Here is a 144,179-nt window from a genome sequence, read left to right on the forward strand (position 1 = left end):
TGAGGAGGGAAGGGCCCTGGTGAAAGGGGAAATGTGATGTGGAGAGGATAGGAAAGTGGAGGACAGGAAGATCATTGTGAAGTGTGCTTATTTACCCGGGCATTCATTTACCCTGGGTAACGTGGGGTCTCGGAGAAAATTAAGGTGGATAGGTTCCCAGGTTTTGATGGGATATACCCCATGTTATAGAGAGGGGAAAGAGATGAGATTGCTGGGTCCTTGACCAATATTCATGTCCTATCTAGCTGTAGGCGAGATCCTGGAGGACTAGAAACATAGAAAATAGGTGCAGGAGTAGGCCTTTCGGCCCTTTGAGCCTGCACCGCCATTCAGTATGATCATGGCTGATCATCCAACTCAGAACCCTGTACCTGCTTTCTCTCCATACCCCCTGATCCCTTTATCCACAAGGGCCATATCTAACTTCCTCTTAAATACAGCCAATGAACCTGCCTCAACTGTTTCCTGTGGCAGAGAATTCCACAGATTCACCACTCTCTGTGAATAAGTTTTTCCTCATCTCGGTCCTAAAAGGCTTCCCCTTTATCCTTAAACTGTGACCCCTCGTTCTGGACTTCCCCAACATCGGGAACAATCTTCCTGCATCTAGCCTGTCCAATCCCTTTAGAATTTTATACGTTTCAATAAGATCCCCCCTCAATCTTCTAAATTCCAGTGAGTATAAGCCTAGTCGATCCAGTGTTTCTTCATATGAAAGTCCTGCCATCCCAGGAATCAATCTGGTGAACCTTCTTTGTACTCCCTCTAGGGCAAGAATGTCTTTCCTCAGATTAGGGGACCAAAACTGCACACAATACTCTAGGTGCGGTCTCACCAAAGCCTTGTACAACTGCAGTAGAACCTCCCTGCTCCTGTACTCAAATCCTTTTGCTATGAATGCCAGCATACCATTTGCCTTTTTCACCGCCTGCTGTACCTGCATGCCCACCTTCAATGACTGGTGTACAATGACACCCAGGTCTCGTTGCATCTCCCCTTTTCCTAATCGGACACCATTCAGATAATAATCTGTTTTCCTGTTCTTGCAACCAAAGTGGATAACCACACATTTATCCACGTTAAATTGCATCTGCCATGAATTTGCCCATTCACCTAACCTATCCAAGTCACCCTGCATCCTCTTAGCATCCTCCTCACAGCTAACACCGCCGCCCAGCTTCGTGTCATCCGCAAACTTGGAGATGCTGCATTTAATTCCCTCATCTAAATCATTCATATATATTGTAAACAACTGGGGTCCCAGCACTGAGCCTTGTGGTACCCCACTAGTCACTGCCTGCCATTCTGAAAAGGTCCCGTTTACTCCCACTCTTTGTTTCCTGTCTGCCAACCAATTCTCTATCCACATCAATACCATATCCCAATACCGTGTGCTTTAAGTTTGCACACTAATCTCCTGTGTGGGACCTTGTCAAAAGCCTTTTGAAAATCTAAATATACCACATCCACTGGCTCTCCCCTATCCACTCTACTAGCTACATCTTCAAAAAATTCTATAAGATTCGTCAGACATGATTTTCCTTTCACAAATCCATGCTGACTTTGTCCAATGATTTCACCTCTTTCCAAATGTGCTGTTATCACATCTTTGATAACCGACTCTAGCATTTTCCCCACCACCGATGTCAGACTAACTGGTCTATAATTCCCCGGTTTTTCTCTCCCTCCTTTTTTAAAAAGTAGGGTTACATTAGCCACCCTCCAATCCTCAGGAACTAATCCAGAATCTAAGGAGTTTTGAAAAATTATCACTAATGCATCCACTATTTCTTGGGCTACTTCCTTAAGCACTCTGGGATGCAGACCATCTGGCCCTCGGGATTTATCTGCCTTTAATCCCTTCAATTTTTCTAATACCACTTCCCTACTAACATGTATTTCGCTCAGTTCCTCCATCTCACTAGACCCTTGGTCCCATACTATTTCTGGAAGATTATTTATGTCCTCCTTAGTGAAGACAGAACCAAAGTAGTTATTCAATTGGTCTGCCATGTCCTTGTTCCTTATGATCAAGTCACCTGTTTCTGACTAAGGGACCTACATTTGTCTTGACCAATCTTTTTCTTTTCACGTATCTATAAAAGCTTTTACAGTCAGTTTTTATGTTCCCTGCCAGCTTTCTCTCATAATCTTTTTTCTCTTTCCTAATTAAGCCCTTTGTCCTCCTCTGCTGGTCTCTGAATTTCTCCCAGTCCTCAGGTGTGCCGCTTTTTTTTGCTAATTTATATGTTTCTTCTTTGGACTTGATACTATCCCTAATTTCCCTTGTCAGCCACGGGTGCACTACCTTCCCTGGTTTATTCTTTTGCCAAACTGGGATGAACAATTGTTGTAGTTCATCGATGCGATCTTTAAATGCTTGCCGTCAACCACCGTCAACCCTTTAAGTATCATTTGCCAGTCTATCTTAGCTAATTCACGTAGTAGCCAGTGTTGTTCAAGAAGGGAGACAAGGATAACCCTGGAAATTTTGCACTACTGAGTCACACAGCATTGTTAGGGAAGTGTCTATAGAGGATTCTTATGGCCAGGATTTATGAGAATTTGGAAAACTATAACCTAATTAGGGACAGTCATCATGGCTTAGTGCAGAGCAAGTTGTGTCTTACGAGCTTAATTTAGCTTTTCGAGGAGATGACGAAGGTGAATGAAGAAAGCGATTGTCTACATGGATTTTAGAGATTCATCCAAAAGATGCATGGGATCAATGGTGGATTGCCACTTAGATTCAGAATGGCTTGCTCATAGATTACAGAGAGTAGTGGCCAATGGGATATATTTTTGCGGGAGATCTTTGACTAGTGGTTTTCCGAGGGATCCATACTGAGACCTCTTTTGTTTGTGATTTATTCAAATAACCTAGATTAAAATGTTTACGGGCGCATTAGTAGTTAGCAGACAATACAACGATTACTGATGTTACGGGTAGAGAGGAAGACTGATGAAGGATCCAATGGGATATAGATCAGTTGTAGATATGGGTGGACATATGGCAGATGGAGTTTAACGTGGCCAAATTCGGCATGGACTGGATGGGCTGAAGGGTCTAGTTCTGTGATCAATGACTCTATGTGTAATGTTGCACTTTGGGCGATCAAATGCAAAAAGAGCAGTGCGCTGGTAATGGCAAGACCCTGATGAGCAGCAGGAATCTCAAAAGTTCTCTGAAAATAGCTGCATGGGTTGATAGAGTGGTAAGATGGCAAATACCATACTAGCCTTTATTAGTCAAGGCATTGTGTTCAAAAGTTGAATGGTTAGCTTTATAAAACTATGGTCAGGTCACTTCTGGAGTATTGCATTCAATTCTGGTCACCCCATTATAGTAAAGATATGGAGGTTTTGGAGAAGGTGCAGAAGAGGTTTACCAGGATGTGCCAGGATTAGGCATGGTCCTATAAGGAGAGGTTGGACAAAGTTGTGTTGTCTGGAGTTGCACAGGAAGAAGGAAGATCTGATGGAACTTTGTAAGATTATGAGAGACATAGATCAGGTAGACAGCCAGTATCTTTTTACCAGGCTTGAAATGTCTATTACCAGAGGGTATGAGTTTAAGTTGAGAAAGGATAAGTTCAAAGTAAATTTAATATCAAAGTACATACATATCACCATATACAACCCTACGATTCATCTTCTTGTAGACATAATCAATCCATAGAAAAATAACCATAACAGAATCAATGAAAGATCACACCAACTTGAGCATTCAACCAGTGTGCAAAAGACAATAAACTGTGCAGATAAAAAAGGAAAGAAATAATAATGTAAATAAATAAGTAATAAATAGCGAGAACATGAGATGGAGAGTCCTTGAACATTTTTTCATAACGAGTGAAGGGTGTCTGGAATGTACTACTTGGGTGGTGGTGGAAGCAGATATGACCGAGGAATTCAAGAGGCTCTTAGACAGGCACATGGATGTGCGGGAAGTGGAAAGTTATGAACATTGTTAGTTGGGCATTTGATCACTAATGAGCTAGGCACAACATTGTGAGCTGAAGGATCTGTTCCTCCACTGTACTGTCTTTGTTCATGGCTGTCTTAAAACTTAAACTGTTCACACTTTCCTAAATGTCTCTCTCTAAAAGGTCAATCACTTATCCAGGCTCATTTCCCCATACAGGGACAGTGGGTTCAGATCTAGAAAATTCATTAAATTATAAATGAATTTATAAATCTAACAATGCTAAAAGACAACAAAGGACTGGACCCAGCCTGATGCTTTCTGCACCTTAATAATCCCATTCTTTTTCCACCACCATCACCCAAGACATGCTCTCTTCTCACGGCTGCCATCAGGAATGAGATACAAGGACCCACAGCACCAAGATCAGGAACAGTTATTGCCCCTCGACTAAAACCAGAGGGGATAACTTCACCTACCCCATGATTGAAATGTTCCCACAACATATGGACTCACTTTCAAAGACTCTTCACCTCATGTTCTCGATATTTATTGCTTATTTCCTTATTATTGTTTTGTTTGTCTTTTGGGCCATGGATAGATCCTCAGAGATATTGACACCCAGGAACCTGAAATTCCTCAGTCTTTATGCTTCTGATCCCTCTATGAAGGAGGGTGTGTGTTCCCTCATCTTACCCTTTCTGAAGTCCACAATCTTGATTTACATCAAGGGAAAATGAGGAAAAAATAACAGAATGCAGAATAAAGTCTTGTGGAGAATTTGCTAGTTGGACAATAAGGTGCAAGGCCATGATGAGATAGACTGTGTATCTCACCATATTAGGGGACCGTTCAATAGTCTTATAACAGTGGGGTAGAAGCTGTCCTTGAGCCTAGTGGGATGTGCTTTCAGGCTTTTGTATCTTTTGTCCATTGGGGGAAGAGAGAATGGGGAGGGTGGGGCCTTTGATCTGGTTGCTATACCAAGGCAGTGAGAAGTGCAGACAGAATCCGCAGTGGAGGAAATAAACAAGTTTCTAGAAGATGAGAAGGCTGTGCTGAAAGAAAGCAGAGTATGTTTAGGGTTTTGGTACCACGTTCATTGTAGGAACTGTACATATGGTTACCCTGATCGAACCACATTTAAGACTTCTGTTCGATTGTTAGTGGACAGAGCCCCACATCATTTCCAGTCAATGAAGAGTGAAAGTGGGCCCAACTGTTATATATTGCTCACTCCCGACAAGGACAGATTGATCCGCAGAGTAACACACACAAAATTCTGGAGGAACCCAGCAGGTCAGGCAGCATCTTTTCAAGGGAATAAACAGTCAATGTTTCCATAAAACCATAAGACCTAGGAGCGGAAATACGCCATCTGGCTCATTGAGTCTGCTCTGCCATTCCATCATCGCTGATTTATTATCTCCCTCAACCCCATACTCCAGCCTTCTCCCCGTAACCTTTGACATGCTTACTAATAAGAGCCTGTCAATCTCTGTCTTAAATATGCCCAATGACATGGACACCGTAGCCATCTATGGCAATAAATTCCACAAATTCACTACCCTCTGGCTAAAAAAATTACTCCTCAACTCTGTTCTAAAGGGACATCTCTCTAATCAGAAACTGTGCCTCTGGTCTCCCCCATTATAGGAAACATCCTCTCCACAACCACTCTATCTAGATCTTTCAATATTCAATAGGCTTCAATGAGATTTCCCTCATTCTTCTAAACTCCACTGAGTACAGGCTCAGACCATCAAAAGCTCTTCATATGGTAACCCTTCTATTCTTTCTGCTGTAGTCAAAGTAGTGGCCAGTTTATGCCCTGCAAGCCCCTTTTATACAAAGATGGATGTTGAGGAATAATTTTTAGCCTGGTTAACAATTCCATGTTCTTGTTCACAATGTTTAGCTTAGAAAGGAGCAGGCAAAGGTTCATAATCAAAGCTAATCTGAAAGGTAACATCACTCAATACAGCAGTAGATTTTCCTTACTCTTCCACAGGCAACTTCCAGTGGTTCCCAACCTTTTCTATGCCCCACACCCCTAGGAAATGTTTCATTAATGTTCACACCCCCTACAAAAGTAATATCACATTTGAAGATGAAGAAGTCTAATTTCTAATTTTTGAACCACAAATGGAACCACATATAATACTGCGGGTGAACAAATTGAACTTAAAAAAATAAGCTTTTAACTCAGTGCATAAAATGCAAACATGAATTGAGCAATTAGATTCTAATTTATTCAGAAAAAATTGTAAACAGTAAGATCAATCCCGATTGTGAACATAAAATTCAATGACTTCTTTGCTCCTGCTTCTCCTTCATGATTTTGTCAAAACGTGGAACTTTCTTGCTGACTGCGATCCGCAGGTCTGCCTGTGGATTCAGGCGATTCCTAGATTTTGTCTTGATTGACAAAGGAGAACTGAATCCAGATTCACACAAGTATATTGTTGCAAATGGAATGAGGACACGGAATGCTTTTCCACCAAGTCTTGGGAACATATCCAGTGCTTCACATCAAAACTCCTCCAAAGTCTTGCTTTCAAATTGCATTTCAAGAGCTCAATTTGTCCGCAGATCAATAAGATCTTCCTTCAGCTCTTCATCATCTGACATTTTCTCCAAACTGTAGGAATATGGATTCATGATCCATTCTTCTGAAATCTTCAGGTCTCTAGCAGCAAAATATCCTTCAAATGGTTTTGACAGCATTTCCAAATGAGCCACAATTTCTTCATGCACAGTAGGAGTTATGGATCCAGCATCATCAACCATGTCTTCTAGTGAAGGAAAATTTGAGAGACTGTCTCTTTCAATCCTTTGATGCCAAAGACGTAAATTTTCTTTGAAGGCATTCAACTTTTCACAAGTCTTCAATATGTTTATCCCTTTTCCTTGAAGAGAAACACTCAGGTCATTCATATGAATGAAAATGTCAGCTAAGTAAGCCAGCATTTGGGCGAATTCCTGTGATTCCATTGTCCCAACCAGATCACATTCACGTTCCTCCAGAAAAACTTTGATTTCCTCCCGCAGTTCAAAGAAGCGGATTAAAGCTTGTCCTCGTGACAACCAACGGACTTCTGTGTGGAAGAGCAAAACTGAATGCTCACTTCCCAGATCCTCAAAATGATTTGAAGATGCGATGGTTCAAAGCACGCCCCCTGATCCAGTTGATGATCTTCACACAAGTATCAAGGACTTTCTTCAAATTTGAAGGCAATGATTTTGATGCCAAAGCATGCAGATGAAGAAAACAATGGGTAACTTGCAAGTCAATTCAGTTGACTCATCCAACTGAATAGAAATTTTAAGAGGACTAGCTCTGACATCTGAGATGACTTGGTCCAAAATATCTTCACTCAAAACACTGATTCAGTTGTGAATGACATTATTTGATAGGGGCACCTGTTCAAATTATTTTCTTGCTTCTTTGTCCAGGATAATTGTTGCCATTTCCAGTGCACATGGCTTGATGAGATCTTCCACAATTGTATGGGGCTTCTTGGATTTGGCCACTTTATATGCCACTTGGTATGAAGCAAGAAGTAGTGGTTTTTCAACAGACACGAAGCCTAATTTTGGATGAGTTCCTTGTGAATCAAAACAAGCTCTTTTGATTTTCAATGACCCAACATCATGTCCTTCAACATCAGCTCCACCATGCTTGTTCTTGAAGTGCTCTTGAAGCTTGGATGGCTTCAGATTTGAGTTGGAAAACTCAATGCTACAAAGAATGCACTGGTGTTTTTGCAAGCCATCATTTCCTGTTGTGCAAGTGAAAACAAAGCACACATAGTCATCATTCCATTTCCTTCATTTTGACATGATGAAGGGTTAATGAAGGGTTAAGGGTAAAGAAAAAAATGAGCTAATATGAGAAAAACTATCTGACTAAGTCAGGGATGACTGCTTTACTCAACCAGATACACCTATAGCAAAGTATCGCGAGAAATACGCTTTTGAATATTATATTATGGTATTATCTGCGGTTATGCCAAGATAAATCGTCAGGTGGAAATGCTACGGGGATGTGACACGACTTATTAGGCTACTCTCTACTGAATTTACACACCTATTTCTGAAGATTACCGGAGATATGGGCTCCCATCACACGATTCAAAGTCCTCGGTGCTAACCATGATATCTCCTCAACTAACACAATTCAAAATTATCAACGATTCAAGAAAAAAACCTTTTAAGAGAAAAAAAACCTTTGAAATTCAAAAACTTCTTTAATGCATTGAGACAAATACGAATGAAATTCGTATACTTTTTATATTTTTATACGAATACTTTTTATCAAAATGCAGTTTTTTTAAATTTTAAAATTAAAAATTAAAAATTTTATAATTGAATAATTTACTTACTGTCTGCGGGTTTGGTTTTAACGCGAGGTCGTTACTCGATGGTTGATTTGGGATGTATAAAGAATTTGGCATTATGAGATGATTTTAAACTCTGAGATGTAACCTTCGAGCTAACATTGATGAGACTCCTCAACTCTGAGTTGTAACTCCCAGGTAACACTGATGAGAATACTCAACGCTGACTCGGGCAGTGGGAGACTGGAGTGTGCTTGGGACAAACGTTACTACCACTTCTCAAGGCACACTGGCAGCTGGCTGAGTGATGACTTGTGACTTGTCACTCAAGGACACAAGCCACTCTTTGTCGCACTCCCTGAAATTCCATCTCGCACCCCCGGGGGTGCGGGCACCCCAGGTTGGAAACCCTTACTCCAGACCATGATCAAATTTATTGTCATAAGAAAATAAGAAATAGGAGATGAGTAGCTATCTGGTCTGTTGAGCCTGCTCCACCATTCAATAAGATCATGGTTGATCTGACCAACCCATCTTTTCCCCATAACCCTTAATTCCCCTACTATGCAGAAATCTATCCAACCTTGTCTTAAATATATCTACTGAGGGAGCCTCCACTGCTTCATTGGGCAGAGAATTCCACAGATTCACCACTTTCTGGGAAAAGCAGTTCCTCCTCATATCCATCCCAAATCTACTCCCCCTAGGCTATTTTCCTTAGTTCTAGTCTCACCTACTAGTGGAAACAACTTTCCTGCCTCTAGCTTATCTATCCCTTTCATAATTTAAAAAAAATGTTTCTATGAGGTCTCCTTTCATCTGACTGTACATATATACAACTAAACAGAACAACATTCCTTCAGACCACGGTACACCAACAATACATATATCACACACACCACAAATAACTTAAAATATAATTCAAAATGCACATAGTGTGCAACACAAGTAAACAGCTCACTGTCCTAGTGATGAGGGTATTCACTGGTCTCGCAGCCTGAAGGAAGAAGCTGTTACCCAGTCTGGCAGTCCTGGTTCTGATGCTCCTGTACCTCCTTCCTGATGGTAGAGGGTCAAAGAGATTGTGGAATGGGTGGTAAAGATCTTTAACAATACTTCAGGCCCTTTGTGTACAACACTCCTGGTAAATGTCACAAATAAAGGACAGGGAGACCCTCCGAATGCTTAAGCACCAAACTCAAAAATTAAGCAACCTTACCACTTAAATCATGAAGATTTTTGTTTTATTTGGAGTTAAAGCATAGGAACAGATCTTTCAGGCCAAATGAGCCTGTGCTGACCAATTACACCCTTGTGACTAATTAGCCTGCTAACCCACACATCTTTGGAAAGTGGGAGGAAACCCACAGAGTTTGAGCCAAGACCCTTCATCAAGACTGGAAAGGAAGGGGCCAGAAGCCAGAATAAGAAGACGGCAGGAGATGGGTGAGACCAGGTGAGGGGGAGGGGCTGAAGTGAGAAGCTGGAGAAGGAGGAATCTGACAGGAGAGGAGAGTGGACCAAGAGAGAAATGGGAGAAGAACCAAAGGGAGGTGACAGGCATCTGAGGAAAAGGGAAGGGGTGAGGGGAGCCAGAATGAGGAATGGAAAAAGAAAGACAAGAAGGGGGAGAAATTACTGGAACTTATAGAGAAATTGATGTTCATGCCATCAAGTTGGAGGCTACATAGCCAGAGAATGAGAAGTTGCTCCCTCAACCTCTGTGTGGCCTCATTGTGCCTTTTGATGGAGATGTAACTTTGGATGGATTCAGAGATGATTAATGCAAGTACACTCATTTTATCCTGTTAATAAACACTTCATAAGTCACAAGGGACAAAGGAAGTGACTTTGTATCAAGACATTAAAGAGTTTCTTTCAGAATACCTTGCAAAACGTATGAGAAAACAGAACGCTTCACAGCCACAGACTGCTTATAGCCACTGATACGTTTCAGCTGCCAAGTTCTGCTCTGTGCTGAGTAATCCCATTTCAATCACCATCTTCAGCCACTGCAGTTCGCCAGATGAAAATATCCCAAAATATTTTTGGGGAAGAATTCCAAATTTCAGACCCAGTAACAAATCAGGATGTCACATGGCTCAGACTGTTAGGTGTGCTGAAAGTTATGAAGGTGTTTGAGACACAAAGGTTGGAGGTGTTGTGCATAGTGTGGAGGGCTGTCAGAGGTTACGGAGGGATATTGATGTAGGATGCAAAACTGGGCTGAGAAGTGGCAGATGGAGTTCAACCCAGATCAGTGTGAAGTGGTCCATTTTGGTAGGTCAAATATGATGGCAGAATATAGTATTAATGGTAAGACTCTCGGCAGTGTAGAGGATCAGAGGGATCTTGGGGTCTAAGTCCATAGGACGCTCAAAGCACCTGCACAAGTTGACTCTGTGATTAAGAAGGCGTATGGTGTATTGGCCTTCATCAATTGTGGAATTGAATTTAGGAGCCGAGAGGTAATGTTGCAGCTATATAGGACCCTGGTCAGACCCCACTTGGAGTACTGTGCTCAGTTCTGGTCGCCTCACTACAGGAAGGATGTGGAAGCCATAGATAGGGTGCAGAGAAGATTTACAAGGATGTTGCCTGGATTGGGGAGCATGCCATATGAGAATAGGTTGAGTGAACTCAGCCTTTTCTCCTTGGAGTGATGGAAGATGAGAGGTGAGATGTATAAGATGATGAGAGGTATTGATCGTGTGGATAGTCAGAGGTTTTTTCTCGGGGCTGAAATGGTTGCCACAAGAGGACACAGGTTTAAGGTGCTGTGGAGTAGGTACAGAGGAGATGTCAGGAGATGCCGGCAACGATGGTGGAGGCGGATACGATAGGGTCTTTTAAGAGACTTTTTGATAGGTGCATGGAACTTAGAAAAATAGAGGGCTATAGGTAAGCCTAGTAATTTCTAAGGTAGGGACATGTTCAGCACAACTTTGTGGGCCAAAGGGCCTGTATCGTGCTGTAGATTTTCTATGTAACTTGGAAGGTGTTTCCAAAATCAAGGATTATAAGTTCAAAAAGGGCACCAAGGCGTCTGAGGAGTTGAGACAATCAGGGCGCTGAGAATGTTGACCTCTACCATCCAGGCCATGCTCTCTTCTCCTTCAGGAGCCTTAGGACCCACACCACCAGCTTCAGGAACAGTTATTACCCTCAATCATCAGGCTCCTGAACCAGCATGGATAACTTCACTCACCTCAACTCTGCACTGATTCCACAACCTATGGACTCACTTTCAAGGACTCTACAACTTATCTTTGTGATATTATTTATGTATTAATTAATTAATTAATTAATTATTACTGTTATCTGTTTTTTTGTATTTGCAGTTTGTCTTCTTTTGTATTTTGGTTGTTATTTAAGTCTTTGTGCGTAGTTTTTCATTGATTCCTTTGTACTTACCCTGAACGTTTCTGGTTTCAGATGGCACTGGTGATGACAGCGACTACTTTTCGGCAGCAAACAAAGCAAAGAAACCAACAAAATGCCTAATTGATAGCACTTGATTAATAACGATCACTGCTAACAATGGAGAGGCGAGCAGAGACAAGGCTACGTGAGGGGAGGTGGGAGGAGGCCAGGCATGGCAGAAGCAAGCGGAGGCTGAAGCGGGAGTGAGGGAAGTCCCAATGTCTGATCGACTTAAGATCCGAGCCAAATTGGAAAAGTCGGGTACTGGCTGAGTGATGGTGGTGGGATCCAGGCCCCAGGAACAGTGCGAGAGTGAGGATGTTTGGATTATTTAAATCAGATTGAAAAGGTCAGTGTGTCGGGGTTGGAGATGAGTGACGGGTTCTGCTTGCTGCTTTGTGACATTTACCCAGCTCTGTGTTGAACCGAGGCTGTGGCCTACTCTAGCCACTGTGATGCCTGGCTTTGTGTCTTTCATGTAACTTCAGTTCTGAAGCTATTTGCTTACTTTTATTGTTTGCAGGATTTGTGTTTTTTTTTCCTCTCTGCACACTGAGTGTTTGACAGTTTTTTTTAATGGGTCATTTGGGGGTTCCTTTGTTTTGTAGTTGCCTGTAAGGAGATGGATCTCAAGGTTGTATAATGTATACATACTTCAAAAATAAATGTACTTTGAACTTTGAATGTCTGCGAGAAATGTATATGTTGACGTATACAGTACATACTTTGATAATAAATTTAGTTTGAACTTTGAACTATGATTGCAGGATTCTTTTTAATCCTATTGCAAAAGGAGTGAATAACCACGTACAAAACAGAATTCTTATTTCACCTCTTTTATTCATCTTTTTTAAAAAAACTCAAAAATACAAAAGACTTAAGGGGGAGTTAAAAATCCACAAAATCTCGAGTTACTATTTAACATTTATATCTGTGCAAAATGTGAGATTCAGAAGGGAATTGTTATTCCAGCAGAAATTTCAATTAATTTGATGGATTGAGAAATCCAATATGTTGTTCTGCTTAAAAGGAATCTATGCAACAGAAGAAAAAAATGAAGACATCTAATCTATGAACTAGCACTATGCCTGAACATATCGACATCAATCGGAGTGGTACTTTGTAAGAGAAGGCTTTCAGGGTGGAAAGAGCGCTCACTTTCAGCTCACATCACACAAGCATGGAAACCTCTCTGCCAACTAGCAAATGAATCCACCTACTGATATTCGTGCAGAATAGAAACACAACTTGCAGATATTCATTTTTTAGGAAGATGTTCAAGATGATCAGGTGGTGAGGTGGAGATACGTCTGGACCATAGGAGGTGCAAGGTTCTGCTTCCCTCTGCTGGCCTGCAGCTCACCCTTAGACAAGGTGTAGCACCTACTTAACCTCCCCCCGCCCCACCACAAATCAGGGTCACGTGAAGCCATGGGAGCAGGTGGTAGACGGTCATATGAACAGCTGGTGCACATCACAAGCTTTTTAATGATCCATGGTTGAAAGAATTAGAGGGGAATTGGACAGGAACAATATTCTGCCATTGAATGTTGAGATCTGGATCTCCCTACCTGAAGGTGCAGTGGATGCAGAAAGCTCTTTTATATTGAAGAAGTACTGTACCTGGATTTGATGGATTTCGGAGGATCCTGGCCGAGGGTCTCAGAGTTTTGTTTCTAATTACTGTGGCAGTGAAAGGGGAAATCAAAGATCATGGACAGAAACTATTCGACTCTGCTGACCAAAAAGTCCAACACTTGGTTGCACACATCCAGAAGCAAACCAATTACAGAAGCATAATGCCAGGGAGGAGACTCATCTCACTTATCGAGCAGTTTGAATTTTGCGATGGATTTTGTCATATTAAAGATATTCAGTGGATAGCTAAGGAAACTAAAAGGAAAAAAGATCAAAGTTGTTGTGATTTGATGAGAGCCCGGCCAGTGCTTTCAATAGAGCATATATTGCAAGAATTGTGGCAGAAATGTATCAGACCTCCTGGGGGTTGCAGTAACTCATATCTCTGTGAGGGAATTGTACATTATTCCAAGTGTGTCTGGGAAGTTGGAAGCAATAGCAACCAGCCCCCATGCTGTAGTATTGCAAATCTAAAATATTCTTCAGATATTCTCTGATCACCCACTTGGTGCCTGGTTTCACCAAGCTAGACCTGAACACGATCTGCAAATTATCTCTTCTATCTGCCTGCTTCTCATTTCATTCTCTTCCCATAGCAACACACCTTCTTCAGGCCTCTACTTCTTCCACCTATCACCTCCCAGGTTCTCACTTCATCCCCTTTTTCCCCCACCCAACCCACCTTCCTCCTCACCCAACCCACTTTCCCCCTCACCCAACCCACCTTCCTCCTCACCCAACCCATCTTCCTCCTCACCCAACCCACCTTCCTCCTCACCCAACCCATCTTCCTCCTCACCCAACCCACCTTCCTCCTCACCCAACCCACCTTCCCCCTCACCCAACCCACCTTCCTCCTCACCCAACCCACCTTCCCCCTCACCCAACCCACCTTCCTCCTCACCCAACCCACCTTCCTCCTCACCCAACCCATCTTCCTCCTCACCCAACCCACCTTCCTCCTCACCCAACCCACTTTCCCCCTCACCCAACCCACCTTCCTCCTCACCCAACCCACCTTCCTCCTCACCCAACCCACTTTCCCCCTCACCCAACCCACCTTCCTCCTCAGCCAACCCATCTTCCTCCTCACCCAACCCACTTTCCCCCTCACCCAACCCACCTTCCTCCTCACCCAACCCACCTTCCTCCTCACCCAACCCACTTTCCCCCTCACCCAACCCACCTTCCTCCTCACCCAACCCATCTTCCCCCTCACCCAACCCACCTTCCTCCTCACCCAACCCACCTTCCCCCTCACCCAACCCACTTTCCACCTCACCTGGTCTCACCTATCACCACCCAGCTTCTCACTTCATCCCCCTCTCCTCCACCCAACCCACCTTCCTCCTCACCCAACCCACTTTCCCCCTCACCTGGTGTCACCTATCACCACCCAGCTTCTCACTTCATCCCCCTCTCCCCCACCCAACCCACCTTCCTCCTCAGCTGGTCTCACCTTCCTCCTCACCTGTCAGCTTGACCTCCTTCCCCTCCCCCACCTTCTTTTACTGGCTTCTGCTCCCTTTTTTCAGGTGCTGGTAAAGGGTCTCGTCCTGAAACATTGGCTCTTTATTCCTCTCCATAGATGCTGCCTGACCTGCTGAGTTCCTCCAGCATTTTGTGTGTGTTGCACCCTGTAGAACTGGGATTTTAAATATACCTCTAGTTCTTATGTGTCACCAGGTGAGAGGAGGCAGGCAGACATGTGTTGTATCCCCTCTAATGCATGGGAGGGAGGTGGGAGGGTGATTAGTGAGTGAAACTGAGCACCCTGAAGGTTCTACGGTGATTGGAGGAAATTATAAGGGGTTGTCAGGGGTAAGTATTTTTTACAGAGAGAGTGGTGGGTGCATGGAACATGCTGAGAGGGGTGGCAAAGGATGCAGATAAATTAAGAGACTCTTGGATAGGAACTTGGAGGGCAGAAAAATGGAGGGCTATGTAGGATGGAAGGGTTAGGTTGATCATAGAGTAGGTTAAAGGGTCGGTACAACATTGTGGGCCAAAGGGTCTGTTCTGCGCTGTAACGCTCTATGTAATTCCCAGGGCAGGAATTGCTAGGCTGACACGTGGGAGACAGCTTTGCCAAGACACTATTTTGAAGAGCAGAGTTTTCCAGAAAGCCACTTATACATTGTGGAATTTCACTAAACAGATTACCTGGTCGTTTTCGCATTGCTTTTTGTGAGCCTTGCTCTGCGCTAATTGGCTGCCATGGTTCCTATCTTACAAAATTTCAAACATATTTGTTGTACAATATTGGTAAAGCGTGCAGAAGGTGTTGTGTAAATCCAAGTCCTCCAGTCCAGCAATGGACGGGTGTTCCTCCTTAAGGCTGCTGCTGGTACTGAGCCTCAGTGGCCGTAAAAAAGTCTTCCAGGACACTTTGGAGATACTCAAACGTCGGCCGATCATCGGGATTTTCTCCCCAGCATTGCATCATCACTTCATAGAGTTCTTCCGTGCAGTTTTCAGGTGCTGGCATCCGATAGCCCCGTTCCAAATTCTGAATCACCTCCGGATTGGACATTCCTGTGTGCAATGATAAGGAGAGGTGAAGACTCAAAGAGAAAGAAGACAAGTGATTGTCCTAAAGAGAGAGCTGCTTTTAAAATATATGTAACAGCACACTGACTTAGGGAAAAGTTGGACTTGATTAAAATAACAATTGAATTTGACCCTATTCCCAAAGATCTGACAAGCAGAGAAGCTATTTATATCAAATGGTTCAATTTAATATCAGAGAATGTATACAGTATACAACCTGAAATTTTTACTCTTCACAGATATCCACAAAACAAGAAACCCCAAAGAATGAACGATACTAATATCAGAACCCTAAAGCCCCCCTCCCATGTACAAGCAACAGCAGCAACATCAACCCTCCCTCCACTTGACCCGCTCCCACCATGCAAGCAATATCAAAAAGCCAACATTCCAGCTAAAGTCAGAAAACCACCTACTGAAATCAAACAGGGTATAAAAGGGAATTAAAACTCTAATCTCAGTTTAATAATGTAGACATTATTGGTCACCCAGTCTACTGTCTCAGGTTCCAAAGGCAGAAGGATAATCTGGACCTAGAACTACTTAGTGCTGTGACCCTTGGTCCTGCCAACAACAGGGGAGAGCTCAGAAAACGAAACATCGCTGAAGTGCTCCTGGAATGGGAGTGCGCCCCACACTCCACAGAAGCCCAACTCAGAAACCTCAGCCACAGATCTGCAGCTACTGATGGAATCCAAACTTTGGGGGCGAGGTGGCAACTCCGCACTACATGTGAATGAGGCCAATAATTCAGAGCCGAACTGAGCTCCAAACTCAAATGTTTATTAACAGCTTGTGGCTCTCCAACAACCAATGCTGGGCAGCGGTGCAAGTATTAATGGCTCACTTGCCTTTAAGTTCAGGGTACAAGGTAGGATAGGTACAAGAACATTGTATTGGCAGTCTGATCAGCAATGGCTAATTAAACGTAGAACAAGGAACATAGAACTTAGAGCTTTAGAGCGTAATGCAGACTCTTCAGCCCACTATTTATTCTGCGATATTTCATTAGCAGTTTGAGGAGATTAGGTATGTCACCAAAAACACTCAGAAATTTCTATGGATGTACTGTAGAGAGCATTCTAACTAGCTGCTTCACCTTCTGGAATGCAGGGGGGGTATGATTACTGCACAGTATTTCTATTTTTGCACCACTTAGTTAATTTAACTATTTATTATATATTTATACTTGCTGTAACTCACATTTTTTTCTCTATTATTATGCATCACATTGTACTGCTGCGGCAAGCACAACACATTTCATACAGGTGCCGGTGATGTTAAACCCCATTCTGATTCTGATAAGCCGAGCTTTTATCCTACTCTGAGATCAGTCTAACACTTCCCTCCCACGTGGCCTTCTATCTTTCTGTCATCCACATACTGTACCTCTCTAAGAATCTCCTAAATGTCCCTAATGTATCTGTCTCTGCCTCCACTCCTGGCAGGTCATTTCACACATTCACCACTCTCTGTGTGAAAAACCAACCTCTGCCGTCCCTGCTATTCTTTCCTCCAATCAGCCTAAAATTATGCCCCCTCATATTAGTCAATTTTGCCCTGAGAAAAAAAAGTTTAATGCTGGATTATCCCAATGTCGTTTGGTCAACTTGTGGTGAAGTTTTAAGTGTCACAAAACGGCAGGTGTCAGGTTTGATTCTGCCTGCCTGTCTTTAGTGGGAGACCATTCTCGGCTCGCTGCTACCCCCTTCCACCTCACTGGGATCTGAAAGTCCTGTGGAAAACTAAGCTGAGGAGATCCCCAGGGCCCTGTGTTCAACCAATGGCAGCCAGGGGGCTGGTGCAGGGTCATCCCTGGGTGGATATGACAAAAGCCTTTTGCAAAGGCTATTACAAAGATTTTGTGCTTTATATTCTGTGCTTGTGGTCATATTCTTTGTTGTAATTTGTGTGATTTGCTTTAGCTAGGGTGGACGTGTGACTTGGTGTTTTTCTTTGAATGGGTTCCATGGTTTTCTTTGTTTCGTGGCTGTTTGTAGGGAAGACGAATTTCAGGGTTGTATACTGTATAAAACTTTGATGATAAATGTATTTTATACCTTTGAAAGATTAAATAAATAGAGAATTAATTTATTGTGAAAGATGTAAAGCTACTCTGGAGCTTTGTATAACACCATAAGACATAGCAGCAGAGTTAGGCCATTCAGCCCATTGAGTCTACTCAATCATTCTATCATGGTTGATTTCAAGTCAAGTTAAGATTATTGTCATTGAAATATGAACATGAATGCCGCCAAATGAGGAAATGTTTCTCTGGACCAAGGTGCAAAGCACAATAGTACACATAACACACAATAACTAAGGAAAGTAATTAAATCTAGAATGAATTATGCATAGATAAACAAAGTGCATAAATTAAATATTGTCGAGTTGAGTACAAATGATCTGGTGACACTTGGAATGTGATGTGGCAGGGAGTTCAGAAGCCTAATGGCCTGAGGGAAGAAGTTGTTGCCTATTCTGACCGTATTTATTATCCCTCTCAATCCTAGTCTCCTGCTTTCTCCATGTAACCCTTGACGCCCTGACTAATCTGTCTGTAAAAGGTCTTCCTGTTTATGGTCTCTATCGGGATCCCGATGATCTGAACGAGGGCCGAGAGGACCTCTGAGAAACACCTAGACTTGTAACCCTCAGATTCAAATTGCAAAGATGTATGGGTTAGGCTTGGTGAGTTGTGGGCATGCTACGTTGGCGCTGGAAGTGTGGTGACACCTGTGGGCTGCCCCCAGTACATCCTCAGACTGTGTTGGTCGTTGACAGAAATGATGATGTATATTTCATGTTTCAACTGATATGTGGCAAATAAAACTAATCTTTTAGATTTCCAGTCTGGCCCTTCCCACTAAAAGTGTATATCACTCTTGCAAGTTATGAATAAACTAATCTTGGAGTTCGTCAGTGGACAGATGTTGCCCCTCCCACCATATCACCAACGGTGACGTTCGTAGGGTTGTTGGCCGACCCTGGAGGTTAGGTCACAGACATTTCGTCACCAATTGAGGTGACACCATCACTGCACAAGCAAGTGATGTTTCTGCTGAATGCTGGTGTTTGTTGGTCCGACTCCTTGTTCTGATTGGTTGCCTCTCACTCTGCCACTGGTTTCCGCTTGGCCCCAGCCAACTGGATAGCTGAGTTTCCTCCACTGGCCCGTATCTCTGCTTATCCTTCGTTGTGCACGTTGGTTCCTTGATAACTCGGCAGAAGCAGCACTCAATTGATCAATTTTCTCTTTCGTTTCAAACTAACTATATCTGTTTATAGCAAGATGGGGCCAGTGATCATCGGTAGCGTTCTGTGAGCTGCAGAAATTTTCCCCAAAAATTCTTTTAAATATATCTCTTTTGAAATGTCTTCTGATCTCTGGTTGATCTTTCTTTGATTTGATTTTACTTACTATTCTATAGATTTATTGAGTATGGCGGCAGGAAAATGAATCTCAGGGTTGTACGTGGTGACATATATGTACTTCGATAATAAAATTTACTTTGAATTTTGTTGATATGCTGTCAATACAAGCTAAGGGAGTGTCCATTATTAAGGATCCCCAGCACCCAGGACATGCCCTTTTCTCACTGTTACCATCTGGTAGGAGGTACAGAAGCCTGAAGGAGGTACACACTCAACGATTCAGGAACAGCTTCTTCCCTCTGCCATCCGATTCCTAAATGGTCATTGAACCCTTAAACACTACCTCACTTTTTTAATATACGGTATATTATTTCTGTTTTTGCATGGTTTTTAATCTATTAAATATACATATACTGTAATTGATTTTTCTTATTTATTAATTATTATTATTATTTTATTTTTCTTTCTTCTATATCGTGTATTGCATTGTACTGCTGCTGCTAAGTTAACAAATTTCATGACACATGCCGGTGATAATAAACCTGATTCTGAACATTCTGATTTGAAGGGTTTATATGTCAGTCAGTGTTGGATTTGTACCTGGATATGGTATCCGTCCGTATGTTACAATCTCTGTAAGGAGAATTCCAAAGCTCCAGACATCAGACTTGATGGTGAATGTGCCATAGTTGATGGCTTCCGGTGCTGTCCACTTGATGGGGAATTTAGCACCTATACAGGAAAAATAGGCGTTAATTAAATGCAAGAATATTCTGCACAGAATGGAAATCCAGATTAACACACACAAAATGCTGGAGGAACTCAGCAAGCCAGGCAGTACCTATGGAAAAAAGTACAGTCGACATTTCTGGTTGAAACCCTTTGCCGAAGGGTACCAATTGGGTGTGCTGAAAGTTATGAAGGTGTTTGAGAACCTGGAAGGTGTTTTCAGAATCAGGGGGTCTATAAGTTCAAAACAGTTACTAAATCAGAAAATTGTTATTGAGTTGAAGAAAGTTCTTAGCTGTGGAGGCCAAGTCATTGGGTACATTTAAAGCAGAGATTCATAGGTTCTTGATTAGTCAGGGTGTCAAAGATTACGGGGAGAAGACAGGGAATGAGGCTGAGAGGGGTAATAAATCAGCCGTAGTGGAATAGCAGAGCAGACTTGAAAGGCTGAACAGCCTAATTCTGCTGCTATGCTTCATGGTTTTATGTTCTTAAGTTCTCAGTTTCCTTGGAGTTTAGTGACAAAAGCAATGTATTCAAATGCATGCTTGGGTAATTTAGTGGCGATGTGGGCTGATCAGTCTGGGTTACTCGGAGTCTTTACCATAAAGGTCGTTTTCACTGCAACCGGTGGAGGGCTAAAATGAAATCGGATAGATGACAAAACTTCAGTTTAGGTTCATTAAGTTAAAGTATTTGTACCAATCGACAGCTCATGGTGTAATTTTAAGATTATCGTTGTAGAATATGTTTGAAATTTTTTTTACAGATAAGGTTGTTGGATTTGAAAAGCCAGGATAAACTCAAAGCACATTTATTATCAAAGAATGCATGAATTATACACCTTGAAATGTGTCTGTTTACAGGCAGCCACAAAGCAAGAAAGTCGAATAACCCAATTTTAAAAAGACCGAAAACCACAACACAGAAAGTGGGAGAGAAAAACGCTCGTCATGCAAACAGTAGAAGCAAGCCGAAAACGTCATGAACCAGGCGAGTCCTAGGTCCACTCCTGGTGCAGGTGGAGTAGGCCCAAGCCAAGACTCGGTCCCCGGTTTTTACACCAGTGGGGCAGAAATGCTCAGCAGCCCGATCAGTTCACAGTCTCGACGCTGTGGAGAAAGGAATGAACATTTGCGGGAAAGCTTCAAAATTAGCCCAACCCTTGCCTCTGTACCCAACACTTGGTCTTCCAGTCTATCTGTGCCAGCAGTTAAATTGTCCAAGCACCAAGTAGTGCCATGTTCTAGGGGCCGAATCCAGACACCCTGATACTCCTGGAGCCTTCTTCAGTCTCACCAAATCGGTTCTCAGCTTGGAGCGATCCAATCCTGCATCCGGGTTGGGTGTACAGGCATCGAAACTTCTCCAACACGCCCACTCCATCTCCAGCGGTGATATGAACTCTGTCTGTGACCCCGGCGGCTCAACCACATTGTGTCCTGTGACGCCCCAGCACGGCTCATTAGGGTTAGGGTTAACCCTAACCCTGCCTCCGCCTGGCTCCTCACTGCAGTGACAGTTCACCATAATTTGCTTCACGAAAGATGTTCATGAAAGAACACACATGGAGAGGATGTTTCCAATAGCGGGAGCATTACCTTTGTTGTAGTTTTATCCCAAGGTTCTTCACCTTTAATGGAAATAACCACTGGGAGTGCTACCAAAATTCTCTAGAGTTGGAAGAGAGATGTCTCTGCCTCTTGCAGTGTTTCAAGCCAACCACAAGATGGCAGTGAGTACACAAGTTTGTACTGTGCGCACGTGTGTGATCTCATGACTGACAGAATACAATGCTCATCCATTAATCAGATTGTTCATCTCTGGTCAAGCACAGAGGATGATTATTTATGGATTTATTTATTTATTTATTGAGCTGCAGTGTGCAATAGGCCCTTCTGCCCCTTTGAGCTGTGCCGCCCAGCAATCCCCCAATTTAACTGCCGAAGGGTTTCGGCCCAAAACACCGACTGTACTTTTTTCCATAGATGCTGCCTGGCCTTCTGAGTTCCTCCAGTATTTTCTGTGTGTTACCCTAATTTAACTCTGGCCTAATTACATGACATTTTACAAAGACCAATTAACCTGCCAACCGGTACGTCTTAGGACTGTGGGAGGAAACCAGAGCACCCGGAGGAAACCCGCACAGACACGGGGAGAAAATACAAACTCTTTACAGGCAGCTGTGGGAATTGAACCTGTGTCGCTGGTGCTGTGCTAACCCTTGGAGGAGACCATTCAGTTCGTAGCAGAACAATCTCATCACTTCTATTGCCACACCTGCAGCCCTACAAAGACAGTGTGGCTCCGTGTACGTGTCCCTGAGGAACAAGAGTATTATCAGCTCCAAAATGTGCCCTCAACCCAGGTATTTGGAGCATGATTGAGGGACCCAAACATGAAGATTTCAAAGAGCCAAACCTACAGAATGTTTCTATAGACAATGCTCAACTCGAGGTGGAATAGCAACACATACACAATGCTGGAGGAACTCAGCAGGTCAGGCAGCACCTATGGAAATGAATAAACAGTTGATGTTTCGGGCCGAGACACTTCTTCGACGTGTGATAGAATTTTCCACCACCATCTCTGAGATTGTCCTCTTGTCTGTTTCCCTTCGTCCTGTGGAATATTGAAAGTTGGCAGCCAGTACATCCTTTGCCTTCACAAACATTTCTAACCTTGTCCGAGAGATTGATGGCCTTTCAATGCCCTGCATTTCCCCAGATACCCTTTCAGTTCCTCATTCACTCTTCTCCAGTTCTCGAAGGTATTCTATATTTTCCGCTGTTAAGATAAAATATGTAAAATAATCTCTGCCCTTTCGATATTCCTCAGTATAACTTCTGTTTCTGTAAGAAGGGACCCATAGTCTTTTGCTAATATTCTCTTTACAAGTTTAGAACATAGAACAAGACAGGCCTTTTGGCCCATGATGTTGTGCCAACTTTTAACTTACTCTAAGGTCATGTAACCCTCCTTCCCCACATCTTTCTTGTTGCCCATTATGCGGTTGGTATTTCGGGTGGCAATCATGTTCCTCCATCTCTGGTGGTGTTCAAGGCTTCCTTCATCATGTCTGTAGCTTCCTCTCAGTTTCCACTACTGTCAGTCCCATACGGAGACTCAGGAATACCTCCCACATAGCCTTCCATTTTTCTATCAGCCATGTATTTAGGTTGACTTTCAATAACTTCAGTAATGACAGTTCCCCAGGGGTCACCAGTGAGTAACATTTAACTGGACCAGCCATGTAGATACCATGGTTACAAGATTTAGGGGTGGGGGATCTTACTGAACCTATTGAATATTGGAAGCCCAGGATAGCGTGGATGTGAAGAGGATGTTTCCTATAGTGGGAAAGTCTAGGACCAGAGGGCACACAGCTTCAGAATAGAGAGACATCCCTTTAGAACAGAGATGAGGAGGAATTTCTTTACCTAGAGGATGGTGAATTTGTGGAATTTGTTGCCACAGGCAGCTATAGAGGCCAAGTCATAGGGTATATTTAAAGTGGAGGTTGACAGGTTCTTGATTAGTAGGGGTATCAAAGGTTACAGGGAGAAGGCAGGAGAATGGCAGCATCAGGCCAGTTTGATTGGCAGTGCTTCAGTCACTCTGAGGGTCCACTCCCTTTGCCACCCTTATACAGAGCGTACCACAACATGCTGTGCAGTCACACACCCTGGCACCTCCCAAACCTATTGATCAGACTGGACAGAACATAGAACCCTCGCCTGAAGGCACTCCTCAATTCAATTCAAGTTTAATTGTCAATCAACCATGCACGAATACCCATGAATACAGCCAAACAAAACAGAGTTACTCCAGGGTCAAGATACAAAACACAGTACCAACAGTCACACACAGCGCGAAGGACACACAAGATAGCAAACACATCATAATCACACAGTGAAAGAGTCCAATAGAGCCTGTCTCCCTCTGAATGAACACTTGGGGGGCAGCACCTACACCTCAATATTTGAAGAACAGCTTCTTCTCCTCTGCCAACAACCCATGGACTATGAGCCCATGTACACGACCTCACTATTAGTTTTCTATTTTTTTTTGCTTTCTTTTCACACCACTTATTTAATTTAATTTTTTATTTATGTATTTCTTAGTGTAATTCTTATTGGAAAGGAGAAGATGATGCCATCGAACAACGTGACCAAAGGCGACGTCCTCCAAACAGTTCACAAAACGACTTCCCTTGCTGCTTCTTCTTTCCAGTACGATTCTGCCGCTATTGGAACCTGCAATTTACAGTTTGATGGTGAGTTTGGGGCTGATTCAGCGACCAGGCGCTTTGCTGTCTCCAAGGTGAGGCCCGGAGGCTACGAAGCCTGGGGATGGGGCGAGGGGTAGTCGACTCCATTTCTCATCGATCTAAGTGTTGAACAAGATTGAAATCAGCAGGGATGGGAGCGGAAGGTGAGCAGGTGTTCAGCACCTGTGTGTGACTGGTCTCTCTTGTTCTTGCTTGCTGCTTTAGGAGAAAGATACCTGCGTTTGATCGGTCTCTCTCTCTCCATCTTGTTTGATGTTGCCGGAGCCCTGGGTCTTCATGCTTTGTGGATTGAACACTGATGTTATGACATGTTTCTGCTTTCTGGTTCCTCCTTTTTTTAATTGCTATTTTGTGCGATTTTGATTAGGGGGTTTGGCTCTGCAGCCTGCAGTCAACGAATGATCACCCCTCACCCCAACTCCAGGCTTCATGGCCTCCGGGCCTCACACTCCACACAAAGCCTCACAGAAAACCCTGGTTTGATGTTTTATATTCTCTATTTTTCACTTTTTTTTGCCATTTGCACAATCTGTTCTTTTTTTTGCATGTTGGGGGTTTAATCTTTTTCTTTGAAAGGGTTCCATAGTTTTTCTTTGTTTTGTGGCTGTCTGTGGGGAGGATGAATCTGAGGGTTGTATACTGCATACATACTTCATAAAAAATTACTTTGAATCTTAAAGTTTAAAAAAATTATTATGCATTGCAATGTTCCCCTGCCACAAACAATACACATGGTGTATGTCAGTGATATTAAACCTGCTTCTGATTCCGTGGTTTACAAGGATGTTACCAAACTTTGAGGGACCGGGTTCTAGGGAGAAGTTGACAAGCCTAGGGCTTTACTCCTTGCAGTTTAGGAGCGTGACCATATGGAGGTATATAACACCATGAGGGACACACTGTAGATAGGGTGAATGCACACAGTCTTTTTCCTCAGGACTGGGGAATCAAGAGCTAGAGGGCAGATGTTTAAGGCGAGGAGGGAAAGATTTAATAGGAGCCTGAGGGGCAACCTTTTCACCCAGAGGGTGGACTGTATATGGAATGAGCTGACAGAGGAAGTGGTTGAGGCAGGTGCATTAACAACATGGAAAGGACTTTTGGACAGCTTCATGGGTAGGAAAGGTTAGGGACATGGGTCAGGGGGCCAGTTTCTGTTGTGTAAGGATCTATGGCCATGACAAAGTTCAAAGGTTGTGGGAACCGTTCACAGTTGGGATGAGTGAAGTTTCCCCTCTGGTTCAGAAGCTTGATGGTTGTGGGGAAATAACTATTGATATGGGTCCTGATGGCAGCAGCGAGAAGAGAGCATGTCCTGGGTGGTGGGGGTCCCTGACGATGGCTGCTGCTTTCCTGGGTGGTGGGGGTCCCTGACGATGGCTGCTGCTTTCCTGGGTGGTGGGGGTCCCTGACGATGGATGCTGCTTTCCTGGGTGGTGGGGGTCTCTGATGATGGATGCTGCTTTCCTGGGTGGTGGGGGTCCCTGACGATGGATGCTGCTTTCCTGGGTGGTGGGGGTCCCTGACGATGGATGCTGCTTTCCTGGGTGGTGGGGGTCCCTGACGATGGATGCTGCTTTCCTGGATGGTGGGGGTCTCTGATGATGGATGCTGCTTTCCTGGGTGGTGGGGGTCCCTGACGATGGATGCTGCTTTCCTGGATGGTGGGGGTCTCTGATGATGGATGCTGCTTTCCTGGGTGGTGGGGGTCTCTGACGATGGATGCTGCTTTCCTGGGTGGTGGGGGTCCCTGACGATGGATGCTGCTTTCCTGGGTGGTGGGGGTCTCTGACGATTGATGCTGCTTTCCTGGGTGGTGGGGGTCTCTGACGATTGATGCTGCTTTCCTGGGTGGTGGGGGTCCCTGACGATGGATGCTGCTTTCCTGGGTGGTGGGGGTCCCTGACGATTGATGCTGCTTTCCTGAGTGGTGGGGGTCTCTGATGATGGATGCTGCTTTCCTGAGTGGTGGGGGTCCCTGACGATTGATGCTGCTTTCCTGAGTGGTGGGGGTCTCTGATGATGGATGCTGCTTTCCTGAGTGGTGGGGGTCTCTGATGATGGATACTGCTTTCCTGGGTGGTGGGGGTCCCTGACGATGGATGCTGCTTTCCTGGGTGGTGGGGGTCTCTGTCGATGGATGCTGCTTTCCTGGGTGGTGGGGGTCTCTGACGATGGATGCTGCTTTCCTGGGTGGTGGGGGTCCCTGACGATGGATGCTGCTTTCCTGGGTGGTGGGGGTCCCTGATGATTCCGGGGTGGTGGGGGTCTCTGACGATGGATGCTGCTTTCCTGGGTGGTGGGGGTCCCTGATGATGGATGCTGCTTTCCTGGATGGTGGGGGTCTCTGACGATTGATGCTGCTTTCCTGGGTGGTGGGGGTCCCTGATGATGGATGCTGCTTTCCTGGATGGTGGGGGTCTCTGACGATTGATGCTGCTTTCCTGGGTGGTGGGGGTCCCTGACGATGGATGCTGCTTTCCTGGGTGGTGGGGGTCCCTGACGATTGATGCTGCTTTCCTGGGACTCTGCTCCATGTGGATGTTACTCTTATGTGAAGTTTCCTGTAGGAAGCTGTAGCTCATAATAATGGTGCTCTGTACCAGACAATGAGTCTTTGTTGTGTATGCTGTACTTGCACAGAGCTGCTGGCCCGAGTGGCAACTGCAGTTCAGACATTTACCAGAATAGCAAGTTTGGATCCGAAAGCCATGTTCTGTGGCTTCCGGCATGGGTCAGCATGCCTCCTGACCATGACCATGACTGATTTCCTATTCATTGTCTTACAGAAACATCTGTCACTCACTACAGCACACAAACAATGTGTCGTGACAGTGAGTGACGTATGAGTCACTAGGGGCTGAAGACAAGAGACAAAATGTCCCACACAAATAATCTTCAGAGATGACATTCTGCAAAGACTATTTTTAGAACATTGGTAGGAATTTCTACAGCATTGTTAGAACGTAAGGCCAAAAGACATAGGAGCAGAATTAGGCCTTTTAGCCCATCAACTCTGCTCTGCCTTTCCAACTTGGCTGATTTATTTTCTCTCTCAACCCCATTCTCCTGCCTTCTCCCTGTAATCTTTGACACCCCGACTAGTAAGACCTCCACTTTAAATATATCCAATGGCTTGGCCTCCATAGCCATCTGTAGCAATGAATTCCATAGAGTCACCTCCTTCTGCCCAAAGAAATTCCTTTACATCTCTGTTCTTCCTTCTATTCTGAGACTTTTCCCTTTGGTCCTAGACTCACCCACTACAGGAAACCTACTCTCCACGTCAACTCTATCAGGGCCTTTCAATAAGATCTCCCTCGTTATTCTAAACTGTAGCAAGTACAGACCAAAGGCATCAAACGCTTCTCATACTTTAACCCTTCCATTCCTAGGATCATTCTCCTGAACCTGTCTGGACCTCCTCCAATGCCAGCACATCTTTTCTTCGACAAGGGGTTCACGGTAGCATATTGGTGAGCACGATGCTAATGCAGCTCGGGTCATCAGAGTTCAGAGCTCAATTCTGATGTCACCTGTAATGAATCCGTACATCCTTCCTGTGGAATGTGTGACTTTTCTTTGGGTGCTCTACTGTCCTTCCACAGTCTAAAGACGTACCAGTTAGCAGGTTAATTGGTCATTGTAAGTTGTCCTGTGATAGGCTAGGGTTAAATCAGGAGTTGCTAAGGGACCCGGCCTGAGGTGATGGTAGGGCCAATTCCACCCTGTATCTCAATAAATGAGCAAACAAACAAACAAACAAACAAACAGGTAGATAGACAGATAGATAGATAGACAGACAGACAGATAGAGATAGATAGATAGAGACAGATAGATAGATAGACACAGATAGATAGACAGACAGACAGACAGACATATAGATAGATAGATAGAGGGACAGACAGATAGACAGATAGATAGACAGACAGATAGTCAGACAGATAGAGACAGACAGATAGGTAGATAGACAGATAGACAGATTGATAGGCAGTTAGATAGATAGATAGACAGATAGATGGATGGACAGATATATAGATAGACAGATAGACAGATAGTTAGACATAGATAGATAGATTGATAGATAGATTGACAGATAGATGGACAGGTAGATAGATAAATCAATCAATCAATCAAACTGCTCACAATACTCTAAATACGGTCTGACCAGCGCTTTATAAAGTCTCTGCATTGTACTTCTGCTTTTATATTTTGGTCATCAGCACAGTTCTCTGACGACGTTAAATGACTAATTTACTTGGGTGTGCTTAGCGGCAACGTTCAGCCCCTGTGTGTAAGATAGTCATGGGAGCAGGTGGGAAATGCACTGCTATTCCCTGAGCCCCAACATGAAAGAGAAGGTAAAGGCAGATCTCGACTAAAGTGCTTACAAATGACTCCTAAGTCTTCTTCAGTGTTGATCAAATGTGCCACCAACACAACCCTGTAGCAACATTTCCCTACTGTGCCAGAAAATAAAATTCACTTTCAGAGTTCTTGATTTCTTTCGGTTCCACAAATACAAAACATGGGCAGGTCCGAGATAGATTTCGGTCTTGCTTGTAACGCTCAGCTGTGTTTTTGGTGGGTGTCACCTTGGGAACAAATATGTGGTTGTTACCTGGAAGCAGTAATGTAGCGGTTAGCGTAATATGCTACAAAAGCGCCATCGATCACCAGTCACGGCTATGTAGCGGTTAGCCTAATCTATTTCAGCACCACCAATCGCCAGTTGGGTGTAAATTCCTGCTGCTGTCTCTAAGGAGTTTGTACATTGTCCCCGTGACTGTGTGGGTTTCCTCTGGGTGCTCTGGTTTCCTCCCACAGTCCAAAGACGTATGAGTGAGGGTTAGTAAATTGTGGGCACGCTATCTTGGTGCCAGGACCACTGTGACCCTTGCAAGCTGCCCCCAGCACAACCTGTGACCATGTTGTCTATTGGCACAAATGATACACCCCACTGATACGACAAATCTATCTGATCTTTACCTTTTCCTCTCTCCCTTCTGAGTTAAAGTATCACACTGTCAGGTTTGTGAACCTTTTGTACTTCTGCAGAATCAAAGGATTTTTGGATGATGAGAGTCAAGCAATCTTTGTAGCCAGTTCTTGTAGGATGCAAACCATCAGACGCAGGGTACTCAGTCGAGAGCAGGGGTTCCCAACCTGGGGTCCACGGACGCCTCGGTTGATGATAAGGGTCCATTGCACAAAAATGGTTGGGAGCCCCTGGTCTGGTGCCTTATTGGTTTATCTAATACTAATTATCTGGTCATGCTGAGAATCCTTACATCTCTGAAATGGGACTTGAACTCCCAACTTCTTGACTCAAAAGGTGAGCCTGGGTCCTTTCAAACGGCAGATAACACAGGTATTTATAAGTCAGCTGAAGAATGAAGATTGGTCTTTTATATATGACACAGTGGGCATGTTAGAGCCAGAATGTGTAGCAAAACTCGTGGGCTGCTCCCAGGACATCCTGCAAGTGTGTTGGTTGTTAATGCAAATGACATAATTTACAGTATTATTTGATGGTCGTGTGATAAATTAATCTGAATCAGAATCTGAAGCAGAACTGACCAGGAGTTGGGACGATAACTTGCCCCCAGTCCATGCCCTTTGCCCTGATATCCAGAATGGGCACAATTGCTGGGGAAGAGATGGTACCACCTGCCTCTGCATCCTGCTCTCGTGCCGACTCTCTGTGAACGACAACATTCTCAACAGTGTATTTCGCAGTCTCTCACACCAAGGAGGAGACAAGAGCCTTACCCTCTCTCGCTGTGTACTCATTGTCCTCAATGAGTCGAGCAAGTCCAAAGTCTGCGATCTTGCAAGAAATCTCCTCCGAGACCAGGATATTGGCTGCACGGAGATCCCTATGGATGTAGTTCTTCTGTTCGATGAAAGCCATTCCCTCTGCGATCTGTGGACGAGAGCCAGGTGTATGGGGTTGAGTGGGATCTGAAATCGGCCATGATGGAATGGCAGAACAAATTAGGCTGAATGGCCTAATTCTGCTCCTGTGTCTTACGATCCTATAGTTCAGCTGTGAGTCACCTTAAGCCTCTCTATCTTAAATTGACAATATTTATTGTGTTCTCAGTATGAACTTTTTCTCATCCCTCCCCCTTCTCTCATTTTCCATTCCCTATTCTGGTTCTCCTTACCTCCCTCTGGTCCCCTCCTCCTTCCCTTTCTCCCATGGTCCATTCTCCTCTCCAATCAGATTCCTTCTTCTTCAGCCCTTTACCTTTTCCACCCATCACCTCCCAGCTTCTTACTTCATCCTCCCATCCATCTTTCCCCTCACTTGGCCTCACCCATTGCCTGCTAGCTTTTACTCCTTCCCCTCTCCCACTATTTTATTCTGGCTTCTTCTCCCTCCTTTCCAGTCCTGAAGAAGGGTCTCAGCCTGAAAGGTTGACTGTTTATCCCTCTCCACAGAACCTCCCTGACCTGCTGAGTTCCTCCAGCACTTGGCTTGCATCTTCCTCTGGATTTCCAGCATCTGCAGGAATCTCTTGTATTTATTCTCTTTATTTTAAATGGATCTCTGGGGTAACAAAGTTTTTAAATGTTTAAATCTACTGCAAGGTTTCAATCACGTTTCAAACAACCTGACAAGTCACTGGTACTGAAGGGAAATTTGATGAATAAAAGGAATATTTCCTCAGCCAGATCTTTCTTGATCCTTCATCAAAAGCTTCACTGCCCGCAATTGTTTAATCAGTTTGCTTGCTCCTAGTTTTCTGATTGCTCTCCTCTGTCTTGACACGGACATGGATGCTGAGGTTCTGCGACCATGAACCTGTAATTCACCCTCCCCTTCTTTCTGTGCCTCCCCATTCTCTACGGTCACTCTATCTTGTGTCAGTCAGTACCAGCTGAAACAAGCCCCATTTATAGCCCAGGAGATAGTGCACCCTCCACTGAATACAATGCGGACAGACCCCTTTATAATCTCTAAAAAATACACACTAATTAACTCTAAATTATCCCCATAATTTAAAAACAAGTTTTAAACGAATTAAAACATTCTAGAAAGGATGGGAAAGGTGGCAATGAATCGACATATAGGAGAGGATTGAAAATCTGGCTGAGTGGTGCCACAACAACAACCTCTCACTCAATGTCAGCTAATTCCTGCCTTCAGGAGGAAGTAACTGGAGCTCCATGAGCCAGTCTGAATTGGAGGATCAAAGGTGGAGAGGGTCAGCAACTTGAAATTCCTTGGCGTTATAATTTCAGGGGACCTGTCCTGGGCTCAGCACGTAAGTACAGTTACGAAGAAAGCACAGCAGTACCTCTACATCCTTAAGAGTTTGCAAAGATCTAGCATGTCATCTAAAATTTTGATGAACTTTAATAGATATGTGGTGGAGAGTATATTGACTGGGTGCATCACAGCCTGGTATGGAAAAACCAATGCCCTTGTATGGAAAATCCTACAAAAAGTAGTGGATATAGCCCAGTTCATCACAGATAAAACCCTGCTCACAATTAGCTCATCTACACGGTGTTGTCGCAGGAAATCAGCATCCATCATCAGGGATCTCCACTACTCAGGACATGCTCTCTTCTTGCTGCTGCAAGAGGGTACAGGAGCCTTAGGACTCACACCACCAGGTTCAGGAACAGTTACTGAAGGGGATAACTTCACTCAACTTCACTTGCCCCATCATTGAGATGTTCCCACAACCTATGGGTTCACTTTCAAGGACTCTTCATCACATGTTCTCAACATTTGTTGCATATTTATTTGTAATAATAATTATAATTTCTTACTTTTTAGTGATTGAATGTTCTATTTCCCATGTTTCTATATATTTGCAGAGATTGGTGTCTTTTGTACGCTGGTGGAACGCCCAAGTTGGTGGGCTCATTCAGTGTCCTCAGGTTGTATGAGTGGATTAGGAAGTGTGAAAGAGTTTTATTAAGTCATGACTCCTTCTCCAGAACACAGACCATACATTCCCCCATTACGGACACTGGCCTGTGACTGTGTGCTCAGTCCTCACCCTTACACGTCCCGGTTGGACATGGAATTATATTTCTGCATTCCAATGATATGATGGACCTCTGTTGACCGAGCCATTACTCCTGCAGAGTGTTTTTATCATCTCTTCCCTTTCCTGTGCCATGTCACAGGCTGTGATAATTGTGTACTTGACTTCAGAGTTGGGCCCTCCCTCTTCACTGTAAGTAAAGCATCGACCAGCCCGCGTTCGATGCTGAGCTCAGCTGTGTATTTCTGCACCTACTCAATGCTTGTGCTTCTCTTTGCAAGTTTGGTTCCTGCTTGAAGCCCAGCACACCACATAAAGAGTCCTCGCCTTGAGCATGCTGCAGGCTTCTCTGCAAAAGCATTTTCCAATGCTTGAGCAGCATAGAGTTGCGGTGAGAGCATTGTTATCACCCACACACCTTTTGTCAGGTTTCTGTAGCCAAGGGATGTGGTCGGGGTGCTTGATGACATCCATTGTTCAGCTTTTTATTGACACCAGAGAGTCAGAGAACAATAGAGGCCCTTCAGCCCTACTTTTTCATGCTGACCATGGTGCCTACCAAGTAGTCCCTGTGATTGGCCCACTTCCTTCTAAACCAGAGCTTCCTAGCCTGGGGTCCACAGATCCCTCGGTTAACAATAAGGCTCCCTGGCATAAAAAAGGTTGGAGACCACTCCCCGAAGCCTTTCCTATCCATGGACCTATCCAAGTGTCTTTTCATGTTGCTATTATACCTGCCTCAACAACAGTACTGTGGTAAAGTCTTGAGCGCATACATATAGCTAGGGTGCCTAAGGCATTTGCACAGTGCTGTATTTGTCAACGTGGAGCAGTGAGCGAGTTTGTGAATCTGACAGGAGCAAAGGATGTTGGGAATTGTGCCGCAGGCAGGTGACAGAGGAGAGCTGGGGTGGGGGAAGTGTTGGCACCCGTGTAGACACACCCAGCCCTGAGACACCAGGCAAGCTCATTTGATTCCAAATAATTGGTTTACAGATCATTATAGAATGTCATTCTGGTGCTTCCCACTCCTTCCCCTCTCTCTTTCCCTTTTCCCAGCCATGATTCCCCTCTCACTGCCCTCTTCCCACTCTCAGTCCAGAATAGAGACCCATATCAGAATCAGGTTTATCATCACTCACATATGCCATGAAATTTGTTTTTTGCAGCAGCAGTACAGTGTAAAACATAAAATTACTACAGTACTGTGCAAAAGTTCAGGCACCTTGGCTGTATATATGTGTCTAAGGCTTTTGCTCACTACAGTACCTTTAGCATATTTCATGTACAGAATGCAGTAGGCCCTTTGGCCCACAATGTGTGTCAACCTTTTAAGCTACTCCAGAATGAACGTAACCCTTCCCTTCCACTGAGCCCTCCATCTTTCTATCATCTATGTGTCTATCTAAGAGTCTCTTAAACGTCCCTAATGAATCTGTCTCTACCACCACCTTGACAGGGCGTTCCACGTACCCACCACACTTTAAAGCCTACTTCTACCATCCCCCCTATACTTTCCTCCAATCACCTTACAATTATGCCCCCTTGTATTAGCCATTTCCACCCTGGGAAAAAGGAGCTGACTGTCCACTTGATCTATAATCTCTCCTATAATTTTACATGCCTCGACAAATCACCTCTCATCCTCCTTTGTTCCAGAGAGAAAAGCCCAACCTCATTCAAACATTCCTCAACAGACATTATAAAACTCCTCTCTAAAACTTCCACATATTTCCTATAATGAGTGACCAGAACTGACCTCAATGGAATCTTTTCTAAATGAAAGAGGCAGCAAAGGAGTGTATTAATAGAGCTCTTTAAGATTATGAAATGATTTATAAAGGTATCCAAAGCTAGAGACCACAATATTTCAAATGTGGTCTAACCAGGGGTTAGGAGAGCTGCAACAATACCTTGAACTCAGTCCCGTGACTAATGAGAGCCAACACACCACACACCTTCTTAAACACCCTGGCAGCTCACATGTCAATTTGTGGGATCAATGGGCGTGGACCCCAAGATCCCCAGTTATTGCTTCAGTTCAGTTACTGATCTACACTTGCCAAGGACCATTTTGGCCAGGAACACTCAGCTGAGGTGACATGAGTGGAAAGTTTCATCAGAACATCTGAACTATTTACTGAACCGCCATCCAATTCCAGCACTTCTGGTCTGGTTCTGTCTCTGCCCCAGGTACAGAAACTCACCTGTGCTGCCATATCGATCAGCTTATATATGTTGAGCTTCGATCCAACGGGTGACTTCAGAAAGTCAACCAGATTACCTAAAGGGAGATAAGTAGAAAGATAAATACCATAACTGCATCTGATTTATTAGACAGTCAGCTACATCACATTTGAAACAATACACAATTATTTTCAGTGTAATAAATTAGTTGTTATCCATACTTAGTGGGAAGATGTAATACCCTTTGCCTGTGGTGTCAGCAAGGTGTCTCTTATCATTCAATGGACACAATTGTTGATAGTGATTCCCATTTGCTTAAAGTCTGGAGAAAATTAGTTGAGACAGAGAGGTGGTGACTGTACTTCAGACTGAGAATCGAGCAATTGTGGGCAGGACCTCAGGATAAAGACTGCAGTGAGGAAAGCAAATGCAATGTTAGCATTCATTTCAAGAGGACTAGAATAAAAGAGCAAGGATGTGATACTGAGGCTTTATAAAGTATGGGTGAGGCCTCACCTGGAGTATTGTGAGCAGTTTTGAGTCCCTTATCTAAGAAAGGATGTGCTGGCATTGGAGAGGGTTCAAAAGAGGTTCACAGAAATTATTCTGGGATTGAAAGGCTTCCCACATGCGGAGCGTTTGATGGTTCTGGGCCTCTACTCACTGGAATTTAGAAGAATGAAGGGTGACCTCATTGAAATGTATTGAATGTTGAAAGGCCTCGATAGAGTGGATGTGGAGAGGATATTTACTATGATTGGAGAGTCTAGAACCAGAGGGCACTGCCTCAGAATAGAGGGACATCCTTTCAGAACAGAGATGAGGAGGAATTTCTTTAGCCAGAGAGTGGTGAATCTGTGGAATTCATAGCCACAAGCGGCTGTGGAGGCCAAGTCATTGATATATTTAAGGCAGAGGTTGATAGATTCTTGATTAGCCAGGGCACGAGGGGATTTGGGAGAATGTGCACACTACCATGCTGCCCCTACCGATTCCAACACTCTGAGCTGTAACAGAGTCGGGCTAGCCACTACCCAACTGTGGTGTTCCAGTGACCGAGTTAGGAATCACAGTGGCATGAAGAGGACTTTCTTCTCTCAGAAGTTCAAAGTTCAAAGTAAGATTTATTATTGGAGTACATACATGTCACCACATACAACCCTGAGATTCATTTCTGTGGGCGTGCTCAGCAAATGTATAGAACAGTAACTGTAACCAGGAATGATGAACATGGAACTCTCTGCCCTCGAGAGTAACAGAGGCAGCCATTGAAGGTAAGGATATGTGGATATCACAACTGCACCAGAGTCAAGGGGAGAGGGAGAGAGAAGGGGACCATGTTGTTCAGACCAAGGTCAGATCTGCTGTGAGGTTTCTGACTGGTTTGGTAGCCTGTAATGTGGAGTGACACACTCCCATTTATGTTCTAATCCAAGAAAGTTCCCAAAGTTTATCTGAAATTACACTCTGTCCATCCAGTCCTGCACACCATAACATAGAACATAAAACAGTACCACACAGGAACAGGCCCTTCGGCCCACAATGTTATGCCATCCAGCTAAAAAGTAAATGAAAAATCCCCCCAAACCAATCCCCCCTACCTATGCAATGTCCATATCCCTCCATCTTCCTCACATTCATGTGTCTTAAAAGCCTCTAATGTATTTGCCTCTACCACCACACCAGATAGCACATTCCAGGCATCCATCAGTGTCTGAGTAAAAAATCTGGCCCCTCATATCCCCTCTGAACCCAACCCCTCTCAACATCAATGCATGCTATTGGACATTTCCACCCTGGGAAACAGATACCCTGTCTGTGCCTCTCAAAAACCTCCATCAGATCTCCCTCAGCCTCCGCCGCTCCAAGGGGAATGTGGATCTGGAGAAATGCTGAGTCAGAGATGGGTCTGGTCAGCCTGCCCTCAGCTGAGAGCAACCTTGCAGGAGGGAGAGGTCCCTGGATCACCAAAGGGAGTGGCGAGGGACAAGGAATTCACTGTCACTCACTCTCTGGCCTTGTCCGGACTGGTCAGATCAGAAAGAACTGAAGAAAACACCGCTTAGTACTCTGAGGGGCAGGATAGAGTGGTCACTTTGTCAAAGGTTATGATTGGTTGAAAGGGGTGGGGGCGTGTTCACTACATTATTTTCAGATCAATGAAGCATTCTGATTCCAATGCAAAGAGGGAATACGTTCTGAATAGCAACACCCTTAACAGCATTGATGCACTGAGGGATCCTGGGGTCTAAACCTATAGCTCCCTGAAAGTGACTACACAGAGTGGCAAAGGAGGCATATGCCTGCTTGCCTTTATTAGTCGAGGCATGAGTTCAAGAACTGGGAAGTTATGCTGCAGCTTTATACGACTCTAGCTGGGTTGCATCTGGAGTATTGCGTTCAGTTCTGGTCACCTCATTACAGAGAGAATGTTGAGGCTTTGGAGGTGCAGGAGCCTCAGGACTCCCACCCCAGGTTCAAAGTTCAAAGTTCAATCTGAATTTATTATCAAAGTACATAACCCTGAGATTCATTTCCTTGTGGGCATACTCAATAAATCTATAGAACCATAACCACAACAGAATCAACGAAAGACCGCACTAATCTGGGAGTTCAACCAGAGTGCAAAAGATAACAAACTAAGCAAATAAAAAAAGATATAATAATAAAAAATAAATAAGCAATAAATATCAAAAACATGAGATGAAGAGTCCTTGAAAGAAAAACCATGGGTGTGGGAATATTTCTATGATGGGGCAAGTGAAGTTGAGAGAAGTTATCCCTTTTGATTCAAGAGCCTGATGGTTGAGGGTTAATAACTGTTCCTGAACCTGGTGATGTGAGTCCTGAGGCTCCTGTACTTCCTTCCTGATGGCAGCAGCGAGAAGAGAGCATGGCCTGGGTGGTGGGGGTCCCTGACGATGGATGCTGCTTTCCTGCGACAGCGGTTCACGTAGAAGCTGCTTTCCTGCGACAGCGGTTCACGTAGATGTTCACGTAGATGCTGCTTTCCTGCGACAGCGGTTCACGTAGATGTGCTCGGTGGAGGTGGCAGACTGGGCCAAGTACACCACTTTTGTGGGATTACCCCTCAGACATCAGGCTCTTGAACCTAAGGTTTGCCAGCTGTTTCTACTGGCCTCCACACTCTACACACAGTCCTGGCGTTTATTATTTCAAATTTACTGCAGTCTTGTTCAATTAAATAGAAGTGGTGACTTTTTTTTATTATTATTGCTTTGCTGTTTAAGAGATAATAGTGGGGAATGGTTCACCTTACAAGCTGAACTCCACCTAATGACATTAATGTGTGTTCTGGCAGTGTGCTCACAGTCCAGCACTGACAATGTTTTCAGTTCCAACCCTTGGATTCACCCTTCCTTCATTAACCATGCAACCTTCCTCCACAATACTCCCAGCCAGTCCCGTTCCAATGACAGTGCCAAAATGCAGTTGTTAGCAGATTCAAGGTCAGTTTTCTTCACTCAAACACATGTCCCCAGGGATCTGAATTTATCCAGCTGAAGTACATTCAATTTAGATTGATTCTTACCATAGAGAGTGCATTGCATCATGACCTTTCCCCAAACTCCAATCCTTCCCCGTTTAAATTTGGCTTTAGACACCATCATGGGCCAGAATCAGAGTTCACTTAATCTGCTCCAAAAACACCTCAATCAGCAATATGGCTTCTTCACATGAGCTTACCAATTAACACAAATTAGCATCAAAATGTGACACTTCCATGCTGTGTATTCAGAATGCAGCAGAAATTGGTGAGACAGGCCAACTTAAATCCAGTTAGGATTTTAGCAATTAGTGAAGAGTTCTTTGATCTCTTGTTTCTCAGGAAAAGAGGAAAAGTTCTAAAGATGAACTGGTAGTTCAAAGCCCCTGTACAGCCCACCTCTTAAAATCTGACCCTACGTCCCTGTCATGAGAGATGGAAAGGGGTACAGCCAGCCAACAGGGCTCTGGCGAAGTTTCACAGGCCAATTCCCTGTACAGGGGATACAATGGATTGCAGAAACACTGATGAACTCCAGCCAGACCATCGACTTTGTGAGAAGAGGCTCATTATCGAGTGAGCGGATGTCACAGCGTAGGGAAAGTCATCAGGATCCTGTAGAGCCAATGACTCTTTTGTCACTAAAGTCACTAACTACTTTGGGTAGCTGAACGTGAGAACCATGTACCAGGCAGGAAAGTCCACCATCATAGAGATATTGTTGAAAGGATGAGTTATATCAAGCAAAACCAACATCAGAATCTTCGACTCAGATGTTGAAACAGTGTTCCTAAATGGCCCTGAGGCATGGAAAACAATAAAGGAGACACTGCAAAAGCTGCTGGCTTTCAACCATCAGTGCCTGAGAAGAATCCTAATCATCAGATAGACTGACAAAGTAACCAACCGACACCGTGGGGAAACACCAACCAGGAGTCCATAGACACAATCGGAGATAGAAACATAGAAAACCTACAGCACAATACAGGCCCTTCAGCCCACAAAGTTGTGCCGAAATGTCCCTACCTTAGAAATTACTAGGCTTACCTATAGCCCTCTATTTTACTAAACTCCATGTACCTATATAAAAGTCTCTTAAAAGACCTTATCGTATGGAGGTGGATTGTCCACACCTTGAGGAATCCAACCAACAACATCACTGGGCAGGCATTGCAATGGAATCCCCAAGGAAAGAGGAAAAATGGGCATCCAAAGAACACATGGAGGAGAGAAGTCAAGGCTGAAATTAGACGATGGGGGCTCTCCTGGTTCACCCGTAAGAAACTGGCTCAGAACAGAGGACGGTGGAGATGGAAGGTCATCGTTGGTCTGTGCTCCACTGGGAGCTGAGGGCCCAGGAAGAGGAAGAAGGAGAAGAAATACAACCTATCCACACAGAACACTCTTACATCTTTCAAAAGGGCAAACCCTCGCAAGGCATCAGGCCCCAATGGGGTACCTGGTAGGGCTCTGAACACCTTGGCTAACCAATGTTTAAGGACATTTTCAATCTTACACTTCTACAGTCAGAGGTTCCCACTTACTTCAAAATCATCCCAGTGCCCAAGAAGAGCAGGGTGAGCTGCTTCAATGACGACCGTCCAGTCGCACTCACATTGACTGTGATGAAGTGTTTAGAGAGGTTGATCATGGCCAGAATCAACTCCTACCTAAGCAAGGACCTGGACCCACTGCAATTTGCCTCTCACCACAATAGGTCTACAGTGGATGAAATCTCACTGGCTCTCCACTCGGCCTTGGATCACCTGGACAATCGCAATACCTACATCAGGCTGCTGTTTATTGATTAGAGCTCAGCGTTCAACACGATCATATCCTCATTTCTAATCAACAAGTTCCAAAACCTGGGCCTCTGTACCTTCCTCTGCAAGTGGATCCTCACTGGAAGATTACTGTCTGTACAGGTTGGAAATAACATCTCCTCCTCACTGACAATCAGCACTGGCACACCTCAGGGGTGTGTGCTTAGCCCACTGCTCTACCCTCTCTACACTCACAACTGTGTGGCTAGGCATAGCTCGAACGGCATCCATAAATTTGCTGATGACGCAATTATTGTTGCCAGAATTTCAGATGGTGATGAGGAGGCATACAGGAGTGAGATAGATCGGCTGGTTGAGTGGTGTCACAGCAACATCCTTGCACTCAACATCAGCAAGACCAAGGAACTGATTGTGGACTTCGGGAAGGGGAAATCAAGGGAACACTCACCAGCCTTCATCGAGGGATCAGAAGTGCAAAGGGGAAGCAGTTTCAACTCCCTGGGTGCCAACATCTCTGAAGATCTATCCTGGGTCCAGTATATTGACATAATTACAAAGAAGGCATGACGGTGGTTAAATTTCATTGGGAGTTTGAGGAGAGTTGGTATGTCACCAAAGACACTCGTAAGTTTCTACAGACATTTTGTGGAGAGCATTCCAACTGGTTGTATTCTATCTGGTATGGAGGGGCACTGCACAGGATCGGGAAAAGCTGCAGGAAGTCATAAGCTCAACCAGCTCCATCATGAGGACTAGCCTCGCAGACACCTTCAGAAGGCAGTGCCTCAAAAAGGCAACATCCATCATTAAGGACCATCGTCTCTCAGGTCAAGGCCTGTCCTCATTGCTACCATCAGGGAGGAGGTACAGAAGCCTGAAGGCACACACTCAATGATTCAAGAAGCTTCTTACTCTCCACCTTCAGATTTCTGAATGGGTAATGAACCCACGAACACTACCTCACAACCTTCCTCCCTTTTTGCACTACTTATTTAATTTAATTTTCTTTCTTTGTATTTACTTATTGTAATTTATAGTCCTTATTATTGTCTATTGCAAAGTACATAATATCATGGCATATGCCTGTGATATTAGGCCTGATTCACCTTTCTGTATGTATGTCCTTGATGGTTGGTAGGCTCATGCCAGTGTCATGTTGGGCAGTTTTGACCGTCCATTGTAGAGCCTTCCTGTCTACCCCAGTGCAGTTTCATACCAAGCAGTTTCCTATAGATACTTTATAGATCCCAAAGGAAATTGCAGTGTCACAGTAGCATTGCAAGTGCACAGCTATACAAATAATAGAAGAGCAATAAGAAAGAATAAAAAATGTTACCTCAGACAGTCTAGCAGGAGGGGGTCATCACTTCCCTGGCTATAGGTTGACTCATTATAGAGCTTAAAGGCTGAGGGTAAGATCGACCTTATGTAGCGCTCTTTGGAGCAGCATACTAGTCTTAGTCTATACTAAACATGCTCCTCTGTTCAGCCAAGGTGGCATGCAGAGGGTGAGAAACATTGTCCAGAATTGCCAGGATTTTCTGTAGGGGTCCTATGTTCTACCACAGCCTCCAGTGTGTCCAGTTTGACTCCTATAACAGAGCCAGTCTTTCTAATCAGTTTATTGATAGACATGGAGTCTAGGACCAGAGGGCACAGCCTCAGAATAGAGGAGTGGTCCTTTAGATCGGAGATGAGGAGGAATTTCTTTAGCTGGAGGGTGGCAAATCTGTGGAATTCTTTGCCATAAACATCTGTGGAGGCTAAGTCATTGGGTATAGTTAAAGTAGATGGTGGTAGTTTCTTGATTGCTGTTGAAATTTATGGGGAGAAGGCAGGGGTTGAGAAGGAAAATAAATCAGCCATAATGGAGCAGACTAGATGGGCTGAATGGCATTATTATATGTCTTTCTCCTGACCCTTGGTGGAGATTCATCCTACAAATAAGCCAGAGGGTTATTCAGTCAATTTACAGAAGAGACGGTGATCTAACAAACAGGACGTAGATACAATGACTTGTAACTGACCAGTAGTAGCTCAGGAATGAACTGACCTGCGTGGAAACGTGGTTACTGTACACACTCACAGGGCATGTGTGCTTTAAAAAAGCATTCATTACTTATGCCCCATGTACCTGAAGTGAATATTTCCGCTGAGGAAGCACTGCGTGGACAGAAGCCACATCCTGGTGGGTCTGTGAGCACAGAGAGACCAGCCCAGGTAACGGCAGCAGATACCATTTCCTGAGGGGTGTTAGTGAACTGGACGGGTTACTGTGACAGGCTGGTCACTCTTACTGATGCTAAAAAAAGATTTTTTTTAAAACAAAAAGCTTAGCTTTATCTGTCATGTGTACATCGAAACACACAATGAAATGCATTGTTTGTGTCAAATCAAATCAGAGAGGATTGTGCTGGGAGGGGGTTAGCCCACAAATATCACCAAGCTTATGGCACCAACGTAAAATGCCCTCAACTTACTAACCCTAACAGGTCCGTCTTTGCGATGTGGGAGGAAACCAGAACCGGAAAATAGCACATGGTCACGGGGAGAATGTACAAACTCCTTACACACAGCGGCAGGACTTATACCCTGATCCTACAGCTGGCCCTATAAAGCGTTGTGTTAACTACCACACTACTGTACTAAATATTGCAGAGGGTGGTTTCGACCCAGCAGCCTCTGGGTTCGGGGCCCAGCAGGCTTCCACTCTGCACTAGCTCTTCATTCTAGATTTAGTAAGCCTAAATTCCTCGGGTGCTTTGGGGCAATGTTTGGACTTGCAGACGGTTCTGAGTTCAGATGATTTGCAACAGGTGGGGTTGGATCACATGGTCACACCTCCCCACAGTGACACCAGAAACCACGAGGCTCAATTCAGTCCTCAAATCAGCCACTGAACAACATGATTTATAAAAAGCAACACGCACAGAATGCTGGAGAAACTCAGCTGGTCAGGCAGCATCTATGGAAACGAACAAACGAGACCCTTCTTCAGCACTGAGAAGGACGGGGAAAGATGCCAGAACAAAAAGCTGGTGGGGGGGGGGGGTGGGGTGGAGAAGGAGGTTAGCTGGAAGGTGAGAGGTGAAGCCAGGTGGGTGGGAAAGGTCAAGAGCTGGAGAGGAAGGAATCTGATAGGAGAGGAGAGTGGACCATTGGAGAAAGGGAAGGAGGAGGGGACCCGGGGAAAGTGATAGGAGGTGAAAAGAGGAAAGACTGGGGAATGGGGGGGGTGGAATTTGTTTACTGGAAGAGTCGGAGGGCAGCAGAGGTCACAGAGGAGGAGCAATGAGAGATTTATAAAAATCCATCTGAACCTGACTATCGTATGGACCTAGAAGCACCTTTTCTGGCTCCGAGTTCACTGGACGATGCTAATATTCATACTCTCATATTTTAAAAAATTGGGTTGAATTGTAATGTTTGCAGCCTTAGAACAAACAAGGATTGTTACTGAAGATACATTTGATTGTCTGCAGTAACAATTCTTGTCTATGACACATGCTGGATATGAACAAAGGCTCTCACTTGAAAAACAACCTCTGACTGTGGGGTGGAGCTTCCGGAGGTAACTTGGCTCCCATCTCATTCCTTTGTAGAGTTGGCTGTGTCTTTTTTTTATAAATAGAATTCAATAGCTGAATTTCCAGGCAATCTTTCATCTCGGGAACACCAAAAATTAATTAAAAGTGGAGAGATGATGATAATAAACTCTGTTGTATGAGGATTGAACGAGATAGGACCGAGGCTGCGGTCTGCAACTAGTGGACTGCTGGACGGGCTGCAGTGATGCCTGGCGATGTGAATTTCACGTCTGGATCCTGCTTGCTTGCTTTCACGATTTGATTTTTTTTTCTGCACGCTGGGTGCTTGATGGCCTGCCTTTGTTTTGAACGGGTTCTACTGGGGGTTCTTTGTTTTGTGGCTGCCTGTAAGAGATGAATCTCAAGTTGTATGAAGTATACATACTTTGATAACAGATTTGTTTTGAACTTTGAAATTGTTTTGGAACTTTCTGTTTGGAGTGAAGAAGGATGAGAGGTGACTCGATAACTGTAAACAAGATGATAAGAGGCATAGATTGAGTGGACAGCCAGAGACTTTTTCCCAGGGTGGAAATGGCTAATACGAAGGGGCATACTTTAAAGGTGATTAGAGGAAGGTATAGGAGGGGAATGTCAGAGGCAGGTTTTTTTTACACAGAGTGGTGGGTGCATGGAACGTACTGCCAGAAAAGGTGGTACAGGCAGATACATTAGGGACATTTATGAACCTGTTAGACACATGGATGATAGAAAAATGGAGGGCTGTGTTAGAAGGAAGGGTTAGATTCATGTTAGATGAGATTAAAATGTTGGCACAACATTGTAGCCCGAAAGGCCTGAACTATGTCCTATTATTCATCGACGGGAACTGAAACCTGGCAGCATTTTCTGACACTTGTTTGGCGCAGTAGTGGAAACTGTAAGCAGCTGCCAACTCCTGGGAGTGCACATCACACACAACCTCTCGTGGTCCCTGAACACTTCTTACACTGTCAGGAAAGCTCGCCAGAACCTTGAGCTTCTGAGGAGGCTGAAGAGAGCTGGACTTTGCTTGTCCTTACGTCATTCTACAGATGAGCAGTATGGACCATCCATACTCATGTCATTCTACAGATGAACAGTATGAACCATCCGTACTCACGTCATTCTACAGATGAGCAGTATGGACCATCCATACTCACGTCATTCTATAGATGAGCAGTATGGACCATCCATACTCACGTCATTCTATAGATGAGCAGTATGGACCATCCTAACAAGCTGCATCACCCCACGGGGACAGACTGGACGGCTCTACAATGGGAAGTCAAAACTGCCCAATGCATCTCACCGGCACCAGCTACCCACCGTCAAGGACACAGATACAGAAAAAGGTGCTGGAAGAGGGACAGTAGCATCATGAATGATCCAACCCATCCTGTTCATCCCACTCCCATCAGGGAGGAGGCTACGTAGCATCCACCCCAGGACCACCAGACTCAAACAGTAGGGCTGATCAACACCTCCGCCCACTAACACACCCCTACACACCCCCAACCACCACTACTCTATCATTTCCTGTCAGTCACCATACGTACAGACACTCCTGTGCCTAGAGATATTTTATGAACATATATAAGATTAGCTTACATTCATAGATAGATTGTATGTATATTTATTGTTTTTTTATTATTGTGTCCTTTATCTTATTGTGTTTTTATTGTGTAGCATTGGATCCAGAGTAACAATTATTTCATTCTCCTTTACACTTTCACTGGAAGTGACATTAAGCAATTTTGAATCTTAAAGGTTTGCTTCCTCAAGCCATCAGCATCAGCGCAGTCCACAGCATTCTATCTTTCAATTCCAGGGCAGAGTTCGGCACCCAGACCAAAGAAGGGAGATAAAAATCTTCTCACCCAGCCAGTGAATTGTCTAACAACACCAGCCCTTACACAGGAAATGGTAGTTTTACACCAATATCCCCTGGTTCTCATTAACGCGAGGCAGCACTGGGTACTGAATCAGATAATTATATATGATGTGTCCGAAAATAGCTCCTCTAAATATCTCAAGTGCAAATTCAGAAGGAGTGTTTCTCATAAATTAAACTCAGTAGGAACAGCAGAAGTATTCTGAGTGTACACTGTAAGCATTTGTTCATTGTTTTCTCAGTGTGGTGGGGTATGTACTGTAAGCCACATACAGTAGGCAGAATGCCTTCATTAGAGCTTTGTATCTTGAAACTTTCTGACAATCACATTCACCAAAGTACATGACTATCAGGCTTGTTCCTACTAACGCCTCTCAGCCTACACGTGCAGGAACTTCCCAGTCTCCACCCAGTTAATAGGATTCACCTGCTGCTCATTCCAGACTCATCGCCTGCAGCCTATTTAAACCCAGTCATCATCCACCGTCCCTGTTCACCCATTGAGCGAGCTGGGCTCAGCCAGCTGCTGCTCTTTCACTCTCCCTGCCTGAAGTTGATCTTGTTGCCTGTTGTGTTTGGTTTCTGTTCTCTCTTGTTTTCTGCCCCCCTCGTGGCTTGTAATTCTGCTGTCTATTAATAAAGTTATCATTTCAAATCAAATGGTTCAATTTAATATCAGAGAATGTATAACCTGAAATTCTTACTCTTCACAGATATCCGTAAAACAAGAAACCCTAGGGAATTAATGATAGAAACATCAGAGCCCCAAAGCCATCCCTTCCCTCTCCACCCTCCCATTGTTTACTGCTAAATTATCTCAGTTCTCTGCTTTTGGGTCCGGCTTCCTCCACATTTCCTGACGTGACAGGCAAATCAGTTAGAATATGGCTTTCCCAACCTTCCTTATGCCATGAAGCAAGGAATCCATGGACCCAGGGTGGGAAACACTGAGTTAGAACTTTAACGTTGCACGTATTCTCTTCTCAAACCTGCACAGACACTTTGAGGTCTCAAAGAGCTGCATTTGGTACGCTTGTTGTCGTTGGTTGTAGTATTTAGTTTAAAAGTCAGGAAATCAAGTTACAGATGTATCAAACTTTGGTTAGGGCACACTTGGTATATATTGTGTGCAGACAATGTGGAAGCTTTGCAGGGCTGTGGAGAAGGTTCACCAAGATGTGTCTGGTTTAGACAGTATTGGCAATAAGGAAAGACTGGATGGATGATTTTCTCTGGAACATTGGAGTCTGGGGGTGAGCTGAGAGAGATTCTTAAAATTATGAGAGGCAAGGATAGAGCAGATAGTCAGTGTCCTTGTTTTCAGGATAGAAATTACAAATAATACAGAGTGCAGACTTTAAGTCAAGAGGGGAAAAATTTGAGGGAGATTGCAGATCAGGTTTTCTTTTACACAGATTCTGGTAGGTGCCTGGAACAAGCTGCCAGAGACATAATACGAACCGATACAATAGAAATGCTAAAAAGACATTTAGACAGATGCATAAAGAGACAGGAAATACAGAGACACACAATATGGGGCAAAAGTCTCAGGCACATATATATAGCTCGGGAGCCTAAGACTTTTGCTCAGTACTGTAGTAATTTTATGTATTGCACTGTACTGCGGCCACAACAAAAAAAACAAATTTCATGACACGGGAGTGATGATAAACCTGATTCTGATATGGGTCTCTACTGTGGATTGAGAGTGGGAAGGAAACAGGGAGATGGGAATCACCGCAGGGAAAGGAGGAAAGGGAGAGGGGAGGGAGTGGGAAGCACCAGAGAGACATCTTGTAATGATCAATAAACCAGTTGTTTGGAATCAAAAGACCTTGCCTGGTGTCTCAGGGTTGGGTGTGTCTGCACCAAAGCCACCCTCCATCTAGTCCTTGGCATTCTTTCTACCCCCGCCCCATCCCACCCCTCCCACTCCTTCTCTGCCACCTGTCCCACACCCCTCTCGTGGCGCTCCACTCTCATCAATTCCAACGTCCTTTGCTTCCGCCAGATTTACATTCTCGCTCTCTGCTCCACGTTGACAAACAGAGTACCGTGGAAAAGTCTTAGGCACCCTAGGCTATAGATATGGGCCTAGGACTTTTGCGCAGTTCTGTAGACTATGTGTAGGCAGAGTGGATTAGTTAGTTTGGCATCCTGGTCAGTGCAGACATAACAGACCAAAGAGCCTTTTCCTGTGCTGGGCTGTTCTATGTTGTGTGTAACATTGTACGAATTCAGTGAGGGGTGACCTCATTGAAACCTAGCGAATGTTGAAAGACCTTGATGCAGAATCTCACCTCTCCTGGAAGTTCCGGGAGTCTCCCACATATCGATAGCGGCTCCCTGACGCCCGCAAATTATATACAATATCCCAGAAATCGATTTTTTTGAGAGCGAGCGAGTGAGAGAGAGAGCGCACGAGAGAGAGAGCACCATGGCAGAGTGTTCCAAAAAAAAAGAAAATATAAAACGTACTTCATCCCAGACTACACTAATACTACCCCTACCACTAACACTACCCCTGCCTAATAGGGGTAAAAAATAATGACAGTGTTACTCGCTGCACTGTGCAACAGTGACTTTTCTATTGCCCATGATGGGTTAAATCACTGCTGAGGTGAGTTTAATAGGTGTCATTTGTTCATTAGTATAGCTAACATTATTTAAACTAGCTGGCTAGCTGCTAAGGAGCTATTCTATTGCATACATCCCATCTCCTGCAAATCGATGGTACTACCTCCCTGAAATGAGTTTTTGCAGGGTGGGATGTCTGTTAATGTAGTGGATGTAGAAAGGATGTTTCCTATGGTGGGAGAGTCTAGACCAGAGGACACAGCCTCAGAAAAGAGGGATGTCTTTTTAAAACAGAAATGACGGGAAATTTCTTTAGCCAGAGAGTGGTGAATTGGTGGAATTCATTGTGAGAGGGGGTTGTAGAGGTAGTGTGGAATAGGCTGTCAGCTCTTTGAGCTTCGCCGCTCAGCAATCCCCCGATTTAGTCCTAGCCTAATCACGGGACAATTCACCTACCAACCTTTAAACTGTGGGAGGAAACCCAGAGTTCCCAGAGGAGCCTCATGTGGTCACGCGGAGAACGTACAAACAGGCCTTGGCAAGAATTGAATCCGGGTCGCCGGTACTGTAAAGCGTTGTGCTAACCACTATGCTGCTGTACCCTCCGTAAGGCAGAGGTTGATCGATTCTTGATTAGTCGGGCATGAAGGGACATAGGAAGAAACAGGAGACTGGGACTGGGAGGGAAAATGGATCAGCCATGATGAAATGGCAGAACAGACTAGAAGGGTCAAATGGCCTAATTATGCTCCTGTATCTTATGGTCCTATAATTTCATTGGACTGCTTTTTACAGAATGGAAATTTCACTACTAGGACTTTGTCCTCAGTCTGAGAGCTGTCATCTACCTGATTGTTGATAAAATCATTAATTAACTCTAAGGAAAATTTATGTTTTCCTTTTGGCGATTGTATTGCTGCAACATTTATAGTTTCTGCCAAAAGCGAGTTTGAACACAAACACACTTCTCCAGGGATTTTTGTTTCCCATGGAAAAGAAATGTCAGTCATGTTTCTCAAAGAAAATCCGTGTGCAGAACCATAAACTAATCTGGCGATTATGCAACAGGAACAAACACTTAGTGCCTGATCACTCAAAGTCTTTGTATGCAGAGTTATTGACTCTGACATTACAGAGCTGCTCTAGGTTTAGTGCGTTCAAGTACAGCTTCGCCTAGTGAAGTTGGAAACAAGAGCTCCAGCAACAAGATGACCTAATTTACTGCAGACGCAGGCAGCTTTGCTCACACCCCACAATATCATTGTTCCCCTGCAACATTGGATTGTTTGTCATTGGTCTTCACTCTGCAGAAACTGTCACAAACACTTCAGACGAGATCAGTGAGGCGCTGGTAAATTAGGTTGCAGGTGAGAGACGGAGGGGCAGGAAACAGAAGGACTTGGACAGATTAGGAGAATGGGCACAAAAGTGGCAGATGGAATACCGTGTTGGGAAGTGTATAGTCATTGCACTTGGGTAAAAGGAATAAAAGTGTAGACTATTTGCCTGACGGGGAGAAAATTCAAAAAATCCAAGGTGCAAAGGGACTTGGGAGTACTCGTGCAGGATTCCCTAAAGGTTAACTTGTAGATTGAGTTGGTGGTGAGGAAGGCAAATGTGATTTTAGCATTCATTTCGAGAGGACTGAAAATAAAAGCCAGGATGTAATGCTGGGGCTTTATAAGGCACCGGTCACACTGCACTGTGAGTATTGTGAGCAATTTTGGGGTCCTTATCTAAGAAAGACCATGCTGGCATTGAAGAGGGTCCCGAGCTGGTTCACAAGAATGCTCCCAGGAATGAAAGGGTTAACGTATGAGCTGCGGTTAGATCTAAAATCAAGGATGCAATGCTGTGGCTTTCTCAGACATTGGACAGACTACGTTTGGAGTATTGTATTCCATTTTGGGCCCCCATATCCGGGGAAGGATGTGCTGGCATCGGGGAAGTCCCAGATGAGGTTAATGAGATGATCAGGGCAATGAAAGGGTTCACACATGAGAAGTATTTGGTGGCTCTGCTGGAGTTTAGGAGAATGAGGGTGGATTGTATTGAAACCTATCAAAGGTTGAATTGGTCCATTACCCTTGTTAACGAAGGTGCAACAATGCAGGTGTTATATTCAACAGTTCAGGAACACCTTCTTCCTCTCCGACATCAGATTTATAAACGGGAAATGAACCCGTGAACACACAAAAACTGCTGGAGGAACTAACAGGTCAGGCAGCTTCTATGGAAAAGAGCACACAGTTAATGTTTTGGGCCGAGACCCTTCAGCAGGACCTGTTTACTCTTTTCCATAGACGCTGCCTGGCCTGCTGAGTTCCTCCAACAGTTTGTGTGTGTTGCTCGAATTTCCAACATCTGCAGATTTTCTCTTGTTTGTGAATGAACCCATGAACTCTACCTCACTATTTTTGCTCTCCCTTTGACCTACATATCTATCTTTTCTTTGCAGTTTAAATGGCTCAGCACAGACTAGATGGTCTGAAAGGCCTGTTTTTGTGCTGAAGCTTTCTCTGACTCTATACTCTAGGCATTTTTTTGTAAATATTGTGTAGTGAACGGTCCTGTTGCTGCAAAGCATCGAATTCCACAACATCGAGTATGTCAGCGACGGTGAATTGGATTCGGATTCGGATTCTGCTGAAAGCTGCCTCAGAGGTGGTTCTTCCGCTGGAACCCAGTGGAGTGCAGGCATTTCAATTTGAGTTTAATTGTCATTCAACCATACATGAATACATCCAAACGGGACAGAGTTACTACAGGGTCAAGGTACAAAACACAGTACCAACATGCACACACAGCACAAAGCACACATAGCACATACAAAATAGCAAGCGCCATAAAGTACATTTGATGCTGAAACCCGGTGAGCGGGGCTGCTGCTATCAGCAGTGGCCGCAATATTAACAGGGAGCCTGCAGAGTGGACCTGCTTCTTCAAGCCATGGACTGCAGCCCGTCTTTACCTCAAGGCCCCATTCTCCGTTTTTCATCTGGGATACATGCTGACATCACCGTGACACGATGGAGAAGGGGTCCATGGACCCTCGGTTAATGGCAGGCGGCAGTGGTGCTGGGAGCTGGAAACTTTCAAAAAATCTAACAAAGTAAACAAAAAATCTAACAAAGTAAGTTACCAGTCTTACATGGGAGGTGAGAAAATGCACAAAGGCCTTTTGGCATCTTGCCAAAGCTAATTCAGACCCGGAGGCAGGTTCACCACGAGTCTTTGCAACAATAGTGGAATCCATTAGCATGGAAGAGAAATGGGGGTAGGGACAAGGGGCAAAGAAATGGGAAAAAATATTACAGAGATATTAACAAATCAAAGGAAAATGGACCCAAGATACTGTTTAGATGGTACTGTACAGTGTATAACAATCCTGTACTGTGGCTCCCCTCCCACCCCCATACCAGACAGTAATGCAGCCAGCTAGAATGTTCTCCATGGTACTCCTGTAGAAATTTGTGAAATACCAAATCTCCTCAAACTTTTAATGAAATACGGACACAGTTTTGCCTTCGTTAATATGTGGGCAATAATAATAATGATAATAAAACAGGAGGGTTAGGCCATTTACCATTCGCCATGTACTCTGTGATGATGTAGATTGGTTCCTCAGTGACCACGGCGTTGAGTTTCACCAGTCTGTAATGTTGTAATGTCTTCATCAAATTGGCTTCAGCGAGGAATGAATCAGCTGACATGCTGCCAGTCTTCAGACATTTAATGGCAACTTTGGTGTAGTCGTTATAGTAACCTGCGAATATAGACATAGACAATGAATATTCCATTTGCAGAATGTTCATTTGATCTCACTTTCTTGTGTTGGACAAATGAGGTATATAGAACATAGAACAGTAGAGGCCCTTCTGTCCAAGATAATGTGCCAACCTTTTAACCTACTCTTAAAATTTGTCCAGTCCCTGACTCCAGGTCTGAAAAGTGTTTGACTCTTTATTACCTCTGTAGGAGCGATTAGGAATGAAAATAAAAAATGTCATTGTCAGTAACTGAGTGGCGGGGTGGAGATACATCTCTACCAAAGGAGGTGTAAGGCACTCTTCCCCCCGTTAGCCTGCAGGTCACCCTTAGGCAAGGTGTAGCACCTACTTGGCCACTGATCAGGGTCTCATGAAGCCATGGGAGTGGGTGGTGGATGGTCATACGAGCAGCTGGTACATATCACAAGACCTGGTTTTGCCACCACTGACGTCAGACAGACAACCTCTGAAGAGTATTGAAAATCACAAGCACGGGCAAATCTGCAGATGCTGGAAATCCAAGTAACCCACAAAATGCTGGAGGAACTCAGCAGGTCAGGCAGCATCTATGGAAAGGAGTAAACAGTCGAGGTTTTGGGCTGAGACCCTTCTTCAGGACTGAGAAGGAAGGGTGAAGATGCCAGAATAAAAAGGTGGGGGAAGGGAAAAGAGGGTAGCTGGAAGGTAATCAGTGAAGCCAGGTGGGTGGGAAAAGTCAAGGGCTTGAGAAGAAGGAATCTGATAGGAGCGGAGAGTGGACCATAGGAGTAAGGGAAGGAGGAGGGGATCCAGGGTATTGATAATGGCTGGGGTCACCCATTGCAATTTGCCTATTGCCACAATAGGTCAATGGCAGACGCAATCTCAATGGCTCTCCACACGGCTTTAGACCACCTGGACAACTCAAACACCTACATCAGGATGCTGTTCATTGACTATAGCTCAGCATTTAATACCATCATTCCCACAAAACTGATTGAGAAGTTGCAGAACCTGGGCCTCTGTACCTCCCTCTGCAATTGGATCATTGACTTCCTAACCGGAAGACCACAATCTGTGAGGATTGGTGATAACATATCCTCCTTGCTGACGATCAACACTGGTGCACCTCAAGGGTGTGTGCTTAGCCCACTGCTCTACTCTCTCTAAACCCATGACTCTGTGGCTGGGCATAGCTCAAATGCCATCTATAAATTTGCTGATGATGCAACCATTGTTGGTAGAATCTCAGGTGGTGACGAGAAGGCGTACAGGAATGAGATATGCCAACTAGTGGAGGGTGTCGCAGCAACAACCTGGAACTCAACGTCAGTAAGACGAAAGAGCTGATTGTGGACTTCAGGAAGGGTAAGATGAAGAAACACCTACCAATCCTCATAGAGGGATCAGAAGTGGAGAGAGTGAGCAGCTTCAAGTTCCTGAGTGTCAAGATCTCTGAGGTCAACTTGGTCCCAACATATCAATGTTTTTATAAAGAAGGCAAGACAGCAGCTATACTTTATTAGGAGTTTGAAGAGATTTGGCATGTCAACAAATACATGAAAACCTTCTATAGTTGTACCATGGAGAGCATTCTGATAGGCTGCATCACTGTCTGGTATGGAGGGGCTACTGCACAGGACCGAAAGAAGCTGCAGAAGGTTGTAAATTTAGTCAGCTGCATCTTGTGTACCAGGCTACAAAGTACCCAGGACATCTTCAGGGAGCGGTGTCTCAAAAAGGCAACGTCTATTATTAAGGACTTACAGCACCCAGGGCATGCCCTTTTCTCACTGTTACCATCATTGAACTGCTGCTAAATTAACAAATTTCACATCACATGCTGGTGATAATAAACCCAATTCTGATTATGATTCTTGTTAATACACTGCCCAGAAGAAGGCAATGGCAAACCACTTCTGTAGAGAAATTTGCCAAGAATCATATTACGGTCAAGACCATGATCACCCAGGTCATATGACACGGCACATATGAACGAACATTTGTCAGTGACAAGTTAATAATTGACACCATTAGCAATTTACCAGATCTGTTTTAAATTTCGACCATGCACAGATTTGGAATCCCACCAGTTTTGACCAACTCCCCTACCTCACACCTCATGGGTCCACCACAGGCCAGACAGATGTTCCTTTTTAACACTTTGAAAATAAAATATAGCAGCAGCCGACTCCCTGCCTTACAGTATCAACCACAGATCTGGCCTTTAGCACCTCAGCTATTCTTAGGTGCAGCAGAAAATAAGTTCAACAATGCCATTCTGCAGTGAAGCCATCTAAACATTATAATCCACTCTAATCCTGAAGAGATCAAAGATCAAATTGCTCTATGAACTTTGGTGAACCTGTTGGCACCTGGTTAATGACAGAATATTTGCCAATATTGTGTGATAAGGGAAGTCAAAGTTTTCACCTGTGTAATTATCTTTGCACTGTCTGTACAGGAAGGGGATACCCACTGTCCCATGAGCTCCTTTACATTTTTCTAATCCATTACATTCAACAACACAACAGCAACCTCTCCGCTTTGCAGAACACCAAGTCTGGAGTGTATGAAATGCACAGAGATTTCCCTGCAGAACTTTATCTATAACTAGTCTTTAAAAACATGAGAAAGTCTGCAGATGCTGGAAATCCAAAGTAACGATGACAAAACGCTGGAGGAACTCAGCAGGTCAGGCAGCGACTACGGAAGTGAATGGGCAATCGACATTTTGGGCCAAGGCACTTCTTGAGGGCTCAGAAGAAAGAGGGCAGATGCCTGAATTAAAAGGTGGGGGAGTGGAAAGAGGCAAGCTGGAAGGTGATCAGTGAAACGAGGTGGGTGGGAAAAGTCAAGGGCTGAAGAACAAAGAATCTGATAGGAGAGGAGAGTGGACCATATGACAAAGGGAAAGAGGAGGGGACCCAGGGAGAGGTGATAGGCAGGTGCAAAGAAGTGAAGGGTCATAATGGGGAATAGAGAAAGGTGGGAAGGGGAAATTGATATTCATACTATCAGGTTGGAGGGTACCCAGATGAAATATAAGGTGGAAACACGAGGAAAACACGAAGGGTCTCGGCCCGAAACGTCGACGGTGCTTCTCCTATAGATGCTGCCTGGCCTGCTGTGTTCCACCAGCATTTTGTGTGTTTTGTTGTTTGAAATATAAGGTGTTGTTCCTCCGCGGAACAGAAATGGAAATTGAAATTAAAATGTTTGGCCATCGGCAAGTTCTACTTTTGGCAGATGGAACGGAGGTTCTTGACGAAGCAGTCCCCTAATTTATGACGGGTCTCACCAGTGTAGAGAATGCTGCATCAGGAGTGCCAGACACAATAAACGACCCCAGCAGATTCACAGGTGAAGTGTTGCCTCACCTGGAAGGACTGCCTGGGGCTCATAATTGAGATAAAGGAGAAGGTATATGAGCAGGAGTGGCTCTTAGACCACGTGTTGGGATAAGTGCCAGGAGGGAGATGAGTGGGGAGGGATGAACAGACAAGAGAGTTGCAGAGGGAGTGACCCCTGCAGACAGCGGGGGGATTACCTTTTATTTAAATAAAAAACCTTTTATTTCTGTTATGAATGTTGGGATACCTAATGCTGAGAACTGTCTCCAACATGTTTTTTTTCTCTTGGGGTAAGAAGCACAGAACATCTGCAAAGCCTCTGAGGAAGTAACAGGCAGGATAGACAAAGGAGAATTGGTGGTCGTTGTTTTACTTGGACTTTAAAATGGCCTTTGTCAAGGTGCTACACATGAGGCTATTTAACAAGATAAGAGTCCATGGAATTACAGGAGAGCTGCTAGTATGGATAGAAGATAGGCTGACTGGCTGGAGGCAGAGAGTGGGAATAAGGGGGCCTTTTCTGGTTGGCTGCTAGTGACCAGTGGAAATCTGTAGGGGTCAGAGTTGGGATGTATTCTTTTCACTTCATATATCAATGATTTTGGATGTCGGAATTGATGGCTTTGTGGCCAAATTTTGGATGTTACAAAGAAAGGTGGTGGGGCCAGTAGTGTTGTGAAAGCAGGGAGTCTGCGGATAAGAAGAAAGGGCAAAGAAATGGCAGATGGAATATGATGTAGAGAAGTCATGCACTTTAACAGAAGGAATGAAGGCATAGTCTATTTTCTAAAAGGGGAGTGAATTTAGAAAGTAGAGGTGGAAAGGGAATTGAAAATCCTAAATTTTAACTTGAGATTGAGTCAGTAATAAGCAAGGCAAATACAAAGTTAGCATTCATTTCAAAAGGACTAGAATATTAAAGCAAGGATGTAATGCTGAGGCTTTATAAGGCATTGGTCAGACCACACTTGGAGGATCGTGAGCAGTTTTAGGCCTTTTATCTAAGGAGGGATGTGCTGGCATTGGAGAAGGTCCAGAGAAGGATTATGAGAATGATACTGGGAATGAGGCGTGAGGAGCGTTTGATGGCTCTGGGTCTGTACTCACTGGAGTTTAGAAGAAAGAAGGGGTTGCATTGAAACCTATTGAATATTTAAAGGTCTAAAGAAAGTGGATGTGGAGAGGATGTTTCCTATAAGGGGGGAGTCTAGGATTAGAGTGCACAGCCTCAGAATAGAGGGGCATTTGTTTAGGTGAGGAGGGATTTCTTTAGCCAGAGGGTGGTAAATCTGTGGAATTTGTTGCCACAGATGGCTGTGGAGGCCAAGTCACTGGGTCAAAGCAGAGGTTGGTAGATTCATTATTAGTAAGGACATCAAAAGTTCAAGAAGGCAGGAGAGTAGGGTTGAGAGGGAAAACAAATCAGCCATGATTAAATGGCTGAGCAGACTTGATAGGCTGAATGACCTAATTCTTCTCCTATGACCTATGGTCTTATGAAGACAGACACAGAAAGAGAGCAGAGCTTTGAGATTGCTCTGCGTGAGGATTGCCCTCACACTGCATCTCCCAGTTCGAGTCAATTGATGGTTGTGTCCATGAGAAGAACTGGAAGTGAGTGAATCCTGACCAGCATCCTCAGAGGAAATAGCAGAAGAGAGAAGGATCACCTTGATTTCTCACCACCTTCGGGTTGTGAAGAGTGAAGCAGGATGTATGAGATAACAATCAGGCATCCGTTACCATGACGAAACGCACATCTGCACTGCAGCCAGGTGGTGCTCTTTCTTACAGACCATCATGCTTCACCACAGTAACCTAATTTACCATGTGTATTTGTCACCTACACTAGTGACATGGGAGAGAAGTAGCTGGCATGTTAGTGAGCAGTGAAGAAGGTTGTCCAAGGTTCCAACAGAATCTAGATCAATTCAAAAATCAGGCCAAGGAATGGCAGATGGAATTTAACTTCAAAAAGTGCAAAATGATCCAGTTCAGGTAGTTAAACCAGGGCAGGGCTAACACAGTGAATGATAGGGCTCTGGTGAGTGTTGTAGAACAGAAAGACCCAGGGGTATAGTGGAGGCACAGGTGGACATGTGGTGAAGAAGACATGCCTGTCGTCACTGGTCAGGACACGGTGTACAAGGACTCTGGACCACTGTGGGCAGCTCCGGTCACTATGCCCCAGGAAGGATGGGATCAGGTCAGAGAGGGTGTGGAAAAGTTTCACAGGGATGTTGCAGGAATAGCAGAGCTTGAGAGACTGGACAGGCTGGGATTGTTTTCCCTGGACTGAAGGAGGCCAAGGAGGTTAATAAAATCACGAGGGGTGGAGTGAGGGCTGATGTTCATAGTCTTTCCCTCAGGGTAGAGGAGTCTACAAACTGGAGGGCATAGGTTTCAGGTGTGAGGGGAATGATTTAAAAGAGACTTTAAATGTTCCCTGAGGGGCTACTTATTCACCCAGAGGGTGGTAGGTATATGCAACAAGATGAGGTTGTAGAGGTAGGTATGATTACAACATTTAAAAGACATTTGGACAGGTACATGGATAAGAAACGTTTAGAAAGATATGACCAAATGCCGGCTCAGGTAAACACCTTTGATAGTATGGATGTGATGGGCCGAAGGGACTGTTTCTGTACTCATTGTGACTCAGGATCAGCAGTTCAAACAGAAGCTAGACTCCTGTGATACAGGGTGTTAGCTGGTGTTTGAACTTCATGGAATCTTAGCTTTGTTCTGTACTTAAAGGAACTTCACATCAGAACAAAGAACAATTGAAGTTGATGGGAGACAGAAGCAGTCTGACAGAGTCCCTTCACGTAGGTGACACTCAGTAGTCACCAGCACCCTACAGAACTCGTCTAATGGTTCTAATTCCACTATAGGGGGTGTGGATATCACGCACAGAACTTAACCAATGGTTCCAATGCCTCTATAGGGGGTGTGGACACCATCTACAGAACTTGTCCAATGGTTCCAATGCCACTATAGGGGGTGTGGACACCACCTACAGAACTTACCCAATGGTTCCAATGCCTCTATAGGGGGTGTGGACACCACCTACAGATCTTGTCCAATGGTTCCAATGCCTCTATAGGGGGTGTGGACACCATCTACAGAACTTACCCAATGGTTCCAATGCCTCTATAGGGGGTGTGGACACCATCTACAGAACTTATCCAATGGTTCCAATGCCTCTATAGGGGGTGTGGACACCATCTACAGAACTTATCCAATGGTTCCAATGCCTCTATAGGGGGTGTGGACACCACCTACAGAACTTACCCAATGGTTCCAATGCCTCTATAGGGGTGTGGACATCAATGACAAAGCCAGCATTTATTTCCATACAGTTTGCCTTTGGGAAGGTGGGTGGGTGGTGATGGGGGTATCAACTGCTGCTCTGGAGAGCATTAATGCATACATTGCATAGTTGTTCATGTCCTAACTCCACCCAGGACTGCAGAAACGCAGCTACATCCTGTGCTTGAGTTACTAGAGTTGATTCCATGTTAACGGCACACTCTGGTATGTTTGATTGCCACAGGAGGGGCAAGAGCGATCAGTTAGGGGAGCAATCATCTTCTGAGGTCTTCACTTACCCATCCACACCTCCCCGAACTGCCCGGCTCCCAGCTTCTGCACCAGCTTCAGGGACTCTCGTGACACCTCCCACTCATCGTGCCACCATGGCTTCTGCGGTTTGTGAGTCTGACAGGGTTTCTTCAGGAGCTGACATAACCCATCGATGTGATCTGCAGACAGAATGAACTCAGTAAGTGGAGAGCAAGACATGGACAGTTCCGCTCTCAAACTGCTTCTGGGCATGGTGTCTGGTGTCAGGGACGATGAGGCAGCTTCGAACAACCCTAATATCCCCTCTGACCTCAGTCCTTCTTGTTTATATTTACATATTTAAATATTTAAAGCAGAGGTCGATAAGTTCTTGATTAGTCTGAGCGGTGAAGGTTATGGGAAAAGGCAGGAGAATGGGGTTGAGAGGGATAATAAATCAGCCATGTTAGAATGGCAGAGCAGACTTACTGGGCCGAATGGACTAATTCTGCTCCTATGTCTAAGGTCTTATGGTTTTATGTCCATCTCCAGCTGGGTTCTGATGGCAGAGAGTGAGAGCCCTGGACTGAACACCAGGATAAACCAAATTAGCAGGGTTTGGCTGGGCTGCGTTATGTTGGAGAAGAGGGGAAGGGTAAGAGCTGTTGCTAGTTACAAAAGGCCACCTCAGGACATGTTGGCAAGGGTTCCAGATCAAAAACTTTGCAGAGGTTCTTCCTGGGGCAGTGGGGATTGGCTCCTGTGAGCCTCCTGGATCTGCCAGTGTCAAGCTCAAAGAGAGGGGCCCGGGTCTTGAATTTTAGATTCAGATTGGGCTCCCTTGTCCCACCCAATCTGCAATCTCCACCAGTTTAGCTCCACAGAGAAACATCCTCATTGCTGCTCAGTACGGTGAGAGACGGAGCTTGTTTCTTGTTTCCCTCACCCTCTCTATGTACACGCCAATAGCCTGTACACAGTGCTGCCCGTGTGTTTGCAACACTACCCGTCCAGTGCTTGGCTGATGAAAATTAACGATACTGAACACCAGCCTTGGACAATTGCTACTGCTCGCCAATAATGGGGTGGGATGGATGTTGTGTGGACCCAGCTTAACAGGTTGTTATTCCTGGGTTTTCTCAAGGTTGATAAACCTCATCAACTTCTCCGTCTCTCCAGGGGGGTGGGGGAATAACCCGGGAGCACTTTTCCCATGGACTTGAAACCATTGGTGACTCCATTACCAGAAACAAGACTTGGTGCGTCAAGTGAAAATCTTTCAGAGGTGTTTAGAAGAGCAATGGTATATTGTTATTGTGAGCCCAGACTTACAGGAGTAATGATCGACCAGCTCATGCAGAGTATTAAAGGTTATCCGTGGGGAAATATAATATCCTCCTTTATCCAGAGAACGGATCTTATAGTGTTTCACCACGTCGCCTTGTTGTGAGTCGAAATCCCTCACAGAGAGTGAATAAGAACCTGTGCCCGAGACAAATGTATTTTAGAACATAGAACAGTACAGCACAGCACAGGCCCTTCGGCCCACAATGTTATACTAAATTTATAACCTAATCCAAGGTCAATCTAATCCTCCCCTCCTACATAACCCTCCATTTTTCTATCATCCACGTACCTACCTAAGAGTTTCTTAAATGCCCCTAATGCATCTGTATCCACCATCACCCCTGGCAGCGCGGTCCAGGTCCCACCACTCTGTAAAAATGTTATCTCTGACATCCCCCACTAAACTTTCCTCCAATCATCCTAAAATTATGTCCCCCTTGCATATCCTGTCCACTTGTCCTAGTATCACCAGCAAAGCCAGTCCGTTCACGCAGCGCACTGAGACAGGTTGTTAGCAGTGAGGACCCCATCACTGATCATCGATTCCCCTCACTAGCTGCCGAGCTGAAGGTAATCCATTTACCCAGGGCACTGTTTCCGGTTAGTTAGTCACCCTCGTATAATAAACTGGTATTTATTATACTTCAGCCTCTTGCACCCTTGTCATGTGCTGTTAACCTTTATGTGCCATATTACTGGCTGTTTCTTCAAGTCCAGATATAGAAGTCATTCAGTAGACGTGGGAGCAAAGTTGTTCTCATTGTAAATTGTGTGACTGTCCATCAGAGGAGCCAGTGTTGTATAATGTCATCTGCATCTGGGTAACCCCAGGTGCCTGAGCAGTTTTTGTCCATTCACCGGCTTAATGTAGTTTAATTGTCAGCGGAATGCTAGTTATCAGAGACTGCCACTAACCTTGAAACCTGCTGCGTTCCCCTCGGTGTTGAACCTACCGCATTGGTTCCCGCAGCCCCAGTGATCCAGGTTCGGTTCTGACCTCAGGGGATGTCTGTGTGGAGTTTGCATGTGAGCCTGTGAGCCTGTGGGTTTCCCCTGGGTGCTCCAGTTTCCCTTTGTCGCTCATGTTTGTCATAAACTCAAGGAACTCCAGTAAATTTCTTAAACATAATTTCCCGTCCATGTTGACTCTGCTTGAATTGTCTTCAAGGCTCCTTGGGAATGGATGTTGGCATGTAGCTGATAACATACGTTGAACATGGAACTGTCCAGCACAGTACAGGCCCTTTGGCCCACAATGTTGTGTTGACCTTTTAACATACTCTAAGATCAATCTAACCCTCCCTCCCACAAACCCTCCATTTTTCTATCATCTATGTGCCTATCTAAGGATTGCTTAAATGTTCCTAGTGAATCCACCTCTCTCACCACTCTTGGCAGAGTGTTCCATGCACCCACCAGTCTCTACCTAAAAAAAACCTGCCTTTGACTTCCACTCCTATACTTTCCCCAATCACCTTAAAATTATATCTCCTTGTATTAACTATCTCTGTCCTGGGGAAAAGTCTCTGGCTGTCCACTCCATCTGTGTCTCTTATCATCTTGTACACCTCTATCAAGTCACCTCTCATCCTTCTTCACTCCAAAGAGAAAAGCCCTAGTGTTGTGTATTTAATATTTCAATAATAGTTGAGTGATCTGATATACCTGCAAGGCGCTAGTGTAATCATGTATGCAATTAACTTATTTTTACATAACCTGTAATTAATTATTTAAACAAACAAGAATGCTTAATCAACCTGTATGAACAGGTTATAAGTAAAAAAAAGTGCACACATGATTACACTACCACATGATACATGCACACCTCGCTTAAAGTAAAGATGAAGTTACATCCGTTCAGACTCCTTTGAATTAATTTAATGTTTTGAAGTGACAAAACCAGTCCTCATAAGACATGCTCTCTGATCCAGGCATTTGCCTGGTAAATCAGATACAACTAAGGGTAAAGGGTCAGTGGAAAGTATGTCACATCAGTGTTTAACACAAGTGAGGACGGAGTTATTCCTTCTGGTCAGTTGTGCCTCATCACCGGTGTGTTATATCTGGTGGGATTAGAATCGATAACTGAGTTTTAACCAACAGGGTTGGCGGGTAGAGGCTTGTCTCTCTATCATCGCCATAGAGTACAGAAACAGACCCTTTAGCCCAACTAGTCCATGCTAACCTCAGTGCCCATCCAACTAGTCTCCGTTGTCCCATAACCCTCTAAACACTTCCCCGCCATTGACCTGTCCAATCTAGTATGAGTCTATTGAAATAGATGAGGTGACATGGCTAGCGTAAGATTATTACAGTGCTAGCAACCAGGGTTCAATTCCCGCTGCTGTCTGTGAGGACTTTGTACGTTCTCCCCATGACCGTGTGGGTTTCCTCTGGGTGCTCCGGTTTCCTCCCACAGTCCAAAGATGTAAGGGTTAGTAGGTTAGTTGGTCACATGGGTGTAATTGGGTGATGCCGGCTAGTTACCTTGCTGTATTTCTAAATAAACCTACTTACTAGTCAATTATTGCTTCTGGGGCAAGCTGTGGTTAATTACTGAGATATCAGCGTTAATCAGTGGCTGAGGCGGCACAGCCGTGCTCACTCATGTCACTCTATTTACAGTGATCCTTGGCCGCACTCTGGTCGGGCTGCTGAAGGAGTCACCCTACAGTGCGCACACTGGCCATCCCTCAGCCAGTGTGTGACCTACCTTTCGTGGTTTCACTCTCCCTGATCAGGTATGAGCCCTGCGTGTTGCCAGCGGCCAGGAGCTGTCGCTCAGCCTCCTTCCGGCTCAGACCCTGGAAAAACCACCTGGAAAGAGGAGAATGCTGAGAGTCAGAGACGAGCCCGTACACACTGAACCCCCGTGGGGAGAGAATCAGGAGTGAGCTCACATTTCTGGGAGTGGGACGTGAGGTGTGGGAGCGGACGCACCAATCCCCGATACACTGAATTCCTGGTGGGGAGGGGTGTGGAAGCGGGAGGAATGGTCAGGGAATCTGATTCAGCACATGGGAACACACACAGCAAGAGAGCACATTACAACACAGGGACTCAACTAGATGCCACCAGAAGTCAGAAGTGTCCAAGGAAAGCCACTGGCTTTGCACAGGTTTTCCTCAGTTTTGTTCTTATTGTAAATCATGCGATCACCCATCGGAGGAGTCCAGCAGTACAATATAAACGCATGAAATCTGGTGGATAATATCAGCGGGTTAGGCAGCATCTGTAGGGGAGAAGGAGCTGTCAACATTTTGGCTTGAAGCCCTCTTCCCTTTGTGTCTCCAGTATAAAAATGTCTGCATCTGGAAAACCCAAGTCCCTGAGCAGCTGATGTCCGTTCATTGGATTTAAGTGTTTGGTCCTGATGAAGGGTCTCAGCTTGAAACGTCAACTCTTCATTCCTCACCACAGATGCTGCCTGACCTGCCGAGTACCTCCAGCATTTTGTGTGTTGATCTGATTTTCCAGCAGCTGCAGAATATCTCATGTTTGTGTAGTTTAAAATACACCCTGATATTTTTTAAACTACATAAACACAAGTGTGTGGAGTGTATGGGAGGGGCAGTACCTCTGTTGAGAGGGCTGGTCATTAAACCAGGTGAGGGTAGCTTGCACGCCTCATTTCCTTGTGGGATAGGGAGATGCCTGTCCTAGTGTAAAAAGTCAGCTCCAGCAGACTAGGCAGGTGAGATCTCCCGTGAGATGCAATGGCCAGGAAGGCGGTACTGTGAAGCTCCGTGAAGAGCGAAGGGCAGGGCAAGGCACAGAGACGTCATGGTCATCCACTGCAGCCACGGAAGACCCCGGTTGTGACGATTACTCGTATCACTGGACCCGAACTTCCGAGGTCAAGAGAGTGGAACTGTTCCAGTGCAATGGCTTTTCCACTTAAAAAAGTCTCCTGCACAGGTCCTTTTGTGCTGTCATTGTTGGATAACATGGACAATCAAGCAGTTTAAAATGTTGCGGAACTTTCAGTAGGATGCTAGTTAACAAAGAATGCCATTAACCCAGAGACTCCAAACACCATTGAGTTGCCCTTGGTGTAGAACCTGCCACAGTGTTTCCCTCAGCTCTAGTGACACAGTTTCAACCCTGACCTCTGATCAACTGACCAGAGTGGTCACTGAAACCTTTAACCTCTTGCTTCAGGAGAGTGTGACACCCTCCTGCTTTAAGCAGGCTTCAATTATACTGGTGCCCAAGAAAAGTTTGGTAACGTGTCCAAATGCCCATCACCCAGTTGCACTCACTGTATATCCACAGTGATGGAGTGTTTTAAGAGGTTGGAAATGAAACGTATCAGCTTCTGCCTGAGAGGTGATTTGAAGGATTTGCTGAGTACGCCTGCAGGAAAATGAATCTCAGAGTTGAATATGGTGACATATATGTACTTTGATAATAAATTTACTTTGCCCTTTGAACTTTGAAATAATAAGAAACAGCTGACTGGTGGGTTGGGTGAGAAGGATACGGGTCATGGAGACAGGGGTGTGAGAGCCAAACACGGGGAAATGAAGGCTCTGTGACACTACTTTGAAATTGATACGAAGGGGATGAACCCCTGATAGCCAGATGAACCCCTGATAAACAGACGAACCCCTGATAGACAGACGAACCCCTGATAGACAGACGAACCCGTGAAAGACAGCCAAACCCGTGATAGACAGATGAACCCCTGATAGACAGATGAACCCCTGATAGACAGCCAAACCCATGATAGACAGACAAACCCATGATAGACAGACGAACCCCTGATAGACGGACGAACCCCTGATAGACAGACGAACCCGTGAAAGACAGCCAAACCCGTGATAGACAGATGAACCCCTGATAGACAGACGAACCGCTGATAGACAGACGAACCCCTGATAGACAGCCAAACCCATGATAGACAGACAAACCCGTGATAGACAGACGAACCCGTGATAGACAGACAAACCCCTGATAGACGGCCAAACCCATGATAGACAGACGAACCCATGATAGACAGATGGTAGTGCACCAGAAAGTGAGCCAATGTCCTGGGCAGACAGAATGGTTTTCCAGACAGATGGCCTCCCAGGTACCGAGGTCAGTGGGCAAAAGGCAGCATATTGTGGATGGCTGTCTGATCCAGTTTATCATAAACACAAGAGATTCTGCAGATATCTGAGATCTTGAGCAGCACACACAAAATGTTGAAGGAACTCAGCAATCAATCCTCACCAGGGAGATAGATATGAAGAGAGATCACCTCGTTAAATAAAGAGGGAAAGAGAGCGAAGCCTTACGATTCAATCTCCAGCGTGTGTGCCTTAGCCACAAAGTTGTATGGGATGTATCCTTCTTGTCCAGTTTCCAGCAACTGGGCTTTCCACCATTCGCCCTCCCTGCAAAAAATGGCAAGAGCAACGTTAGTGACCTCGCCTCAGGTCAGACGTATGTCAGAGGTTAGTATGTGGAACGTGCTGCCAGGGGCGGTGGGGGTGGCAGATACATCAGGGACATTTCAGACCATATGACAGAGGGACAGAATTGTGTGTGTGTGTGTGTGTGTGTGTGTGTGTGTGTGTGTGTCTCTGAGTGAATATGTGTTGGTGTGTGTGCCTGTGGTCTGTGTTTGTGTCTATGTGTGAGTGTGTGTGAGAGTTTGTGTGGGTGTGTGTGGGTGTCAGTGTGTGTTTGTGTATGTCTGTCTGTGTTTCAGTGTGAACATTTGTGTATGTGTGTGAGTGTGTATGTGTGTGTGTGTGTACATAGATTTGTTACTTTCACTCCTCTTTTCCTGTTTTATACTTCTCCTACTTTATTGAAATAATCTGCCTCCACTGCTCTGTCACCTGTCTCCCACCACTCACCGTTGAATCACCTTCATCTGGTCGCCTTTCTTGAACTCCAGGTCATCGTGATGAGTTTTCTCATAATTGTACAAGGCGACAAATATATCATCAGCTGAAAAGAATCAGACCATTGGATTTTAACAATGGAGGATGAAAAAGGATGTTCATTTATTGCAATGTACTGTCCAGGCAAATATTACCCGTTCTCTGCTGGTCTATGTAGTTGGACAGCGTGATCGCATAACAGTCAGTGTAACACTTTACATCACCAACAACCAGAGTTCAATTCCCACCACTGTCTGTAAGGAGTTTGTATGTTTCCCCGTGACCGTGCGAGTTTCCTCCGTTGGCTCTGCTTTCCTCTCACGTTCCGAAGTTGTACAGGTAAGGGTTAGTAAGCCGTAGACATGTTGTGTGGGTGCCTCCAGCACTTCCTCGGACTCTGTTGGTCACTGACCTGCACAGCATCCTTCACTGGATGTTCCAATGTTTAAAACTCAGCTCATCAGGATTAATCTGGCCTCCAAAGGGAGCTGGATATGGACTTTAGGAAGAGTGTTTTGCAGGTGGTGGGAAAGCAATGAAGCAACGAGGCTGATGGAATTGTCCTACTAGGAACCTGGCAGACTGGCCTGGAGTAATGTGGACATGGAGAGGATGTTTCCTTTACTGGGGAGTCTAGAACCCAAGGGTACAGACGAGGAATATAAGGATGACCCTATAGAACAGAGATGAGAAGGAATTTCTTTACCCAGATAATGGTGAATCTGTGGAACTCAATGCCACAGACACCAGTGGAGACCAAGTCATTGGGAGTATTTAACGTGGACGTTGATAGTTTCCTCATTGGTAAGGGTGTCAAAGGTTATGGGGAGAAGGCAGGAGAATGGGGTTGAGAGGGATAATAAGTCAGCCATGATGAAATGGTGGAGCTGACTCACTGAGGTGAATGACCTAATTCTGCTCCTATGTCTTATGGTTGTATAGTGAATAACCTGACTTGGCAACTCAATACTCTGGTGAATCTTGGCAGTTTCTGAAAGGAACACCAAATATTTCATGCTCTCTGAGAAGCACCAGAAGAGGGTTGATAAAAAGGGGGGGGGGGGGGGTTAGTGAGGAAACTCAGTATAGGAAAATTCAACCTTTGCACCAGCAACAGCCAGTGAGGCCAGTAGAATGCTGGACATCTTCACCAAGGAAGATCGTCTGGAAGAAGTGAGTAAACTGTACGGTGACTGGTCACTGAGAAGCCAGTGATGGCTAAGGCTCAGCTCACGTATCAAGGACCAGAATATGGAACTGTTCAACTGGGAAAAGAGACATTTGGGTGGGAGACCCCTCACTATATTCAAGATGGCACAGAACAGGTTTCATCCAGAGTACTACGTTGAATAATGTGTGTTTCGACGATCAAACATAAATAAGGTAACTTAGTGGCAAAGCATTCTTCTTCCTAAGGAGTTTAGGATGAGCATCTTGCTAGAGAGATGAAGGTGAGGTCCGTAAGACCATAAGACACAGAGAAGAATTAGGCCTTTCAGCCCATTGAGTCTGCTCGGCTGTTCCACCATGGCTGTTCCTGGATCCCACTCAACCACAGAGAGGTTTAAGGAAAGACCAGTTATGGTGATATGGAGACTTTAGGTCTTCTCAAGGAATGCGAAGGAAGATGGACAAATTTGGTCTCTCAGATAACTTGTAGTATTATTGTTTTAATTTACTTATATTGAAACATGTTTTTACAGATTTGAAGTCAGACCATGTCTACTACATATTCTGTAAATTAAAACACAAAAGTTTCTGTAGCCTCTGGAATTGAGGATATTTGGAGTTAAAGTCTTCATTTTGGTGCAATGGGCGGATATGTAAGGCAGAGGTTGATAGATTCTTGACTGGTCGGGGCGTGAAGGGTTACGGGTAGAAGGCAGGAGATTGGGGCTGAGAGGGAAAATGGATCAGCCATGATGAAATGGAGCAGACTCGATGGGCCAAATGGCCTAATTCAACTCCTACATCTTATGGTCTAAATATTTCGCAGTTTGAGTGGGAAGAAAATTCTGACATCATACATAAGATTAATCGTTCACATCCAGATCTCCCATGACTAAGAACAACAACCAGCCTTGTATTGGTGAGAACTTACCTGGAAAGGGTGAAGTTGGTGGAGATTGAAGATTATAGGACACCAAGGGGTCTCGTATTTCTGGGTAATTCTATAGGATGAATGGAAAACAATGGCAATGTCAGTCTGGTTAAGCCGTCTCCTATCGTAAACAAGACGTGATGCTTCACTCTCCATGTTTGCTTTCTCCCAGTGAGAAGAAACAATCTCCTCACTTTCCAGCCCTTCCACTGAGCCCCCCTCCCCTCAGATCTGCCATTCCAGCTGTTTCATGAAGCTATAATCTTCTAGTGCAATATCATAGAACAGTGCAGTATAGGAACAGGCCCATTCCCTCTGCCAGCACAATCCTTCCATTTTCCTCACAGCCATGTTCCTACACAAATGTCCCTCAAAAGCCTCTAATGTACCCTACCCCTACCACCACCCCAGGTACCTACCACTCTGTGTGTAAAACACTTGCCCCTCACACCTCCTTTGGAATTATCCCCTCTCACCTTAAATGCATGCCCTCTGGTATTAGTCATTTCAATGTTGGGAAAATGATATTGTCTGTCTACTCTATCAGTGCTCCTCATAATCTTATAAACCTCCATCGGACCTTCCCTCAGCTTCTGCTGCTCCAGAGAAAACAACTCAAGTTTGTCCAACCTCTCATTATCCCTAACCCTCTGGTCCAGGGAGCACCCTGGTAAATCTCTTCTGCACCTTCTCCAAAGCTCAACATCCTTCCTATAATGAGGCAACTAGAACGCCAGATGTGGCCTAACTAGAGTTTTATAAAGCTGCGATATAACTCCCTGACTTTTGAACTTACTACCTTGACTAATAAAGTCAAGTAAGCCATATGCCTCCTTAACCACCCTATCAACCCATGTAGTTACTTTCAATTCCAAGATCCCTCTGTGCATCAACACTGTTAAGGGACTTATCTTCAACCGTGTGCTGTGTCTGGTACTGATTTCATCGCCTCTCCATCCCTGAGGCCTGACATGGTCATTTTGTCAGAAACTTCTAAGCAGGTGGCCATGGTAGAACTGACAGTGCCTTGGGAAGACCGGATTGTGAAGGTCTTTCAGCATAAGAAAGCTAACTATCAGGACCTGGTAGATCAGTGCCAAAGACACAATGTGAGCCTATAGAATTGGGATGTAGAGGCTCTGCTGGCTGCTCACTGTGCAGAGCCTATTCTCTCCTTGGCATTACAGGGGCTGCAAAGTAAAGAGCCATGCGGACCACCACAGAGGCTGCTGAGCGAGCATCCAGATGGCTATGGATCAAAAGGTGTGACCCATGGACTAATGCTGCTGGGACACAAGCCAGGGCTTGGTCGACCCTGGCTGGGTCACATGGGTGAGAGTGGCTGATGTTCGGAAGATCCGAAACACCCAATGTCCCCAGGTTACATCACTGATGATGTGTCCCAGTGCATCCGGGGATGTATCTCTTGTACTGGCTGCGAGAGGGCAGGCTAACTTTTATCCCAGCTCTGAGCATCAGTAACACAGCACTGCAGGTCACCACTTTCCAAGTGCATGGTCAAACACTTGTGTAATACTGGTAAAGAGTGTGTCTTTGGTAAGCAGAGGTTTAACTTGAGTAAATTTCGTGCCTTTGTATCTGGTGAAAAGAAAGTTAAAGGTTAACTGAAGTCAGCTCAGGTCCAATAGACATAAAGATCAGGTGCAGTTGATTATCGCATATCACCGCATATGGGATTATTATTTAGTTCCATTGAATCTTATCAAAGGCAATATTAGATTTTCATTCCCAGTATCAGATATTGTGGAAAATTGTGAGCAGTTTTGGGCCCCTTATCTACGAAGGGATGTGCTGACACTGGAGAGGGTTTAAAGGAGGTTCACAAAAATGATTGAATGGCTTGTCATATGAAAAGCGTTTGAGGTTCTAAGCCTGTATTCACTAGAATTCAGAAGAATGAGTGGTGACCTCACAGAAACCTATCGAATGATGAGAGGTCTTGATAGAGTGGATGTGGAGAAGGTGTTCCCGATGGTGAGTAGTCTAGGAGTGGAGAACACAGCCTCAGGGTAGAGGGGCATCCTTTTTGAACAGAGATGAGGATGAATTTCTTTAACCAGAAAGTGGTGAATCTGTGAAATTGCTGTGGAGGCTGTCTTGATGAATATTTAAAGCAGATGTTGATCAATAGTGTAATCATTTATTGGTATTAATTACAGATTTGTTGGTACAATGGAGACCATTTGAACAGTGGGAGCCTTTGACCTTCTAGATTGAGAAGGAGCTGATGACTTCCTGATGCACGTTAAGACCAATACAGTACCCCTCTTCTGCTAATTTTCCTATTTCAGAATTACACTCTTTGTGGAGGATCATGAGCAACTAGGAAAGTCCATCTCTGTCAGATGCAGTGACAACATTGTGCACCCCCATACTGGAAATTTTGTTCAATTATTACTGAACTGAATGCAGTAATTGGAGACTCACGTGGGTAACTTCTCCCCCACCCCAAACAGGAGTCAATTGGTGCCCATTCTCTCCAGTCGGCAAGACCAAGGAATTGATTGCGAACTTCAGAAGGGGAAGTCAGGAAAACACACGCCAGTCTTCATTGAAGGGAAAGCTTCAAGTTCCTGGATGTCAACATCTCAGAGGACCTGTCATAAACCTAACGCTTTGATTCAATCAACTTCGTTAGGAGTTTGTGGAGACTTGGCATGTCAACAAAGACTTGTACAAACTTCTACAGATACATTCGGACTGGTTACATCACCGTCTGGTATGGAGGCTCCAACGCATAGACTGGAGGCAGCTGCTGAGGGTTGTAGACTCATCAGATCCATCATAGGTACAACTCGCCCACCATCAAGGGCACCTTCAAGAGGTGGTGCTTTGGGAAGGTGACACTTATCTTTAAGAACCTTCATCATCTGGGACATACCCTTTTCTCATTACTACCATAGGGAGGAGGTACAGGAGCCTGAAGGCCCCTCTTCTCATTACTACCATCAGGGAGGAGGTACAGGAGCCTGAAGACCCCTCTTCTCATTACTACCATCAGGGAGGAGGTAATGGAGCCTGAAGACCCCTCTTCTCATTACTACCATCAGGGAGGTGGTACAGGAGCCTGAAGACCCCTCTTCTCATTACTACCATCAGGGAGGAGGTACAGGAGCCTAAAGACACACACTCAATGTTTCAGGAGCAGCTTTTTCCCCTCTGCCATCAGATTTCTGAACAGACTTTGAACACTACCTCATTATTCCTTATCTTTCAGCACTATTTATTTATTTTATAATTTATAATAATTGTATGCTTTTGCTCTGTACTGTTGCCACAAAACAACAAATATCACAGCATATGTCACTGTTAATAAACCTTATTCTGATTCAATTCCGATTCCCCTTCCCATTCCGATTCCGATTTTAATTTTGATACTGATTCTGACTCTGACTCTGACTCCAACTCCGACTCCGACTCCGATTCCGATTCTGACTCTGACTCCGATTCTGATTCTGACTCCGACTCCGACTCCGACTCCGAATCCGACTCCGACTCCGACTCCGACTCCGACTCCGACTCCGATTCTGACTCCAACTCCGATTCTGACTCCGACTCTGACTCTGACTCCGACTCCGACTCCGATTCTGACTCCGATTCCGACTCCGACTCCGATTCCGACTCCGACTCCGATTCTGACTCCGACTCTGACTCTGACAAACTGCTTCCACCCACTGATTCCCCAACACATTTTGCTTTCGGTTTCTCATTTTGACATCTCCGTCCCCTTTGATTGATCTCTGCCCTCACTGTGATGCTTTGCAGTAAGGTGCTTTCTGATCCCTGCCCCATGTGTTCAGCAGCACGTAGAACCTCGATGGGCTGCTGCTGATGTCCTGTGTTCCAGGACCCGGTCACCTGGGGTCTGATAAGAATGTATTTTGTTTCTGGAAACTAGCTCCTCATTCTCAACTCAGAGCCTCAGCAAGCTGTGAAGAGTTCCACATCGATCCATTTTCAGCAAATGACTCACTCAAGCTGCTTCAGGAAGCTGATGGGTCTCGAATTCGGTTTAACTTTCCACATGCACAAGATGCTAAACCCAGCTATGTAACTGAACTGGGGAGGGGAGCGGAGAGGGTGGAGGTCACTTGTGAGTCTATAGTTCACGGTACATTGATTAGCGAAAGGAATGGAAACGTCAGTAACTGTTCAGATTGTACTCCTCCGGCAGACCATTGATTAGTCTCAAACCCCTCACCAAGACCAACTGCACAATTAGAATTAGGTTTATTTTCATTGATATATGTTGTGAAATTTGTTGTTTTTATGGTAGTGGTACAGTGTGAGGCATAAAAATTACTGTAAGTTACAACATTACATAAACAGTGCAAAAAAGGAATAGTGAGGGGTGTTCATGGTTCATCGTCCATCAGATATCGGATGGTGAAGGGGAAGAAAGAAGCTCATTGGAAAACATTGAGTCATGTGTCTTTGGACTCCTGTACCTCCTCCCTGATGGTAGTAATGAGAAGAGGGGTCTTCAGGCTCCTGCACGTCCTCCCTGATGGTAGCAATGAGAAGAGGGGTCTTCAGGCTCCTGCACGTCCTCCCTGATGGTAGCAATGAGAAGAGGGGTCTTCAAGCTCCTGTACCTCCTCTCTGATGGTAGTAATGAGAAGAGGGCATGTCCTGGACAGTGACCTGGCTACTGAGGGGTGTCATTTGATGCTGGATTGGAGCCTTGTTTCTTCCTCCCATTACTGATGTATGGAAACACCAACACCTTTGAATGGAAATTCCTACAAAAAGTAGAGGATATAGCCCAGTCCATTACAGGTAAAGCCCTCCCAACTACTGAGTGCATCTACATGAAACACTGTCGCAGGAAAACACCGTCCATCATCAGGGACCCCCGCCACCCAGAACATGCCATCTTCTCTCTGTTGCCATCAGGTAGAAGGTACAGGAGCCTCAGTATTCACAGCACCAGGTTCAGGGACAGTTACTACCCCTCAACCATCAGACTCTTGAATCAGAGGGGATAACTTCACTCAACCTCACTCACTCATCACTGAACTGTTCCCACAGCCTATAGACTCACTTTCACAGGCTCCTCATCTCATGTTCTTGTTAGTTATTGCGTATTCATTGATATTTGTGTTTGCACAGTCTGTTGCCTTCTGCTCGCTGTTGGGCCATCTTCCATTGATTCGGTGATGGGTATTATTCTATAGCTTTATTAAGTATTCCCACAAGAAAATGAATCTCAGGGTTGTATATGGTGACATATCTGTACTTCGACACTTAGAAATACTTTGAAAATTACTTTAACTACTTTGTCAACCACATATTTAATTTAAAGGAATAACTTATTTTACTTAAACCTGTTCACTGACTGGGCAACTCACTTGTTGCAGGTACTGTTTCTGCTCTCGTTCATACTCCAGTCTGCACTGCTCACACATGTCCTCAATCCAGTTGTCGTCATCGTAGTCTGTGCTGCAGTTACAGCCCATTGTCACTGGAAAACAAAGAACATTTGCCTTAAACCACAGAGGCCAACGTCTGCTTTGGGGTTATGCAGAGAGATGCCTCTCTCCGCAGGTGCATGCTGAGTATTCTTTTCACCCACTTCTTGGTGCATTTCAACACAATAATTTATTTTTAACCTTTCATTTCACCTCTCACTGTTGAATACTTGTCCGAGAGTAAATTGAAAACTACAGCACAGAGTCTGTGCCAGACTCTTAATCTCCCTCTCCCATTGAGAAGAGGGGTTCTCAAGAGGGGTAGCTGAACCATAGACCTCCATACCCCTCCCATCCACGTACCTATACAGATTTATCTTAAATGTTGAAATCGAACTTAAATCCACCACCTCCACTGGCAGCTCGTTCCACACTTGCACCACCCTCTGAGTGAAGAAGATCTCCCTCAGGTTCCCCATAAATGTTTCAACTCTCACCCTTTACCCATGACCCAACCTCAGTGGAAAAAGCCTGCTTGCATTTACCCTGTTTAGTTATGGCACGCACCCGACTGTGCCAGCTTCTGGGGTTCACACACTCTGACTCTCTGGAATGTGGCTCACTGGCACTGTCCTTTTAAAGATTCGGGCCTGCCCTGCTAACTGGCAGCCATGTTTCGGCACCAGGATTTTAATATTTGAAGTGTGGTTCGGTGCTCTATCGTCAGTTCAACTTCAGATTCTCATTGAGCATCTAGTTTAGAACCCTGTCTTTGCATCGTGTCTCGATTCTAGTCTCACGTACTCCAGCAGTCGGGTCCTTACCACCTTCGCCTGGTCTCTTGTCACATATCTATAACCCTCATAATTTTTATACCTCAAAATAAAAATAATGTACAGACTCTGAACAGTGGGAATTGAAGCCTATCAGTGATGACCGGTGTTGTAAAGGACTTGCTCTAACCACCCATTCACTGTGTTTATTTGTCCCCTTCCTTTCCCCAGGCTCGGAGTTCCACCTCACCAGGAACTGAAGATGTCAAGATTCCAGTCATTACGTCTGGTTCATCATTCACAACAGGTGCTATTTGCTCTTGAGGCTGAATAATTTTTATTTTAAGGATTATTACAGGAGCGTGCATCACTAACCTAGAGCACCCTGTGTGCAAACTTAGTTGAATAAGCAAATAACACACACTGTGTGGTCCATCCATCAACTCACAATCAGAACAAGCAGGCCATACAGAGCCTAGAGTTCTGACTGCCTCATTATAGGAAGGATATTGAAGCTTTGGAGAGGGTGCAGAAGATGTTCACCAGCACGCTGCCTGGTTTAGAGGGTGTGTGTGTTCACGAGAGGCTGGATAAACTTGGCCTGCTTTTCTGGAGCACCGGAGACTGAGGGGAGATCTGATGGAGGTTTATAAGATTATGAGAGGCACAGGGAGAGTAGAGAGAGACTGTTTCCCAGGGTTGAAACGTCTAATACCAGAAGGCATGCATTGAAGATGAGAGGGGGTAGGTTCAAAGGGGATGTGAGGGGTAAGTTTTTCACTCAGAGTGGTGGATGCCTGGAATGTGCTGCCTGGTACAGTGGTGGTAGAGGCAAAAGCATTAGAGGCTTGTAAGAGACGTCTAGATAGACACATGAATGTGAGGAAGACAGTGGGATATGGACATTGTATAGGTAGGAGGGTTTAGTTTCTTGGGGGGGGGGGGTATGATTTACTTTTTAGCCAATTTGGCACAACATTTTGAGCAGCAGGGTCTGTTCCTGTGCTGTACTGTTCTACGTAGAAGAGTGACAACAATTTTGTTGATATTTTATTCATTTGACATTATACTTTTGGTCAATGAAAGCGGAAACATTTAAGAATAATCAGACAGACATGTGGTTCAGCTTGCCTGTAACTTGCAGAGTGTAGATCTCTGATGTTGGTGCAGTGTCGAACCTCAACCCCCAACCCCTAATTCCCAAACTTCTCAGTTGGGATCAGTCCTCATTCCCTTCTCCTCTCAGTCTCACTTCTCCTTCACTTTCCTATTTAACCACAGTCAGGGAATTCATGATTTGTGTGGAGGACAATATGAATTTTAATACACTTTAAAGGATCAATAATTTGGGGAATAAAAGTTGCATTTACAAGCACCTTTCAAGAGTCAGAACAGTGCACCTGTTTATACCAACAGTGCCATTTATCCTGTCCAGAGTCCAACCCATAATCTTTCCAGGTATGCAATGCCACTTGATGAATTTTATTAAAATATTTATATTGTTACATCACTGAGACAAGATGAGCATCTGTAAGGCCGGTATAATTTAGAGAAAATTAAGACTGACTGTTATGCATACACTTTTCTGTTGGTGCAGGCTTTTCCAGGAAGTTTTAAATTTAACTCCTTTGATCTCCTTTGATCCAATAGTTTAAAACCGTGACTGAACTGAGTTCCAAGCTGCATTGAGAGGGAAGAAGGGTTGCCATGGTAGCGTATGGGTTAGCGCTGCGCTATTACAATTCAGGAGGGGGTCAGAGTTCGGAGTTTAATTCGGATGTCCTCTGTAAGGATTCTGTATGTCCTTTCCCCTGGAAGCATGGTTTTTCGCCACTCTCTGGCTAAAGAAATTCTGCTTTATCTTTGTTCTAAGTGGACATCCTTCTATTTGAGGGGTTCCCAACTTTTTTTTTAATGCCATGGACCCTTACCATTAACCACGGATCCCAGGCTGAGAACTCCTGCTCTGTTCTGCGGCTATGACCCCTGGTCCTAGACTCCCCCAACACTGGACAGATCCTCTCCACATCTCAGCTTTTATTTCACTGTTTTAAAAACCGAATCATAAAAAGGTTCAGCAGAGAAAGAAGCTGTTCTGACGGTGTGCAGGCAACCTGAGATAACTTTCACAAGACAAAACCTACTTAGTGACGTGGGATGAACTCAACAGCACAAAGGTAGGTTTTTTCCAGCTATTTTGTACTTGCGACATTAACCAGGGGTGTTGTACACAAAGGGCCTGAATTATTGTTGAGAATCCCTACCAGACATCCCACGGTCTCTCTGACCCACTACCGTCAGGAAGGAGGTACAGGAGCATCAGGACTAGGAGTGCCAGACTGGGTAACAGCTTCTTCCCTCAGGCTGGGAGACTAATGAATATCCTGCCCCACCGAGGCCTCGTCACTACGACAGCGAGCTGTTCGCTGTTTACCTGTGCTGTGCCCCTCTACATGCCCTTTGAATGATAGTTCATTCACATATTGATGGTAAGTAATATTTTGTTTTATGTGCAGTGTATATCATTTTGATAGCCGTTTTGTGGATGCACTGTGGTCCAGAGGATCTGTGGCTGGAGACGTTGATCAACCTTACCGCTTGGGGAAAGTAACTGTTTTTGAGTCTGGTTGTCCCGGTGTGGATGCTACGTAGCCTCCTCCCTGTGGGAGTGGGACGAACAGTCCATGAGCAGAGTGGGTGGGAATCCTACATGGTGTTACTGGCCCTTTCCCGGCACCTTTCTGTATACACGTCCCTGACGGTGGTTGGGCTGGTGCTGGAAACGTGTTGGCCAGTTATGACGACCTGTTGTCGAGCCCTCCTAATGAAATCCCAAATATTTCTTCAAAATGCTCTTTGGGGTGCAAAATCCTCCCCTAATAGTTTTAACCTCAGCTTTTCAGAAATAAGTTTATTTCAGAGCTAAGTTACTGCCAGCAGTTACCGTTTCCACTATTTCCTGTTGATCCACGTGGGAACGGAATGCCTTTACTGCTTGTATTCTCCTTTCCCCGAGATCTGGAAACACTGACAAATATCTGTAAGAAAGAAATGGCATTACACTCTGTCAGAGTGCCAACTAGTGTTCCTAGTTACCACAGGAAAGTTCTCTTTCCAGCAACGAAGGGGGAGACCAGGAGAAGTTTAACTTGGCACGGCCTTTAGTGTAATGTCTGAATTGCTGTATCTCGTATGGTGCAGCACTCCCTCGTTACAGAGTACAAATCCCTCTCTGTATACAGTGCTCAGGGTTTCATAATGCAGCTTAAACTCAGAATGCTCTGAGGCACGAGAACTCTGCCTACAAATTATAGTGGGCTGTATCTCACATAGTGATGAGTTGCAGTACAGGAAGGAGTTAGAGAGACGAGTGATGTGGTGTCATGACAACAGCATTTCCATCAATGTCAGCAAAACTAAAGAGCTGATGACTGACTTCAGAAAAGAGGGAGGTCACACGCTCCTGCCTACACCAAGGTATTGAGGGTGAGATGGAGGAGAGCTTCAAGTTCTTGAGAGTCAACATCCTCAATATCCTGTCCTGGTCCAACCACAAAGATGTCATGGCATGAAACCTCACCAGCACTGCCAGCTTAATCAAATAGCCCACCCACCACAGACATTCGCTCTTCTCCCCTCTGCAGACTCTGTCTACACCTCACTGCCTCGGTAAGTAGCCAGCGTGATCAAATACCCCACCCACCCCAGATGCTCTCTCTTCTCCCCTCTCCCATTGGGCAGAAGTTACAAAAGCCTGGAAGCACGTCCCACCAGGCTCAAGGACAGCTTCTGCCTCACTGATTTAAGGTTATTGAATGGTTCCCTGGTATGATAAGATGGTTTCTTGGCCTCATATCTACAATGTTATGATTTTACTTAATTTTTACAAGAAAGAATATAATTAGAACAAAAAAAATGTCCCCGTCCTAAACTCACAAAGTCATAGCCTACACGAAGCGGTGGGTCGCCAGGGTAGTGTAGTGGTTAGCATAACGCTCAGGGTGTCAGAGTTCAGAGTTCAATTCCAGCACTGTGGAATTACCTACAAACCCTAACTCATATGCCTTTGGAATGTGGGAGGAAACCGGAGCACCTGGAGGAAAGCCATGTGGTCACAGAGAGAACGCACAAACTCCTTACAGATGGTGGTGGGAATTGAACCTGGATCACTGGAGCTGTCAAGCATTCCACTTACCATTACCCTACCATGAATGCTTTTAGCGCAGTGCTTTTAACACTATATAATGGCGTTGGTATTTACCTCCCATTAGCCATGCCCTCAGGACAAAGGTGACTTCCTTCCACTCTGGGTCTGTGGCTCGAGGCCTTTATGGAAACAGAGCCTCCTCCACAGACAGGACAGGATATGGCTGTCGTGGTGGGTCTGTGTTCGTCTTGTGAAATTCTCTCACCACAACCACTGGCCTTCTGCATACTTCCGATGCATCAACCTGACCTGAAAGCCCCTTCTTCACTTGGTCCAGTTGTGCCGAGGGACTCCCAGGACTCGGTGAGGATGCCACATTTCAGGGAAGCTTTCAGAACCTCGTGATTCCATTTTACTGGCTGCCTGGAAATCTCCCACCACTGAACTCGGAACAGTCTCCATTTTGGATATCTGGTGTCTGGAATGTGCTCAGTTAAGCTGCCTGATTTGTCAAGAGCTATCATGGTCATGGAAGGTGCTGGGACCTCTTTAGTGGTGATTATAGGAGCTGACTCTGGGCTGGCAGGACTTTCATATGAAGAAAGACTGGATCGACTAGGCTTATACTCACTGGAATTTAGAAGATTGAGGGGGGATCTTATTGAAATGTATAAAATTCTAAAGGGATTGGACAGGCTAGATGCAGGAAGATTGTTTCTGATGTTGGGGAAGTCCAGAACGAGGGGTCACAGTTTAAGGATAAAGGGGAAGCCTTTTAGGACCGAGATGAGGAAAAACTTCTTCACACAGAGAGTGGTGAATCTGTGGAATTCTCTGCCACAGGAAACAGTTGAGGCCGGCTCATTGGCTGTATTTAAGAGGAAGTTAGATATGGCCCTTGTGGCTAAAGGGATCAGGGGGTATGGAGAGAAAGCAGGTACAGGGTTTTGAGTTGGATGATCAGCCATGATCATACTGAATGGCGGTGCAAGCTCGAAGGGCCAAATGGCCTACTCCTGCACCTATTTTCTATGTTTCTATGACTGCAGGAAGTGGCTCTGACAGCTCTGGAAACCTTTCTTCTCCAACAATTGACTCTGCTCTCGCCACTACAGCCCCACACACTGTTGAGGTGTTGAAAAGCCATTTCTCAAGGACTGGTGTTCCAGAACACTTAGTTGTCCCGGTAACACTGAGTGCCTGGGCAGCCTTGCAGCTCTTGGTCCACAGCTTTCTGCCAGAGCTCAGGTGCAGATGCTACTCCAAAATAAGCCTATTATAGCAATAAAGCCCTACGTGAGTGTTTATGGTGAGAAACACTTTGGACTCTTCTTCCATCTCCATCTGTGGGTAGGCCTCTGTAAAGTCCACTTTGCTGGAGTGTTTTCCTCCAGAAAGGTTTGCAAAGGTATCTTCTATTCTGGGCAGAGAGTATTGCTCTGCTTTCAGTACTGGGTTAATAGTGGCCTTGAAATTATCTCCAATCCTGACAGATCCATTCTTCGTGGCCACTGACAACACCAGCATTGTCCACTCAATCTTGAAAGGAATTCCTTCAGCCTCCATGTGATTGAGCTCTCTTGGCTACTTTATCACGAATAGTATAATGATATGGACAGGCTTTGTAAAACTTGAGAGTGGCATTTTCATTTAACAATGTTTTCCCCTTGATATGTTGAAGTTTTCTGAAGCCCTCCTTGAACTGCTGTGGCATCATCTAGTATCTTTCTTAATTTGCTTTCAGTTGACTCTGTTGCAGGGGATGTGACATGCAAATGGTGGATGGATCTCCAATCAAGCTGTAGATGTTTCAGACAATCACGACACTACAATTCTGGCCTTCCCATTTTTACCACCTACAAGCCCAATGTGGTTTGTTGGTTGTTGTATTGCACTGTTACGAATGCCATTCCCACAGGAGTTATCTTTTCTCCAGTACACATTCTTAGTTTGATATCTGCAGGCTTCAGTTCAGTATCTTTGAAATGCCATTCAAACTCTTTTTGTGGAAGGACTGAAACAGCCAAGTCCATATCAAATTCCATTTTAATTAATTTGCCATTCACTTCTGGAGTAAGTTGCTTGTCTATTGTTAGTTTTCACATTGTAAATCTCAAGGCTGCGCAGTCCTGTATCACTCTCATCATTATTAGATTTTCCATCAACAACATGCAGTTTAGTGCTCTTTTTGAAACCGTAACTTGACTGTTTATCTGATTCTCTTCCCTGTGAGTCCATTTATTTTTGTCTGTCAAACATGCTCTTTGTATGTGTCCTACTCTGTTGCATTTTTCTGCAAGTTTCATTAAACCTGCATTGGTCTGATATAAGTGAGTCCCTGTCATGACAGTAACACAGTTTCTGTTAGACATTGCAATTTTGTTCACACTCACTTCCATTCCTGGCTATAATTCAATTGCATCTCTGTCTGTTGTTTCCATTAATACAGGGGGCCTAAACTGCTCACAATACTCCAAGTGAGGCCTCACCAGTGCTTTATAAAGTCTCAACATTACATCCTTGCTTTTATATTCTAGTCCTCTTGAAATGAATGCAAGCATTGCATTTGCCTTCCTCACCGATTCAACCTGCAAATTAATCTTTACAGAATCCTGCACAAGGACTCCCAAATCCCTTTGCACCTCTGATTTATGAATTTTCTCTCCATGTATCAAATAGAATACGCTTTTATTTCCTTACCAAAGTGCATGACCATACACTTCCTGACACTGTATTCCATCTGCCAATTCTTTACCCATTCTCCTCATCTGTCCAAGTCCTTCTGCAGCCTCTCTGCTTCCTCAGCATTACTTGCACCTCCACCTATCTTTGTACCTCCCTTAAAACTGGCCACAAATCCATCAATTCTGCCATCCAAATTACTGACACACAATGTAAAAAGAACCGGGCTCAACACTTACTACTGCAGAACACCACTAGTCACTGGCAGCCAATCAGAAAAGGCTCCCATTATTCCCACTCTTTCTCCTGCCAATTAGCTAAAGCTCCATCCATGCTAGAATCTGTCCTGTATTACCATGGGATCATAGCTTGTTATGCAGTCTCATGTGCGGAACCTTGTCAAAAGTCTTCTGAAAATCCAGGTACACACATCTACCGATTCTCCTTTATCAATCCTGCTTGTTATTTCCTCAAAGAATGCCTAACAGATTTGTCAGAAAAGATTTCCTTACAGGGAAACCATGCTGACTTTGGCCTATTTTATCATTTGCATCCAAGAACCACATCCTTAAAAATCAATTCCAACATCTTCCCAACCATTGAAGTCAGGCCAACTGGCCTATAGTTTCCTTTCTTCTGCCTTCCTCCCTTCTGAAAGAGTGGCATGACATTTGAAATTTTCCAGTCCCCCAGGACCATGCCAGAATCCATTGATTCTTGAAAGATTTCTGCTAATGCCTCCACAATCTCTTCAGAAACCTGGACTGTAGACCATCTGGTCCAGGTGACTTATCTACCTTCAGACCTTTCAGTTTCCCAAGCTTCTTCTCCCTAGTAATGGCAACTTCACTCACTTCTGACCCCAATACTCTCAAACCTCTGGTGCTTTCCACAGTAAAGACTAACGCAATCAGTCTGATTTCATCAGAAGCATCAGCTTGCTTATGTCTGGGTGGTGTGGTCAGTGCATGTTGCAACATTTTCCATCTTGCCCATTCTCTGATCTTTTAAAAACCCCAGAAGGTATTGCATAAACTGTTCATGATGATGGTTCACCACAATGTTAACGGCTGAGCAAACTTAGCAAAGGCAGAATCGGTTTAATGTTGGTGGTGTCACTACACGTAGCCTATGGTGAAGATCTATGAAGTCCACTGCTCAGTGACACACATAGGCTGCTGAACGCTTTAACATTAAGAAGGTGATCGTGTGGAGCCAATCTGAGACCACCCTGAATTTAAAAGAGTTTGATTCAGTACAGAGACTGCTGATGCTGGCAGTTGCCTTCTCCAAGGAGGTCTCTCACCGCAGTAGTCACAAACATGAGAAAGTCTGCAGATGCTGGAAATCCAATTCAACACACACAAAATGCTGGAGGAACTCAGCATTCAGGTCGCGTCTTTGGAAAAGAGTCTACCGCTGACTTTTCGGGCCCAAGTTGTACCTTGCTCTTTCTCCTCCCCTCTCTTCCATGGTTCACTGTCCTCTGTTGTCAAATTCTTTTTTCCTCAGTCCTTTAACTCTTTAAACTATCACTTCCGAGCTTCTTACTTCACCTTCCCTTCCCATATCGACCCTCTTTCCTCCTCACCTGGTCTCACACATCACCTGCCAGCTTGTACTCCTTCCCCTCCCCCACCTTCTTATCTGCCTTCTGCCCCTCCTTTTCCAGTCCTGCTGAAGGGTTTCAACCAGAAAACCTGACTGTTTGTTCACCTCCATAGATGCTGCCTGACCTGTGAGCATTTTGTGTGTGTTGCTCTGACCCAAGTTTGTTCAAAGGTTTCAAAGATACACTTAATGTCAGAGAAATGTATGCACAAACAGTCTCTCAAAAATTCAAACATTACGCTTGAAAGAGTACAGACACAACTTACAAGGATGTTGCTGGGTGTTGAGGACCTGAGGTATAGGGAAAAGTTGAATAGGTTAGGAATTTATTCCCTGGGCCATAGGAGTATGAGTTGAGATTTACAGAGATGCTGAAAATAGATAGATTGAATGCAGGCTTTGTCCCCTCAGGGGTTGGATAAGATAAACTAGAGGCCATAGGGTTAGGGTAAAATGTTTAAGAGGAATCTGAGGAAGAACATCTTCATCTCAAGGGTGGTGTGAGTGTGGAATGAGCTACCAGCAGATATGGTAGAGGGAAGTTCAGTTGCAACATTTAAGAGTAGTTCGGATAGGTAAAGCACTGTGCAAAAATTCTAGGCACGTATATATTGCAAGGGCGCCTAAGACATTTGCACAATACAGTGTTTGTCTCTGTGGAGCGGAGAGGGAGTTTGAAAATCTGGCAGGAACAATGGATATTGGGAATGGTGAGGGTGAAGTGCTGTGGGAGGGGTGTGGGACAGGTGGTAGAGAAGGAGTGCCAGTGGTGGGGGGGGGGGGGGGTGAGGGTGGTACAGATGCAGTCACACCCAGTCCTGAGACACCAGGCAAGATCATTTGATTCCAAAAAATTGGTTGATTGATCACTACAGAATCTCTCTCTGGTGTTTCCCGCTCCCTCCTCTCTCCCTTCTCCCTTTTCCCAACCATGATTCCTTCTTCCTATACCCTTTCCCACTTCCAGTCCATAATTAAGACCCATATCAGAAACAGGTTTTTCATCACTCACATGTGTCATGAAATTTGTTTTGTTTTGCGGCATAAAACATAAAATTAACATAAAATTACTACAGTACTGTGCAAAGATCTTAGGCTCCCTAGTTATGTATATGTGCCTGAGACTTTTGCACAGTGCTGTCCATGGACGGGAGAGGTTTAGAAGGCTATAGTCCTGGTGATGGTACATGGGACTAAGCAGAAGAGTAGGCAAACAAGGACTCAATGGGCTGAAGAGTGGGGTTCTGTGTTGTAGCCCTCTATATCTCAATAACCCTGTGACAATGAGTTAAAATCAGAATTCTTTGCTGGAATTTCTTTGTGAAGGTGATAATACTTCTCTGGGCCTCGTATCATTGTGCAACGTGGATTGTTGAAAGACAGTGGTTACAAAAGTAGAAAACAAGTTAGAGACATTGAGTCATAGAAAAGTACAGCACAGAAACAGGCCCTTTGGCCCATCTGGTCTGTGCTGGACCACTTAAACTGCCTAGTCCCACTGACCTGCACCTCCATATCCCTGTCATCCATGTATCCATGCATTTGACAAGGTTCCACATGACAGGCTTTTTCAGAAAGTCAGAAGGCATGGGATCCAGGGAAGTTTGGCCAGGTGGATTCAGAATTGGCTTGCCTGCAGAAAGCAGAGGGTCGTGGTGGAGGGAGTACATTCAGATTGGAGGGTTGTGACTAGTGGTGTCCCACAAGGATTGGTTCTGGGACCTCTACTTTTCATGATGCTTATTAACGACCTGGATTTGGGGGTAGAAGGGTGGGTTGGCAAGTTTGCAGATGACACAAAGGTTGGTGGTGTTGTAGATAGTGTAGAGGATTGTCAAAGATTGCAGAGACATTGATAGGATGCAGAAGTGGTCTGAGAAGTGGCTGATGGAGTTCAACCCGGAGAAGTGTGAGGTGGTTCACTTTGGAAGGACAAACTCCAAAGCAGAGTACAAAGTAAATGGCAGGATACTTGGTAGTGTGGAGGAGCAGAGGGATCTGGGAGTACATGTCCACAGATCCCTGAAAGTTGCCTCACAGTTAGATAGGGTAGTTAAGAAAGCTTATGGGGTGTTAGCTTTCATAAATCAAGGGATAGACTTTAAGAGTCATGAGGTAACGATGCAGCTCTATAAAACTCTGTTTAGGCCGCATTTGGAGTACTGTGCCCAGTTCTGGTCACCTCAGTATAGGAAGGATGTGGAAACATTGGAAAGGGTACAGAGGAGATTTCCCAGGATGCTGCCTGGTTTAGAGAGTACGCATTATGATCAGAGATTAAGGGAGATAGGGCTTTACTCTTTGGAGAGAAGGAAGATGAGAGGAGACATGATAGAGGTATACAAGATATTAAGAGGAATAGATAGAGTGGACACCCAATGCCTCTTTCCCAGGGCACCACTGCTCAGTACAAGAGGACATGGCTTTAAGGTAAAGGGAGGGAAGTTCAAGGGGGATATTAGAGGAAGGTTTTTTTACTCAGAGAGTGGTTGGTGCGTGGAATGCACTGCCTGAGTCAGTGGTGGAGGCAGATACACTAGTGAAATTTAAGAGACTACTAGACAGGTTTCTGGAGGAATTTAAGGTAGGGGGTTATATGGGAGGCAGGGTTTGAGGGTTGGCACATTGTGGGCTGAAGGGCCTGTACTGTGCTGTACTATTCTATGTTCTATCTATACAAACTTCTCTTCAAGCTCACTGGTGCTGGCAGCTCATTCCACACTCTCACCATCCTCTGAGTGAAGAAGTTTCCCCTCATGTTCCCCTTAAACTTTTCACCTTTCACCCTTAACCCATGACCTGTAGTCTCACTAAACCTCAGTGGAAAAAGCCTGTTTGCATTTACCCTATCTATACCCTCATAATTTTGTAAACATCCATCAGATCCTCTGCGTCCTGCAGACTTTCACAGTAAACACAAAGAAACAGAACAGAATCAATGAAAAGCCACACACAAGTCAGATAAACAACTAGCGTGCAAAAAACAACAAGCTGTGTAAATAGCAAAAGAAATATTGATGTGGTACACACAGACCAATAAAAAGCCACATGGGGTCCCAGGGTTCATAAATGGAAGCAGAAATTCCGTGAACAAGGAAATTATAACGGTGATACAGAAAGCATTGGTTTGCCAACAGCTGAAATTTGAAGAGCTCCATTCTCGGTATTTTGTTTCCAGAAAGATAGAGCGTAGCAGGGATTTACTCAGCAGATTCCCGTGATGAGGAACTTCACCTGTTTGGAGTGGCTGGCAAACTGCCGCCTGGACCAGGAGATGCAATCCAGCACAGGATTTAAAGCAGGGAATGTTGTCACCAGAGTAGGAGAGAGCCTGTTCCCATTGGAAGAAATGGTACAGAAAGGTTCACATGTGACCTGAGGATGAGAGGGTGGGATCTGGAATTAATACCACTATCGGGCAGAATCAGTTGTGGCATTCAAAACGGGAACTGGATTAAGTCTGGAACGGAAAAAAAGTTTTTCAACATAATGGACAGAGGCCAGAGAGCATGTACAGCTATCACAGACTTGATGGGACAATTTACTCCCTGTGTGGCCAAACTGCAGCCACACATTTCCAGCGTGGTGGGTTGGATCTCAGATAACACTGAACACTCAAAGAGCATCTATCTCCTTCCTGCAGGAAGGAGATGAAGAGCTTCGTGGCATGGTATCACAACAGCAACCTTTTCCTCAACGTCAGTAAACAAATGAGTTCGTCATGGACTTCCAGAAACAGGCTGCAATTCATTGCCCTTGTCTGCATCAGGGCTGCTGAGCTGATGGTGGTTGACAGCTTCAAGGTTCTGGGTGTAAACGTCACCAACAATTTGTCCTGGTCTTTGTGAGCTGGCCAAGAAAGCTAAGGAAATATGGCATTCCCAGAATCAGAATCACATTTGATATCACTGGCATTCTGTATCTCGTGAAATTTATTGTTTTGCGGTGGCAGTACATTGCAATCCATCTTTTAAAAAGCTATTAATTGCAATAAGAAATGTATATAAAAATTAAATTAAATAAGTAATGCAAAGGAGAGAAAAAAGGTAGTGAGGTATTGTACATGGGTTCATTGTCCAATCTGATGGTGGTGGGGAAGAAGCTGCTCCTGACTCGTGTGCCTTTAGCCTCCTGTACTTTCTCATTGTTGGTAGCAACGAGAAGACGGCAGGTCATGGGTGATGGGGTCCTTCATGGTGGATGCTGCCTTTTGGAGGCATCACCTTTTGAAGACGTCCTAATGCCCATGATAGAGATGGCTGAGTTTGCAGCTTTTTCTGATCCTGTTCAGTGGCCCCTCCACCCCAGACAGTTACACAACTGGTTACAATGCTCTCCACGGTACATCTGTAGAAATCTGTGATACTCTTTGGTGACATATCAAATCTGCTCAAGTCCCTAATGCAATATAGCTTCTGCTGTGCTTTCTTTGTAATTGCATCAGTATGCTGGATCCCAGATAGATCCTCAGAGATGTTGACATCCAGGAACTGCTCCCCCTTTCCACTACCGATCCCTTTCTCCCCTTCCCTTGATGGCCCTCACCAATTTTTACAGATGCACTATAGGAGACATTTTATCTGGATGCATCCCGGCTCGGAGTGACAACTACTCTGTCCAGGACCATAAAACCCACGTCATCCAGACCATACCCTCTCTTCATTACTACCATCGGGCCGGAGGTCCCACACCACCAAGTTCCAGAACAGTTATTACCCCTCAATCAGGCTCCTGAACCTATGTGGATAATGTCAATTAGCCCGACACTGAACTGACTCCTCATGTTCAAGGACTCGACAACTCCTGCTCTCAGTATTGTTTATTTGCATAGGTTGTCTTCTAAATCATATTGGTGTTTGTGAGCCTTTGTCTGTTCAAGATTCAAAGTATATTTATTATCAAAGTCTGTATGCAGTATAGAACCCCGAGATTCATCTTCTTCACAGACAGCCCTGAAACAACGAAGAACCATGGAGCCAACCTGTTCAAAGAAGAATATCAAACATCAAACCCTCCCTCCCGTAAAATTGCACAAATTCTTTTGTATTTCTTTTTTATCTTTGTGAATGCAAGTAAATGAAACTCAAGGAAGTATATGGCAATATTTACGCACTTTGATCATAAATTTACTTTGAACTTTTAAGAAACTGCAGAGAGTTGTGAACACAGCCTTGCACCTCAGCAGAACCTATCGCCACTCTGTGAACTCTGTCTACACTTCTCACCGCCTCAGTAAAGCAGACAGAATAATTGAAGATCCCTCCAGCCCTAGACAGTCACTCCTCTTCTCAATGACTCAGGATCAGCTTCTTACCCTCTGCCATCAGATTTCTGAATGGACATTGAACCCATGAACCCTACATCACTTCTTTTTTGCACTGCTTATTTAATTTAACTTTTTAAATTTATATAGATATATACTTCTTACTGTGATTCACAGATTGTATTAGTATATATTGCTGGTGCATGATAACACATTTTATGACATACGCCGGTGAAATTAAACCTGATTTGAGATACTGACATGCTGGTTTGCGGACTGTAGTTCTGATGGCCTCTGGCTCAGGGACTCTTTGGGATGGGGGGGGATGATGTGCTAGGTAGCTTTGGGGCTTCTGCTGTTGCATGGTGGGGGGCAGCTTCTGCTGGCATAGATGGGGGGGTCGAAGCTTTTGCTGCTGCTTGTGTGGGGGGGGGGGGAGCTTTGGAGCTTCGATGTTTCCATCATTCGTTCTTGTTTCGTGGATGTCTATGGAGAGTATGAATTTCAGGTTTTTCTCTGCGCACATACTCTGATATTAAAATGATCCTTTGAACCTCCGAACATTGGTGGAAAGTACAAAAGCTTAAGTGCACAAACCATCGGGTTCAAGAACAGCTTCTGTCCAAATCCCGAAATGAATTCTCACATGCTAAAAGATGAATCATTAATTCCCAATCTACATTGCCCTTTGCACTTTATTTATCCACCTATGCTGCACTTCCTCTATAACTGTAACCATAATTCCATAAGACCATAAGACACAGGAGCAGAATTAGGCCATTTGGCCCATCGAACCTGCTCCACCATTTCATCATGGCTGATCCATTTTCAGTATGTTCAATCTTTGCTTTCCCTCTTCATGACCTTTTGGCACTCAGGTATAGAATGATGTGTCTGAATGGCATTGAAACAAAACTTTTGTAACTCTGTATGTGTGATAATGAAAACCAGTAATCAGACTCTTACCAGGAGGTGGTTAGCACAGGAGCGCCCAACTTTAAATACAAGGATGGAAATGACAATGGACATTTACAAAATGGAGAAGATAACAGCATCTGTTAATCATAAGTTGGAACAATTTGGTTCATACTGGGGAAAATGGTTTAACTACATAACACCTCATAGGCCTGATTTTATCCTCACAGATCAATGAATATGTTGTAAAAAAGATCACTCCCTGCTTGTACATAATTTTCTCCTTTTACTTGTTCCTTCTTTCCTCTCTTTTCTATAAGTGCATACCTCAGATAAATATTATGTGGAGACTTGTAGCAAATATGACTATATCATATATATGTACAATATCTGAAATACATCTTATGGAGATATTTGTTTGATGATGAACTTCAATGAAAGATAAATTACAAAAAAATCAGATGACCAGATTTGAGACAGGGCGGACCGTAACAGAGGCTGTCTATGGCACTTTACAGCCACTTTACTCTCCCACATAGAAAATAACAGAGGCACTGACTTCAACTATCCTGGGACAAGAGGCGTCAAATCTCAAAGAAGTATATGCTAACATGCTCATACTTTCAGGTGGTGGGGTGGAGATACATCTCTACCAAAGGAGATGTAAGGTGTTCCTTCCCTCCCTGGGCAATGTGTAGCATCTGCTTAGGCCCACCCTCCCCCCAGTTTAAGAGTCATGTGAAGCCATGAAAGCAGGGGGTAGATGGTCGTACTAGCAGCTGGTGCACATCACAAGTCCTGGTTACATGGCCACTGACACCAGGCAGACAATCCCTGAAGAGTATTGATAATGGCTGGGGTCACCCGTCTCGTAATGACACTGTCCAGAAGAAGGCAATGTGAAACTACTTCTGCAGAAAGATTTGCCAAGAACAATCATGGCCATGGAAAGACCGTGATTGCCACGTCAAACGACATGGCACATGGCGAAAGAATGATATGTACTGATAATGAATTTGCTTTGAATTTTGAACTTTTAAAAAACTGCAGAATTGTGAAAACAGCTTTATGCCACGGTTACACAGTGGTTAGCACGATGCTATTACAGCTCAAGGCATTTGAGTTTCGATTTCAATTCCGGCGTCTTCTGTAGGCAAATCTCTATGTCCCTTCTCATGTGTGCATGCGTTTTTTCCAGGTGCTCCAGTTTCCTCCCACATTCCAAAAATGTACGTACTGGTTAGTAGGTAAATCGTCCCCTGATGGGGTGAGGGTTAAATTGATGGGATACTGGGCAGTGTGACTCAGAGGTCTGGAAGGGCCTACTCTACACTGTGTTTATGAATAAATAAAAATCCTGGGAAGTTGGATTTCAAATATCAAATAAAAGTCAGAATTCACCACAGGAGCCACAGTTCTGCATATCCAACAGTCAAATTCTGAGGCTGTACCCTCTAGTTCTGGACTCAAGCACTATAGGAAACATCCTCTCCTTATCCACTCTATCTAAGTCTTTCGATATTCGATAGGTTTCAATGAGATCTCCCCTCCTATTCTTCTAACTCTAGCAAGTACACCCCTAGAGAAATGCTCCTCATATGTTAACCCTTTCATTCTGGAGATCATTCTCATGAACATCCTCTGGACCCTTTCCATTGCCAGCACATCTTTTTTTAGATAAGGGGCTCAAAACTGTTCACAATACTCCAAGTGTGGTCGGACCAATACCTTATACAGCCTTGCTTTTATATTCTAGTCCTCTCAAAATGAATGCTAACATTGCATTTGCCTTCCTCACCACAGACTCAGCCTGCAAATTAACCTTTAGGGAATCCTGCATCAGGACTCCCAAGTCCCTTTGCACCTCTAATTTTTGAATTACCTCTTCATTTAGAAAATAATCTGCTCCTTTATTCCTCTACTAAAGTGCATGACCATACACTTCACTGCACTATATTCCATCTGCCACTTCTCCCAAGTTGTCTAAGCCCTTCTGCACACTCTCTGGTTCCTCAACACTGCCTGCCCCTCCACCAACCTTTGTATCATCTTCAGACTTGGCCCCAAAGTCATCAATTCCTCATCTGAATTGTTGATGGTCCCAAAAGTGAACCCTGCAGAACTCTACTCACTGGCAGCCAACCAGAATAGGCCGCATACGTTCCCACTCTTTGCCTCCTGCCAGTCAGCCAATCTTCTATTTATGCTACTATCTTTCCCATAATACCATGGACTCTTATCTTGTTAAGCAGCCTCATGTGTGGCACTTTGTCAAAAGCCTTTTCAAAATCCAAGTTAACAACATCCTCTGACTCTCCTTGGTCTATCCTGAATGTTATTTCTTCAAAGAATTACAACATAATTAAAAAACATAGAAATCGTTAAAACATAGAAAACCTACAGCACAATACAGGCCCTTCTACCCACAAAGCTGTGCTGAACATGTCCTTACCTTAGAAATTACCTAGGGTAATTACCATAGCCCTCTATTTTTCTGAGCTCCATGTACCTGTCCAGGAGTCTCTTAAAAGTCCCTATCGTATCTACCTCCACCACCGTCGCTAGCAGCCCATTCCATACACTCACCACTCTCTGCGTAAAAAACTTACCCTGATGTCTCCTCTGTATCTACTTCCAAGCACCTTAAAACTGTGCCTTCTCAGGCTAGCCATTTCAGCCCTGGGAAAAAGCCTTTGACTATCCACATGTTCAATGCCTCTCATCATCTTATACACCTCTATAAAGTCACCTCTCATCTTCCATCACTCCAAGGAAAAAAGGATGAGTTCACTCAACCTATTCTCGTAAGACATGCTCCCCAATCCAGGCAACACCCTTGTAAATCTCCTTTGCACCCTTTCTATGGTTTCCACATCCTTCCTATAGTGAGGCAACAGAACTAAGCACAGTACTGGTCTGACCAGGGTCCTATATAGCTGAAACATTACCTCTCGGCTCCTAAACTCAATCCCATGATTGATGAAGGCCAATGCACCGTATGCCTTCTTAACCACAGAGTCAACCTGCACAGCAGCTTTGAGTGCCCTATGGACTTGGACCCCAAGATCCCTCTGATCCTCCACACTGCCAAGCATCTTACCATTAATACTATATTCTGTCATAATATTTGACCTACCAAAATGAACCACCTCACACTTATCTGGGTTGAACTCTATCTACCAATCGTCAAGCAAAATTTTCCCTGATGGAAAATGCTGACTTTGGCCTTCTTTATCATGTGCCTCCAAGTATCCTGAAACATTATTGTTAATAATTGTTTTCAACATCTTCCTAACCATTGAAGTCAAGCCAAATGGCCTATGATTTCCTTTCTTCTGCCTCCCACCCTTCTTATACAGTGGAGTGACATTTGCAATTTTCTAGTCCTCTGAAATCATTCCAGAATCCAGTGATTCTTGAACGATTGTAACTAATGCCTCAACAATCACCTCAGCTACGTTCCTGAGAACCCTGGTGTGTAGTCCATCCGGTCCAGCTGATTATCTAGCTTCAGACCTTTCAGTTTTCCAAGTACCTTCTCCATAGTAATAGCAATGACACTCACTTCTGCCCCTAATCCTTTGAACTGCTCGTTCAAAATGCTTATTAATTTCATCTGCCATTTACTTGATTCCATTACTAACTCTTCAGCATCATTTTCCAACAGTTCAGTATCCAATTTTGTCTCCTCTTTACCTTTATATATCTGAAAAAACTTCTGGTATTCTCTTTGATGTTATTGGATAGCTTACCTTAATTTTTAATCTTTTCTTTCCTGATGGCTTTTTAGTTGTCTTCTGATTGTTTTTAAAAGCCTCCCCAATCCTCTAACTTCCCTTAATTTTTGCTCTATCATGTGCCCGCTTGTTTCCTTTTATGCAGTCTTTGACTTACCCTGTCAGCCAAGGTTGCCTCCTCCTCCCTTTAGAATACTTCTTCATCTTTGGGATGTATCTATACTGCACCTTATGAATTTCCCCCAGAAATTTCAGCCACTGCTGTTCTGCCATCATCCCTGATAGTATCACCTTCCAATCCACTTTGGCCAGCTCCTCTCTCATGCCACTGTAATTCCCTTTACTCCACTGTAACACTGATGAATATGACTTTAGCTTCACCCTCTCAAACTGCAGGCTGATATCTATCGTATTGTGTCTCCTAAAGATTCCTTGACCTTCAGCTCCCTAATAAAATCTGGTTACATAACACCCAAGCCATGATTGCCTTTCACCAAGTGGGCTCAACCACGAGCTTCTCTAAGAAGTAATGTAACTTCCTCTTGGGATCCAGCACCAACCTGATTTTCCCAATCTACCTGCATATTGAAATCCCCATGACTATCATAATATTCCCTTTTCTGTCTCCCATTGTAATTTGTAGCCCACATCCTGGCTACTGTTCAAAAGCCTGTATATAACTCCCATCAGGGTCTTTTCATCTTTGCAGTTCCTTAACTCTACCCACAAGGATTCTCCATCTTCTGATCCCATGTCAACGCTTTGTAAGAAATAGATTTTTTTTTTACCTACAGAGCCACCCCACAAATAATCACAAGGACATATTGCTCTGCTGTTCAATAAAATGTGATGGGAACTGACAATTAAACTGGTTCAAAACAACACAATTTATTCTCCTAAGAGTAAATTTAATGAATATAAAGAGCAGATCAGAAGTTAGTATCCACATGTTGTTGCTGAGTGACAATAACTCAAATATAATCTGCTCACCAAAACTGCTTGCCTCCAGACCTGATTGTTGCCCAAACAGCTGTTCTAGAGGAGAGGTGAGAGTGATAGCCTGACTATCGAGGCAGCGTTTGACTAAGTTGGCATCTGGTCAAACTGGGGTTATTGGGTAACAAACACTTTAGTGGTTAGAGTCAGACCCTGCATGAAGAATGATGGTTCTATTTGTAGATCAGTCACCCAAGTCAAAAACATCTCAATGCAGGATGTTACCCAACCCGAAGAACACAGGAGACAGAAGCAGGAACAAGTCTTTTGCATAAGCCCTGACACTTAATAAAATTATTTCCAATCTTACAGCTTACCAACAGTATCTTTGTGTAGTTAAATCATTTGCAGTCCTGATGAAAGATCTCAGATTGAAACATTGACTATAGGTGCTGGCTGACTTGCGGTGTTCCTCCAGCATTTTGTGTGTGTTGCTCTGGATTTCCAGCATCTATAGAATCTCTTGTGTGTATGCAGTGATCACTTGCTGTGGCTGTACTGAATGAGAGATTCAACACAGTCTGTGAGTAGGGACTCGGGAGAAGGACGCTCAAGATCAGGGATCTCAGCGATAGATGGGGCCCTGTCAATTTCAATTAAATGTGAGCTACTGAGGAGTTGATAACTTCATCGCAAAGTGTATATGTTTTACTGCAGCACAGACTAGATGGGCTGAAGGGCCTTTTTCTGTAGTGTGCCATCATCCTCCCAGGATCTGAATCATCCTCAGTTCAGTAAAATCTACAGAGATTTAACAACTCAGTATTACACGTTAACTGTCAGCTTTTATTATGAAAAACCATAGAATTGAAGCCTGGATTACTGAGACACACACTCAGCGTATTAGGAACAGCTCCTTCCCCTCCACCATCATGTTTCTGAACAGTTCATAAACCCATGAACACTGCCTCATATTTTTCACTCTTCTTGTACTATTTGTTTTTTATATTTATTCTCGTTGTCACAACGGCATTTTAAATGTATAACACTGTACTGGTGACGTAAAACAAATTTCACGACATTCATCAGCGCCAATAAACCTGATTCTGGTTCTACAATAATGGTACATGGAACTTAGAAAAATAGAGGGCAATGGGTAACCCTAGGTAATTTCTAAGGTGAGGACGTGTTCAGCACAGCTTTGTGGGCCGAAGGGCCTGTATTATGCTGTAGGTTTTCTATGTAAATATCATTGCTTAAAACAGAGCTAGAAATAAAAATTAAATTCAGTAGTAAATGAGAATGCGTTTGACTTATACAGTATGTATCATCGGGGGAATGGGGGTTGATTCAGTACAGCCAGTATGACATTTCAACAAGTTTCCATTTAATATCTGCTAATCATTACATGTTATAGCTCATCTTTGAAGCTAATTGCTTCAGTGTTAATCTTTACTTTGTGGAACAACATCTATTGTCTTGAAGAGAACTTAGTTACAACCAACAGAATGTTAAATTCAATCAGTAGATTATTCTAGCTGGGGTAATTGCTGACATTTTAAGTGTACGTCCTTTGGAAAGAACATAGAACATGGAACATAGAGTAAAACATTGCAGCAGAGAGCAGGTCCTTTGTCCCACAATGTTATTGTGGCTTTACAACCAAGTCCAAGTCAATCTAACCCCTCCCTCCAGCATAGCTCTCCACTTCCATCCACGTCTATCCAAGAGCCTTGTAAATGCCCCTAATGCATCTGCCTAAACTGTCACTCCTAGCAGTGCGTTGCATGCACCCACCATTCTCTAGGTAAAAAACCTATTCCAACGTTCCCCCTATCACCTTAAAAAGTTGTTCACATGTTTTGTCCTGGAAAAAAGTCTCTGGCTGAACACTTTATCAACTCTTATCATCATCTACACCTCTAACAAGTCAACTCTCATTCTTTCAACTTGTAAGGTGTTGAGTCCATTGATTAAGGTGATCGAGTTTTTAAAATCTTGTTCAACTCATGTGTTATGTGCTTTATCAAAATATGTCGATGATTGCGGTCTTTCCATAACCATGATTCTTCTTGGCAAATTTTTCTACCAAAGTGGTTTGCCACTGCCTTCTTCTAGGCAGTGTCTTTACAAGACGGGTGACCCCAGCCGTTATCAATACTCTTCAGAGATTGTCTGCCTGGTGTCAGTGGTCGCAAAACCAAGACTTGTGATATGCACCGGCTGCTCATATGACCATCCACCACCTGCCCCCATGGTTTCACGTGACCCTGATCGGGGTGGCTAAGCAGGTGCTACACCTTGCCCAAGGGTGACCTACAGGCTAGCGCAGGGAAGGAGCATCTTACACCTCCTTTGGTAGAGACCAGTCTCCACCCCGGTGCCCATCTTGTTAGACTGGCTCAGTCATATCATTATAATTACAGTTTTGGAACGGTGGAGGGGAGAGGTCTATCATCTGTACACGTAGCAACTTCTTGTGTTTTGTATAGTTGATACCCCTGTAGCTCACATAAAAAGGTTGAACCAAGCTGATGTGACCAGTTCTAGAGAATGCCAATGTTAATACATTGAACTCCAGTCAGTAAAATATCTCAATCTTAAGGAGAGGACGGAGAAGCCTGAATTGTTTTCTCTGGAGTGTGGGAGGCTGTGCGGAGAACTTTTCGTGGTTTATAAGATATTGAGAGGCCTAGATAAAGCTGATAATCAGTGTCTTTTTCCTAGGGTGGATATGTCAAATATTAGAAGATAAAGCTTTCAGGTGGGAGGAGAAATGTTTAAAGGAGATTCATTGGGAGGTTATTTTTACAGAGTTGTGGTGCCTGGAACAGGTATCGGGGTAACATTGGATGCAGATTCGATAGTGGTGTTTGTGAAGACCGAGGCACAAGGACACCATTTGTGTCTATGTTACTTGTACTTTACCCCAGTTGAATGGAACAGGCTTTAAATGTGTAACACTCAGATTGCTGGAGGACTCAGCAGGTGAGGCAGCATCAAAGAGAGAAATAAACAGTTGACAGATGTGGTGCTTGTGAATGCAAACAATGCATTTCTCTTTACACATGATAAATAAACTTGGATCTCGAAACTTGACTTTTTGTGTTTAAACCATTCATTAGAATGTTAAATGTGTTTTGTTTCTAAACATTGTCTGCGTGTACGTTAGGCTTCATTCGAGGATCTGGCCTGAAACATTGGCTGTTTATTTTCATAGATGCTGCCTGGCTTGCTGAGTTCCTCCAGCATTTTGAGTGTGTTACCTGGGACCTTTCTGGCTCTCATGAAAGAAATTCTTTGCTGCCCACTTGAAACGAGCAAGTCAAAACAAAAGCTGACAGCTGAATTTTTGCTGTTGGTTGGAAGTGGCACTTTGGTAGGAAATTGACAAAAAGAAGCCAATATTATTAAATCAAATATTAATAAAAGTATAACATTCCAAGATAGTATCTAATGTAGAAGCAAGTATGGATGTTCTCAAACCACTTTCTGCTTTGATCTTTAACTCAGAACAAGTTAAATTCAACAAGTCTACGTTTGGAAATACTGTGGGCAGAGAATGTTTGAGCCTTTAAAACTTGTCAGAGGACATTTTGAGAAATCATTACTCACTTTAAGCAAAGCCAGGAGAGCTTTATTAACTTCCGATCTCACCATCCACTAAGGAAGCCCATTGGTTTCAGCATCAGAATGATTGGACACAACACGCTCTAGAACGAATGCTAAATGAATTTTTGATATTCCGACTGCCACAGCTGTGCAATAAAATTGCCCCTGGCATTCAGTGTGGTTAACAAATGTTTAGAATATATAGAATGTGAAAAGACATGTTTCAAAATTGCCCAACTTCTTTCTAAATCAAAATAACCTTTTCTTTCCAAACTATCTAGATACAGTTCAATTGTTTGAGCCATACTACTCAGCAATCCCCTGATTTAACACTTGCCTAATCACGGGACAATTTACAATGACCAATTAACCCACCAACTGATACATCTTTGGGCTGTGGGAGGCAACCAGAGCACTCAGAGGAAACCCGCATGGTCAAGGGGAGAATTATCAAACTCCTTACAGCCAATGACGGGAATTGAACCTAGGATGCTGGTACTGTAAAGTGTTGTGCTAACCACTACACTATCGTTTTGTTCAAATATTTAATGTGGAGGTTGCTAGTATCTTGATTAGTAAGGGTGACAAAGGTTATGGAAAGAAGGTGGGAGAAAGGGTTTGAGAGAGATAATAAATCAGCCACGATGGAATGGTGGAGCAGACTTGATGGTTTGAATGGGCGAATATTGCTCCGATCTTATGATCTAATTTAGTTTCCATAATGTGGAATTTATTGTGAACAATCTTGCTTAATCTAAATAAAAACTATGAGCTGAGATACCATAGATGCAGTCTACAGTTTTCAGTGATTAAGCAAAAGTTCTATCTTTAGAATGTTTCAAATGTTGTGAAACATTTTCCAATTAACATAAGGATTAATGATGACCTTGCACCTTATTGTCTACCGGAACTTCACTACCTCTTAAGGTATAGGGTGTGTTGGCCTTCGTTAGTTGGGGGATTGAGTTCAAGAGCCAGAGGGTAATGTTGCAGCCCTGTGAAACCCTGGTCGGATCACATTTGGAATATTGTGTTCAGTTCTGGTCACCTCATTATAGGAAGGATGTGGAATCCTGTGGAGACTTCCCAGGATTCTGCCTGGATTGGAGGGACTGTCTTATGAGGATAGGTTTAGTGAGCTGGGGCTTTTCTCCTTGGTGTGGAGGAGGATGAGAGGTGACTTGATAGAGGTGTGCAAGATGATGAGGCAGACAAAGTGGACAGACAGAGCAGAGCAGAGCAGAAATGGCCAATATGGCGGGTCATAATTTTAATATCATAAAACATAGGGAGAAGAATTAGGCCATGGAGGAAAGTATAGGGGCATGTCAGAGGTAGGTGTTTTACACAGAGGGTGGTGGGTGCGTAGAACACCCTGCCAGAGGCGGTAGTGGCAGATACACTAGGGACATTTAAGAAACACAGGCAGATGGATGAAAGAAAAATGGAGGGCTACGTGGAAAGGAAGGGTTAGATTGACATTGGCAACAAAGTAGCATAGTGGTTAGCATAACGCTTTACAGTTCCAGCGACCCGGGTTCAATTCCCGACATTACCTGTAGGAAGTTTGTATGTTCTCCCCATGACCACATGGCTTTCCTCCGGGTGCTCTGGTTTCCTCCCACAGTCCAAAGATAGTAGGTTAATTGGTCATTGTAAATAGTCCCATGATTAGGTTAGGGTTAAATTGGGGGGGTTGCTAGGCAACACGCTCGCAGGGCCGAAAGAGCCTATTCTGTGCCATATCTTAATAAATAAATGAAGTTGGCTGAGCATTGTGGGCTGAAGGGCTTGTAGTGCGATATATTTATTTATGCTCTGTGTTCCGCATTATTCTGTTACTGTACTACCGCAACGCACTGTGTAATGATCTGATCTGTATGAATAGTACTCAAGACAAGCTTTTCATGGAGCCTTGACACAGGAGATGACACTAGAATAATTCCAACCTCTTTCATAAGTGAAAAATTCCACCCCAACTCCGTTTGGATTTGAAAAAGGATCTTGGTGCTTATAACTGCTTTGATTTCCATCAGCTGGACATTCATTCATTTTGTGCCATGCCTGGCCATGGCTGCCTCCTGACACACAATCCCAGGGGTTTCTTTCTGCTGAAGGGTCTTGGCCTGAAGCGTTCACTGTGGCCCAGTTCTGCTCTTATGTCTTCTGGTCTCAAGGTCTAAAAACCTGCTGGCATTGGAAAGGGTCCATAAGACCATATAGGAGCAGAATTAGGCCATTTGGTCCATCGAATCTGCTCTGCTGCTTCATTGTAGCTGATCCATTTTTCCTCTCAGCCCCAATCTCCTGCCTTCTCCCTGTATCCCTTCACGCCCTGATCAATCAAGAATCTATCAAATTCTGCCTTAAATATATATATATATATATAAAGACTTGGTTTCTGCAGCTGCCTATGGCAACAAATTCCACAGATTCACTGGTGTCTGGCTAAAGAAATTCCTCCTCATCTCCGTTCTAAAAGGACACCCCTCTATTCTGAGCTTTTCAAACCTGAAATCATTGTTGTAAACCTCCTTTAAATCCCCTCCAGTGTCAGCACATCCTTTCTAAGAAAAGGGGCCGAAAACTGCTCCCAATACTCCAAGTGAAGCCTCACCAGTGCTTTATAAAGTCTCAACATTACATCTTTGCTTTTATATTCTATCAGAATCAGAATCAAGTTTACTGAATCACCAGCATGTGACATGAAATTTGTCAAATCAGCAGCAGCAGTTCAATGCAATACATAATATAGAAGAAAATCAATCAATCAATCAATCAATTATAGTATACATATATTGAATAGATTAAAAATAGTGCAAAAACAGAAATACTGTATATTAAAAAAAGTGAGGTAGTATCCAAAGGTTCAATGTCTATTTAGGAATCAGATGGCAGAAGGGAAGAAGCTGTTCCTGAATCGCTGAGTGTGTGCCTTCAGGCTTCTATACCTCCTCCCTGATGGTAACAGTGAGAAAAGGACATGCCCTGGACCTCCCTAGCATCATTTTCCAGCAGTCTGATATCCACTCTCACTTCTCTTTACACTTTATGCATCTGAAGAAACATTTGGTATCCTCTTTAATATTATTGGCTAGCTTACCTTTGTATTCCATCTTTACCTTCTTAATTACTTTTTTAGTTGCCTTTTGTTGATGTTTCAAAGTTTCCCAATCCTCTTTTCCAATTATTTTGGGCTCACTCCTCTCTCGTGCCTCTGTCATTTCTTTTACTCCACTGTAATACTGATACATCTGACTTTAGCTTCTCCTCAAATGTCAGGGTGAATTCGATCATAATGTTATTGCTTGCCCTGAAGGCTTCTTTTACCTTAAGCATTCTAATCAATTCTGATTCATGCATAACACCCAGTCCAGAATAGCTGATCCCCTAGAGGGCTTAACCATGAGCTGCTCTAAAAAGCCATCTTGTAGGTGTTCTCAAAAATTCCCCTCTTGGAATCCAATGCTAACCTGATTTTCCTAATCTATCTGCATATAGAAATCCTCCACGACTATTGTAACATTGCTGTTTTGGCATGCAATTCCTATCTCCTGTTGTAATTTGTAGACTATCCTTACTACTGTTTGGGGATCTGTATACAGTTCCAATCAGGGTCTTTTTATCCTTGTAGTTCTTTAGCTCTATCCACAATGATTCTACACCTTCCAACCCTGCATCACCTCTTTCTAATGATTTGATTTCATCTTTTACCAACAGAGCAATGCCGTCCCTCTGCCTTCCTGCCTGTCCCTTCGATACAATGTGTATCCTTGGACATTAAGCTCCCAGCTATAATCTTCTTTCAGCCATGATTCAGTGATACCTACAACATCATACCTGCCAATCTGTAACTGTTTTGCAAGTTCATCTACCTTATTCCGTATACTGCGCACATTCAAATATAACACCTTCAATTCAGTATTCACCCTTTATGATTTTGTTAGCCTTTTTTGGGTAAGTTTTTTACACAGAGAGTGGTGAGTGCGTGGAATGGGCTGCCAGCGACGGTGGTGGAGGCAGATACAATAGGGTCTTTTAAGAGACTCTTGGAAAGGTACATGGAGCTCAGAAGAATAGAGGGCTATGGGTAACCCTAGGTAAGTTCTAAGGTAAGGACATGTTCAGCACAGCTTTGTGGGCTGAAGGGCCTGTATTGAGTTGTAGGTTTTCTATGTTTCTAGTTTTACATTGCATCTCATCCTGTTGACTGCAATTTTGCCCTGTCATCAGAATCTCCTTGTTTGGAGGCTCACTGCTCATTGCTCCTGTTTGTAAACCAACTGCCTCAGCTTCAGCACTATCACTCCGGTTTCCATCCCCCTGCCAAATTAGTTTAAATCCACCCAAACAAATCTAGCCAACCTGCCCACAAGGATATTAGACCCCCTCGGGTTCTGGTGTAACACATTCCTTTTGTACAGGCCATACCTTCCCCAGATGAGATCCCAATGATACATAAATCTGAACCCCTGCCCCCTACACCAGTTTCTCAGCCACTCATTCATCATATTCTTACCCTCACTGGCACGTGGCACAGGCAGCAATCCAGAGATAACTACCCTGGAGGTCCAGTTTCTCACCTTTCTACCAAGCTCCCTAAAATCTCTCTTCAGGACCCCCTCACCTTGTCTACTTATGCCATTGGTGCCAATATGCACCAAGACTTCAGGCTGCTCACCCTCACCCTTGAAAATGCCATGGATCTGCTCTGAGACATCTCTGACCCTGTCACCAGGGAGGCTGCAATATCATCCGATTGTCTCTATCGCACCCACAGAACCTCATCTTGTCTCCATCAACCTCCGTCCTCCACAGGATCTCCTCTGACCACCTCACAGATGGACTTGCACTCCAATATGGGACAGTGCCTCATCCCAGAGGGAAGGACGAAACATGGGTGAGGGAACCTAGGGAGGTGATTTGTGAGTGGGACTCAGTGCTGTAAGAAAGTGGATGGCTATAAAAAGGCATCCGTTAGTCTCAAGAGACCATGGATTTGCACCTTGGAAAGTTTCCAGGGCGCAGGCCTAGGCAGGGTTGTATGGGAGACCAGCAGTTGCCCATGCTGCAATTCTCCCTCTCCACGTCACCAATGTTGTCCAAGGGTCCAAGGGAAGGACCCATACAGCTTGGCACCGGTGTCGTCGCAGAGCAATGTGTGGTTAAGTGCCTTGCTCAAGGACACACATGCAGCCTCGGCCAAGGCTCGAACTAGCGACCTTCAGATAACTAGATGAAAGCCTTAACCACTTGGGCACACGCTAACACTACGCACTAATAGGTGAGGACTATTAAGAACAAATAAAGATAGAGAGAAGGTAACATACGAGACAATCTACCTCACCCGTGCCAAGCCTGATGAGCCAAAACACTCTAAACGCTAACACACTCCAAATGAATGGCCACACTCCAGGGACCAAAGGAGGGTCACAAGACTGATTCTGGGAGTGAAAGGGTTAATGCGTGGCTCTGGGCCTGTACTCATTTGAGTTTAGAAGAATGAGGGGGGAATCTCATTGAAACCTAATGAATACTTAAATCCTGAAATAAAATGGATGTGTGGAGGATATTTCTTAAAATGGGCGGAGACTAGGTCCAGAGGGTACAGCCTCAGAATAGAAGGGCATCTTTTAGAACAGACATGAGGATGAATTTCTTTAGGCAGAGGGTGGTAAATCATTGCCATGGACGGAGGCCAAGTCATTCAATATTTTTAAGGTAGAATTTGATAGAGGTGCACAAAATCATGAGGAATATAGATAGGGTAAATGCAAGCAGGCTTTCCCACTGAGACTGAGTAAAACTGAACTAGAGTTAAGTTTTTAATTAATTAAGGGTGATTAATCAAGGCGTCAAAGGCCATAGGAAGATGGCAGGAGAATGAGGTTGAGATGGAAAATAAATCAGCTGGAATGGAATGGTGGAGCAGACTTGATAGGCCAAGTGTCTAATTCTGATCCGATGTCTTATGCTTTTTAAGTACAGCATGATATATGAGATTGCACAGCATAGTTGGTGGTTATTCTTTCTAATGTAGTTTAGGAAAGAATTTTAAACAAAGATGAGTAGCTTGCCAGTCATGCTCTGGTGTTCTCAAAATCGCATCGATCCACATCTGTTGAAATTATGTGGTTAACGCAGTCTATTGTTGCACAGCTTAAGTGTGTATAATTAGTTGTCTGAACTTACTGTACAGATGGGTAAATTCCTTGTAAAACAACTTTGCTTTTATAAATGAGCTGAAAACACAGTGAAAATAATGTTGACTATTTAAATAACAGCTGAAAAAATCAGGAGCAGGAGTAAGGCAACTGGCCCACCGAGCTTGCTCTGTCCTTCAGACAGAACCTGCATATGCATCAACCTCCTTATTGTTTAAAGATCAACTCCTGACTTAAACATACTCAGCACCGAGCCTCCATTACCCTCTAAGGCGGAAGGATATTTGATTAGTTTAGTTGGCCATTTGATTACTAATTTAATTAGTTCAGCACAACACTGTGGGCAGAAGGGCCTGTTCCTTGGCTATATTTAAGAGGGAGTTAGATATGGCCTTTGTGGCTAAAGGGATCGGGGGGTATGGAGAGAAAGCAGGTACAGGGTTCTGAGTTGGATGATCAGTCATGATCATACTGAATGGCGGTGCAGGCTCGAAGGGCCGAATGGCCTACCCCTGCACCTATTTTCTATGTTTCTATGATTCCTGTGTCCTGGAATTCCTCTGCATACAGAAATGACTTCTCATGTTGTCACAGCCCCTTGGCCCCTTCCTTTGGGACAGTGACCCCTGGTTACATGGTCCCCTCTCTGGCCCCGAAAATCAAGCTCTCAGAAAAGCCCCAGAAATATCTACGCCAAATTATCATTGCACTTTACTTTATATTTAACCGAGGGGAAATATCTTCCTGTCTTCTGAAACTGTCAAATCGAGCAATCATTTCAATATCATCATTTCATATAACTTGGGTGAAGTAATCTTGACATTACACAAATAAAAAATGTCATGGTTATTTTAAAAAGACCTGGGGAATATATTCAAGGGTTCAGTGCTACTGTTAGACATCACTCATTCATTCATTTTGTGCCCTGACATATGATGCGGGCGACCATGGTCTCCTTGGCCATGATCCCTCTTGGCAAATTTTTCTACAGAAGCAGTTTGCAATTGCCTTCTTCTGGACAGTGTCTTTACAAGACGGGTGACCCCAATCTTTATCAATACTTTTCAGAGATTGTCTGCCCGATGTCAGTGGTCGCATAACCAGGACTTGTGCTGTGCACCGGCTGCTCATACGACCGTTCACCACCTGCTCCCATGGCTTCACGTGACCCTGCTTGGGGGAGGGTGGCTAGGCTGGTGCTCCTACCTCTCCCCCCACCACACCACACCTGGGTCTACCTGCTCATCGTGTTCCTCCTCACAGACTTCACCCCACACAACTTATCAGAACTTTGCTTTCTCTACAACAGTCACATTTAATCCTCATTCAGGCTCGACTACCTCCAGATCCAACAATCCCAGGGGTTTCCTTGTCATATTCCAAACTACTGTGTTAATTTCCCAAATTTATAGCCATCCACCTGGCACGTGGCTAAGTGGTTAAGGCGTTGATCTAGTGATCTGAAGGCCGCTAGTTCGAGCCTCAGCTGAGGCAGCGTGTTGTGTCCTTGAGCAAGGTACTTAACCACACATTGCTCTGCGACGACATCGGTGCCAAGCTGTATCAGCCCTTGCCCGTCCCTTGGACAACATCGGTGACGTGGAGAGAGGAGACTTGCAGCATGGGCAACTGCTGTTCTCCCATACAACCCTGCCTAGGCCTGCGCCCTGGAAACTTTTCAAGGTGCAAATCCATGGTCTCTTGAGACTAACGGATGCGTTTTTATAGCCATCCACTTTCTTACAGCACTGAGTCCCACTCACAAATCACCTCCCGAGGTTCCCTCACCCATGTTTCGTCCTGGTACACTAGCATCTCACTCATCTGTTGTAATGCATCTATGGAACCGTCCATTCCCTCTCTAACCAGTAACACCATTTTCTTTTAAGTCTGGGTACTTCCTCCTCACACTATTCTGCCAACCCACATTTAAACATAGAACATAAAATAGTACAGCACATTACAGGCCCTTCAGCACACAATGTTGTGCCGACCCTCAAACCCTGCCTCACATATAACCCCACCATTTGGTAAGCATACTGTCCATTGGCTGGATTCCAGACTCTGTGATTTCTGATGGTGACAAGAGGGCATACAGGAGCGAGATATATCAGCTAGTGGAGTGGTGTCGCAGCAACATCCTTGCACTCAACATCAGCAAGAATAAAGAACTGACTATCCACTTCAGAAAGGGAAAGACGAGGGAACACACACCAGTCCTCATCGAGGGATCAGAAGTGGAGAGAGTGAACAATTTCAAGTTCCTGTGTGTCAATATCTCTGAGGGTCTATCCTGGGCCCAGCATGTCGATGCAGCTACAAAGAAGGCACAACAGTGGCTATACTTCATTTGGAGTCTGAGGCAGTTTGTTACGTCATCAAACACGCTTGCAAATTTCTACATAAGTACCATGGAGAGGATTCTGACTGGCTGCATCACTGTCTGGTATGGGTGGGGTGGGGTGGGGGTGGGGGGAGGCATTGCACAGAATTGAAATGAGCTGCAGTGAGTTGTAAACTCAGTCAGCTCCATCATGGGCACTGGCCTCCGTAGTTTCCAGGACATATTCAAGGAGCGATGCTTCGAAAAGGCAACGTCCATCATTAAGGAGTCCTGTCACTCATGCCCTGTTCTCATTGCTATCATCAGGAAGGAGGTACAGGAGTCTGAAGGCACTCATTCAATGATTCAGGAACAGCTTCTTCCCCTCTGCCATCAGATTTCTGAATGGACATTGAACCTGTGAACACCACCTCACTACATTTAAATTTTTTTATTTTTGCACTTATTAAATGTAACTATTGTATATATATATATATAATTTACTCTAATTGACAGTTTTTTCTGTTATTATGTTTTGCATTGTACTGCTGTCGCAAAGTCAACAAATTTCATGACATATGCCAGTGATATTAAACCTGATTCTGATTTCCTCCGTCCATTTCTCCATCTTCTCCTCTCTTCCCCAAACCAATGCCTTGTCCAACTTTCAAGTCAATATTCCTCCTACTTAACACACAAAGTGCGGAGAAGCTTAGCAGGTTAGGTAGCATCTATGGAGAGGATTAAGCAGTCAGCATTTCTAGCCAAGACCCTTCATCCCGACTGAATCCTGAGAACATCGTGAGTCTAAGAAATGATGTGCTGACATTGGAGAGGCTCCAGAGAAGGAATGAATCCAGGAATGGAAGGGTTAACATCGGAGGAGCATTTGATGGCTCTGGGTCTGTACGCACTGGAGTTTAAAAGAATGAGGGGAGGGGGATCTAACTGAATCCTACCAAATATTCAAAAGGCCTAGATACTAATGACATGGAGAGGATTCTTCTACAGTGACGGAGTCTAGGACCAGAGGAAACAGCTTCTGAAAAGAAGGACAACCCTTTAGAACAAAGATAAGGAGGAATTTCTTTAGCCAGAGGGTGGTGAATCAATGAAATTCACTGCCACAAGTGGCTGTGGCAGCCAAGTCATTGGGTATATTTAAAGCAGAGATTGATGGGTTTTTGATTAGTCAGGGTGTCAAAGGTTGCAATGAGAAGGCAGCAAAATGGCGTTGAAAGAGATAGTAGATCAGCTATTGTTGAATAGTAGAAAGGACTTGATGGGCCAAGTGGCCTGGTTCTGCTCCTGTGTCTTATGTTTATTCCTCTCCATAGATGCTGGGTGGCAGGTGGAGATACGTTTCTACCAAAGGAGGTGTAAGTCACTCCTTCCCTCCGCTAGCCTGCAGGTCACCCTTAGGAAAGGTGTAGCACCTGCTTACCACCCCCATCCCATCAGGGTCACGTGAAGCTTTGGGGGCAGGTGGTGGATGGCTGTTTGAGCAGCCGGTGCACATCACAAGTCCTGGTTATGTGACCACTGACACCAGGCAGACAATCTCTGAAGAGTATTGATAACGGCTGGGGTCACCCATCTTGTAACGACACTGCCCAGAAGAAGGCAATGGCAAACCACTTCTGTAGAAAGATTTGCCAAGAACAATCATGTTCATGGAAAGATGGTGATCGCGCACATCATACGACATGGCACATAATGCACAATAAATACTGTTATGTGTGTGTAACTCTGGATTTCCAGCAGTTGTAGAATCTCTTTTACCTCCTCCTGTCTTTAGTTTTGTCCTGAATAAATTCTTTTATTGATTTTGTGAAGGACCGCAAAATGCCAATCAACATGACTGCCATTATGTAAAGAAATATTGTTAAAATAATTCACAGTAAAATCCATTACTAAAAAAATCTCTCTAGAGTGGGAATTTAAAATCTCTCAGTTTTTTACCCCAGATGGGAACTCTGATAGTTTCTAAAATTAAGTATGCTTGTAGAAACTATAATGAAAGGTATTTGTCAATTTTTAATACAAAGTATCATCTTCCATGAACTCTGTGAATAAATGGAATAAATGGTCTAAGAGGTCAAAGTCATTAAGACAGTTTAAGATTGCACCAGAAACCCTCTAGATAGTTTAGAGTCATTGAAAGGTACTGCATTGAAAAAGGCCTTTCAGCCTATGCCGAACCGTTTAAACTGCCAATGACCTGCACCAGGACCATAACCCTCCATACCCCTACCATCCATGTACCTATCCAAACTTCTCTTAAACTTTGAAATCGTGCTCACATGCACAACTTTGCTAGCAGCTCATTCCACACTCTCACCTCCCTCTGAGTGAAGAAGGTTCCCCTCATGTTCCCTTTAAACTTTTCACCTTTCAATCAGCAAAGACAAGAGATATCTGGACTTGCTGTGCAAAGTGGAATCTCAAACAGATATCAGATTTGGGGTGTTGGCAAACAAAAAGAACTTTGTCGTTACACCCATTGCTCTACGAGAATAGCTTCCTCTTGTTTTCATAGATCAGAACTATGTGTTATATTTTACAGTACATCTGTGGATGATGTTACATGCAACTGCTTGATTCTAGTAAAGGTTGGACACCAGCATTAGAATATTGATTATATAGATTTTTATGGTCATTCACATTGCAACTTCAATATTATCAGCGTGGATTAAAAGTCGATACCATTTTCATTTCCTTTACTCTTCAGATTAATCACCATGTCCGCTCTCTGGGGAACCATTTTGTTTGGTGATTATTTGAATGACATGGATAACTTTTTGATTTTAATGTTTAGAAGTTATTGGCAGTCTTTCAAATATCAATGTTTTTATCATTTTACAAATTTGTATTACAGGAAGAAATATTAAAAATCACAGTATAATTTCATCTATGGTTAGAACATCATCGGTGAATATGTTATCATTCCCCCGATCACCCCTTTCTTCAAAATGTGTAACAATCGCCCTGATTCCTGTTAACGCGTAGGCCAATTCAGTGAGTCTAAACCTCTGGATTCCAGCAGGAGGGGAATGTTAGATAAAAACACGATGAGATTAAGTGAAATAAGAGGCAACAATTTGGCTTTCAGAAAGCATGTGTGTCATATGCCGTTGATGGGGAATGCGTTCGGTAAACAGTGGCAAGACAGAACGGAGTACAGGAGTTCGAATCGAACGCACTAACTTTGAGCAGCTTGAGGACACATTTGCCAGTTTCACACACGGAGTTAACACCATGAAAAATGACAGTAGATCCCTGCTGTGAGGATCAGTGACGAACTCGAGCAGGAATCACTGAGACTTTGGCAATTCAAATAAACCTGAAGGTTTATTACAGAAATCATCAAGCGCTCAGGCAAACAAGACTGAACCTTGATGGACTGAAATCACCAACTCAGACTCTGAGTTTCACCCAAGAAGGAACCACAACAGTCCAACAAACGGGGGTTGTCATGCCCCCCCCCTCGAAATACTCCCTGGAGCCTATAGGGATTCCAGACGTTGACAATCCCGTGCTAATTAAATTATCCCAAATTGAATAAAAGTGATAAATACAAAGAGTTTAACAATCCCCGTGATCATTGCAAAACAAAATGGAAAACCAGAGCTGGTGTAAAGTCGAACAATTAGACAGAAAGGTTAACAATCCAAGGACAACGCAGACCCATGAGGTGACACCAAGAAAAAGAGAAAATGCAGTTCACGCACTAGCTGACATTAAAAAACTCAATTAAAAAAAAATGATTGATTGTTGTGACACCTTCAATGAATTGGTACAAATAGAATCATTATTCTAAAGCCCAGGGAGAATCAGATAACTCCAATGATACTATTAACTGCATTTAGCTCAGAAACACGAAGAACACTACCTAAGTGACAAATGAAAGAAAATCAGCAAATCAAAGTGAAGGGTCATGGCCCAAGGTTTGCTCATTTCCATAGAAGTTGCCCCAGCTGCCGAGTGCATTTTGTGTGGATTACCACCTAAATAAACTGATTTTGGTTGTAACGTAGTGCAGTGCTCACTAAGCCCAGTTAAGATACAACCCCATTTTCACAAGAACATTCAACATACCTTTTATTTTCTTGCGAACGATATCTCCTCTACATGGTATTGTTCACACAAGGTGGTGAAATGCTGGGTTGTCTTTTCCCACTGAGGGCTATGGAATTAAGCAACTACGGTCTCAGTGAAGGAACCCCATTGCATTCCCCACAAGTTGCTACCACCTCACCCCACACCGTGATCTCACCAAGCGTCGCCTTTACCTCAGATGCTTTGTCTTCTCGTACAGATCAACCGACCTGCACAAGTAGCATGTGGCGACCAACCACATCCTGTTGAAGTGAACAATACCAGAGAGCTAGACGAGGCTGTGAAGCCTGATATTTGGGGTCTCTCTCTCTCGCAGGTGCACTTGCTTCTCAACTCCGCAACAAAGGGCCCCAGAAAACTACAGGAGATCATCCAAAAGGTAGCAAAGCACCGAAAAAAAAAGCTTCACTTACATTCAGGAGCACCAGTGAGTTCCTGGTAGAACAATGCTTCTCAATCTTTTTCTGCTCTTGACCCACCTGTGACCTTCATTTACTGGACCTCTGTGGCCCCCCTACCCTCCATCGTCTCCGCTAGTGCTAATTATTCTAACATATGGTCTATATTTCTGTTTTACCAGGTTGTAGGCTCGCTGCCCTGTGACGTTTACACGCCTCTGCAATGAACCGGTCTTCACGTCACTCTTGAGGACCTCAGTTCCGAACGCTATTTTCTTGCTTTTATTGTTTGCATGATTTGTTCTTTTTTTCTGTACGTTGGGTGTTTGACATTCTTGTTTTGACGGGTTATTTTGTGTTTCTTTGTTTTGTGGCTCCCTGTAAGGAGATGAATCTCAAGGTTGCATAACCTACGCATACTTTGGTAATAAATGTACTCTGAACTTTATTATATTTTAAATGTAATGTTAGAGATGTATATGAAATATAAGACGATGTCAATGCTCTGAATAAGAAACTTTATTTATAATATATATGATATTCTTCCAAACAGCAATGAAAAAGTGCTTAGTATTGTTACTTTGGGTATTTAAGTCAGATCCTTGCAACTGATGCAAACTAGCAAATGACTTTGAATATCTGGTTGCCGCTTGGCTAAAGATAATCAAAAGTCACCTCTTTTCACTGTCTCAAGATAGTTACGAGTTCTTGATAACAGGTAATGAGCTTGAGTAAAACCACATTTAACTAAATGAGAGGCAGGAAATCCAATTAAAAACAACTTTGCTTTCTCCCAGAGCCGTGGAAACTTACTGTGAATATCACTAGTTATCCTGAAATGTTGTTTGCTGCTTTTGAATTTTTCCCGAGCTGTTATGTCACTCTGCAGCTCAATAAGACATTCTTGCAATGTGGTGTTAACATCATTGACGTTCACCCCAAATGGATCCACCACCCAATCAGGAATAAGCCTCTCCAGCAGGTCTCTGAACAGAAATTCCATATCAGTGTGCAGTTGTTTCAAATGATCAACATATACAATCAGATCATCCTCTTGCAATTCCATCTTAAATGTGGTGAGTGAAGGGAATTGCAGAAACTCACATCTAGTATTGCTGCTGGAATGATTAATTTTACCAAGGAAAGTGGTAGGAGACACTTCGCATGATATGAGCTTCTATAGATGTGTACTGTAGACTATATTGACAGGCTGCATTGTGTCCTGGTGCCTTGAATGGAAATTCCTGCAAAGAGTAGTGAATACAGCCGAGTTCATCACAGGAAAAGACCTCCCCACCATTGAGCACATTTACACGAAATGCAGTTGCAGGAAAGCAGCGTCTATCATCAGGAGATGCTTTCTTCTCACTGCTTCAGGAATAGTTACTACCCCTCAACCATCAGGCTCTTGAAGCAAAGGGGATAACTTCACTCAACTTCACTTGTCCCACCGTTGAAATGTTCCCACAACCTGTCGACTCACTTTCAAGGACTCTTCATCTCATGCTCTCAATGTTTATTTATTTATTTGTTTGTTTGTTTGTTTATTTATTATTTCTTTCTTTTTGCATTTGCACAGTTTGTTGTCTTTTGTACTTTGGTTGAATGCCCAAGTTGTTGGGATCTTTCATTGTTTCTATTATGGATCCATTGAGTATGCCTGCAAGAAAATTAATCTCAGGTTCATATGGTGAATAGATGTACTTTGATATTAAATTTATTTTGAACTTTGCTGCTGCAAAACAAGAAATTCCATGACATCCGTCACTGATAATAAACCTGATTCTGATATTCTTCTCAAGTGCAGAGAGACAAGTCTTTCAAAGCTGCAGAAAGTGCAGAGTGGGTATGTTTACAGATGAATAATGACAATGCCTCCTACGTGTGTTTTACCAGAAAAGCAGCAATTCTAAAATGATTTTGGTTCTTGGAAAATAAAGATTCCAGTCTTTAAAGGGTTAAGAAATGCTTTGTGTTGATACAGAAACTTACTTCCTTTCCTAAATTCACTCCATTATCCAGAAGTATTTCGATAAGAATAGGCAAGTTGATGATGCATCGCTCTGTAAAATATTAAATCAAAGTCAGAGAGGAGTTTATTATATGCACGAGTATTTGTGTGCACAGGTGCAGTGGAAATCGTTACTTTCAGTAGCATCAAATATCACACAGCAAACACAAATTAAAAATGATTTGAACAGGAAAGAACACAATTATAATAAAAATGTGCAAAGTCCATTTCAATGCAAAAGTATTAAACTGGTCATAGTCTTGCTAGACAGTAGTGATTAGGGACTTGCCAGTTGGTCCAAGAACTGCACAACACTTTACAATACCTGTGACCCGGGTTCACTTCCCACCACTGTCTGTAAGCAGACTATGTCCTCCCAATGACCACATGGTTTCCTCCAGTTCCCTCCCATATTCAGGTGGGCAGGTTAATTGGTCACTGTAAACTGTCCCGTGATTAGGCAAGGGTTAAATTGGGTGATTGCTGGGCACCGCAGCTGGAAAGGCCTGAAGGGCCTTTCCTTCATTGTATCACAATCAATCAACGGAATGGTTGAAGAGAGGGAGCCATTGTTGAAGCTGGTGGTGTGTAACGGCCTGTACCTCCTGCCCAGTGGCAGCTTCAAGAAGAAGGCAGGCCCGAGGGTTGGGATGCTTGAGGATGGATGTCGCCCTCTTGAGGCAGTGCCGAGGTTGGGGAGGAACGTGCTACTCAGAGATAGCGGATAGGGTTGTGCAAGTTGTTCCAAGAACTAAAGAGCTGAGGAGACGTAGCTTTTCCTGATCATTCTTCCCACTGCCACTCCAGGGATAGGGCTCCTCTTGTCCTCGCCTACCACACCTCCAGTCTGCGTCCAACACATAATTCTTCCTAACATGCAGAATCTCCGATGGGATCCCATCACCACGCATATCTTTCCCTAACCTCACTTTCTGCTTTCCACAGGGATCGCTCCCTATGCGACTCCCTTGTCCACTCGTCCCCCCCCCACTGATCTCCTTCCTGGCACTTATCCTTGAAAGCGGAACAGGTGCTACACCTGCCCCTACACCTCCCTCACTACCATTCAGGGCCCCAAGCACTCCTTCCAGGTGAGATGACTGTTCACCTGTGAGTCTGTTGGGGTCAGCTACTGTATTCGGTGCTCCTGGTGTGGCTTCCTGTATATCGGTGAGACCTGATGCCGACTGGGAGACCCCGCTTCGCCGAGCACCTACGCTCCATCTGCCAGCATAAGTGGGAATTCCCACTGGTCACCCATTTCAATTCTACTTCCACCCATTCCCATTCCAACATGCCAGTGCATGGTCTCCTCTACTACCAGGATGGACCTTATATTCTGTCTGGGTAGCCTTCAACCTGATGACATGAAGATCAATTTCTCAAACTTTTGGTAATTATCAACCATCACCCCCCCCCATCACCATTCCCCATTCTTGTTTCCCTCTTTTACCTACTCATCACCTCCCTCTGGTGCTCCTCCCCCTTTCCTTTCTTCCATGGTTTTCTGTCCTCTCCCATCAGATTCCCCCTTCTCCAGCCCTTTATCTCTGTCACCAATCAACTTCCCAGCTCTTTACTTCACCCCCCCTCCCAATTTCACCTATCACCTACTACCTTGCCCTTCCTCCTCCCCTCACTCCCCACCCTCTTACTCTAACTCCTCCCCTCCCGTTCCAGTCCTGATGAAGGGTCTCGGCTTGAAACACTGACTGTTTACTCTTTTCCATAGACGCTGCCTGATCTGCTGAGATCCTCCAGCACATCGTATGTATCACCCTAGACTTCCGGGATGTGCAGTACCACTTGAGTCTATGATTATTCAGTATTAATTATTTTATGTCACATACATCTGGATTATTTATCTACAAGACATTTGTGTTCATGGCCCAGACTGATCCCTGACAAGAACCTGTGTGTTTAGTAGATTTACAGAATTCAGAATAAACATCTAGCATCATCGAGTCAGAGAAATGTACAGCACAGTAACAGGCCAATTGGCCCATCTAGTCCATACTGAACCATGTAAACTGCCTACCCTCATCAACCTACACCAAGACTAAAGCCCTCCATACCCCTCCTATCCATGTCCCTATCCAAACTTCTCTTAAACATTGAAATTGAGCTCACATATTCCACTTGTGCTGGCAGCTCATTCCGCACCCTCACCACCCTCTGAGTGAAAAAGTTTCCCCTGCTATTCCCATCAAACTTTTCACATTTCACCCTTAACCCATGATCTCCGGATGTAGTCCCACCCAACCTCAGTGGAAAAAGCCTGCTTACATTTACCCTGTCTATACCCCTCATAATTTTGTATACCTCTATCAAATCTCCACTCAATCTTCTACTTCCTAAGGAATAAAATCCTAACCTATTCAGTCTTTCCTTATAACTCAGGTCTTCCAGTTCCAGCAACATGCTTGTAAATTTTCTTGGTACCTTTTCAAAGTGAATGACATCTTTCCTGTGTGTAGGTGACCAAAACTGCACACAGGAAGTTCAGGCGTTCCTTACATGCCACCATGAGATTCTGTTCTGCACTGAAACATATGTCCGCACTTCATTGCTTGTTCTAATTGTTCCCCTTCTAGCTAGGGAGTGTGTGCTCCACCACACTTCTATTCTTGTGGTTGCTGTCTGAGTTATGTTGCACTTAGACAACTGTGTACTTGCATGGTTGAGGTTGCACTGGTACAGGATGTGGGGAGGAGGACATTTTCTCCCTGTTTATAAATTACCATTTCGGCAGTTCTGAGATGTTTTGGAGGGCAGCTACTTTCACAGATTACAGCTGCTGTTGGGATCAACAATACTGCTGAGATAAAGGCTAACCAGCATGGCAGAGAACAGGTCTCCTTTTGTTACAGTTTTCAGCCATTTTGAAGACCCCATCACCCACACACTCCTCTTACTCAGACCCCTCCCTTGATCCCATGGTCCTTCCTTTTCTTCTATCAGATTCCATCATCTTCAGTCCTTTGACTCTTTCACAAATCACTTCCCAGCTTTTGACTCTGTCCCCACACTACCCTCCCTCAATTGTACCTCCCTACCCCTTCAGACAGATCTACCGATTGCCCTCCAGGTCTTGCTCCACGCCTTTCCCTCATGCGTTAATAGTTTCCATCTCCATCCCATCCTTCAGGCCCCAATGAAAGCTCTTGACCGAAATGATGCCTCTTCACTTCTCTCCACCGATGCTGCTGACCTCTGAGCTTCTCCAGCACGTGTTGCCCAGAATAGGCAGGCCGTCATGAGGGTCGACTGTTCAGGCTAGGATGTATCTGTTGGAATTCAGATGACTGGAACATTATGTCCTGAGGAGGGATGGAATGAGGATGGTTCCTCATGAGAGAGTCTATAGATTCTTATTCCTTAAAAATAAGACAGCAGCTGTTTAAAAACAGAGAAGAGGGAAAATGTTTTCTCTCAACATGCTGCAAACTTTTGAACTCTCTTCCGCAGAGGTGGCAGCGATGTTATTCAATGTGTCGCAATAAGCAACAATATTCTGTCACCTTTCCTGATTACCCACAGTGGGTGCATACGTAACCTCTTTCTCAATGTCAACAAAACAGAAGAGATGGTATCAACTTCAGGAGAACTCACATCACGGTGTAGCAGTGGAAACTGCAATCCGTTTCAATCTCCTGGGAGTGCGCATCACACTCAACCTCTCACGGTCCCAAAATACATCCTACACCGACAGGAAAGCTCACCAACACCTTTGCTTTCTGAGGGGGTGAAGAGAGCTAGACCACACATCTATGCTCATGTCATTCTGCAGATGAGCAGTAGAGAGCACCCTGACAAGGGGCATCACTGCTTAGTGGGGAAGCTGCACTGGGGTGGCTAGGAGGGCTCTACAATGGGTAGTCAAAACGCCCATGTATCACGGGCACCAGCCTACCCACCATCAAGGGCATATATACAGAAAGGTGCTGGAAAAGGGTCAGTAACATCATGAAGGATCCCACCCACCCTGCTCCTGGACTGTTTATCCCACTCCAAACAGGGAAGAGGCTCCGTAGCATCCACGCCAGGAACACCGAACACAAAGCAGTTGCTTTCCCCGATCAGTGAGACAGATCAACATCTCCACCCACTAACTCCACCACTACTTTGTTATTTCCTGTCACTCACTTTATGTACAGCCTAGAGTCACTTTACGGACATACAATCAATACTATGTATATAAGCTATCTTATGTATTTATATTTATTGTTTTTTATTATTATTATGTTCTTTATCTTATTGTGGTTTTCTTTGTACTTGCATCACATCTGGAGTAACAATTATTTAATTCTCCTTTGCACTTCTGTACAGAAAATGACATGAAACAATCTTGAATCTAAGGTCACCCAGATCCCCCTGTGACTCAGTGCTCGTCCATCTTTCACTGTTCAGACAGCTGGTTTCTTCACAATTCTTCCACCCCCCTCCCAAGATGGGCAGATTCATAAACATCATTTCAGAGCTTCATCGACTTTCTTCATCTCTGTGTTCCGCTTCACCTTGTTGTGTGCTCTTCACCAGTGCCTTCCTGTCCCTCTGTGTGCCACCAAACCACACCTCTCGTTAGCCACTAAACCTGAGCTGCTTTAATTTATAAAAACTGTAAAGAGCCAAGTTCCCACATCAAGCTCTCTTTAGAGGAAGAATTACCCCCTGCACCATCAGCTTTCAGTTCACATAGTCAGGTAGACTGAAAGTAACTCACTCTAATGGGCTGAGCACCAAAAGACATAGAACTTATTACACTTTTCAAATGTGTTCAAATATTATGCTTCTTCCAATTTTTTTGTTTAAGATAGACAAATGTAATTCAGACTACTTGTATCATTAGGAACTTGGAAAAACAAGAAATTAACTTTTATTGAATATAACGTGTTTAATAGTGCTGCTGCTTTGCAATAGTTAAACTAAACTAAAAACATTTTGTTGATGATTTTAATTTGTACTCAGTTTTTGAGGTGTCTTGCTTAAGTATCCAACAATACTCGTAGTTGCCAAAATTTTTTTTAACAACATCCTTGAATGCCGTCCATTTGAATGTGGTTCCACCAGAAGTTCTTTGAATTTGCCTGTCACTGATGACCTGTTTGATTTGCGGACCAACAAAAATGCCTTCCTTAGTCATGGCATCAGTTATTCTGATGAATTATCAATTGAAATAAAAAATGTATGTGATTTTAAAAAATGGTGTGTGATAGGGAAATTTCCTGGTGATTTTCATAATCAGCAGCCCACAATCTATAAACCAGAAGTATTCAGGAGGAAAAATCTTTGTTGTCCAGTGTTATTGGTTTATTATCGTCACATGTACCGAGCATGGTGAAAAGTATTTCTTAAGAAAAATAGAAGAAAGATAAGCTTTATTTGTTACATGAACATTGAAACACTAAAACATACAGTGAAGTGTGCCGATGACCAACAGGATCTGAGGATGTGCTGAGGGCAGCCTGCAAGTGTCAGCCCCAACCTTGCGTGCTTATAACTGCCGAATCCTAACTCTTTGGAACGTGGGAGGAAACTGGAGCACCTGGAGGAATGTAAGCAGTCACGGGAAGAACATGCTTACTCTTTACAGACAGTGGCAGGAATTGAACCCTGATCGCTGTCACTGTAAAGCGTTACTCGAGCCACTATGCTCCTGGGCCACCCTTTCTGCATTCCATCCAGGCAGATTCTCCCATAGGAAAGTACATTGAGGTAGTATGAAGAAAAACGGAAGCAGAATAGAGTGTTACAGTTACAGAGAAAGTGCAGTGCAGGTCTAAAACAGCATCAGATATTCTTAGTTAATATGACAGGAAGTACCGAGCATTCTGGAGAATAAGATCTTACTGTTAGAACGTTCAGATATGGTCCAAGTGCGGAGAGAAAGAGAGAGACTGAAGCAGGCAAACCTTTCACCCACTTTAATGAGAACAGTTGTAGAATTTCAAGGAAAAGAGGAACAATAAATGCTAGGCCAACAGGGCCGTCACTAAAGCTCTCAGACTGAAAGTTAAACACCAACATTGTGGCTGGAAACTAAATACTAGATGAATACTGCTGCTTTCCAGTGTCAGTCGACAACGTCGTCTTCGTTCCCGGACAAGGACGAAAGTATGCAGAGAGTGTAAGCGTTTCTGTGCTTTTGGTCAAGTGTCGACAAGGCTAGAAGGGAGTTAGGTACCACCATAACGGAACAGTAATTATCTGGAACGTGCACAGTCATGAGCGCGATTGCCGGACCTGTTCTGCAGCCCATCTGCGCGGGTGCGTAGACCCCGCAGCAGAGTTTGTGATTGTGGCACTTTCCAAAAGTATGTAAAAGCTTTCTGCTTGTTTAACTTCATGCTCATTTTTAAACGATTATTGCAACACCACTAATATAAACAATATTGCTTAGAGTAATACTCAGAGTATTTTATTTATTGTTTGAGATGTGAACAAGGCCAATGTTTATTGCACATCTGTTGCTGCCCTTGACAATATGCCGGTATGTTGTTCCCCTGTTCTCACGGTGCAGTTGGGTTGGGGTTCCAGAAATTAAACCATCAGTGATGGAACACAGGGATTTATTTCCAGGTCCGGGTGGCGTGTGACTGGGAGTGGGGGTGGTGGGTTTCCGAGCATTCATGGTCTTTCAAGGGTGAGAAATTTCAAGATCCTGGGGTATCAGCATCTCTGAAGATCTAGCCTGGGTCCAATGTGTCCATCCAGTTTCAGGAAGGCACAATAGCAGCTATACTTTATTAGGAGTTTGAGGAGATTTGGTTTGTCACCAAAGACACGAGCAAATTTCTACAGATGTACTGTGGAGGGCGTCCTAACAGGTTCCATCACCGTCTTGTATGGAGGCTCCAATGGACAGGATGGCAGGAGGCTGCAGAGGGTTGTAAACCCATCACATGCACTAGTCTGCCCACCAACTTCAGAGGCCATATTTCAAGAAGGTAGCATCCATCATTAAGGACCCTAACCATCTGTGGTCAGTGATCAGGTAAGGATTCCCTGTTGAGCAGTGGTCAGTGATCAGGTAAGGATTCTCCCGTGAGCAGTGGTCAGTGATCGGGTAAGGATTCTCCCTTGAGCGGTGGTCAGTGATCAGGTAAGGATTCTCCCTTCAGCAGTGGTCAGTGATCGGGTAAGGATTCTCCCTTGAGCAGTGGTCAGTGATCAGGTAAGGATTCTCCCTTGAGCAGTGGTCAGTGATCAGGTAAGGATTCTCCTTTGAGCAGTGGTCAGTGATCAGGTAAGGATTCTCCCGTGAGCAGTGGTCAGTGATCAGGTAAGGATTCCCTGTTGAGCAGTGGTCAGTGATCGGGTAAGGATTCTCCCTTGAGCAGTGGTCAGTGATCAGGTAAGGATTCTCCCTTGAGCAGTGGTCAGTGATCAGGTAAGGATTCTCCTTTGAGCAGTGGTCAGTGATCAGGTAAGGATTCCCTGTTGAGCAGAGGTCAGTGATCGGGTAAGGATTCTCCCTTGAGCAGTGGTCAGTGATCAGGTAAGGATTCTCCCGTGAGCAGTGGTCAGTGATCAGGTAAGGATTCTCCCTTGAGCAGTGGTCAGTGATCGGGTAAGGATTCTCCCTTGAGCAGTGGTCAGTGATCAGGTAAGGATTCTCCCTTGAGCAGTGGTCAGTGATCAGGTAAGGATTCTCTGTTGAGCAGAGGTCAATGATCAGGTAAGGATTCTCTCTTCAGCAGTGGTCAGTGATCAGGTAAGGATTCTCCCTTGAGCAGTGGTCAGTGATCAGGTAAGGATTCTCCCGTGAGCAGTGGTCAGTGATCAGGTAAGGATTCTCCCTTGAGCAGTGGTCAGTGATCAGGTAAGGATTCTCCCTTGAGCAGTGGTCAGTGATCAGGTAAGGATTCTCCCTTGAGCAGTGGTCAGTGATCAGGTAAGGATTCTCCCTTGATCAGTGGTCAGTGATCAGGTAAGGATTCTCTGTTGAGCAGTGGTCAGTGATCAGGTAAGGATTCTCCCTTCAGCAGTGGTCAGTGATCAGGTAAGGATTCTCCTTTGAGCAGTGGTCAGTGATCAGGTAAGGATTCTCCCGTGAGCAGTGGTCAGTGATCAGGTAAGTATTCTCCCTTGAGCAGTGGTCAGTGATCAGGTAAGGATTCTCTGTTGAGCAGTGGTCAGTGATCAGGTAAGGATTCTCCCTTCAGCAGTGGTCAGTGATCAGGTAAGGATTCTCCTTTGAGCAGTGGTCAGTGATCAGGTAAAGATTCTCCCTTGAGCAGTGGTCAGTGATCGGGTAAGGATTCTCCCTTGAGCAGTGGTCAGTGATCAGGTAAGGATTCTCTGTTGAGCAGTGGTCAGTGATCAGGTAAGGATTCTCCCTTCAGCAGTGGTCAGTGATCAGGTAAGGATTCTCCCTTGAGCAGTGGTCAGTGATCAGGTAAGGATTCTCCTTTGAGCAGTGGTCAGTGATCAGGTAAGGATTCTCCCGTGAGCAGTGGTCAGTGATCAGGTAAGGATTCTCCCTTGAGCAGTGGTCAGTGATCAGGTAAGGATTCTCCCGTGAGCAGTGGTCAGTGATCAGGTAAGTATTCTCCCTTGAGCAGTGGTCAGTGATCAGGTAAGGATTCTCTGTTGAGCAGTGGTCAGTGATCAGGTAAGGATTCTCCCTTCAGCAGTGGTCAGTGATCAGGTAAGGATTCTCCCTTGAGCAGTGGTCAGTGATCAGGTAAGGATTCTCCTTTGAGCAGTGGTCAGTGATCAGGTAAGGATTCTCCCGTGAGCAGTGGTCAGTGATCAGGTAAGGATTCTCCCTTGAGCAGTGGTCAGTGATCAGGTAAGGATTCTCCCGTGAGCAGTGGTCAGTGATCAGGTAAGGATTCTCCCGTGAGCAGTGGTCAGTGATCAGGTAAGGATACTCCCGTGAGCAGTGGTCAGTGATCAGGTAAGGATTCTCCCTTGAGCAGTGGTCAGTGATCAGGTAAGGATTCTCCCGTGAGGTGTGGTCAGTGATCGGGTAAGGATTCTCCCGTGAGCAGTGGTCAGTGATCAGGTAAGGATTCTCCCGTGAGCAGTGGTCAGTGATCAGGTAAGGATTCTCCCTTGAGCAGTGGTCAGTGATCAGGTAAGGATACTCCCGTGAGCAGTGGTCAGTGATCAGGTAAGGATTCTCCCTTGAGCAGTGGTCAGTGATCAGGTAAGGATTCTCCCGTGAGGTGTGGTCAGTGATCGGGTAAGGATGATAGCCACTTCACTACCATATCATTTAGAACGGATAACGGAGCTTATTTCAAACCTTTGCATTAGCCCCCACCACCCCCACCCCCCATACCAGACAGTGATGCAGCCAGTTACAATTCTCTCTACGTTACATCTGCAGAACTTCCATTTTAGATAGAACTGTAATGTGCTGGCAGATAATGTCCATCTGTGGTTTTGGATATTTACTGTCTATGATCATATAGTTGTGACCTGCAGGCTGTTGTCCTGACTGTGGGTTGGGTAACTCTCCCAATCAGCACAGACAATCGAATGTTTTTCACACAAGGTGGACAGTAAATGCTTCATTTGCTACAAGTTCTGATGTTCTACTCTGATTAGCTGCTGTCTCCTTTCTTTTATTCAGTATGGTGAAGATTAATGTTCCCACTGTCTTCCTTCTGGGTGATATAGTCTCAATGATTTTAAAGGAATAAACAGTAACTCCTCAACAATCAGATTTTCCACACTATTTCCATATTTCTTTACGATATGAAGGCAGCTGCTTATCCCATCATTTCTGGGACAACTTTAGAAGCTAATTATGATTAGAGCTTCTGCACAGTTACAGGCCTTTGTGATCCAACAAGCTTGTGTCACCCAGTTACATCCAAATCCCCGATTTAACCCTCGTCTAATCACAGGACAATTTACAATGAGCAATTAACTTGGCAACCAGTGTGACTTTGGAAAGTGGGAGCAAATCAGAGCACCCAGAGGAAACCTACGCAGTCACAGAGGGACAACGGACAAGCTCGTTGCAGAGAGCAGTGGGAATTGAACTCGCTGGTGACGACTCACTTGGAGGATTGTGAGCAGATTTGGGCCCCTTATCTATGAAAGGATGTGGTGACATTAGACACATTCACAGGAGGTAGATGAAAATGATTCTGTGAATGAAAGGCGTTTCGTGAATGTGAAGCGTTTCATGACTCTGGGCCATCTGCGATCAGGGTTCAATTCCTGCCACTACCTGTAAAGAGTGTGTATGTTCTCCCCATGACCGCGTGGGTTTCCTCCGGGTGCTCTGGTTTCCTCCCACAGTCCAAAGACTGACTGGTTAGTAGGTTAATTGGTCATTGTAAATTGTCCCATGATTAGTCTAGGGTTATATTGCGGAATTACTGAAGGGCCAGAAGGACCTATTCCACACTATAACTAATTAAGACCATAAGATATAGGAGCAGAAGTAGGCCATTCAGCCCATCGAGTCTGCTCCGCCATTCAATCATGGGCTGATCCAATTCTTCCGGTCATCCCCACTCCCCTGCTTTCACCCCATACCATTTGATGCCCTGGCTGATCAAGAACCTATCTATCTCTGCCTTAAATACACCCAATGACTTGGCCTCCACAGCTGCTCTTGGCAACAAATTCCACAGAATTACCACCCTCTGATTAAAGTAATTTCTCTGCATCTCAGTTCTAAAAGGACGTCCTTCAAACCTGAAGTCGTGCCCTCTTGTCCTAGAATCCCCTACCATGGGAAATAACATTGCCATATCTAATTTGTTCAGGCCTTTTAACATTTGGAATGTTTCTATGCGATCCCCTCTCATTCTCTTGCACTCCAGGGAATACAGCTCAAGAGCTGCCAGACGTTCCTCATATGGTAACCCCTTCATTCCTATAAATAAATAAGATTCATTCCTATATATAAATAAATAAATAAGCCACAGAGAGTTGTAAACTCAGTCAGCTCCATCAGGGCACTAGCCTCTGTAGAATCCAGGACATCTTCAAGGATCGATGCCTCAAAAAGGTAGCATCCATCATTAAGGACCCCCATCACTCAGGTCACGCCTTGTTCTCATTGTTACCTTCAGGAAGGAGGTACAGGTGCCTGAAGGCACACACTCAACGATTCAGGAACAGCTTCTTCACTCTGCCATCCAATTTCTGAATGGACATTGAACCCATAAACACCACTTCTCTACTTTTTTAGTTTTTGCACTGTTTATTTAATTTACTATAATATATATTTACTGTAAATTACTGTTTTTTCTATTTTTATGTGCTGAATTGAATGCTGCTGCAAAGACAGCAAATTTCATGATTTTTATGCCAGTGATATTAAACCTGATTCTGATTTTGGTTCTGAAATAAACACACTTTTAAGAATTTGCTGACAGACCTGGAGCAGGAGAAATTAACACGTACATGCAGCGGAAATGTTTCTTAAGCCAGGACTAGTGAGTTGGGAAGGTAGATTTGTGATTTACATGATACACTTGCTCTTACTGTGCGGTGAGCAGAGAGTCCAACCAATCGAATGGGAACTCTAGCCCACAAAATGCAGCATCTGATGCAAAGAGACAAGAGCTGAAATGAGATCAGATGCAGAAAGTTTTCTGAGGAGACTACAGCCTAGCGGAAATAAGGCAGGACAACGCCTTTTCAGTTTTTATTTCATTCTGTTGTTGTCTACTGTCTTTAAAAAAGTCAGCTTAACAGGGGTGCCACTAAATTTTAGTCAGAGACTTAATGACTTTCTAAGGAGATTTGATCTAACATCTTCCACACTAGGTAAGACACTGCCTTTCCCTGAATGGTCTCATTCAGTACATTCTTATCTGCTTCCCTGATCAGACATTGCCTCTTGCTTCGCCTCACTCTTCTGCAAGTTAATACATGCATTTAACATTGAGCAGTGAACACTGCTTCTTACTGGGGGAATCATCTTTAACGGAGTTTGATTAGAGTCAAAAGGACATTCAGCTCATTGTGTTTGTATTACTCTTTGAAATTGCCCTTAAACTTGACTCTCTCTCATTTTATCATCTCAAGTTCAAGTTCAAGCTTATTGTCACCTGACTGTACATATATACAACCAAATGAAACAATAAATGTATTTCTGAAAAAGCAAAGGTTAAAAATGTTAGGGAAGGATTTTACTCCTTTTGGATTTTGGAAAAATATTCATGTTTCATTAAGAGGGGTCTACAGTGGGTGTCAAAACTGGCCAACACATCACCAGCATTAGCCCACCCATATTCAAGGACATATATACAGATACTTTATCTTGCAAATATTTTCCTTCCAAGCATACACCAATGACCTGACCTAAATCTACATTTCACAGCTCAGTTCAATTTGCTCTGCAGAATACTCACCCATTACCACTCTCCTCCTATTGATAATCACTTTAATTCTGTGTTTTCTGACCATCTGTCCCTGGGAATGATTTTGGCTCATTTGCTAACGCCTCTTACCATTTTTCAGCACCTTTTATTAAATTCCTTGTGAACTTTTCTACCTTGAGGAAAATGATTTCAGTTTTCCGAGGGTGTCCACATCACTGATATCTCACAGCTTTGCTGTTGTTCTGTGAAATCTCGTTTCATGAGTTGCGATTGTATTTCAAAGGTTTGATTGCAAGAAAACTCAAAACGTTTGATTGTCAAAAGTAGAACTGAGAAACTATTATTGACACAGCCATGGACTCTACCGCAGAGTCTGGGTGCTCTGGCGGCTGGGCGGACAGCTGAAAGAAGACGGCAATGATGCTCATAAGAATGCACATTCCAGACAATTGGGGTTTCTGTGCAATTGTATTTAACACTCTTCCTTTCATTTCAGTCTTGTCAAGTCTTGATTGAAACACAGTGATGACAACCCTCCCTGCTACTGTAGTTCATGTCTGGGAAAGAAGATTATTGATTTAGACAAAGGCTGTTAATGGAGTGATATTAATTTAGTAATCTGACACCTGATGAAGGGTCTTGGCCCGAAACATCGACTGTTAACTCTTTTCTATAGATGTTGCCTGATCTGCCGAGTCTCTCTAGCATTTTGTGTGTGTTGCTTAGTACTAGGGTCGTGCTTTCAAGCCACAGTGACCGTGTTAGTTTTTAATTTGAGAGTTTTAGTTAGCAGCATAACATTTATTATGTTCCTTTGTTCTGTACAGATCTTATTAAAACTCAGGAAGTGAAGCAGCTTTAACACAAGGACGGTGTAGGTGGTGCCACAACAAGGTTCTGCTGTCCCTTGCTGACACACTGGAGCAGGAGGGGTGTAAAAAGTAACCCGCTGGCAGAGGCACAACAGGGCGGTCATTTTCATGAAGGAGAGGGCCACACCAGTCATATCAAAGAGGCCTAAATCCAATCTGCTGCAAACTGTCAGATCAAGGGAGATGAGGGTTGATGTGTGGGGGAAGCTGGTGCAAACCACACTTCGACCAAACATTGTACTGTGGTCCAGCAAAGAGAAGAAAATCATCCTGGAGGAGCTCACAGTACCACAGGAGGAAGGATGCAAGGAGGCCACGACAGGGAGACCCTGAAATACCAGTCCTTAGTCCAGGAGTGCAGGGTCAAAGGATGGCAGACGTGGCTGTTCCCCGTAGAGATCGACTGTAGAGGGTTCCCAGCAGGATCAGCATGAAGTTTGCTGTCCGGACTGGGCCTTGATGTAAAGAACAAGAACCAAGCAGCTCACAGGATGGGGAGAGAGCAGAAAGAGCCTCTTACTGGACATGGAGCAGGCGAGAGGTGTTGAGCTGGAAGTCAGGAGCAGATGGATAGTGACCTGGCCCACCAGCTGGAGAGTGTAGTGGTTAGGGATTGAAACACTCTGTGAAGGTTGGGCACCTCATCCAGTAACTGAAGGGAGCGCCCCGGTGAATGAAGCAAGCAATTAAAATTCAGTGAACTGCTCATTCATTTTTCTCTCTTCCCCTGCCCCTCCCGGTTGGCAGGTTAATTGGGCAGTGTGGGCTCCATGGTCAGAAGGTTTGTTACCGTGCTGTAACTCTTAAAAAAAGACTAAAGAAATAAACTTACCTTACATGAACAAAGACGGATTTGGATACGAAAGGCTGAGTCACGAAGATTTTATTCCGACTGGGGAAAAAATTTGATTGCAAACGACAAGGTTAGAAGGCCCACCCTCTCAGATCACTTTCATTCTGAAACATTAACTCCTATTTTTCCATAAAACAAAATCGGGATAACTATATGACAGCAATAAATGTCAAATGTAGGGAGCCTTTGTGGCTTTGTTCCCTGGAACTTAGGAGAATGAGAGGTGATCTCATAGAAGTTCATAAAGTCATGAGAGGTTTGGCTGAGGTGGGTGGTCATTGTCTTTTCCCCATTGCTGGAAAGTCCAAAACCAGAGGGAACGAGATACAAGGGAAGAAGAGAGAGATTTAAAAAATACCTGAGCGGTCACTTCTCACACAGAGGATAATGAGGTGGCTACGAGTGTGGTGAATCTGTGGAATTCGTTGCCACAGGCAACTGGGGAGGCTCAGTCTTGGGTGTATTTAAGGCAGAGGTTGGTAGATTCTTGATTGATCAGGGCATGAAGGGATATGGGGAGAAGACAGGAGGATGAGTCTGAGAGGAAAATTGGATCAGACATAATGAAATGGTGTAATTCTGTTTCTTTATCCTATGGTTTTATGGTCTTATGGAGGGGTATGCGTTGAATGCAGGCACCAGAGAATACCAAGGAGGATGCTGTGTCCAGTATGGACCAATTGGGCTGAATGGCTTGTTTCTGTGCTGTATTACACCATGACTCTACGACACTGGGGTGATTCAAGTGAAACCATAATTACTGATCTACCCTTTCCCTGGGTCAATACGCAGGTCAGAAGAGTTGTGGATTGGTGACGAGAAACAGAGGGTGACGTTGGGGACTGTACCTGTGACCAGTGACCCACGACAAGTGGTGTTGGACTCTGACTGTTGAATACCTGGTCAACAGCGGAGATGTGAATGTAGGAGGTCTGACTTGCAAGTTCACGGATGACCTGCTGTTAACAGTGAGGGAGGGTGGCCTTACACTGCAGATGGTCCAAAGAACAGAACAATAGCAGATGGAATTTAGATCTGGTGAGCATGAGATATTGGACTTCTGGAGGTCTAACAAGGGTAAGACATTTACAGGAATACCACAGTTGGAAGATTGTGGTCACCACCTGGGAAAGGTGTGGAGGAGGTTAGACCATAAAATCAAAAGATATAGGAGCAGATTTAGGCCATTCAGCCCATTAGGTTTGCTCCACCATTTCATCATGGCTGATCCATTTCCATCTCAACCCAATCTCCTGCCTTCTCCACATAACTTTTGGCACCCTGACTAATCAAGAACCTATCAACCTCTCCCTTAAATACACCCAGTGACCTGGCCTTTGGCAATAAATTCCACAGAATCACCACCACTCTCTAGTTACAGAAATTCCTCCTTATCTGCTCTGGGGGGAGGTGAGATGTGTGACTCAGTCTTGGTATTGGTATATTATTGTCACGTGTGCTGAGATCCTGTGAAAAGCATTTCTTTGTGAGCTATTCAGAGAGGTCATGCTGTACACAAAAACATCCAGGTGGGAGAAGGGAACAGAATGTGGAATATGGTTTTGCAGTGACTGAGAAAGTACAAGGACCACAATGAGGAACAGTAGGAGATCAAGAGTTCAAGTTCAGCTTTTAGTGCATGACGGGTCTGTACAAGAGCTTTAAAACAGCAGGGAGAAGCTGTCCTTGAACCTAGTGGTTTTGGCTCTCATCTTTGGTATCCCCTGGGAAGAAGAGCGTATGTCCAGAGTGGGTGGCAGAGAATGACCTGGGAGGTGTGGATCCCTGCTGATGGATACCGCTTTCCTATGGCAGCATTTCAGGCGACAATAATAAACCAATACCAAGGTCCAGTTGCACATCTCCCCTCCCCCACAGCAGATGAGGAAGAATTTCTTTAGCCAGAGGGTGGTGAATCTGTGGAATTCGTTGCTACAGACGGCTGTGGAGGCCAGGTCATTGGGTAGACTTAAGGCAGAGCTTGATTAGTTAGGGTGTGAAAGGTTATGGGGAGAAGGAAGGAGAACAGGGTTGATAGGGATAATAAATCAGCCATGATGGAATGGCAGAGAAGACTCAATGGATCAAATGGTCTAACTTTGCTCCTGTATGTTATGGTCTATGAAATGGTCCCAGGATTTGATCACATAGGAACCAAGAGAATTGAAGGGCTGTCTTCTCAGGCCTTAAATCACTTTCATTTTAGTATTGTTTGTTGTCTACATTCTGTCCATTTACTTTCAGTGTGTCAGGTTGATGTCAGGTGACGAGGCTTTCACTGCAGTCCATGATGGGATGATGGACGCTGTGCCCTTGTGACAAATGGGATGGAGTTGGTGACGTCCATGCAAGGGGCTGTGGTTATACTTCCTCCTGCTTGCTGGGCGTATTTCCATCACCTTAACTTCGCTCAGACCAGGGTCTGCCTTAGGTTACAGAACGTGAAACTATCATCACTGCCACTGTTGCCCCTGTTCTCAGCTCTCCTCATTACTCTCATTGTAAATCTGATAACAATTCTAAATTTATTTTACTTCAACGCATCACACAGTTCTCTGTTATCCAACTCAGTTACCTCTTCCAGCCCCACAACTCTCACAAGATCCCCAAACCTGACCAATCCTGTCTTGGTACTCAGTCAGTGCTGTCATCCCACCATCAGCAGCCATTCCAGGACATACCCTCTTCTCATTGCTGCCAGGTACAGGAGCCTGAAGACCCACACTCAATGATTTAGGAACAGCTTCTTCTCCCACACCATCAGATTTTTGAACAGTCTATGAACCCATGAACATTTAGCACTATTGCTTTTTGTAACTTACAGTATTTTTTACATCTTGCACTGTATTGCTGTTGCAAAACAACTAATTTCAGTGGCAATAAAACTTGTTCAGGTTTGCTCTGTCTTCTGAGAAGTTCCTTCAACCCCACCCTGTTAACCAGGTTTTTGGTCACCCTCCTTCAAAGCACCTTGTGTGCCTCCCTGCCACATTTATTTGTTGAACTCCTGGGAAGCTCCTTGAAATATTCTGCTTCATTGAGACAACTTTCATGCCGTAGTTGTGAGTTAATTGCAACTGCAGTTTGCTTGGAATTGAATCATTCAAATAACTTTTTAAAATTGTATTCAATATCACAAGAAACGAAACAGCACATAATAGTGACAATCTGAAGGTTATAGAGTTAATGATTGAATTTCTACTGGAGTTTTCCCACTCCCTCTCCATGAGTAGTGACAATCTGAAGGCTATATAATTAACAGGTGAATTCCTACCAGAGTTCTCTCACTTGTTCTCTGTGAATAGTGACAATCTGGAAGTTAGATGGCTAATAGGTGAATTTCTACCAGAGTTTTCCCACCTGACTCTCCGTGAATTACCATGAAATGAAGTGGGAAAATGCCTTGAGAACGTCAGCTGAGGGGTAAACATCTGGATTGGAGGATAATCTGACTGTTCTGTATTCATTCAAATCACTCAAAAACAGAATGTAATTAAAGAGCAGCACCTCGTGCCTTTCCACAGCTCAAATGTAAACCAGTTACGTTAACTTTTAGTTAAACTGTCCTTTCTATACTCCCCTCTCTCTTAACCCTTGGGTGATGATAACTTACCTGTTTAATTTCAACTCTGACAGTTTGGACCAAACAGGAGTTCCTCATTTCACCGTGAATATAATCCATGATTTAGCCTTCCCTTCAGGAATACAGACAGCAACATTAACTTGGGAAAGGATCCAAGGTGCATTATCAGATCATCAATGGATCATTGAAGTAGTGGATAAGGTCTAGTCCCACAAAAAGTAGTGGATACGGCCCAGTTCATTATGAGTAAAGCCCTCCCCACCATTGAGACATCTACATGAAATGCTGTCACAGAAAAGCAGCATCTATCGTCAAGGAGCCCCACCACCCAGGCCATGCTCTCTTCTCACTGCTGTCATCAGGGAGAAGGTACAAGAGCCACGGGCCCCACACCAACAGCTTCAGGAACAGTTGTTACCCCTGAGCCATCAGGCTGTTGAACCAGAGAGGATAACTTCACTTGCCCCATCACTGAACTGTTTCCACAACCTATGGACCCATTTTCAAAGACTCTTCATTCATGTTCTTGATATTTATAGCTATTTTTATTATTTGGGCTGTTCACCTGCTGGAGAAGAACAGGTTGGCAAGTCAGGCAGATTTGGGGATGGAAGTACACACTGACATAATAGAGCCCAGGTGTGGTGAACTACATCTACCTGTCTGGACACGCCCCCCCCCACTGCTCCTGTGGCTCCTCCCACTGACCCCTGCTGACAGCTCCTGTGGCTCCTCCCACAGACCCACTGCTCCTGTGGCTCCTCCCACAGACCCCTGCTGACTGCTCCTGTGGCTCCTCCCACAGACCCCCTGCTGACAGCTCCTGTGGCTCCTCCCATAGACCCACTGCTCCTGTGGCTCCTCCCACAGACCCCTGCTGACTGCTCCTGTGGCTCCTCCCACAGACCCACTGCTCCTGTGGCTCCTCCCACAGACCCCTGCTGACTGCTCCTGTGGCTCCTCCCACAGACCCACTGCTCCTGTGGCTCCTCCCACAGACCCCTGCTGACTGCTCCTGTGGCTCCTCCCACAGACCCCTGCTGACTCCTCCCACAGACCCCTGCTGACAGCTCCTGTGGCTCCTCCCACAGACCCACTGCTCCTGTGGCTCCTCCCACAGACCCCTGCTGACAGCTCCTGTGGCTCCTCCCACAGACCCACTGCTCCAGTGGCTCCTCCCACAGACCCCTGCTGACTGCTCCTGTGGCTCCTCCCACAGACCCCTGCTGACAGCTCCTGTGGCTCCTCCCACAGACCCCTGCTGACTGCTCCTGTGGCTCCTCCCACAGACCCACTGCTCCTGTGGCTCCTCCCACAGACCCCTGCTGACAGCTCCTGTGGCTCCTCCCACAGACCCCTGCTGACTGCTCCTGTGGCTCCTCCCACAGACCCCTGCTGACTGCTCCTGTGGCTCCTCCCACAGACCCCCTGCTGACTGCTCCTGTGGCTCCTCCCACAGACCCCTGCTGACTGATCCTGTGGCTCCTCCCACAGACCCCCTGCTGATTGCTCCTGTGGCTCCTCCCACAGACCCCTGCTGACTGCTCCTGTGGCTCCTCCCACAGACCCCTGCTGACTGCTCCTGTGGCTCCTCCCACAGACCCCCTGCTGACTGCTCCTGTGGCTCCTCCCAGAGACCCCTGCTGACTGCTCCTGTGGCTCCTCCCACAGACCCCTGCTGACTGCTCCTGTGGCTCCTCCCACAGACCCCTGCTGACTGCTCCTGTGGCTCCTCCCACAGACCCCTGCTGACTCCTCCTGTGGCTCCTCCCACAGACCCACTGCTCCTGTGGCTCCTCCCACAGACCCCCTGCTGACTGCTCCTGTGGCTCCTCCCACAGACCCCTGCTGACTGCTCCTGTGGCTCCTCCCACAGACCCCTGTATAAAGGCGATTGAGGTCTGAGCCCGGGTTCTCTGTCTCCAGGATGTAGTATGGTGATCAACCACTGCTTGTTCCTTCTTCCAGTCAATAAAAGCCGATACCTCGCCTTTACGTCTCGGAGAGAGTTATTGATGGTGCTTCACCAGGTTTTCAGTTTCACTGGGATGGGAGATTGAGTCTTTAAGTTTACCCTCTGTGTCAAAAGGAACAGCTGCCAAAAGGAAGCTACAGCGACAGATACAGGAGGGGGCGATGATTCAGATAGAGCCATTAGACTTGATTCCATGGGCTAACACAGCAATACAGGCAGAGACAACACATCTGAACAAGTTTAAAGCTGTTTTTTTGGCAATGGGATAATCCCATGGGTAATGTGTCACAGAGTTCTGGGTCAGCCTGACCTGAAATGCAAGTATCAAAAAGATGATGCGCAATACGAGCGCTGTTGGGACACGAGACAGGAGGAAGTGTGACACACAGGTCCCCTCTCCCCTACCCCACCATTCAGTAATATCGGGGGATGAGACCGTGGTTTTCACTAGACAGTCTACCTGCTGTAATGTAACACCTGTTCTGCTTCCTGTCGTTGCTTTTCCTGTTTATCACCTCTGTGTATTTACAGAATGATCTATGGGAAGACAGGCAAACAAAAGTTTCTTGCTGTACCTTGGTACATGTGACTAATAATTCAATTACTGATTACCTTTGGCCAGTTCCCAGTGTATTCCCTTCTTTAAAATCCACTGTCCGTGAACTTATTCTGTCACACCACTGCTCACTGGAATACACAATCCCAGAGCCCACAAGGCAACGAACCCATGTACACTACCTCACTTTTCCCCCCCTTTTTATTTCTCCTCTTTTTGCACTATTTAATTTAATTTTTAGATATATTTCTTACTGCAATTCATATTACGCATTGCAATGTACTGCTGCTTCAAAACATATACCATTATTCCAATCCTGATTCCTTCTCATCCCCATCGAAATGATAAAACTATCAAATGTTAAGAGGCATAGGTCAAATGGACAGCCAGAGACTTTCTCCCAGGATACCAGAGGGAATCATTTTAAGGTGATTAGAGGGAAGTGCAGAGGGGGATGTCAGAAGTAAGTTCTTTTTTATACACAGAACGGTGGGTGTGTGGAACACCCTGTGAGGGCTGGTGGTAGAGGCAGATGCATTTGGGACGTTTAAGAAACTCTTAGATAGGTACATGGATGATAGAAAAATGGAGGGCTGTGTGGGAAGGAAGGGTTGGATTCAACTTGAAATACAGTACTGTGCAAAAATCTTAGGCACATATATGTAGCCAGGGAGCCTAAGACTTTTGTACAGTACTGAAGTAATTTAATGTATTGCATGCTACTGCTGCAGAAAAAAGCAAGTTTCATGACATACGTGAGTGATGATAAACCTGATTCTGATATGGGTCTCTATTGTGGACAGAGAGTGGGAAAGGGGGCAGGGAGAGGGGAGTACCAGAGAGACATTTTGTAATGATCGATAAACCAATTGTTCGGAATCAAATTATCTTGCCTGGTGTGTCAGGGCTGGGTGTGTCTGCCCTCGCATCAACCCCTCACCCCAACACTCCTTCTCAGCCTGAAATATCGATTGTTTACTCTTTTTCATGGATGTTGCCTGCCCAGCTGAGAGCCTCCAGCATTTTGTGTGCGCTGCTTCAGAAAGTCTGACTGAAGTTTATTGCCCTGAAGCATTGACCGGGTCTCACAGATACTGACTGACCCACCAGATGTTCTCTGAATTTCCTGTGTTTATGTTAGGATGCCTTTTGTGTGTGAAATGGCAGTTAAAGAGACTAGATTTTATAGATTAGCTTTATTTGTCACAGGTAGATCAAAAGAAAGTGAAATGCATCATTTGCATCAAATCAAATCAACAAGGATTGTACGTGACAGCCAGCATGTGTAACCACATTCATTATTTATTTAAAGATTCCTTAAGGTTGTTCTCGCCGGGTGAGGGTAGTGGGGACAAGCTCCCACTACTATTAAATGCCCCCAATGGTGTGGGTCTCAAATAGCCTCTGAAAACCAAGTCCAGCTCTTGGCCTTCATGTGTGGCTTAGCTTCAGGCAGATGAGGCTCATCAGCTGTGGCTGGCAGCTCATCAAGAAGGAAAAATCCATTCTCAAACCTCTGCTGCTTTGCGGCTATACCCACATGGGGCAGACTTCGGGAATCGCCACTAAGGGACAAATCCAGAATTGGAGTCCCTAGGGCAGTCCTACACTGAGCTCAATGCTAACTGGCAACTCCTAAAACATTGCTGGTGCCAGACCGTAATCGGTCTTTGCCGTTTCTTTGGGTTCATCAGATGCGTGGAGAGGGGAGCCTGCTACGTGGGCAACAGCTTGCTCTCCATATCGTACTGGCCTGGCGTGCGTGTCTAGACAACTGGGATGTCATGTCCATGATTGACCCTGACTGAAGGGGTCTTCATCATTGATTTAGAGATAGAGTGGAACAGGCCTTTCTGCCCTTTGAGGTGTGCTGCCCAGCAACCCCTGATTTAACCCTAGTCCAATTACGGGACAATTTACAATGACCAATTAACCGAGAGGTACGTCTTTGGACTGTGGGAGGAAACCTGAGTACCTGGAGGAAACCCACGCTGTCACAGGGAGAACGTACAAACTCCATACAGGCAGTGGAGGGAACTGAACCCCAATCTTACAGCCAGTGCTGTGGAGTGTTTTGCTAACTGCTGCTGCTTTCATTAAAAAAAAATTAGCTGCCATATCCTCAGCCCATACCTCTAACTACCACCACCACACATCACTGCCTTCCTGCTCAAATTCTCAGCGCTAAGGCAGAAAACTCCATCAACAATGCCCTGATGGTACACCCCGCCCACATCGGCAGCCACCATGAACACGCACTCGCTCCACACTGTGTGTGACCTTGTGCAAGTACACTGAAGAGAGACTGAAACCGCTGTAGCACAAAGCTACGTTGTAGTGAAGCTCAGACCCAAGGCAGCAGTTGATACCCTCACAAGAGGGGCTCAGCCACAATCTATTTGTCGGTCTTTTGGTTGGGAGTCTCTCTGAGGAATTGGCTCAAGAGAGAGAGAACCTTCGAGAGTTTATGTTCATCTTGGTCACCCCGATGTGTTTGAGGGGCGTGGAGAGGCTGAACGCCGCTTTGAGGGGAATGTCACAGAGTAGGTCGGACTGCTCCTCACACTCCTCCAGTCCATACGTCACATCGTCCAGCATCTCCTTGTGCTGGTGGCAGACCTGCTCAACCTTCAGCCGGTGAATCTCCCGCCGTAGGCACATCAGCTTCCGGGCCAGCTGGTGGTCCAGCGACTGCATCTCTCGCTGAAGGGGCAAGGCAAAGCAAAGGAGTCAACAAAACACTTAAACACAAAGTCAAACCACATCCAGCAGAAATATTTCATTAGAGTCACAGAAAACTACAGCTCAGAAAGAGGCTCTTTGGCCCATCTAGACCATGCTAAACCAGTTAAACTGACTAGTCCCATCGACATGCACCTGGACCATAGACCTCCATACCCCTCCCATCAATGTACCTATCCATTTGAGGTTTAAGGAGGTTGGGTGGAGAGCAGTCTAACCTCTGGTATGGAGGCTCCAATGCACTGGATCAGTACTCAGCGCTACCTAGTGGTAGTGGGATGAAACTGTCGCTACAGTCCATGGGGATGCCAAGGTGGGAACACCATCCCAATGACAGCAGCAAAGACCAACATTACATCAATAATGAATAAGGAGGCATACATCATTGTATATGTGAGTAAATATCTAACTGATAAATAGTTAAGGTTAGGTTAATCATAACAAAGGTAAATAAGATGACAAACATCGGAAAGAACATGGAATTTTGTATGATATTGCCCCTGGTCAGTCATGAGATTTTAAACATGGGTAAACATGGGTGCAGATTTGATCCGCCAAACAGCCATTTTCTGTGCTATAGTGACTCCATGTTCTATTTAATTTGGTTCCATTTGACCTGCCGTGTCATTTCATTCATTTTCTTCTTCTTTGCTCAAACTCATGAGAAATTCTGATTTTAAACGCACGCTTCCCCTGCCCCATTGTAAAAAGTGCATTTCCCTCCCCAGTGCAGATCAAGTGTCAACCTGAAAAGTCACCTGCCCATTCTCCCCCCACCACCCCAGCCACAGACCCTGCCTGACCCACTGAGCGTCTCCAGAAGATCTGTGCTGGTCCCACCACATGTGATTGATCCGTGTTCTCTCAGGTTCAAGTTTATCATTTCAAATGTACACATGTATACCGCAAACAAACAGTGTTCCTCTGGACTGAGGTGCACAACACAGTACATATAACTCACACACAACACAAGGTAACAATTATAGGCCTTCCCAGTATTTCATCTTAATTCTCAGTTGTAGTCCTGCACGTTTCTCCCCCCACACTGCCCTTACCCTCATCTCCAGAAATTCCCCAAACCGGGAATGACTCGACCCATGGCTCTCTCCCGCAGTCAGCACCCTCGGCTCATTGCTTGGGTCTCTCAGGCTCACTGCGCTGATGTGAACTGAAGTATCTGTATTTCCTGTGCCTTTCAAAAGCAGTTTATTAGTTTCCTGCCTTTATCTCCCGTGCAGATTTCCCATACTTTTTACAAGCTCATTTACACCTCTCCCAACAACCAAGGTGAAACGCTTTGGCAGTCAGTACTGGTGATGCTTCTGTTGACGTTGAACCCACTTCTCCCCTCCTGTGCCCGCCTTCCCTTCCCATCTCCACCCACCCCCCCCCCCCCGTACCATTCTCCCTTCTATCCGCTCCTCTCCCCCCTCATCCCAGCTGTGGCGACAAATTTTGGCTCAAAACCCCTACTTTCCTAAACGCTACTTCTAGACCCCAGAACCCTTGTAGCAGTTTCCAGAATGGGTAATATTGCCCCCACCCCCCGGGAGTTTCCAATGAGGCGATGAAGATAACGAGTGTGGAATGAACTGCCAGCACAAGCGTGCATTGCCGCTCGATTTCAGCGTTTAAGAGAAGTTTGGATAGGGTCCTGTTTGGTCGGGGTGTGGAGGGCTATGGTCCCGGTGCAGGTCGGTAGGGTTCGGCACGGACTAGATGGGCCGAAGAGCTTGTTTCTGTGCTGCACTTCTCTATAACGGGGATTGGGGGGGAGGGGGTTTAAACATTCTCCCGGTTTCTCTCTCCACAGGTACTATCTGATTTGCTGAGAATTTCCAGCGTTTTGCCACGTGACCAGAGGGCGGGAACAGGATGAAAAAGGAGGGAGCGCCTTTCCCCCGAGTGAGCAGAGGGGTCGGAGCCGGAGGGGTGGAGGTGTGCGGGGACAGTGGGTATCCTGTTGACCCGACCGCGGGCTGAGATACTGAAGGGATGGGGGTATTAAAGCTCTGAAGGGGTTTGAGAGAAGGGTTTGTGGTGGAAGATTTAGACAGAGACCGAGTTACTGTAGGACCTCGAGGCAACCCGGTTTGATTTGTGGGTTCACGCCGGACTGTTGCGAACCGGGGCTGGAATAAAGCATTGGGCAGCGTCTCACTCTCAGTGTAAACACTTGGAATGGAGAGTCCGAGTTGATTTTCCATTGAGATGGAGATGGGAAGTAAACCTGTGGTCGGGCTGGTGTCGGGGGGTGGGGGGGGGGGGGGGTGGTGGTGGGGTAGGTGTACAAACTGCCCTATACAGACACGATAAACCTGCCAACACAATAGAACCGGGAGTCCTGTAGCTGAAATCGAGAGTAACACACAACGCTGGAGGAACACAGCCTGTCCGGCAGCATCCATGGAGAGGAATAGACATTCGACGTTTTGGGCCGAGACCCCTAAACCTGCTCCCTGGGTTTTTATCTCGGTGTTTGAGAAGAACATTTATTTTAACACCTCTCCGACGCCCTGTGAAATGTGCTTGCATTCTAGCTGGGGAAATGATCACGCTGCCCTTGTTTTGGACCATACCACCACGCAAATTAACCGCTGGAATCTCACAGACATGAGCCCCTCCGTGCTTTACATCCGCAACTCCCTCCGCCGTCCTCAAACTACCCTCGGGGTCCAGCTCCTGTGTCTCAGGGACCGAGTTACCACCGTACGTGTTAGACTGACCAGGTCAGTCTTCCCCCAGCAGCGGGTGAACGGGTCGACATGAAACGGAGCCGGGTGGACACACGCTGACGAGATAGTGTAACTCCAGTGTCCAGCCCTAATCGGTCGCAGCACACTCCGGTGGTCAGCAGAGAACTTAGGAAAGTACCAGGACTTCCGAAAGCCCCCAATTACACACCTAAATCACTCTCGACAGCGCTGGGTGTCCGAGGGAGAGTGGAAACCCTTTGCTGACCACAGCGGTGCAAGGGACTGTCCGTGAACCCGAGTGTGTGTCAGACCAGACCTGGACAAAAACCAGCACCTGAGTCAGAGCCGGGATCGCAAATGTCAGGGCCTGGACTGGGTGGAACCCCGATTAGATCACTCGTTTCCTTCTGATGTTCCAGCGTGGAGTTTGCGGAAAGGGACAGACCTGGAGCGAGTGCGAAAAGTCCGATAAAACTCGCTCAAACTTCTTCAAAGTAGGAATCAGGTTCAGTTTCACTGAAATATGTCGTGAAATGCGTCGATTTGCGGCACCAGTACAGTTTAACACTTAAATTACTCTAAATTATTTAATTTAACTATTTATATATTAATACAAGTACTGCGAAGAAAGAGCGAAAGTATGAGGCAGTGTTGGTGAGTTCAATGCCCATTCAGAAATCGGATGGCAGAGGGGAAGAAGATATTCCTGAATCTTCAACTCCTGTCCCTCCTCCCTGATGGTAGTAATGAGAAGAGGGGTCTTCAGGCTCCTGTACCTCCTCCCTGATGGTAGTAGTGAGAAGAGGGGTCTTCAGGCTCCTGTATCTCCTCCCTGATGGTAGTAATGAGAAGAGGGATCTTCAGGCTCCTCATCACTACCATCAGGGAGGAGGTACAGGAGCCTGAAGATCCCTCTTCTCATTACTACCATCAGGGAGGAGATACAGGAGTCTGAAGACCCCTCTTCTCATCACTACCATCAGGGAGGAGGTACAGAAGAGGGGTCTTCAGGCTCCTGTACCTCCTCCCTGATGGTAGTAGTGAGAAGAGGGGTCTTCAGGCTCCTGTACCTCCTCCCTGATGGTAGTAATGAGAAGAGGGGTCTTCAGGCTCCTGTATCTCCTCCCTGATGGTAGTAATGAGAAGAGGGGTCTTCAGGTTCCTGTACCTCCTTCCCTGATGGTAGTAGTGAGAAGAGGGGTCTTCAGGCTCCTGTACCTCCTTCCCTGATGGTAGTAGTGAGAAGAGGGCTTGTCCTGGGTAGTGGGGGTCCTTAATGACGGATGCTGCCTTTTCTTTGAGGCATCGCCGTTTGAAGATGTCCTCGACTGTAGGGAGACTACACAATATGAACAGTTTTCTGCCTGTCTGAACGGGCGATGAGCCTATAAACACATTTTCGCAACTCTTTTTGTGTGTTATTATAATAACTAATAGTGTTTTACTGTCTTACATTCTACTGATGCCAGAAAACAACGAATTTTATGTCAAGTCAGTGATAAGAAAGCTGATTTGGAGTTAGTCGCTGTCATTTTCCCAAAGGGAACCCCGTACCCATCTGCAGAGTCCCCGTGCTGTACTCACCAGCTCTGCCCTCACCCAGCCCACGGCCTCGGCGATGTTGGCAAAGCCGCAGATGGTGTGGAGGGAGATGTCGATCCTGGCGCTGGCTTTCTGCCCGGGGGACAGGACACTATTCCCACCTCCTGCTCCCGGCTGATGATCGGACTCGCCGCTCCCCTTCCAGGGCTGAACCTCGAGCTTCTCCTTCCACTCAGAGAAGGACGGCCTCCGGGTCTGAAGTTTCAGCTTCTCGGTCAGCGCCTTCACTTGCCGGAGGTCATCGTCAGAGTCGGCGTCCTCCTGCACTAGGGACATGATGGTCCCGCCGCTCCCGCTACTCCACCACAGTGACGAGACAGCGGGCAGCCCGCACTTTAATACACTAGCAGGACTAACCATTACCAGAGCCGCCCATTCACCTTAAAGGGGCCGCGCCGGAGCTCCGAGCCGTGCACACGAGCCAATGGAATTTCAAAGATGTTCATCGTTTTATACAAAAACAACAAATACTGTCAGTGGTGAAAATATGAAAAACACTCTATTCGGCCTCTCCTCCCAATCTTAAAACTTTCTCATCACCGTCTTTGCTCAGGTCCCGCGAAAGGATCGAGGCGATGCCCTCCCCTCATTACTAACATCAAGGAGCCTGAAGACGCACAATCTTTTGCGAACAGCTTCTTTCCCACCGTCATCAGATTTCCGAAAAGTCCATGAATCCAAAATCAATTTTTCCCTCTCCCTCTCTGCCTCTCCCCTCCCTCCCTCCCCTCTCCCTCCCTCTCCCTCTCCCTCTCTGCCTCTCCCCTCTCTCTCCCTCCCTCTCCCTCCCCTCCCCTCTCCCTCTCCGCCTCTCCCCTCTCTCCCTCTCTGCCTCTCCCCTCTCTCCCTCTCCCTCTCTGCCTCTCCCCTCCCTCTCCCTCCCTCTCCCTCCCCTCCCCTCGCCCTCTCTGCCTCTCCCCTCTCTCCCTCTCCCTCTCTGCCTCTCCCCTCCCTCTCCCTCTCTGCCTCTCCCTCCCCTCCCCTCGCCCTCTCTGCCTCTCCCCTCTCTCCCTCTCCCTCTCTGCCTCTCCCCTCCCTCTCCCTCCCCTCCCTCTCCCTCTCTGCCTCTCCCCTCCCTCTCTGCCTCTCCCCTTCCCTCCCTCCCCTCCCCCTCTCTACCTCGCCCCTCCTCTCCTCCCCTCCCTTTACCTCTCTGCCTCTTCTCTCCCTCTCCCTACCCTGCCTCTCTCCCTCTCTACCTCTTCCCTTCCTCTTCCTCTCCTCCCTCCTTCTCCCTCCCCTCTTTCTCTCTTCCCCACTCTGCCTCCTTCTCTTCCTCTCTCTCCTCACTCCTCCCCTCCCTGCCTGTCTCTTCCTTCCCTCTCCCTCTCTGTTCCTCTCCCGCTCCTGTCCCTCTCCATCGCTCTTCCCTCTCTCCCTCTTTCTCCCCCTCTCCTTCTCCCCTCCCTCAACCTCTCTCCCTCTCCCCTCTCCTCCCTTTTCTGCACACACATTGTTTTTCTGTCACCTTCCTGTCAGTGTGAACCAGTTTGGACATTCTGCTCTGATCTCTCTCATTAACAAGGTGTTTTCACTCACAGCATCATTGGTGTTGTTTGTTTTTCACACCATTCTCTGCAAATTCCAGAGACTGTTGTGCAGGAAAATCCCAGGCGATTGGCAGTTTCTTTGATACTCAAACCACCCCATCTGGCACCAACAATCATTTTACAGTCAACATCACTTCTTCCTCATTCTGATGTTTGGTCCAAAGAACAACTGAACCTCAGAAGTTTATTTTTGGATTGAGTTGCACCCATTTACTCTGGGTGGCCTTGTCAAGTTGTATTTTTCAATCAATACTTAAGATTAATTATAGTTATGACTATACTGTTCCTTGTGAGATCTTAATGTATATATATAGGATACATTTCAGTAGCCATCACAGTTCATTAGTAATTCATCGTTTTGCAAGCACTTGGGATGATCTGAGATCAAAAGGAGTGATCATTTTTTCTTTGCCATATCTCCTTACACATCCATTATAGAAATGACTGTATGTATTTAACGTGGTCATTTCAGTCTAGTTTGGATTTGAGCCTGTATACATTTTGGTTCATTAATTATCCAGTGAGTTTTTTAAATTGTTGATTTGGTTTTCAGCGAGGACTGCTCTCTCCCACAGCTCCCATGGGATTCTGAACCAGTCACCAAACAGATGGCTCTGATGAATATGGCCATTAACAAGAGCTCAATCCATTGACAAGGAGAAATCATCTGGTGATTTATCGAATGCCATCCAGTAATGTGAACATACTGAAAACCAAATGGCCTACTCCTGCACCTATTTTCTATGTTTCTATGTTTCTAGGGCCACCCGATAAAGCAAACTCACATCACAACTGCAGGAGGAACTCCGCATCTCAGTCAGTACCAATGGACAGAAATGAACAGTGATGCAAAGTCATCGAGCTCGATAACTTTTGGTAATCACCTCTCTCTGCCATCCCCCTTTTTCCATTCCGCATTCTGGTTACCCCCTCAACCCTTCTCTTCTGCACCACCCTGCCATGACCTGCCCATTACCTCCCTGAGTCCTGATGAAGGGCCTCAGCCCGAAATGTCAACTGTTTATTCACCTCCATGGATGCTGCCTGGCCTGCTGAGATCCTGTAGCAGTCTGAGTGTGCAACCTCCCTCTAGTTCCCTACTTGCTTCCCTTTCTTCCGTGGTCCACCATCCTCTCCAGTCAGATTACTTCTTCTAGAGCAGAGGCACCCAACCCTTTTTACCCATGGATCCCTGCCATGAATTGAGGAGTCCATGGACCCCTGTTCTAGACTCTAGAAAACACACACGCAATGCCGGAGGAACAGCAGATCAGGCAGCATCTGTGGAGGAGAATAAACAGTCAATGTTTTGGCCCGAGTGCCTTCATCTGGACTGGAAAGGAAGTGGGAAAGAGCCATAATAAGAAAGGAGGGGGAGGAGTACAAACTGACCAGGTGATACGAGAGATCAGGTCAGGGGAAGGTGGGTGGTTGGGTGGGTGGAGGAAGGCGGATGAAGTAAGAAGCTGGGAGGGGAACAGGTGGAAGAGTCCTGTTGCCCTGCTGAGTTCCTTCAGCATTTTGCATCTTGATTTCTAGCATCTGTGAAACTCATCTTCTTCAGCCTTTTACCACTTCCACCTGTCTGGTGTCAGTGGTCGCATAACCAGGACTTGTGATGTGCACCGGCCGCTCATACGACCATCCACCACCTGCTCCTGTGGCTTTTCGTGACCCTGATCAGGGGCTAAACAGGTACTACACCTTGCCCAAGGGTGACCTGCAGGCTAGCAGAGGGAAAGAGCACCTTACACCTCCTTTGGTGGAGACGTATTTCCACACCGCCACCCATTGTGTTGAATAAATAAAAACTATTACTATGTTATAAAGTAGAGCAAAGGAGGAATAGCGATTGTCATGGGTTCATGGACCTTTCAGATGGCTGAGTGGGAGAAGCTAATGTTAATAATGGAAGAGGGCATGTCCTGGATGGTGAGGGTCCCTAATGATGGATCCTTCCCTCTTGAGGCACTGCATTTTGAAGGTGTCCTTGATGGAGGGGAGGTTGTGCCCCTGATGGAGCAGGCTGAGTTTACAGCCTCACACACAGCAGGATGGAAGATGAAACGCGCCCTTCTTCCGCAGCCTTGAGGAAGAGGACGGCTCACAGCCAGACGGGTCGATGATCTGCCATGTCAGTCTGTATGACAGACAGGTCACAGACAGCAAGCCTCCCAGAACATCCCATCCTCTTGCACAGAGGTCTCAGACGACAGTGAGACTGTCTCAGACCTGCTCACCTGACTTGGAACATCCAGCAGTCAAATGTCATCCATTTTATGCCTTCCACATCATCCGGGTAGCGAAGTACATTCCCCCTTAGGCCAGTGTCGGGCAGGCTCTGGAGGAGATGAACACTGGCATCAGCAGGTATGAAACAGTGCACCCTGATGCCTTCCTTATCATTGCAGGGGATTTCAACCAGGCCAGCCTGAACAACTACCACCAACTACCTGTAGAACCAGAGGAGCCAACACACTTGATCACGGTTATACCACCATCAGCAAATGCTTATTGTACTATCTCATGCCCGCTTTTTGGAAAGTCCGATCACCTGGCTGAACTCCAACTCCCGATATACAGGCAGGGACTTAAGATCACAGCACCGGTGGTGAGGACCAAGAAGGTATGGTCAAGGGAGGCAGAGGAGTGTGTACAATTCTGATTTGAGTCCGTGGACAGGACACTATTCAAGGATTCATCTTTAAGTCTGAATGAATACACCACAGTGGTCACCAACTTCATCAAGACCTGTGTGGATGAGTGTGTGCCTTCAAGGACACGCCGGAAATATCAGATCAAAAGCTGTGGATGAAGCAGAGGATTCGTAACCTGCTGCAGGCGAGATCTGAGACATTCAAGACCAATGATCCAGAACTATAAAAGAAGTTTGAGTACGACCTGCTGTAACCCACTCACTGGGCTCATATACAACTCAGTTCGTTAGCTAGCTCTGCCAACAGCCACGTGACTCAGCAGTGAGAGAGACACCTTTCATAAACAATATACATCGGTAGGATTCATGGTTCAGCCAAACAGGAACTTTGTGATGCTCCTGTTAAAGAAACCTCATTCAGGGCGAATGCTGTGTAAATACTGTCCATACACAATTATCGATTGGCAAGAAATAAGAGATTATAAACTGAATAAAATTATAAAGGAAGCATGTTTACCAACTTCAGCTTTATCAAACAGTCATTAGAAGAAAAAAAAGAGAGAGAAAAAATGAAAGGGTCCATTACAGTTAAACCAGTCCAATGTGCACATGAACTTCGGAGCTCGTCTCTTCCAAAGCTGGGTATAACCATTACTTATGGTGCTGAACTCATGGTCTGTGTGAAAGCACCCGCCACAGTCTGAACTTCCCTCAAAGTCCATCTCAGACAGGCTCTCTCTCAGGAGTATTGGCCCTCCTTGAAGCTTGCATGTGCCACTTGTGCTGGCAACTCATTCCACCCTCTAAGTGAAGAAAAAGTTTCTCCTCATGTTCCCCTTAAGCTTTTCACCTTTCACCCTTAACCCATGACCTCTGGTTGTAGTCC

The 144,179-nt window shown here is 44.9% G+C and overlaps 2 protein-coding genes across 4 annotated transcripts; both read right to left on the reverse strand.

Moving 5' to 3' along the window:
* Positions 1-14,746: 14,746 nt before the first annotated feature.
* Positions 14,747-110,029, reverse strand: LOC140715834 (proto-oncogene tyrosine-protein kinase LCK-like). Of its 3 annotated transcripts, none has more exons than XM_073028270.1 (13): positions 109,914-110,029; positions 73,159-73,271; positions 67,787-67,856; positions 65,659-65,752; positions 65,092-65,190; positions 62,523-62,626; positions 59,795-59,944; positions 58,510-58,662; positions 51,383-51,562; positions 34,488-34,564; positions 30,044-30,197; positions 19,852-19,983; positions 14,747-15,861 (listed from the first exon to the last, which is right to left on the reverse strand). In XM_073028270.1, the coding sequence occupies exons 2-13, from the start codon at positions 73,264-73,266 to the stop codon at positions 15,659-15,661; spliced, it is 1,524 nt and encodes a 507-aa protein (XP_072884371.1). In that variant the 5' UTR covers positions 73,267-73,271; positions 109,914-110,029; the 3' UTR covers positions 14,747-15,658. The 3 variants fall into 3 exon arrangements, with proteins under 3 accessions (XP_072884371.1, XP_072884369.1, XP_072884372.1); XM_073028268.1 differs by lacking the exon at positions 109,914-110,029 and adding an exon at positions 109,480-109,765; XM_073028271.1 differs by lacking the exon at positions 109,914-110,029 and adding an exon at positions 76,936-77,016.
* Positions 110,030-133,224: 23,195 nt separating this feature from the next.
* On the reverse strand, positions 133,225-139,715 carry fam167b (family with sequence similarity 167 member B). Its single transcript, XM_073028272.1, has 2 exons — positions 139,070-139,715; positions 133,225-134,750 (listed from the first exon to the last, which is right to left on the reverse strand). Exons 1-2 carry the CDS (start codon positions 139,445-139,447, stop codon positions 134,487-134,489), a joined length of 642 nt encoding a protein of 213 aa, XP_072884373.1. The 5' UTR covers positions 139,448-139,715; the 3' UTR covers positions 133,225-134,486.
* Between the last annotated feature and the right edge of the window lie 4,464 nt (positions 139,716-144,179).

The sequence above is a fragment of the Hemitrygon akajei genome, chromosome 24 (assembly GCF_048418815.1).
Source record: "Hemitrygon akajei chromosome 24, sHemAka1.3, whole genome shotgun sequence".
NCBI lineage: Eukaryota > Metazoa > Chordata > Chondrichthyes > Myliobatiformes > Dasyatidae > Hemitrygon > Hemitrygon akajei.

Excerpts from the sequence above, each read along its gene's own strand:
- LOC140715834 (XM_073028270.1), bottom strand. The coding sequence starts at position 73,266 with ATGGGCTGTAACTGCAGCACAGACTACGATGACGACAACTGGATTGAG. Across the intron at positions 34,565-51,382 it reads CACAGAGTACATGGCGAATG|GTAATCTGGTTGACTTTCTG; the intron begins GTAAATGGCCTA and ends ATCTCCCTTTAG. Across the intron at positions 15,862-19,851 it reads CGGACGGATACCATATCCAG|GAATGTCCAATCCGGAGGTG; the intron begins GTACAAATCCAA and ends CATTGCACACAG.
- fam167b (XM_073028272.1), bottom strand. The coding sequence starts at position 139,447 with ATGGTTAGTCCTGCTAGTGTATTAAAGTGCGGGCTGCCCGCTGTCTCG. Across the intron at positions 134,751-139,069 it reads GCTGGGTGAGGGCAGAGCTG|CGAGAGATGCAGTCGCTGGA; the intron begins GTGAGTACAGCA and ends TTGCCCCTTCAG.